The sequence below is a fragment of the Cannabis sativa genome, chromosome 9 (genome assembly GCF_029168945.1).
Source record: "Cannabis sativa cultivar Pink pepper isolate KNU-18-1 chromosome 9, ASM2916894v1, whole genome shotgun sequence".
Classification (NCBI taxonomy): domain Eukaryota; kingdom Viridiplantae; phylum Streptophyta; class Magnoliopsida; order Rosales; family Cannabaceae; genus Cannabis; species Cannabis sativa.
Window position 1 is genome coordinate 51,895,513 of NC_083609.1, and position 144,179 is coordinate 52,039,691.

Genomic DNA, 144,179 nt, shown 5'->3' on the forward strand with positions numbered 1-144,179 from the left:
TATGACCAAGGGGTCATTATGAGGGAACCTGACTTGGGTAGCATCTTTCTCTGTGAAGGAGATGGCAGACTCTTCAAGCTTAAGCTAATTGGGATCTCTTTTCTCTACAGCTAGGATGTTGCTTTTTTACTCCTAATGGAGGGTCCGAGCATAGCATTTCATAGCTTTGCTTATCTCGCCTACAATATGGGGTCTCCCAATGATTACCCCTAGGTGACTAGCCACTGAGGTGGCATTGGGTCTCTCTTTTGGGCACCTTGTGCCTCTATCTGGCTATCTTAAATAACGACGCAGATGGAGATTGTTCTTTCTGATCAAGAATCTCATCTTTCGACTATAAGTGCTTGCGCTAATTGGTATCATGGCCAAAATCATTATAAAATCGGTAGGATTCAGAGGTGTCCCTTTTGCTCATGTCTTTCCTCATGGGAGGAGGCTTCTTGTACAATACTATTGAATCTGTACCCGCCTATTCTATTTTTGGAGTTGTTGTTATGAGAGTGAAGCATGTAAACCTCTCCCCCTTTCCTTTGAGTCTTGTGGCAAGGGAGACTTATTAAATTTCCCATTTTTTCCTTTTTCTTGGCCAAAGTTGTTGTTGTTATGTTTGCCTCCATTGTGTTTGGCCTTTAGAGCGCTGGCTACATATGCTGGCAGGTGTGCTGGGCAGAACTGAAGGCTGTCTTCCACCTAGGGCCTGTCTAGCAACTGCCTGTCTCCCACTTTATGCTTGTCGGATAGCTTCTTCAAGCTTAACAAAGCCTTCTGTGCGATCAAGGAAATCAACCATGTTTTGAGTTGAGTGTCAACGAATATCCTTCCACAACTCACTCAAAGCTACTATGCCACTCATGATGGCTATGTACCTTCTTTCTTTTGTTAGATTCTTGACTTTGGTGGCCTCAGTCATGAATCTCTAGAGGTAGTCTTTCAGAGGTTCCCCTAGCCTCTATTTGACCTCAACTAACTCTTCCAACCTATAAGGTGTTTTCCCGGAAGATGAGAATTGTGTGTAGAACTCTCTTGTAAAGGAGTTTCACAAATCAAACCTCCTAGCAACTAGTTTGAAAAACCACTGTTGTGCAGTTTTAGACAAAGTTGTCGGGAAGATCCTACAATGGGTATCAACCTCAACATTCTGTAGATCCATCTGGATCTCAAACTATTTGATGTGCGTCAAGGGATCTTCTTTCCCGACGTACATTCTCCATGTGGGAATCTTAAATTTGGCTGGCAAGGGCAGCGCATTGATGCGTGTAGAGGAAGGTAACCCTCAGGTCTTGTCTAACTCTAAGTCGGACAACTTTGGGCCAGACATGCCTTGTATCATGTTCTTAAGTTGATCAAGTTGTGCCTGCACTAGAGGATCAACATCATCTTTCCTTTGTCCGGCCAGGTTTTATCCTGCGAAACCTTGCCCGGCCAGCCTGGTCGATCATTGGCAGGTGGTTGGCTGGCTAGCCGCCTGATGGGTTGGTCAGATTTGGCCTGTTCTACCCTATTGGTTGAGTGTTTTAGGGTGGAGTGTACCTGTCTTAAGCATTTCTCCTTCAGTTCAAGCCAGCTCAAAGATCTACGCTTACATGGGGGCCTATTCTGGCAAACACAGAATCTCTGTGCCTCATTCAGAACGTGTTCGAACATTCTGGGGTGGAACGTCATTGTTTTGCCCAATATTTTGAGTTCCCTAGTTAGTGCGCTCACCACTTGGGTGACTAGTGGCACTATCCTCGTTAGGATCAAGGTAGGACTCCCCACTACGGGACTACTCACGCTTTGCATTAGGGGGAGATCTTCCTTTCTCCCTTCATCCTTGGGCAAGCCCTGAAACTGGTCAATCCTGCCATATGGTCTCTCAGGCAAGATTTCACCATTGTTGGGCAGATAAGAGGGCAGCCTTGTTTGGGATGCAGTTGGTCCCCTTGGCCTAGAGGTCTACCCAAGTTCCACAAGACACTGAGTTCCCTCTGGACATAGGGACCTTTTCCTAGAAGGTGATCCCTTATGAAGGGTGGCTCTTCAACCTGAGAACTAACCCTCTCATTGAACGACCTAATCAGGTCATTAGCCTCCATATTTTGGCAATTCAGCTCTACTTGTTGGGCTTGGAGGATCGCAGCTTGCCAATCTATCTATTCTTGGAATTCGTGTCTCTATTGGGCAAAAGCATCACTAATAGCAACACATGTTGCTTGTTGGTCATGATGAAAGAGATTACTATGACCCTGAACTTGTCCTACAACATCTCTCAGGCTGGCAAGTTAGTGTCATCCCTTAGGTCCACGCGGGGTTCGTCAATGCTAGGGTTACCAACCCCAAGTCCAGTCTCACCAGCATAAAAATGAGGTTAAACCCCCATGCTAAGAATTTTAGTTGTTGATTGGACAGTGGGCCCAGTAGGAACTTGCTCACCTGGCCGGACTTCCGTGGTAGGGTAGCGAGCAGGTGGCCGGAACATGGTGGCTGGCTAGCCAGGTTTGGGTTGGTCACAACAAGTGGCACTTGGACATTAGGATCTGTGGCCATTGGGTCTCGTGGTTTAGTTGAATTCCCACATCTTGTGACAACCATGCACAATGGAAATAGAGAACTATTTGAATGAGAATTTTAGGCTCTCACTGAAAGCACCAAAATATTGACTGTGATTCAGCCGATCGACATGGAGTCTGACTAGGATCGGATTCCACTTATGACTGTCATAGAAGTACAATAATAAATGTAAAGACATTAAGATTTATAGAGGTTTGGCCCCTTTGATCCGGTAATAACCTACTCCCCTTTTAGTTGTATTCACTCTTGAGATAATACTAAGGATGAAATCTTATAAGTTCTAGCTATGGCTCTCTTCAGTATTACAATAATGAGAATGTGTTTTGCAGGTGAGAATTATGAGAAAAGAGAGAGGATTTAAGGCTTTTGTGCTTCTGAGCATGATTGAGACTTAGACCTCATGTTGAGGTATCTTGCCCTTTATATAGTAGTAGGACTTACAAATTGTACATAGAAATATCCTTAAAAAATAGGAAAGTTGCACTGTATATTTGGAATATAAAATAGACGATTAGTAATTCCCAAATAATAGGGATGTTATTTGTTGATGGAGAATCCCTATCTTCGTGGGCAGCTTGAACTGTTCCGAAGTTGTAGGAATGCTAAGGTCGAGTTGGAAGGCTTTGTGGAAAAACACAAGTGTTGGAGCGTATCTGTATGCTTGGCCAACAAGCTTTGTTGAAGGGTTGCTCGGTGCTTGGAGGCTATCACCCTTGGCCGGCCAACTATAGGTCTGGCAAGGACCTTGCAGGCTTGTACATCTCTGTTAGGATAAACTTGCTTGTGTGTACCGTGCAATTATGGGATCTTCCAGGTTTGAAGGTTGTACAACACTAACTTGGCAGGTTAGTACTAGCCTATCTTCAATGTATTTTTCAGCTTTTTGCCAAATGGAGATGTCATGTCAGGTGGACAAAAATTGAGATAACACTTAGAATATGAGATTAGTAAGGAAATTAATATTAATTAACTAAACTGTGATAGTCAGTAGTCCCGTGATCTGTAGGGGGAAAAACTGGGTAAGCTGTGCAATCCCACATCGCCTGGGGAAGGTCAAGTGTAATGATTCTGAGACTGTGTAGGTATGGGACTACACAGTTGAAGAGAGCTTAAATGGATTGATTGGTACTACCTATATCAACAAGGTGCATCTTGTTTTTCGGTAGCCCATCACGAAAGAACTCCACGGTTAAGCGTGCTAGACCTGGGACAATTTCAGGATGGGTGACCACCTGGGAAGTTTTCCTAGGAAGTCTGCGAGTGAGGACAAAGCATGGTGGAAACACTTGTGTTGGTCTGTAGGGCCAGCCTTCAATTCAAGAAGCAGCCAGAGTGGCGTACTCGTTTATAAGAGCCATCATTCTTGTTGGGTTTTGTGCCCTAAATAAAACTCATTTCAATATAATTAGATTTACTTATTAATAAAGATCAGAAATAACATTTTTATGTTGCATGGTTCACATGATTTATTTCATGATTATATACATATAATGTATGAATTCTATTTAAGTCCAGAACATATGAATTTGTTAATGATTATAGTGTTGTCAGCACAGTGGAATATAATCTTAATTATATGTTCGAAAGTTTATTCCCTGATTTGTCAGTTCACTGGATTTAGACTGACATGATAATCAGTGATAGGTATTCTTACACCTTGGATAAGTGTTATGTCTTTTCCAGGGCATTGTTAAAGTTTACCAGTATCGGATGTATGGAGTATACATCGGAAGGGACCGATATTGAACTTTGATTAGATTTGTTAAAATTTACCGTAATATCTATTCAATTCAATATCACCCGTTGATCCTAGATAAAATGATCTTAATCCTGATATGATTAGGTTCGATCTCAAGAGTATTATACATGTTCTTTGATTTGTTAGTTAAACCTACTTTTGGGTCAGGGTGATACGTACATTTTGGGAACATGATAGTATAATTGAGTGGGAGCGCTAACATAAATATGGAGTCTATAACTTCTATAGGAATTTAGAAGTGAAACGATGATATCCTTCGAGCTTGGCTAAACAGAGATAAATGGTGGAGATCTCATTTCACTTCGCTGAAATATCATTTACACGGAGCTAAGTGTTTTAAGGATAAAATACATTGAAGGTGTAACGGTAATTTAGTGCCTATTCAATGTAGGTCATCTATTAGAGGGTCATTGATCAAATTAGGATTATAACAATGGATAATTAATAGCGTATCTATATCGTGGAACATATAGAGCGTTCTATATAACTGAGAGTGCAATTCCAAGCTCTAAGTGTGGATTCAATAAGGAATTAATAAGTTAGGGAATTTACTTGGTAAATTCGGTTCGACTTATTGGAAGCTCGGTTTATATAGGCCCATGGTCCCCATACTAGTTGACACCATACTGCTTGTGAGACTCAGTTAATTTATTTTAATTAATCAATTTTAATTCAAAAGGTAGACTATGTCTACTTTATGAATTTTCACTAAGCAAGGGCGAAATTGTAAAGAAAAGAGATTCTAGGTTTATTTATTAATTAAGAGACTTTACATGTCTAAATTAATAAATATATTAAATGGAAATATTATTTAATAATTAATTTTTAGTTATTAAATAATTAGAATTGGCATTTAAATGGTTGAATTGGAAAATTGGCATTTTTGAGAAAATGGGATTGAAAAATAACAAAATAGGAAAGTTGCAAAGTGAGGCCCAATTTCCTTATATGGCTGCCCACTATGCAAAGGGTTTACCATTTTATTTTTCCATTATTTTAATGCCATACAATTCTAACCTAAACCTAGATGGCATTCTATAAATAGAAAGTGTTGGCTTCAGGAAACTCATGACTTTACACATTGTTTCCTTCAGAGAAAAGCCTATGTCGCCCCTCTCTCTCTCTCTTTTCCTCTCTTCAATTTCGAAATCCTTGAGTGAATGGGTAGTGCCCACACACATCAAGTGGTATCTCAATCATAGTGTGTAAGACTGTAGGAGAATCCAAACAACAAGAAGGAGAATCAGCATCAAAGGAAGGAGAGAAAGAAATCCAGGTTCAGATCTTGATAATGCTCTGCTACAGAAAGGAATCAAGGGCTAGAGATTTGAATGGAAGGAGTCATTATATTCTGGTGCACCTAATGTAAGGTTTCCTAAACTTTATATGTGTTTATTTCATTGTTTTAGAATTCATATTAGGATGTTAATGAAACATACTTGGTAGTAAATCTAGATCCTGGTAAAATATTTCCAACAATTATGTGGGTGTAAGGGCCTAATGGAGGCTTGAAGCAGGGATGTTACAAATGGTATCAGAGCCTTAACCCAGCCGGAAGTGTGGTCGACGAGGACGTCAAACCCCGTAAAGGGGGTGATTGTGCCAACCAGTAGTCCCGTTATCCGTAAGGGGAAACACTGGGTAAGCCGTGCAATCCCACATCGCCTGGAGAAGGTCAAGTGTGATGATTCTGAGACTGTATAGGTATGGGACTACACAGTTGAAGAGAGCTTAAATGGATTGATTGGTACTACCTATATCAACAAGGTGCATCTTGTTTTTGGTAGCCCATCACGAAAGAACTCCACGGTTAAGCGTGCTTGACCTGGGGCAATTGCAGGATGGGTGACCACCTGGGAATTAATTTTTCCAGGAAGCGTGCGAGTGAGGACAAAGCATGCTGGAAACATTTGTGTTGGTCTATAGGGTCAGTCATCAATTCAGGAAGCAGCCAGAGTGGTGTACTCGTGTATAAGAGCCATATTCCGTGGGTGTAAGGGCCCAATGGAGCTTGAAGCGGGGACGTTAGATAAACTATATGATTATATGTGATTATTTTATATTGTGGGTTCTATTTTAAAGAAATAGGCATTAGGATTATAATTTTTTAATTTTGGAAATTTTATTAAACTCTAGGTGTATTATATGTGATATATGTAGAAATTAATATTTTTATGATTATTGTTCGATAACGATGGAAATGCGATGGTTTGGCCATTAAAGTCACATGAGTTTGGCTTAAAACCTTTTATATATTGGGACAAGTATATTTGATATTTGGAATATCGAGTTTAGGTGGGGTTGTGGTATTTGACAATTTTACCCTTAAGCCTTAAGTTAGCTTAAGCATGAAGTAAGAGTAAAATTAGAATTTTGCCTAAAGGATTAGTTTTGGATCTTCTAGCTGATTTAATTAAAGGAATAGAATAAGGTTTAATTAAAGTTTATTCATTTTGTATTAAAAATAGAAAATCAATTTTCTCTTTCTCTCTTTCCCAAACCTCTCTCTTTTTGGCCCTAAGGAAAACCAGAAGAAGCAGGCCATTTCAACATCAATTTTCTTTGAAATTCAGCATGAATAGAAGGAAAATTGGAAAGCTAAACCTGAGGTAAACCCTAGAACTTTTTTTGTCTTTGATTTTGGATAGAAAATAATAGTTTGAGCATGCAATCATTGAGAATAGGTTCAATTCGAACCCTAGATGTTTATGGGTTACTTTTTGAGTTAGATTAGAGTTTTTTGAGCTTGTTTTGGCTGGTTTGTGTTGGCTAGAGAAGGTGTTGAGCAAGTTTGAGTTTGAGAACTCAAACTTGGCTCAACAATGGTGATTTTTTGATTTCTTGTGTTTCAGTTGCTGCGATTGCTTGAAATATGTTTTGTTAGGATGTTATTAGGTGTTTTGGAGAGTTATACAAAGTTTGTGGCAGAATTGAGTTGAGAATCAAAATTCTTTGCGATTTTTACAAATAAACGATCCACTATTTTTCCAAAAACATTGAATCATTTTCCCAAGTAGGATTCCCAGAAAACAATCCACCGTTTTAGAAATTTGATTCATCAGTTTGGGCAGTTTTAGGAGCCTTGATTTTTTACATTTTCTTAATACTTAGGGTATTTCCACGCTATTTATCAATAGAAAAATTTCTAATTTTGAGTTTAAGTCCTGAAAGTGTTTAGAGTAACACTTACCTATTTTGCGTAAATGTGACATAGGGCCTCCATTCAGTAAGTGATATTTCCATTCAGTTTCACCGACACACTTAAATCTGGAAACGAGATAAGATTAGTATAAAATATATATATATGTGTGTGTGTGTGCATGTGCTATACATGTTGAATTATATGATTTATATATTACCAACACTAGTACGGGACAAGTATGGAGTGTATGTGGTATAACGATCACTTGTACTCGACGTACGAAGAAACCCTACCAACAAGAGTATTAGAAAGATATTTGGTGCATATGGTATAGAGGTCGTACTTCCGTTAAGAACATTCTTGATTCATTTGCTAAGCCTTGTAGGTAGGTGTATGGGCGCCTAGTTGCAAGTCAGTAATATATTTATATGTTTTATGCTTTTCTTAATGAGTCTGTCAATTTACAGATATGGTTTCATGTGTAGGTAAAGAAAAGGCGAAGGCTAAGCAGCAGTGAGTCCATAGCTTACGGGTAATTGTACATATCAGGATGGTTAAGCATGGAGTGTTCGGTTCTTTAGGATGACATGGGCTTATATTTTGTAGTCGTTGGGTGACACTTTTTGTGGAACACATATTTTGAATATTGTTGCAAACTTTTAATGGGATCCAGAAATTATGTAAAATATATGTATTTATTAAATTTTAAGTTTAATTGAAAAAGTTTTACTTTAGCACGCTTTTTGATGAACCCTTTGATTAGTAAAGATGTACAAAGTAATTAGAAAATTACAGTAACACGCCTACAAAGAGGACAAAGGCGCCATTTACCATTAGATGTAGTTCTTATTTTGTGCTTTTATGACATTACATTTTTACATATTATATTTTTTCAACATATTAAAAATACCAATTTTTACTTTTGGGCCCCTAAGATTACGGGGCCTGGGGCCCAGTTGTCCCACCCTTGGGTTGGCCCTACTCTCATTAAAGAGTTATCACTTCCATATAGAATATGTGATCTTCCTTAGAGAAACTTCCTAACTAGGATGGTCTTCTCATTTGGTCACTCTTGTGGCTCCTCCATTTCAGACATATGATCTTATTTTTTTCATCTCAGGTATATGATCTTGCTCTTCCATCTAGAATATGTGATCTTAGTTGGTTAAACTTTCAAGATAGGGTGGTCTTCTCACTTAATCACACTTATCCCTCTTGGATATATGATCTTGTTCTTCCATATAGGCCAGAGTTTCTTATCCCCTCCAACTTACTTTGTGCTAAACCTGAACCTACACTTAAGAATCTTACAAATACAGGAGACGATAAAAAATATGATTTTATTTACTCTTTAGTAAATCTCGTTAGGATGTATGAGGCAAATTGATAGAAAAATAATTATCATTAATGATAATCAATAGATTAAATATATATTTTAAAAAATAATGACAATATTATAATTAAAAAAGTGTATTAAAGTAACTCATTAATGCTAAATAATAATATAATAAACAAAAAAAATATGCATTAATTGTGTGCCAAATTTGGCACATTGCTATATCTTGTGCCAAAATTGGCCCAAGTTTTAGCATATGCCAAATTTGGCACAAGTTTTAACACACTGGATAAGGATTTCTTTTACAAAAATATCAAAAAATAGCGTTGCACCACTTATTTGGCACTCCATTAGAGATACTCTTAAACAACCTTCTAGCTAGGATAGTCATCTTATTTGATCATCTCTGTGACTCTTTCATCTAGGAAGTATATACAATTATACCTAATTTTTGCAAAAAATTAATACCTATTCTCTCATGAGGGCCCACAAGCAAGAATACAGCTTGAAGATATGAAGATCAACAAAGAAGACCTCAATCAAGCGAGAAATGACAAAACGAAGTGCGGCATGACAAAACGATTGACTACTACCCATAAAGTGTTGTTAGTACCCGCAACCGTAGGGTTTATCTTTTAAACAAATCAGAGAAATGGTTACTCACCTCGAAACCCTAACCAAGAAGAAATCCAATAAGTACTAAATATACTTAACTTGTTGGGAGTACAATAGCACAAAGAACAAGATGAAATACAAAGTGAAGGAGTCATACACAAATACTGACACCAACATATGTCTAGTACTCACCTAAAAAGAAATCCTAGAAGTATGGTGGCCAAATGGTTCTCTCCAACATCAGTGATGACTTTAACAAATGAGAGAAGACCCAAAAGAAGTGTACAAGTGCCAGAAATGAGTACTGACCACTCCCCTAGGGCAGTACTCGCGTAAAAGCTTAGGGATAAGGTAATCTTGGGGATGTTGTGACAGTCAGTAGTCCCGTGATCCGTAAGGGGAAATACCGGGTAAGTTGTACAATCCCACATCACTTGGAGAAGGTCAAGTGGGATGATTCTAAGGCTGTGTAGGTATGGGACTACATAGTTGAAGAGAGCTTAAATGGATTGATTGATACTACTTATATCAACAAGGTGCATCTTGTTTTCTGGTAGCCCATCATTAAAGAACTCTACAGTTAAGCGTGCTTGACTTGGGGTAATTTCAGGATGGGTGACCTCCTGTGAAGTTTTCTCAGGAAGTGTGCGAGTGAGGACAAAGCACACTGAAAACACTCACGTTGGTTTGTAGGGTCAGTCATCAGTCCATGAAGCAGCCAGGGTGATGTACTTGTGTATAAGAGTCATTATTCCGTCGGTGTAACGACCCAATGGAGGCTTTAAGTGGGGACGTTACAGATGTGAAGCTCAAAAACCCTAAAAAATCTCCACCAATCTTTAAAGACTTGTCAAAGACAACTTATTGATGACCAAGTGGAGAAGCCACATGAGTACCGACCCTTTTCCATGGCCAGTACTCGCTTATGGAGCTATCTCTCCAAGGGTGGAGCCCCAACAACATGCACGGTTCATTCTCTCTGAGATGGAGCCTATACAAGATTGTTACATGAGTAATATGTACTTCCTTGTGCCAATGTTCACCTAAGTAATTTCTTACACGAGTACTTAGAATCTCTCATGGTCAATACTCACCTATCATTGTATCCTGTAAGGGAGAAGCCCTTTTAGCGCATCCTCAACTTGTCTCTTGAAGACAAAGCTTCTAGAAGGTTTTCAAAGCTTAAATATCTCCAAGATTAGAGTAGATACTTGATTTTATGTAACTTATTAAATGCTAAAATGCGGGGTAAATGTAACATTCCCCCGAATTGTGGGGTAATTAGTAACAAATCCTATGCCTATATAAGCATAAATCTAGGGAAGGGTCTATGATCTGTTCTGATTCCACGATGGCGTCTCTCTATCTTCTTATCTTTCTATCTCTCTTTCTATTTTCATGTTTTCACATACTCTATTTCCCAGAAACACTTCGTCCTTTGCTCACTATAAAAGAATTAGGTATGTTGACATTTTCTTCTAAAATCAATCACATAGAGACACTTAAAGAGATCTTATTAAAGATCTTTCTCGTTGTAATCCACTCAAGCACACGCTTGAGAATGTAACTCTAGTGTGTTTGAGTCGTGATCAATATAAAATAACAAATAGATGTAGATCCATTACCATTATGATATGGGGAGTGAACTACTACAAATCGTTATTTCTTGTTTCTTACAGATTATTTTTGACAACCGTTGTCTCAGCCCAGTCCACTTTTTTATTATAATTTTTTTAAATGTGGTTGACAAAAAACTGCGTCAACATATACTATGTATAATTCTTACATGTGTTACATATTTTATTAGTTTATATACAATGTATATATATAAATTTAAAAGTTTTTTATGAAATAAATTGAAAAAAGAAGTTAGAGGATATGATAAAATTTACGATAACTAATTATCTCCTTAGGATAACCACTTACTCTATATTATTTTTTCATAAAATGGCTTTTTCTAAAAAATTTCATATTTTTACACATTTTTACAAGAAAACCCACTAAAATGAAGAGCCCATTGAGCTCTTGTACTCCTATACAAAAAGGGGTATTTACATATATTTAGGAACAATAAAGGTAGTTTACATTAGGACTGTACATCAGTCGGTTTGGGCGGTTTATCCTATATATTTTCTAACCAAATCTAAAGTTCGGGTTGCTAAAATTTAAGTGCAAGCCGCTCAATTTAAAAAAAAAATTGTAAACCGACCAACGGTTTGGGCGGTTTGGTCGAGTTAACTCGCCCAAACCGGCAAAACTTTTTTTTTGTTTCAAAGTCAATAAAAATTAAAAAGATAAATAAAAAATATCAAATTCAGCCAAAACATAACACAATATATATATATGACTTTGAAACTAACAATTAAGTATATAATTTTATATTATTAAATATTTAATCATTTATGTTATATATAATGAAAACTAAAAAGTGAAAAAAAAAAACCAAAGTCGGGTTGGTCGGGTTGTTCGGTTTAATTGGACGGGTTGGACATATTTTCAACCCGCCCAATTAACAGATTGGGCGGGTTGTAATTTTTTCGGGTTATTTCGGTTTGTAATTTTTATCGGTTTTTTCGGTTCGGTTTGGGCGACTTACAATTTTTTTTGTACAGCCCTAGTTTACATAAATATAGTGAGGAAACTTAATAAGGAAAAAATATATTTAAAATAAAAATTTAACATATATGAGATATATCACTTTGAATTACCATAAAAATATTAAAATTCTCTTCATATTTTTGTTTTAAAAATAATAAACAAATGAAACTACATCTACAGTGATCGCTAGAGTTGTTACTGGGGCCAGAAAGTCACCGGAGTTTACTGTCGGTGCCGGAAAATTCGCTGGAGTAGTTGCCAGTGTCGGAAAAGTCACCAGATTCGCTGTCGATGCCGAAAAAGTCATTAGAATTGGCATTGTGCCGAAAAATAAGAAACTGATTTCTTGGTGATTTTTCGGCGACAATGCCAATTTCGACAATTTTTTTGGAGTTTGCTGTCGGTGCCATAAAAGTCGCCGAAGTAGCTGTCGGTGTGGATAAAGTTGTTGGAGTTGCTACCGGCGTTGGAAAATTCGTCGGAATTAGTATTGTCACCACCAAGAAACTGGTTTCTTCATCAAGAAACCAATTTTTTGGTGATTTTTTCAGAAATTTTTCTGATGACTGCCAATTCTGAAGACTTTTCCACACCAGTGACATATAAAACTTTCTTAAAAAGCAAATGAAAACATTAAATATAGGTTTTGAAAACCTAATCTACATATATATGGCATATCAAATACAATAAAAATACCTAAAAATAAAGAAATGCCATATAAATTACTCAAATTTAAAAATACATATTTAAGTAAACAACTTTTAAAATCGCATTGTGAAATTTTTTCCCTCTACAATTTTATGTTGAACTGTAATAATACTGAAGAATATTATTGTATTTCACAAAAAAAAAACGAGAGAGAGAACAATATAAACTATTATTTATTTTTTTTTGAAAATGAACATCTTATTAAGCAACCACACCAGGCTTATCTGCCATTAAATAGGCAGCAGCACAAGAGGGCAAAGAATCTATCCAAATACAAGAAGAATGAGTCATTCGACTCCAAATTGCTAAAGCATTTGCTACGGCATTACAATCTCTATGCACATGAGTAAAATTTAATGAAAGAAAATGATGTTTGAGCCTAAGGATCTCTCTACTTAACATGCCCCAATCTGAATGAAGAGCAGAACCCGATTGCAGACTATCAATGATACTCAAGCAATCTGCAGCAACAATGGCTTTCGAAACAGCCCATTTATGAGCAAGACGAACCCCCAAGTGTACAGCAGCAGCCTCCGCCAAGTGAACTGAAGCTATACCTGGTAAAAAAACAGTTTCAGCCACAATTAAGTCACGAGCCGAATCTCTAATCACAACACTTAAACCACACCCCAATTTATCAACAATTAAGGAGGCATCTGTGTTAATCATTACACAATCAATAGGAGGAGGACCCCATTTCTGATTTGCTTTCACAACTCTGTCCTGCCGAGAGTGCTTACTCTCTTCAAAATAATCATCTAACTTCTCAAGAGCCCATCTTACCCAACTATGAATCTCTTGAGCTTGATGTTTAAAGATGAGTTTGTTTCTACGCTGCCAAATTAGCCAGGAAAGACCGATGAATTGAAGCATTTCTTCCTTAGGAAGTTTGCCCCATAAGTAAAAGAGCAAATCTGGAGCTTTCGGCATGTGTATAAAATTCTGAGTATCAAAACCAGCAAGCTTCCATATCTTAAGGACTTTAGGACAAAACCATAAAGCGTGACAAATATCCTCCTCTATCTTGTGACACCAATCACAAGTAGTTTCCAAGGACATACCTCTTTTTGACAATTCTATTTTCGTAGGAATCCATTGATTAAACACACGCCAAATGAAATTTTTCATTTTTGGAATGAGCTTAGAACTCCATATAAACTTCCACCAAGCTTTCAATATGGGGCTGTGTTAGAGCATCCAGCAAGATCCGTATGTAGAAATCTAGTTTTATAACCACTTACAACCGAATATTTACCATTATTATTTAAGCTCCATGACAACCAATCGGGTCTTGAGGTGATAGAGATAATGCCAAGCACCCATGGGATATCATCTTTATGAAACCAACTATGAACTTCATTAGTTTTCCATTTTCCATCATTATTAATCAATTTGTCTAGAGTGGTACCTGTTGGGTTTTATGCCCTAAATAAAACTCATTTCAATATAATCAGATTTACTTATTAATATAGATCAGAAATAACATTTAATGTTGCATGGTTCACATGATTTATTTCATGATTATATGTTCATAATGTATAAATTCATCTGAAACCCTTTTCACATACTTGATCCTGTTTATTGTGCCATCAACACATTGGAAAGTAAACATGACTATGTGAATAAAGTTTCCTAGATTTATCAGACACAGGGTTTTACTGATATGATAATCTACAACAAGAGTTTACTTGTATTTGGAGAAATACTATGTTCTTTCCAGAACATTGGTTAAAGTAAAGCTCAGGTTGGATGTATGGAGTATGCATCGGAAGGGACCGATATTGAACTTTGACTTAGATATATTAAACTTACCGTAATATCTATTCAAGTCAATATCGCCTAGTTGATCCTAGATCAAATGATCTTAATCCTGATATGATTAGGCTCAATCTCGAGAGGCTATTCGTGTTCTTTGATTTGTTAGTTAAGCCTACTTTTAGGTCAGGGTGATACGTACATTTTGGGAACACGGTAGTGCAATTGAGTGGGAGCGTTAGCATAAACATGGAATCTATAGCTTCTATCTGGCGAATAGTAAGCAAAGGATGATCTCCTTCGAGCTTGACCAAACGAACATAAATGGTGGAGTACTCATTTCACATAAGCTGAAATATCATTTAGACGGGGTCAAGTGTTTTACGGAATAAATACATTGTAGGGTGTAACGGTAATTTAATCCCTTTACAGTGTAGATCATTCATATAGAGGATCATTGATCACATTAGGATTATAACAATGGATAACTAATGATGTGTCTATATGGTGGAACATATAGAGCATTCTATATACTGAGAGTGCAATTCTAAGTTCTATGCGTGGATTCAACGAAGAATTAATAAGTTAGTGAATTTTAGTGCTAAATTCTTGATCTACTTATTGGAAGCTCGGTTATATAGACCCATGGTCCCCCCACTAGTTGAGATAATATTGCTTGTAAGACTCATGTAATTGGTTTTGATTAATCAATTATAATTCTCAAATTAGACTATGTCTATTTGTGAATTTTTCACTAAGTAAAAGACGAAATTGTAAAGAAAGAGTTTTTAGGGGCATATTTGTTAATTATGATACTTTGTATGGTTCAATTAATGAATATGATAAATGACAATATTATTTAATAATTATTTATAGTTATTAAATAGTTAGAATTGGCATTTAAATGGTTGAATTAGGAAATTGGCATTTTTGAGAAAATCAGATACAAAAGGTGTTAAAATTGCAAAATTGCAAAAAGCAAGGCCCAATCCACTAAGTGTATGGCCTGCCACTTTTGTAGGAAATTTAAACTGATATTTTCATTATTTTAATGCCAAATAATTCAAACCTAACCCTAGTGGAATGCTATAAATAGATAGTGAAGGCTTCAGGAAAATTACACTAAAATTGTCTATTTTTCCTTCAGAGAAAAACCTGAGCCTTTCTCTCTCCCTATCTTTAGCTGCCACTTCTTCTTTCTCTTCCCTCTTGAAATTTCGAAATTTCTTAGTGTATGAGTAGTGCCCACACACAGCAAGTGATACCTCAATCATAGTGAGGAAGATCGTGAAGAAAGACTTTCAGCAAAAAGGAGTTTCAGCATCAAAGATTCAGAGAAAGAGATCCAGGTTCAGATATTGATAATGCTCTGCTACAGAAAGGAATCAAGGGCTAGATATCTGAACGGAAGGAGTCATTTAATTCCGCTGCACCCAATGTAAGGTTTCCTAAACTTTATATGTGTTTATTTTATCGTTTTAGAAAGTTCATATTTAGGGTGTTAATAAACATACTTGTGAGTAGATCTAAGATCCTGGTAAAATAAATTCCAACAACTGGCCTCAGAGCCATGGTAATTGATTTACTTGCATGAAATTTGGACTTTAAAACGATTGTTTGTATGTTCTTTGGATGGTATCATGTTGTATTGAGTGTTATTTGATGATTGATTGATGTTTGTGAAATTTTCGTGACAAATAATTGCGATTTTATCTCTGAAATTATTTTTATTGGATAGTATGGAAAAAATTAAGCAAGTTAGCCTTTTACAGAACTTAATTTGGATTTTATTTGAATTAGTTATGATTTTTTGAAGATTTGAAAAAATCGGAAATTTGTCTTGATATTTTCCTGCGATCGCAAATCTGTCCGTACAGTTTCGAAATTTTTTGTTTTTCTTCAATTTTTCATGCTTTTTCATGGAATTAACTTCTAATTTTTTGTATAGTTTTGTATTTATACTATTACTATTCCTAATTCAATTCTAATTATCATTTTGAATTAATTTAATATTTTTTAAATTTAATTCAAGATATTAGTGTAATTTGAATTTGAATAGAATTAGTATCTATCTTCTTGCTTAAAAATCTATCTTATTTTTAAATTTGATTATATCTTATTTTTTTTTAAATTTAAGGTCAGATTTTATAAGATATTTATAAAATCTTTTAAGATATTTTTAAGATATCTTATCTTTTAAGATATTTTTAATTATATCTTATCTTTTAAGATTTTTTTTTAAATCTTTTTAGATATTTTGACCTTATTTAAATTTAAAATAAGATATTTATAATCATGTAATTTTAAATAGATGTAAGATATTTTGCTAACTTTTAAATTTTGTTATTTTATTTATTTAAATTAAATTTAAAATCTGAAAAGATATTTCATTTATCTTTTCTAATTTTTATTTATAAAATAACATTTAAAATTTAAAAGTAGTTAGCAATTTTTTTTTTTTTTGAAATGAAATTTAGGTTGGTTGAAACTTATTTTTTCAAAAATTGTAGGTTTAATTTTAAATTTAAATTTTTTAAATTTTAGAATTTTTTTTATTTTTTTTAATTTTCAAAAAATAAATATTTTATTTATATAATTAATTATTTCGAAATTAATTATTTAATTTAAAATTAAATAAATCCTACATCCAACTATCTAGCTAACCTTGTTGCAGGAGTATGTGTTTTAGCTTATGTGTAAGTTTTTAAAACCTATTATTACTTGATTGCAAATAGCCATGGTTACCTTTTGCCAGATCTAATGATCTGATGGCTCCCTTGGTCAAGATAATAATTTGTAACAGGTATAATTTACAATCTTCTTTCATCTGTGTATGACCTAGCAACATGATAGGACCCATCCAAAGTGTGCATGTGTGAGCCTATGTGTTTAATTTTATTATAGATGCATATAGGTTGTTGTTGCTAAAATAAATTATCATAGTTCTTGATAGAATTTATTTAGGCCCATTTAGTTTTTGGGCCTATTCAATTAATAACAGTTGTTCTTATTAAGGTTAAATTCCTCTCTTTTGGGCCTTGTGTGAGAGTTGGGAGCCATAGAAGTGGGTACGACATACTGAACCCAGCACCCCCTCACATGAACCACCCCAATTGTGAAGGCACATTTGCCTGATTTGAACAACTGTACTAGGTTAATTAAACTAGTTTAACCTAATTAAAATTGATTAGCAACATAATTAATTTCATTTATTTTGAAATTAATTTAAGAAAAATATAGTTTAAAGAATTTTTTATTCTAAGCTAAACTATATGTATTTTCTTGTATTTAATTAAATATAGAATTATAACCATCTAGATTCTTTCTGGAGCTTAATTTAAATTTTTCATTAAATATTCCTATTTAAGTTGATATTTAGTTATCTACAACTAATCAACTTAAATCTGAATATCTTTTGAATTTTAAATTTCAAAATTAAGTTGAGGAATTTTAGGCATTGGTTATTAAGATTCTTTAGATATTTTTTAAGTTAATATCTTTTCGAATATTAACTTAAAATGGAATATTTTCAAATTAAGTGGTTACAACTTAATTTTTGATATTTAATTAAATTTAAATTTGAAAATATTTAAGTTCTAGATTTTTTCTAATACAACTTAAATTAGATATTTTTTCAAATTTTGTGGAAAAGATACTTAGTCAAATAAGATATTTTCTAGATAGTTATTTCTAGACTACTTATTATTTCTAATATTAAATAGGAAAATATTATAAATTGTGAAATTAATTATTTAATTAATTTTGGTACAATTTATTTTAAGTATATTTTTCCTAGTATTAAACTAGAAATTAATAATTAAGCCTTCTCTACACTTAATTATTTATTTCTTGAATTTAATACATTTAATTAATTTGAAAATTAAATATCTAAGTTGATTTTTATCATCATACTTAAATATTTCTTTTTCATGACATTTAATTAAATAGAACATTATTTTTAGTTGAAATTTATTTTTTCAACTAAATTTAAATAATTTTCAAAATATATTTTTTTCTTTATTTTATTAATCAATTTTCGAAATTGCATTTCTTAAATGCTAGAATTTCGAATTTTATCTTGAAAAATAGATTAAGTTGTAAATTAATTATTTATTTTAATTAATTCTTGGATCAACTTAAATCAATGATTTTTTCATTTATTGATTAATTTAAAATAAATTGAATTAAAGTATATTATTAGAAATTGAATTAATTAGTCATAGGAAAATCTAGATAGATGATATTTTTGCTTGAAGTATTTTTCTAGTGTATTTAATTAAATAGAAAATTAATATTTAAGTTGATTTTCATCATCATACTTAAATATTTGAAATTTTTCTTATATATTTAATTAAATAGGAAAATTATATTTTTTGTTGTAAATTAATTTTATTAATTAATTTTGGGCCAACATTAAATTAGAATAATTTTTCCAGGATTTATTTTTTATTTTAATATGCATTTTTCGAAAATTGTATTCTTATATACTTTAATTTTTCGAAATGCAATATATATTTATAGAAAATTAAATTTGAGTTGTAAATTAATTTAAATTAATTTTGTAACAACTTAAATTGAATATTTTTCTAAATATTTATTGGAAATTATTACTAAGATGGAAATAATTCATGTTATTTTCATATCCATCTAAGTAAAATTTATAAATATTAAATTAAAATTTATATTTGGAATTTTTCATTCTAAATTGAAAATTTTAATTAAATAAATATATATTTAAAATAAATAGAATAAATAAAGAGAATCAAAGAAAATACAACTCTCTTTAAATAATGAGCTTTATTATCAAGAGACATTCGATCTCCATTGTGGGTTTTACACCGTGTTTGTTTTAGTGAGTAATCCTCCCTAATGGAGGAACGTTCATTAGCAATTTTGCACCGTTTAACCTCGCATGATAAGTAGTTTGTAAGTGTTTTGTATGGTATGGATCACCCTAATGGTGGCGACCATACTTGACTTGCAAATTATGAAACAATGGTGGAAGCTCATAAGATAGAATTGCCTTGACTCTCGCCTAAACGGGACAACGCTGAATTCCAATCTTGATCGAATAAAAGGTTGCTAGAATGTTTAACATTTTAGACGAGCTGACAACTCTATTCAATGAATGGTACCTTTGACTCTCGCCTAAACGGGACACTGATATCAGTTTGTTGAAAACCTTGGAAATTATTTAGGATTATAAGTTTTAGTATTTTCACTTTTCATTCCTACTTGCTATATGCTTATAATTTCTGAATTGTGTATGAATTTATATTGAACCATGTTATTTTCTGTTATTAAGTTGTAGTTTAATTTCGAATCTTCATTGTTGGTCTAACATGTTTGTTTTTCTAATGAGATAAATCCCTAATGGATTTTCACCATTAGACATACATAATAGTGTAAGATCTCGAAAGATAAATATTGTATATGCAACATCTAGCTGTTCATCAATTGATAACACCTTAGACTAGTATTTTTACGATATGAAACAAGAAGATTGTATAAATAAGATTACTTTGACTTTCGCTAATCGAAGCATCGTTGGATTCTTATTTTAAACGAAATTATCCTAATTCCTCTTAGCTTATTCATTTCGAATTAGCTTCAAAATATATCATTGGATGAATGGTCTATAAATCATTTCATGTCATTCTATATTTTCTCTTAAGAAATTACATGACGCATATGATTATAATCTCGAAATTCTATTACCAATTGATATAAATCCTCAATCTTAGAAATCTCCTACTTGTATGGGCAAATCTGACTTAGAGTTTGTCTTATTAGTGGTGGTCCAAGAAAGAATTACTCATTATATTTGGTTGAATTTAAGTCTTTGACTTTAATTTTAGAATCCAAACAGAAATTTTCTTATATTTCTAATTCCAGAATACAATACAGTTACACTTTCTCAAGTGTTTAATATCCATCTTATATTAATGGATTCAAACTGTATGGAATATGAGTTAGGTATTCTGTGACCAGGATCCACTTGCAGTATTCTAAGAACTCTTTGATGTAACTAAACCTATGTCATCATAGACACTACCACATTTTTTTTAATCTATGGCATTTGTATCTTGTTCATAGTGGATTTGACAAGATCAATCTCTGCAAAAAGTTAATATGCCTATATCCACTGAAAGTAGTTCATCTCATTCGCAGATGGATGTACATTCAGGGGTGGATATGAGTTTTTCGTTGTATTCTTAAAACGATAACTCTAGATTATACCTTATAGCAAGAAATTTGAAATGTTTGAAAAATTTCATTAATTTCTAGCAATGGTTAAAACCATAAAGGTAAGTGGTTAAAGATCTTGCGAACTGATAGGGGTGGAGAAATAGTTAGTAGATATGCAGTTCAAAGATCATTAAATTGATTTTTGAATTATATCCAAACTTACCTCCCCAGAAATTTCGAGTTGCATATTGATGATTAGTTACTAGTCGTTGCCTAATTCCTTCTATGGTAATACAATTTCAGAATGATGTAATGGTTGTATACTTAATGTAAATCATTACTAGCTTCATGGATGACCTAATCAAAATCTTAAGAAAAGCTAGAACTGTTAACCATGGTTTGTTAGCTATTCTAAGTGATTAGGGGTGGACCATCCCATTGTCAATAGATAAGAAAGTGTTTGTTCAAACAAATACTACTTTTCTAAGAAAATGACTAAGTCTGAAAACAAGTAGCAAATAAAGGAGATATTTAATTCTTGATTCCAAAAGTGTTCTATCATCTTATATAACATATGATGATCCCACTGCCCTCGTTGTCTTGTCACAACCGAAGAGATCAATACCATTTAGTTTTCTTAGACATAATTCACGGTGCCTTGTCGTAGTGGGAGAGTTTCTAGGAACTCACCTTCTTATGACTTGGGAGACACTAGTGATTTAAATCCATTGTGAGTTTAAACAAGTAATGGATTGTCAAGATAAGAAACTAAGAAGAAAGCCAATAGAACTATGGTTTAATCCATTCACATGGAATAACCTAAAGTTTTCTATTACAAGGACATAAAAGGAAATTTTAGTGAATAAGTCTATTCTATAGACTTAACAAAACTTCCTGTTCCTAGTATTATAGGTTTGAGTTTATCTAAACCTATGGCTTGTGGTATACCTGGTAATTACTTACTCTAATGCAAGCAACTTACTTTAGTAAGATGCTGAAGCATTTTCTTTCTAATGGCAATCTATAGAAGCTTCACAACTTCTTAGGCATAGATTTTATTTATCTAAGGAAAAGTCTCAACTATTCCAGAAAAGATAAAGCCATGAAAGAATTTCTTATATCAACAGTGAGAGGTCTTAGATATGCTTTTGCATGCCTTAGACCAGACACCTGCTGTTGAGTGGGAGTAATGAGTAGGTATCAGAATCCAGGAGAAGAACATTGGAAGACAATCAAGTAAATCTTAAGATAAAGAAGAGGAACTATATGTTAGTCTATAAGGGTGTGTTTAAAACTCTTAGACTACACCATATCAGATTTCGAAATTTGCCTTTGTGCTAGTAAATCTTTTTGATAAGATGGTGATTACTCTGGGGGTGGAATAGTGATTTCGGAGAAGTGTAAAAACCTATCTGAAGTCTCTAGGTCTACCAGAGAGGGACTGAATGTTAAGGTTGCAGGAAAGGTACTTATTCAGTCTAAGGAAAGTTCTATACATCTTTGGCACCATTCCAAATTGCCTTAAACTACTAGTGTTAATTTCCTGATTAACCAAAAGTAGTTGCCAAAGGTATAGAATCTAGTATCCCAAGAGAGTAGACATATAGAGAGGAATTTCACATTATCAATGATTTTGTGATTAAGGAAGAGTAATGGTGGAGAAAAGGTTGTGGTTAATTCAACCTTTCAGATCCTATTACGAGGAGTTTACTACTACTACACTTGATTTGTATATCAAGGTGTTGAGATTATTTGAAACGCACTTTTTTGTTTTATATTAGTGCAAGTGGGAGTTTGTTGGGTTTTATGCCCTAAATAAAACTCATTTCAATATAATCAGATTTACTTATTAATATAGATCAGAAATAACATTTAATGTTGCATGGTTCACATGATTTATTTCATGATTATATGTTCATAATGTATAAATTCATCTGAAACCCTTTTCACATACTTGATCCTGTTTATTGTGCCGTCAACACATTGGAAAGTAAACATGACTATGTGAATAAAGTTTCCTAGATTTATCAGACACAGGGTTTTACTGATATGATAATCTACAACAAGAGTTTACTTGTATTTGGAGAAATACTATGTTCTTTCCAGAACATTGGTTAAAGTAAAGCTCAGGTTGGATGCATGGAGTATGCATCGGAAGGGACCGATATTGAACTTTGACTTAGATTTATTAAACTTACCGTAATATCTATTCAAGTCAATATCGCCTAGTTGATCCTAGATCAAATGATCTTAATCCTGATATGATTAGGCTCAATCTCGAGAGGCTATTCGTGTTCTTTGATTTGTTAGTTAAGCCTACTTTTAGGTCAGGGTGATACGTACATTTTGGGAACACGGTAGTGCAATTGAGTGGGAGCATTAGCATAAACATGGAATCTATAGCTTCTATCTGGCGAATAGTAAGCAAAGGATGATCTCCTTCGAGCTTGACCAAACGAACATAAATGGTGGAGTACTCATTTCACATAAGCTGAAATATCATTTATACGGGGTCAAGTGTTTTAAGGAATAAATACATTGTAGGGTGTAACGGTAATTTAATCCCTTTACAGTGTAGATCATTCATATAGAGGATCATTGATCACATTAGGATTATAACAATGGATAACTAATGATGTGTCTATATGGTGGAACATATAGAGCATTCTATATACTGAGAGTGCAATTCTAAGTTCTATGCGTGGATTCAACGAAGAATTAATAAGTTAGTGAATTTTAGTGCTAAATTCTTGATCTACTTATTGGAAGCTCGGTTATATAGACCCATGGTCCCCCACTAGTTGAGATAATATTGCTTGTAAGACTCATGTAATTGGTTTTGATTAATCAATTATAATTCTCAAATTAGACTATGTCTATTTGTGAATTTTTCACTAAGTAAAAGGCGAAATTGTAAAGAAAGAGTTTTTAGGGGCATATTTGTTAATTATGATACTTTGTATGGTTCAATTAATGAATATGATAAATGACAATATTATTTAATAATTATTTATAGTTATTAAATAGTTAGAATTGGCATTTAAATGGTTGAATTAGGAAATTGGCATTTTTGAGAAAATCAGATACAAAAGGTGTTAAAATTGCAAAATTGCAAAAAGCAAGGCCCAATCCACTAAGTGTATGGCCTGCCACTTTTGTAGGAAATTTAAACTGATATTTTCATTATTTTAATGCCAAATAATTTAAACCTAACCCTAGTGGAATGCTATAAATAGATAGTGAAGGCTTCAGGAAAATTACACTAAAATTTTCTATTTTTCCTTCAAAGAAAAACCTGAGCCTTTCTCTCTCCCTATCTTTAGCTGCCACTTCTTCTTTCTCTTCCCTCTTGAAATTTCGAAATTTCTTAGTGTATGAGTAGTGCCCACACACAGCAAGTGATACCTCAATCATAGTGAGGAAGATCGTGAAGAAAGACTTTCAGCAAAAAGGAGTTTCAGCATCAAAGATTCAGAGAAAGAGATCCAGGTTCAGATATTGATAATGCTCTGCTACAGAAAGGAATCAAGGGCTAGATATCTGAACGAAAGGAGTCATTTAATTCCGCTGCACCCAATGTAAGGTTTCCTAAACTTTATATGTGTTTATTTTATCGTTTTAGAAAGTTCATATTTAGGGTGTTAATAAACATACTTGTGAGTAGATCTAAGATCCTGGTAAAATAAATTCCAACAGTACCTTCGGGAAGCAATGCTTTTGTGCGAAGAGAAAAGGGCATGCCTCTTGGCAGCCAAGCATCTTCATTAATTCGAATAGTACTACCATTCCCAACGCACCACCGAGAGCCTTTAAGTAAGATTTCCCTTCCCCAAAGTATACTTCGCCAAACTGTTGACCCATAATGGCCTATAGTAGCTTCCATAAAATTACCTTGAGGAAAGTAGAGAGCTTTAAGTACCCTTGTCATTAAACTAGCTGGTTCGGTTATGAGTTTCCATCCTTGCTTGGCCAACATCGCTTTGTTAAAATCTTCCAAATCCCGAAAGCCCATGCCACCTTGCTCCTTGAGTCTACACAATTTCTTCCAATTACCCCAATGTAACTTGTGTTTATTAGATGTAGATCCCCACCAAAATCTAGCAATCATACTCTCCATCTCCTTAAGAATGCCTTTTGAAATTCTAAAACAACTCATGATATAACAAGTGATAGCTTGGATCACTGCTTTAATCAAAATTTCCTTTCCCGCTTGGGAGAAGAGCCCCATCTTCCAACCTTGAAGTTTAGCTTCCACCTTATCTCTAATTATGCCAAAAACTTGTTTTTTATTCCTTCCCACAAAAGAAGGCATACCCAGGTATTTAGTATGGCTTTTCACCAAAGAAACGCCCAAGTAATTAGCTAGAGTTTCCGCCACGGATGTGTTGATCTTGCTGCCCACACACATTTCAGATTTCTCAAAGTTTATACATTGGCCAGATAAAGTTTCATACCTTCCCAGAACCTCTTTTATCGCCTTGCACTCCTCCATAGTAGCATCTAGAAAGATAAGACTATCATCTGCAAAAAATAAGTGGGAGAGCCTTAGATCCAAGCTTCCAAACCGTAACCCATGAATCTTCCCAGCCCTTTCCGCTTCCTGAATGAGACATGAGAGACCTTCAGCACAGATTAGAAATAAAAAAGGAGAAAGGGGGTCTCCTTGTCTTAAGCCTCTACTCGGATGGAAGAGACCTTTGATCGATCCATTTAAAATGACTGAGAAAGAAACCGATTTAACACTAAAAAAACTTTCTTAATCCATTCCACATCATAGCCCAAATACTATCATTGCTTCCAAGAAATCCCATTCTACTCTATCGTATGCCTTAGACATATCAAGTTTAAAAGCCATCTTCCTTCCATTCCCGAACCGACCTTTCCTCATACAATGAAGACTTTCCAAACTAAGGATGGCATTATCTTGAATAATTCGACCACCAATGAAAGCACTTTGGTTTTCGGATATTGCTGAATTCATACTAAGTTTCATACGATTGGCAAGGCACTTCAAAACAACCTTATAAACCACATTACAAAGGCTAATAGGCCGGAAATCCGACATCTTAGCTGGCTGTTTTACCTTTGGAATGAGGCATATAAGGGTTTCATTTATGGTCTTGCAATCCGAATTATGATTCAAAATATCCAGGCAGGCAGCGGTAAAATCGGCTTTAATTAAGTCCCAATTTTTGTGGAAAAACAGACCCGGTAATCCATCCTTCCCAGGGGCCTTCAAGGGGTGAACTTGGAACAAAGAAGCTTGAATTTCATCGCTGGTGAAAGGTTCCAGGAGTGCTCTGTTATCGGCTTCACTAATGCGGCAAGGAATTTTCCACGAAGTCCTTCTTTAACATCAATTCCACCAGTTGAAGAAGAGAACAATTTTTGGAAATAATTAATTGCCACCTCTGCGATTTCATTCTCAGCAGTACACAAATTCCCATTGTCATTAAACAGCCCCAAAATTGTATTTTTTTCCGCCTAGCCGAAGCTTTGAAGTGGAAAAATTTTGTATTGCGATCACCATGTCTTAACCAAAGCGCCCGACTCCGTTGTCTCCAATACATCTCCCGTTTTTCTTCCACACCATTAAGATCCTTTTCCAACTTTTGACGGGCTACCCAATCCATCAAATTTGATGATTTGGACAGCCAATCAATTTTTCCTTTTAACTCCTTGGAACGAGCAAAAGTGGCATTTTTTTGAGTGATATTCCACTCATGTAATCTCCTTCCACAATTGGAAATTAAATGAGTAAGGGTATCAATAGGCTTCCCATTCTCTTTGGCTCTCCAAACTTCATTAATAATCTTGTGGCATTCTTCATTATCCGCCCAAGCATGTTCATAATGAAATCGAGACCCCGATTTCCTTCTAAACAAACTCCCTTTGGCACCTTGATTAGCTTCCAAGAGAATCGGTCTATGATCCGAGTTCCACCATTTAAGGAGAGTGGTCTTATTAGTTTTGAAGTGATCCATCCAACCCGAGTTACATAGCACACGGTCAAGCTTCTCAAAAATCAAATTGGATGTCCTCCCATTGCACCATGTAAAAGCATTTCCTTTAGAAGCAATTTCCCTCAAATGGCAATCCGACATAGCTTGTCTAAAATTTTTCATAAGATAGTCGGGTTTCGGGCCCCCTCCCTTCTTCTCCTTCGAACTAGCTATCTCATTGAAATCACCTCCACAAATCCAAACATAGTTAAACATATTCTTTAGCCGATATAACAACTTCTAACTCTCCACTCGCCCACCCGGATCCGGGCTACCATAGAATCCCGTAAAACGCCACATAAACCCCAAATCGTTTTCAACCAAAGCGTCTATGTGAGAGACCGTAAAAGATTTGATTTGAACTAAGAAATCACTAGTCCAAAGAAGCGCCAAACCCCCACTTTTACCTCTAGCATCTACCGTAAAGCACCCAGTATAACCCAATTGAACTCGAACCGATTCCATACCACTGCTGTTTAAGCGAGTTTCAGACAAAAAAATCATCCCGGGATGATAATCTTTGACATGGGACTTAAGAGTATTCAATGTCCAAGGGTTCCCAAGTCCTTGGACATTCCAAAACATGGCCATCATGGTGCTCGGCGACCTAGATTACCTAGGTTCGCCGCTTTCAAATTGTTGTCAAGGGTCAAATCCAATTCCTTAGAAATTCCCCTTGAAAGAGTACCCCCTCCATTCATAGCCATCTGCACTGTAGAATTCTCTGTCTGAACCGCTTTCCCTTTGATCTTTGTTCTTCTTGGAGTCACTTTTCTCCTCTTTAATGGTCCGTCTTCCTTGATTAACCTCTCAATCCCAACATCATAACTTATTGGAATTTCCACTAAATTATTATAATCAACCTCTTCACCAGGTCTGCTCTTCCTCAAGCCTTCCGAATCAAACTCACGCTCCATGTCCATAGCAGCAAAGCCCTTTAAAGATTCATGATCATTCCTCCAAGAACCATTCCTCTTGCAATTAACTTGACTGCTTTACCCCTTTTCCATCATCAGTAACTTGTTAACCCTCTGTCTTGTCAAGTTCTCAAAGTAATTCCCATTAGAACAAGAGTTAAACAATCCCAAATTCACATCTGCCATCTTTCCAGGAGACTTGTTGATAGCAGCTGGAACTTCGACTCCCAACACAGTACGCTGCTTGTTATTCGAAGAGCCTTCTTCCACATTCAGAGCAGGGCATTTTTCATTCTGTTGTATTAACACATTGTTCGCTGACTTTGAATAGATTATAGCTTCTCGTTTGTCATCAGCTTAAGCCATGGTCCATATGTTTGTTTCCAATTGCCCAAACCATCTTCAAACATCTTGGGAGTTTCTGCACAAACCCGAGTATCATGCCCTAAAAAACCACAATTAAAGCACATAAATGGAAGACGTTCATAACTGAACGGGAGCCATTTCTTCCCCCCAATCGAAGGAAATAATAGGCCGGGAAATAGAGGTTTGGTGATATCGCACCAGACTTTGAATGTGAAGAAATCCTTGGTTACAATTCGTGGAATATCCGCCATCTGAACGTCAATAACCTCCCCTGCTAGACTTGCCAAACGATTTAGATTACTTTGAGTTATTGAACGGGATGGTAGATGATAAACCCGCCCACAAATTGGGAATCACAGAAGTTCTTTTTCCCAATCTTGGGGCAAGGATGTCATACGTTCAAGAATCAAAGTCCCATAATTGAGGAACCAAGGATTTTTTCCCAAAATCCTGTTCAGATCTTGTGCCGATTTGAATGTAAATACCAAGAAACTTGATTGTTTATTGCTGTGTTTAATTTCCACACCCCATTTGTTATCAGCAATTCCCCAGACCCGACCTAAAATCGTCTTCAGAAGAGGACGACTCATCGGTTTGTTGGAGCAGAATCGACCCTTCGCACAGTGACCTCCGGCAACGTCTCCCACAGCTTCGTTGATTTCCCAACCATCTTCATCCAACACGGTAAGGTTTGAAGCTTTGGCAAGAAGATCATCCATGGTGATATCAGGCTTTTGCAGCATTTCGACTTTAGAAGGCTCTTCTCCAAGAGAGAGCATTTGTTAATTATATTATTTTATTAAAGAAGATCTTTTTCATTTCTTTTTTATTTTCCCTCTTTTTGCTAAACTATTATTTTTTATTTTGGTAATTTTAAAGAACTAATAATATTATTCCTTTGTAAATTGAAATTATTTTTATCTTTTAAAATAACTTCTGAAAGATTTTGTTTATTAGAAAAAAGAAAAAACTAGAATACATCTTTTAAATAAAATTTTATTACATGTGTTTTAAATAAATTATTTGATTAAAATAAGTATAGGGGGGTGCATAAAACTTTTCACAAAATAAAGAGTGTAAAGTTAATTTTTCACAACACAGTTACAAAACGGATAATTGTGCAAAATTGAGGGTAAACAATTGGATTAAAAAAAAAGTTAAGAGAGGAGTATCCATGTTGTCAAGTGTCAACCATGGTCTTCTTAAGCGGCACCTTGGGATTCAAATGCCCTCAAGCTCTTGCCTTCTGCAGCAAAATCCACATGGATTTCAAGCCCAGGACCAGGTGCCTACACAATCCCTTTTCAAGGTCTCCTCCGAGGGAACTTCTTCCAACCGAAGATGGTTCCAGTATTACATTGCAGGAATGGCAGGGTTGGGGTACCACCTCTCCCTTACCCACCATTGTTACCAGAATCGCTGACGAATTGAAGGATTTAGAGAAAGATAGTGATGAAAAGATGACCTTTGGTGGTAAAGGTGGCAAAATCAAGGTAAGAAATTCAATGGCTATTTAGCTTAGCGGAAATTTCTCTTTTTCTTAATTTGCTTCATTTGTAATGTTCGGACAATGGTTAGGATTTAGTTAACTGGAAATTTTGTGATGGGTGATAGAAAGATGAGGCTTGTAAGGATCAAGATCATATATATATATTTATATAATATAGATTATGCATCCTGTTATGTATTTTAAGACTATTGTTATTGTAGTATTAAGATGCTGGAGATATGCTGTTTTTCGGGAAGATATTTAGTGAACTGAACGTTCAGAAGTGAATTGCAATTAGTTTCAAAACATTTGAAGTCAGGCACATGACAAATGTGTCTTATACACTAAATTTCATTTTCAGAATTTAGTGGAGGCATGTGTTATGGATATTGAGTAAGGGTTGATTGAGATAGTACGTTACTTTTTAACAACATATCAATACTTACTTACCAGCACGTTAAGAAGTATGATTCTTTTAAAATGAAAAAAATAAAATAATCATGCCTTGTTTGGACATGGATTTTAAGAGGAAAACAAAAATGAATTACATTCCATTTTCTCATGTTTGGATTTAATCAAAAAATTAAGAATTCTATGTTTAAAAATTAAAATTTGTTTGTAGTATAGTTTCATTCAGTTAAGAATAATTGTTATACACACACACAAAAAGAAAAAAAATAAGATTTGTCTGGCGCTTGTACAACTAGTTTTCGCACCTGCATTATGATAACAAGCTCTTTCTTTTATTTGTGTTTTGTTTCTTGCGTGCCATGACTTAGTCTTTGTTCAAATTTTTTTAACTGAGTATTGGACAAATATTTTCATTACATTTGGTTGTGAGTTTCTATAACAGTAGTTTCTTTGGGGTGAGTTTCAGGGTGATTTTAAAAAGCAAGAGGATAAGAAACACAGGGAGACATATAGAGGTCTAGGTGATTCTGAACAAAAGCTTCAATTCTTTTCAGCTCGACAGATAGCATGTCGCTTGGTTGGAAGTAGAGGTTACCTTTGTCAAAAGGTAATATGTTCGTGTTTGGTATTTCAATATTTTTTGGGTGCTCCTTCTCTCTGTGTCACATCTCTCTCTGGGACTTGTGGTATGGATTTTACGTGAAAGGGTGGGAAATGCAACATGCTCTAACGATTTTTTCCCTTGTTGTGCTGTTTTACATCACTTCTCTCACTGTGCAGTGTTGGCTACCTCATGAAGATTGTATGTGTTCAAAGGTCACACCTTGTAAACTTTGGCATGGAATTAGGTTCTGGCTGTATATGCATCCAAAGGTTCGGTTCAGGAGTTTCAGTTATTCATGAGTCAGTGTAATTCATATTACATGTTTTGTAATGTATTCACTTAACAGATTTCATTTGCAGGATTTCTTGCGACAAAACAATACTGGTAAATTGTTATGGCAATTGTTTGGTGTTGAGGCAGCAACTTTGTGCCTTTTTGGCATTGCTGAACAAGAGGAGATCATGTGGAATGCATTCAAGTGTGCAGGTCTTTTTAATGTTTTTGGTGCTTATTCCTAGATTTTCAAACTTGTAACTCTTATTGTGTTTATGAAGGTGTATAGTTACATAAGAATCATCACATCACATCTAATTGCTATATACCTTATTGCCTTATTGGAAAATATCTTTTCTATGTGCATAAATGTTAAAATTTAAAGAGCTTAAACTTCAAATTGTACAATACTCACATTACAATGACATGGATCTTCTAAGATTTTGGTTGGGCATAAAATTTGATGATACACATAGTTGGCATGATTTTGTTTTTGAATAAACATAGTTGGCATGATTTAAGTACCATGAAATCAATAATTCCAATAATCTGCATTCTGCAAAATGGTATCCTATTAGTGATTGCATGTTCACTTTAGTTACTCCAATATTCACCATGAAAGTCATTCTCGAATACCCCCAGCAGAAAAAGAACAGATTATTGAACAAAATGGAATATGTGCATCTGTATGCATATTATTAGACAGTTTTCAAGGAAAGGCACAGAAGGGTGGGTCCTAACATTAACTGTGTGTTGATTATAATTACCGCAATTTGCATCTCGGTTGATTGAATCTTTTTGCTGTGGAATTGAAAATTGAGATAGTAGTGTTGTTTGCTAGCTTTACAATACTTTAAACTTTAGAGTTACTAAATGTAAGCACACATTTCGTTCTTCAATATAGGAAAAGACAAGGTTTGGTGCCTCTATCCAAACAAGAGTGGAGTGGTAAAATCAGTTCAAGAAGCATTTGATCAAGGATTGTCAACCGACCTGGGATTTGCAGAAACTACGGTGAATGTTAATGTTTCTTTAGCATAATTCCTAGTGCTGGACTGGTTGGTTTATTGGGTTCATTTCAATTTGGTATTATCACACATTTGAGTGTGAAACCCATTTGTCTAGCTTGTAAATTGGTGCATCACTATGTGGTCTAATCATTTATATGCATTTCCTGAAGATAGTACGATTGGCTGAAAAAAGCTGTATTCTACTATGAAGTTTAGGTCGATATAGCTATAAATTTTCAGACATACATATTGTGCAATATTAGTCAAGAGCGTCAATTATAGTCTTCACTATGGCCTTCATCTATTATGATTTAATTTCACTCTAATATACTTCATATTGTCCATTTGTTTCGAAGTATGGCCTGCTCACGTTATCTTCAACATTAATTGTGAACTACTTACCCTTTTTCTTGGTGTAATGAAAGGTTTTTCATTGTACTAATAAATAATTTAAATGTTGATTTCAATATTCTGCTGCACAGACAAATGGACATGATATTTTGAATTTTGTTCTGATTGATGGTACATGGAGTAATTCTGCTGCAATGGTCAGAAGGTTGAAGGTATAATCACTAGACATTTATTTTCTCATGTCCTGTTGCTTACTGTTGCACATTGTTATTATTGTTCATGCCATAATCCTAGTTTATGCTGCAAAGAACTGAATGGAAAATAATTGGATTAATAGAAGAATTTGTTTAACTCTTCTGACCATCCAATTCTCCCTAAACGGGCGCATTTTAAAGCCTGCTGAAAAGTGGATGGGTTGACAAGAGAAGAGAATGAGTTGGGTGCAAGTTGCCCTTTCCTCCAGCAGTCGGTTTACCTACCTGCTTGCTTGCTTCTCACTCTCGACTAAAAAACCTACTTTTTTGGCTCCATATGTTTCAGCTTAAATACTAAATTTGATATTCTGTTTGCAAAATTTCAATGATAAATCTAATTATTTTTAGGTAAAATGGTCTTACTTATTTATTTTATTTTTGACCAAAATAAGGACTGTGAATAATTTTGGTTTGTTTATTATTCAAGTTTTTGAGAACAAATGTTTGTTATCCTCTAAGTAGGGTTCAACTAAATCTTAGTACTCGAGCATTGTTGTCTGCCCGATGTTGGTGCTTAGCAAATGTGGAATTTAATATTCTACGATAAATCAAGGAGTACAAATATGTGGTTAGTCTTTATTGCATCTAGGATCAATCAGAACACCCTTACAAAAATGCACACAAGAATGAACTTGTTTCACCCAAGGGGGTAGCACAAATGGTCAGGCTTGTGGTTTGCTCCCACAATGTCTAAGGTTGGAGTCTGTAGTTTATAAGTCTCCAAATATAGTAGGTTAGGTGGGAGTCTAGTTTCAAAAACCAAAAGAATGAACTTGTTTGACTTTGATGAGGGTGTCTTGAATATTGATGAACTTGTTTTTAGTATATGCTTTACTGGTTTCAAAATTAACTCTACAGAGGCTAATAAGTTAGCCTATTGTTTAGCCAATCATGCTAGTGCTATTTTGGAATGGGGATCTTTCCTCTTGTTGCTCGATATGTCCTTGTGATGGACTTGCCTTTCACTTTGTGTGGTATTTGTTTGTGTTAAAGTTGCATTTGCCTTTATAAATATCTTATCTTGAGCGTGCAGGATCAAGCTAAGTTAGCTTGGGGAGAGGAAGACATTTGCTTTATATCCTTGGCCGCTGGTGCCTCTGCTATGCATAAACTTCGGTGAGAACTGATACATTATTATAATTTCCACCTCCAATTATCATTCATGTTTAAGCCGATCTTTCAACCCAGTGTGGAATGTTTGATTGCAGACCCCAACCATCATGGGATCGTACCTGTACAGCAGCTGCAGCTGTTGGCCTTCTCTATGAGTTACAACTTCTTCCAAAGTTCTGCTCAATTGGCTTGGATAAACAAGCCGAAGCTATAGAGGATACTTTAGCTGTTCTCTTAGACGCTCTCACAGCTCGACGCCTCCGGATGGGTAGGTCCATAACTCGTAAAATGAGGCACCATAGTGATATATGTTAATCGCGTTCCAACAACAGTTTCATGCAGACCAAGTGAAATGAGGATAGGCTTTATGAAATTCCAAGGTGATTTTTCTGAATATTCACGTGAAGTCTGTGTTAGCTCACATTTCTTGGGTCTTAAACGTCTGCTGAGGCTAGGATTTGCAACACTTTGTTACTGCTTTTTCGAGTAGATTTATTATCGAATGAGTGGAACAACAGATTTCAGTTACATTGTTGATGATTTTGGTCCATATTTCAACTTTTTTTTTTCTTATTATGTTTTTCCTCATTACTCATCATACCAACCTTGCAAAATGTTTTGTTCTCTTTTAGGTTGACATATAGTTGGCTACTTGGGACACTAAGGATGGTATCAACACCAAATACTGGTAAAAACAAAGCAAGGACCAATACTAACTACCGATATTTGTAAGCAATATAGGCTCCTCCTAAGCCTTTAATTTTGATTATACAGTTAATTTTTTGAATACCTATTTGGTTTATGAACTTTTTAGATTACTTTATTAGAATTTGTTTAGATTTAAGATATATTTATAGACTTCCTTACCAAGAACAAGGAAATTATTGAAAATGTACAATTTCAAACTAATTTACAGCATGTAAAGTATTGAAATGGCATTAAGCAACACAAACAATAAGGTGAAGGAATTAAGCAAAACAAACAATAAAGTGAAGGAATTAAGCAAAACAAAACAACAATAAGGTGAAGACCTTATTGTTTGTTTTGCTTAACACCATTTCAATACTTTTATGTAAAATCAAATCCCTACTTAATAGTGATGCATCTTTTGCCTTTTCTATATAGACCATTAATATTATTATATAAAAGGGTGAGTATTTCGTTTTTATTTCCTTTCTTCCTAGCAATGAATATACTTTGTTGATAATAATCAGAGTAAGATATCATCAGAGCGAAAGAAAGAATTTATTTTCACTATAAAAGTTTTTCATCCACTCTGAGAAATTGCCAAATTGGACAACAAACTTGTAATCTAACTAATCGAATATAATATATGCATCTTTTGAAGGAGAGACTACAGTTAGTAAATTATATTAAACTTGTAAAGGAAAATCAAGAATAAGAGACCAAGAGGTTGTTTGGCTTTACAGTTTAAAAATTATTTTCTGTTTTTTAAAATTGAAAACAGTTTTTAAAAACTAATAAGGGTTGTTTGACAAAATTTTTTAAAAAAAGTTTTTTAAAATTTGAGTTTTAAAAAACTAAAAAACAAAAAACATCAAAATGGTGTTTTCAATTTCCAAAAATAATTTTTTTTTGTCTAACATATTATATTTTGTATTTTGCTCACATACTCGGATCCTAGACCTGAAACCATACCCAAACTTAGGTCCGGATGGATTAATGTCATGTTGTTAAAATATTGATTTTTTTTCCTAAGAAAAAAATCTAAAAATAGTTTATTTTCAAAAATATGGAAAAAATTATTAAAGTTATGATAAATATGACATAAAAAGTAAATGCCACTAAATATGGCATTATTTAACCAATCAAACTAAAAATATGGTTTTTTTTAACCATATAAAATATTAAAAAGAAATCTGAATTTAAAATTCATAAAAAATAAAAACTTAATTAAATTACCATAAAAAATATTAAAATTCCCTTCATATTTATTTTTTTAAAAAAATAAAACAAATGAAACTATAGTGATTGCCAAAGTTGTCACTCGTGTCGGAAAAGTCACCAGAGTTTTACTGTCGGCACCAAAAAAATCGTCGGAGTAGCCGCCGGCACTGGAAAAGTCACCAGAGTTGCTGCCGACGCCGAAAAAGTCGTCAATATTAGCATTGTCGCTGGAAAAATCACCAAGAAATTGGTTTCTTGATGAAGAAACCGGTTTCTTGATTCTTGATGAAGAAACATCAAGAAACTGGTTTCTTGATGAAGAAACCAATTTCTTGGTGATTTTTCCGGTAATTTACCAGTGACAATGCCAAGTCCGACGACTATTCTGGAGTTTGATGTCGGTGCCGAAAAAGTTGGAGTAGTTCCTGGTGTTGGAAAAATCGCCAGAGTAAAAAAAGTTGTCAGAATTGGCATTGTCGCCAGTAAAATCATTAGAAAAATCACCAAGAAAGTGGTTTTTTCATCAAGAAACTGGTCTCTTCACCAAGAAAGTGGTTTCTTCATTAAGGAACTAATTTTGTTACACAACAATAATAAAGATTATGAAAACAAAACAAAAATGATATACACTGAAAAATAATTGAAACCAATTTCATCAATCAACCAAATAGAGAAAATAAAAAACAAAAAAAATTACCAAGAAACTGGTTTCTTCATCAAGAAATTGGTTTCTTGACGAAGAAAAAAAACCAGTTTCTTGGTGATTTTTCCGATAATTTTTCCGGCGAGAATGACAATTCTGAAGAATTTCCCAGAGTTTACTGTCGGTACTGAAAAAGTCACCGGAGTAGCTGTCGGTGTATTAGTCGTCAGAGTTGCTCCCAACGCCAGAAAATTCGTCAGAACTGCCATTGTCGTCAGAAAAATTACCGGAAAAATTACCAAAAAGCTGGTTTCTTCATCAAGAAACCAGAAACCAGTTTCTTGGTAATTTTTCCGGCGACTATGCCAATTCTAATGACTTTTCTGAAGTTTACTGTTGGTGCCGGAAAAGTCACCGGAGTAGCTGGTAGCGTCAGAAAAGTCGTCAGAATTGGCATTGTCCACGGAAAATCCACTAAGAAACCGGTTTCTTAAACTTCAAGAAACTGGTTTCTTGGTGATTTTTCAGTGATTTTTCCGGCGACAATGCCAATTTCGACGAATTTTCCGGTGCCGGCAGCAACTCCGACGACTTTTCCAACACCGACTGCTACTCCGACGACTTTTTCGGCACCGGCAGCAAACTCTGGTGACTTTTCTAGCATCAATGACAAATAAAACTTCCTAAACAAATAAAAACATTAAATATGGGATTTAGAAACCTAATTACATATATATGGCATATCAAATATCATAAAAAAACCTAAAAACAAAAAAATACCATATAAATTGGCCAAACTTAAATGTACCATATTTATCATAAAAACTTTTAAAATCCCATACTAAGTGTAATTTCCTCATAATTTGTGCCAAACACATTTAAATTTTCAAAATGACAAAAAACTGTTTTCTATTCTCACTATTAAAAACACAATTTTAAAAACTGAAAACTAACAACACAACCAAACAAGCTCCAAGTTTCTGCAAAAAAAAAATAAATAAATAAATAAAAAAACCAAATCATAAAAGAGAATTACATCTAGTGACCAACCAAATGTTCAAATTATTGACAAAAATAGCGTACATTATTTTAATAGGGAAATTTGATAATTTATGCTAAAAAATTAGATAGGGTGTTTAATTATACCCAATTAACACACATAAAAAAACTATACCAATCTTTCAATTATCTTCCAAAAATACCCCTGTCTTTTCAAACCTCTCACATTCCCTCTAACTCCATTCTCTCTCTTTTACATTCTCTCTCTTCTTTCCCTCTCCCCACCCACGCTGCAAACAACAACCAAAACACACGAACCCCAATCACAGACGAACACCAAACAACCACCAGACGACCACGAACCCACAAACCCACAAACCCACGAACCCTCGACGACGATGAACCCACGAACCCACGGCCACGAACCGAACCCTTGAACCCACGACAACCCAGACGAACCCTCGAACCCACTCCAATCTACCCCATCGACGAACGCTCGAGCGAACAAGGAGACCCAGTCGAATCCCACGAACCCCAATCGCAGCAATCCAGGTTAGTTTTTGTGGAATTTTTCTTTGAATTTCTCCTTTAAAATGCATACATTTGTGGTTGAATCTGGTATTGAATTGAAAGTTGTTATTTTGTATGTTTTTTGGGGATAAATTGTGCAATAAAACTGTGGGATGAATATGGGTTTCGAACAATAGCTTTTTCTGGGTTTTTAGGTTATTGTGCGATTTTATGCGATTCTATGTGCGATTTTGTGCGACGTAGCTGGAGTCTGTACTGGTATTTATTGTGCGACATTATGCGATTACTGTGCGATTTTGTGCGATTGTTACATAGATTATAAATTTTTGGTATGTTTAGCGACTTTAGGCGACATTAGGCGATGTGTGTGCGATGTATGACATATTGGGTAGGTTGTGCGATTTTAACAATATTATGCGATTTATGTGCGATTTTTGTGCGATTGTAACTGGCAGGATCTTATTTTTTCGTTGTTTTGTACTGTATTTGTTAGCGATATTGTGCGATTTATGTGCGATGTTTATGCGATTTTATGTCACAGTGACAAGTTTTATGCGATTTTAGGCGATATTTGTGCGATGTTTATGCGATAAAGTCTAATTAATCTTTGTAAATGCAGATGGCTCCAGAACTTATTCTCCCATTGTCAGAGCACTTTCCAGGGCGTATAACATACAGAGGGAACAGATATTTTGCTTCAATCAAGGCTAAATTTGAAGCTTTTAACTTGACTCAAAAGGTGAAGGAGACGCCCTTTGGTATTTTTCGGAATGCCAGCGATTTGAAATTCAGTGGGGTTATTGTGCATCAACTGTTACTAAGGAAGAAGAAAGTGAGTGAAGCCAAAAACGATGAAGTGTGGTTTTACGTGGGTAAAACCGAAGCTAGATTTGGGCGCTCTGAGTTCGGTTTGATCACAGGCTTAAAGATGAGCGGTGGTCCTTCGTCAGAAGAATTGACCGCACAATGTGATTCTGATCGGATCTTGCGAGACTATCTCAACAATTCAAAAAGGGTGACCTTTAAAACCCTTTGGCTAGCGTTTGAGGCATGCAATGTGGCTGACGATGTATACAAGCTGGGGTTGTGTGCATTTGTCGAAGGTGTTCTGCTCTCACGGGCCGAGGGTGTGTATATCTGGACAGATATACTAAAGTTGGTAGAAAATGAAGACAAGTTCTTCGAGTATCCTTGGGGTCTTCTTTCTTATCAGAAGTTGTTGTCTTCCACAACTAAGAATATGCAACAACTTAGGCAAAACTACATGGATAAGAACGATAAGACCAAGAAGAAACACAAGAAGGAGAAAAAGGTTACTCAACCTGAAGCGAAGTACAACGTGTACGGATATGCTCCTGCGCTGCAATATTGGGCATTTGAGGCAATGCAAGTTTTGGGGAAGAAGTATGGCCAGTGGTAAGGGACTCGATTCTCTCGAATGTTGAACTGGAGCACCCCCGACACAGTCACGAAACATGATGTGAAGCAAGCTGATGTGGCTGCACTCTTTGAGAAAAGGGTATGTGAATCTTTCTCTATTTAAGCGCAATTATTTTTTGCTTTAAGTGTAATCTGTGTTATATGCGATATTTGATGCGACATTGTGCGATATTTGTGCGATTTACTTTACAGTGCATTATAAATGTTCAGTGATTAATATGTTTTTTGGCGACTTTATGCGATCATTGAGCGATTTTGTGCGATTTTACTTGCACTCATAAATTTTTACTTGTATTGTTTTGATATTTTTTGGCGACTGTATGCGATTACTATGCGATTTTATGCGATTTGCGATGACAGTAGCTTATATACTTTTCTATGTTTATGTAATAGATTTTTGGCAATCTAGTGCGATTATTGTGCGATATGTCTGCGGTTTTTTTTTTATTATTATGCGATTTTTGTGCGACATATTTGCGATTTGACGTGATCTTGTGTTTTTGCAGATGGTTGTGCTTCAAATTTTGTATCCTCGGAATTGGGAGGTTGATTACTGGAAGGACAATTGTGAGGGTGAGGTCCCCACAGTGGAAATGGGGTTGGATGAGGTCGAAGAAACACAAGCTGGGGCGCAAGATTCGACCGCATTCGAGACCCAAGCCCAACGGGTGGCAGAATATGTGGAAAGGTCCAAAATTATTCCACCATCCCCACCCAAAACTGCAGCAGACGCCTCCACATCTGCCACTGTGCCCCCAACCCCTGCCACTGTGCCCCCAAGCTCTGCTGCAGCCAATGAGTCTGAGTACCTCTTGTTGGCTAAGAGATTGGAGAAGGTAGAAGCGCAACAACTTGCGATTCTCACTGCCCAGACTGAGATGAAGGCTGACTTCAAGAGAAGTCAGAAAGAGATGAAGAATCTTATCATGGATCAAATTGCGACCGTGATAAGTTTGTTACAGAAACAGCCTTCAGAGCCGACACAACCATCAGGGGCGACACATCAATCAGACCCCACACATCCATCCGACACGGCAGAGCCATTATAGACGGTACATCCATCACCACCGACATATGATGATGATGATGATGTCTACCCAGAAGATTGGCAACCTGACGTATGTGACGTTCATTCTACTCCTGCAAACGCCATTGTCGTTTCGCTGGGTGATATAGAATCTCAGGATGTGGAAGAGTTGCAGGGGCTACCAGATGGGGTGGAGTTCTGTAGGCTTAGGTGAAAGCGGAAGCCGGTTTTCTTGAATGACTACACAGCTGGGAAGAAGAAACAACAACATGGGCCCGTGGTAGTAGACACACTGAAACCGGCGGACCCCCGGCTGTTAAAATTTTTCCAGAAGTGGATCACTTATGCTAGGGACAATGGCCGTCCTAGGGATGTTCACACTGGCGAAGCCACTAGATCCTGGTTCGTGAAATTGATGGTGCTGAACGAATGGCTCGACGATGCTGTAAGTTATTTCTTAACAGAATTAATTTATTGTGTTTTTCAATGTTTGTGCGACTTACATGCGATTTATATGTGATTTATATGCTATATTTGCACTTTATGTTTAATCTGTTTATGCGACTTTTATGCGATTTATATGCGATGTGTGTGCGATTATTCACTGATTTATGTATTTTTTGCGACTTATGTGCTATTACTGTGCGATGTTTGTGCGATATTTGAAACAATTTTGGTAATTGCTTTGTGCGATTTTCTGCGATATTTGTGCGACTTTTATGCGATTTCTGTCTTACTGTTTTCTTTTGGAACACAGCAAATTGATGCCATGGCGCACTTATTAAGAAGAAGACGGATCCTGTACCCAGAAGTCTACACTCGAAAAGGTGTAGTTTTAGACACATCTGCTCCACAGTTCTTTTCCATGTATTGGAATATGTATGAGGGTGACAAGAGCAAGATGAAATGGGATGAGGGCGTTATGAATTACGTGCAGGGGATACCACACAGATACTTTCCATGTTGGGAGAACCAGGATTACATATACTTTGTGTTGCACCTTCCCAAAGAGCGCCACTGGGTGGCAGTTGAGGTGGATATCGAGAACTGGGAGATCATTGTATATGATTCTGATATCGATGGCACTGTTGAGGCAGCCATGGAGTCATATTTGAAGCCTTACAGCGAGCTATTTGCGAATCTAATTCGAGCTAGCGGTTGTTTCCCATACAACAATTATGTACATCCGGTGGAGTTGGGCGATCTCAGTCAGCTCCTACCCCTGCATTATAGACGAGTTACCTCTTAGGTTGCACCACAAACGAACAGCAGGTGAATCTTTTTTTTTTTTTTGTATAATTTGAGTAATTTATTTAATTTTGCACTCCATTATGAATTACTTAACTTAATTGTTGCTAATATTTAGTAATTTTTTATTTTAGTAGCAATTGTGGAATGTATGCCATGGAGCACATTGAGCACTTGATGCTGGACCGGTCGTTGGAGCATGTTCATGATGATAACATGCTCACCTTTAGACATAGGTGGTGTGTGGACCTATTTTACCAAAACTTGACATGGTAATTTTTTGTAGGTTTTTGTAATGTTATTCTTATACACATAAACTCTCCTTTTGTAATTGTATTATAATCTCACCAAAATTATATATAACAAGTAAATTTAAAGCTATTTAAATTGTTGCTTGTATCAATTTCTTTATTTTTTTAATTTTTGATAAATACCTGTCAAATGATGACATCTTGAAAAATTATTTTGGTAAGAATCGCATTAAAATCGCACATTAATCGCATATCGCCAAAAAATACAGAACCAAACAAACTAAAAAGTCAAGATTATTTAACATCGCACAAAAATCGCACACTAATCGCATAATATCGCCAAAAAATACAGAACCAAGCAAACTAAAAAACAAGATACTGTCAGTTAACTTCGCACAAAAATCGCACACTAATCGCATAATATCGCCAAAAAATACAGAACCAAGCAAACTAAAAAACAAGATCCTGTCAGTTAACATCCCACTAAAATCGCACACTAATCGCATAATATCGCCAAAAAATACAGAACCAAGCAAACTAAAAAAACAAGATCCTGTCAGTTAACATCGCACTAAAATCGCACAATAATCGCATAATATCGCCAAAAAAATACAGAACAAAACAAACTAAAAAACAAGCTCCTGTCAGTTAAAAATCGCACAGTAATCGCATAATGTCGCCTAAAAGTCAGTAAACAAACCGAAAAAGTATTAATCTAGGAGAAAATCGCACAATATCCAACAACCAACAATACAACACATATTCATTTAAGTATTAGAGAAATGGTTCAAACTTGAGCTTTGCATGTAGCTCTGTTGTGCCCTGAACCGTGACATAGCGAACAATGACGAGGTTCCACTACCACCTGACCACTAGACGGTCGACGCTTTGTCGGTCTTCTACCTGCATTGCTCTTCCTAGGCCGACCTACTGGTTTTTTCTCCATTGGTACCCCGATTCTTATGTTCTTGATATGTTCCGGTAGTACCCACTCATCCTCCTCGCCAACAATATTAATTGTGGCATCGTAGATCTTCTTCCACGTTTCTTTAGTGTAATATGGAGAGCAAAGTGTGTACACGCTCACATTCTGACTAACTGCTGCGACACATGCATGGGGACAAGGGATTTTGAGCGTTTGGAAAAGTCCACAAGTGCATGTTCTCTCCACTAAGTTCACATCACCACCTCTCTCACCTTGAGGACTCGTACCAACTTTGAACAATTGGGCACCATTACGAAGGACACTCCTGAACATACCATCTTTATGTTGATCCTTTGAATCATTTTCAAAAGTAGTAGCCAAAGGAGTAGCGCACTTACTAGCCTTTTCGAGACGAGAAGCAAACCAATTTTGAAGTGTCAACCTGATGAAGTTAACCAAAATAGGAACTGGATATTTTCTGAATTCTTCTGTCACCTTGTTGAAGCTTTCGGCAGCGTTGCTTGTCATTATGTTGTACCGATCGCCTGGACAATAAGGACGAGCCCACTTTTCAAACCCTATTTGCTCGACGTATGTAGCAATGGCAGGGTCCATCTGTTTCAGCACCTCAAAATGCCTATCACATTCCGTCTTGTTCCATGCGTAAGCTGCAAGCCATATTTGCTGGTTGCATACATCAGTCTTAAACTTGTGAACGACATTCATAGTAATATGCTTGAAGCATGCACAGTGGCATGCTTCTGGGAAAACAACATCAACAGCATGTTCAATGCTTTGATGCCTATCCGATATGAACATAAGATTTTCAACCTCACCAATGGCTTCCTTCAACTTCCGCAAGAAATACTTCCAAGAGTCATGATTCTCGCTGTCAACAATTGCAAAGGCTACCAGAAACAATTGGTTGTTTGCATCGTACGCAATAGCAACTAACAGTGTTCCTCCATACTTCGTCTTCAAGAATGTTCCGTCGATACTAATCACAGGACGACAAAACTTAAATCCCTTCCTACAAGCATCGAGTGACCAAAAACAGTACTTGAACCGGTTATCCTCGCTGACAATGTCAGTAATAGTGCCTGGATTCTTCTGTTCCAGCATGTAGAAGTAACCATATAATTTCGTATAAGATTCTGCTGGAGTACCCCTCTTGTACTCAACTGCCTTCTCTCTGCATCTCCAAGCTTTCTCATAACTCATCTTGATGCCATATTCATCAAACATATCCCTCTGTATGTCTTTTGCCTTGTAGTTAGATCCATCTGATGTGTACTTGTTCTTAATAATGTGACCAATGACCCACGGTGCTGCTTGCCGGTGATCAGAATGTCTAGAATCCAAGTTACATGTGTGTTCGTTGTGAAACACAGTAACCTCAAACATGTCACAAAGTGCCTTCTTCTTCCCCCTTAATCTCCATTTACAATTTTCATCCTTACAAGTAACGTAAAACACATCAGTGCCAGACTTACTTACCATCCACTCAAAATTATTTTTCAGTGCATACCTTCCCACTACATTCTTCAATTCTTTCTTGTTTTTGTACAACTTGCCAAGATATATCTCCCCTGAAGGCGTACCACTAAGAGATGTTGTACACACATTATTTTCCTCTATGTCTTCCCTTGTCCACACAAGAGGTTTGAATTTAGTAGAAACTTCAAATTTAGATACAGGAGCACTATCAGAAGGACCTGGCCGACCGCTACTAGTTCCTGGTGTTTGGCGATTCTCACTACGGGGGGTCTTCTTTGTCGCTCTGCTTGGTTGCTTGGAGTTAGTTCCATCCTCAGGGGAGGTACTTCTGTAGCCACATCATCATCCACACCCAAATTAACCACAGGATCATTGTTGTAAAAGGGAGCATCGAACTCATCTGAATGATGAAATTCGATACCCACTCTCTCATCATCTACATTAGTGCCAACTTGCTCGTCCAAACCAACCCCCAGATCAGTTTCTGGGACAAAGGTTCCAATAACACTTCTAGGGGTTACATTTCGGGGAGTCTGCTCCAAATTCACATTCTTCTTCACCTTAGTCACAAATAGTGGCAACAAGTTGTCCACACTCATTTTTGCCTTCATGCTCAAGAACACTCGTAGTTGACTATCTTTCACTAAAACCTCAAGTGGAAACTTAGTGCCTTTCATGTACATGTAAAGAACTTCTAACTTCAATTCATACACCAATGGGTCCACCTCCAACTCCTCATGCAAAACTTCACGCAACTTTTTCAGTGTACAGTCAATGTCCAATATCAATGTCTTACTTTTTGAGGAATCAAATCCCAGTTGAAACCCTCCACAGTCCAAACGCCATCATACAGCACAGGCACAAATACAGATGAATCTGTCCCACAGAAAAATACAAAGAAAAAAACAGAAAAAATCATCATACAATATCGCACATACATCGCACAAGGTACTACAGAGGTCGCACAACGTCGCCTAATACAACAATAATATGTTGAAGTATAAAGTCGCACAATAATCGCACAGACAAGGGACAATATCGCATAAAGTCGCACAAGAACACATACATGATAAAATCGCATAATGCTGCACAACATGTCGCACACAAATCGCCTAACATCAAAATCGCACATAATCGCATAACCATCGTACAATGTCGCCAAAATTAATCATGTCATCCCTAACCTCAGATTTCTCATGAAATCGCACAAAGAATCGTATAAATTCGCATAAAATCGCAGAAAAATGTAAAAACCCAAAAAACCACAGACTGTTCGGAACAAACTCTACCTCTATTTTAAGGACACAAAAGCCACAAATTACAACTAACAACGTTCAGATCCATACAATATAACAAAAAACAACACTATTTACTAAGAAAAACACTTACACATTGCTTTGTTGAGTGTGGTTGACCTTGAGGTTGAAAATGCTGAAGGTGTAGGCTGGCCGAGACGTTCAGTTGGTGGTGGTAGTGGTGGCAGTCGGCGGCAGTAGGCAGTGATAGAGAGAGAGAGAGAGAGCAAATGAGAAAGAGAGAGAAAGTGAAAGAGAGAGAGTGCGAGTAGAGAGAGAGAGATCAAACGAGAGGGAAAGAGAGAGAAATGGGAGGCTGTTAGATAGGGAGGGCATTTTGGGGTTACTAATGACAAAATAGGCATATTTACACAATGTGTAATTTTTTGGTTCAAAATAACACCATGTGTTATTTTGAAGCATGAAAGATCAAATTTCCCTTTTAATATCACCAATACCTATTCTTTTGGTTCAATTAATGGTAAGCTATTTATGGTATGTTAAAATCCTCTATTTCTCTCTCTAAAAAAAAGTTTTTTCTAATCGTATCAATAATTATTTTTTTTTTGAAAAGACTATTATATTAATCTAAAAGTAAATTATATAACAACCATAAGTGGAAGTGGAAGTTCCTCGACTAAATACATTTTGAATCTACCGTAAGAGCAAATTTAGCCAATAAATGAATCTTGTTATTAGCAAATTTATAGACATAAGAGACCTGTGCTCATGGGAAATTGGATAATAGAAAAATAACATCATTAAGAATAGTATGAAAAATAGGAAGACATTTAGTTGAAGGCTTTAAACCATTAACAACCAAAAGTGAATGTATTTCTATTAAATCAACATGTAGGTGAAGAGAGACCAGCAGTAAGACTCCAAGCCACAGGTAAAGCTTCTATTTCTTCATTTTTAATATAGCCTCTTATAGGCTTAGCCATTGCAGCAATGACATCACCATTAGAGTTTGGGAGCAGAGCACCAAGGCCAAACACCCCAAAAGTAGAATTGACAGCAACATCATTGTTTAATTGTTTGGACTTAAAAATTTTACATTTTTTAAAGTGATTGTATTGATATATGAGAAGTTTTATAAAATATTATGCACGAATGTCTAAATAACTAAATTAATTATTAGCATTAATGTTTGGTTGTGTTCTCCTTTATTACATTGATTTAGTTTTCTATTCTTTTAGTCATATTTTTGTATAAATATGAGTTCATCCCATTAAAATAAACAACTAAGAAATTCTCATTCAGTTTCTCTTTCTCTTCATCAACTTCTTCTTTTCTTCTTATATATTTAATATTATTTTATAACACGTTATCAACACGAGTTTCTGCCCAAGTCCCAAGGTTAATATTTTATTAAAGTTCTTGAGCATGTCGAAGACAATACTGTATTGTTTCTTCAACATTCGATAATTGTTCTCAATGTGTGGGTTAGCTCTTATATATACCACTGTTAGGAATCAAAACACTCAATGCCTTTTTTATCTCTTTCCATGTCCTGAGTCTAACAGTTCCATTATCACATCTATTACCACTTTTCACCAAAATATCTTCAAGAATATTAAGCAACATGCATTCTCTTTAAATTTACTCCATGTACGCTTAGAACTCTTATTTTTAACATTTTTAAGGACTAATTTTATTTTGTTATTTTTTACAAAAATACAAACGGCTGGTTTCATGATTGTTTTAAACACAATGTTGTTTTCACGTTACTGCAACAATATATTATGTTCCCGCAACTTGAAAATAATGTTATTTTTCGAAAAATATTTGAAAAGAAAACATCTATAAAAATGTAAAAAAAAAATTCTAAAAATATAATAAAAAAGTACAATCTTAAGTATTTTGTATAAAAATTATGTTATTTTTTAAGTACTCTGCATATGTAGTGTTAAATATGTTCATGGGTACTTTCACAATAAAAAATAACAAATTACGTACTTAAGTTTATAAACCTAATAATTTAGGTATGTTTGTTACAAAAAAAAATTATTATTTAAAGGGCTAAGATGCGAAATGGTCCTAAATTTAACAATTAAGTTAATAAATGTCCATTTTTTAAAAAAATTGACAAAATGTCCTTTTAGTTAAAAATTTGATGATAAAATTACAATTATAACCTTGAATAATTAAGTGTTTGGTATAGTTATTTTGCACAATAGTATATCGTTTTTATGTGCAATAATATATTAAAAAAAACTGAAAGGTAGTATATATATATTTTGAAATAACTGAAAGGTAGTATATTAGTTTAAGATTGTAGTATATTATTTTAATGTGCTATGGTATATACTGAACGAAAGACGGAAATTAAAAAATATGGAATATTAGTTTAAGTTTGAGGTATAGTTATATTTCACTAGCAAATATTGTCTTTATGTTCATTAGTATATCATGAAGGAAAGAAAAAGAAAAAAAAACATGTGGAATATTAAATTAAGTTTTTATAGTATATATATTTTCCACTATATTGGTGGTATATTAATTTTTCACTATAGTATTTCTGCTTATGATTGCAGAATATAGTTTTTATATGCTATTATATATCGTGAAAAAAAAATCATTTAATAGTATATTAGTTTAAGTTTATGGTATATTTATATTGGTCTAAGGTATATCGTTTGTATGTGATATGTATATCGTGAAGGATATAAAGAAAAAAAACTATTAAATATTAATTTAAGTATGAGGTATAGTTATATTTGACTGAGATATATTAATTTTATGTTCATTGGTATTTCATGAAGGAAAGAACAAGAAAAGAAAAATTTGTGGAATATTAAATTAAGTTTTTTGTATAATTTTTTTTCACTATGCTGGTGGTATATTAATTTTTGACTATGGTATATCTGCTTATGATTGTGATATATAATTTTTGTATGCTACTGTATATTGTGGAAAACAATTCATTTAATAGTATATTAGTTTAAGTTTGTGATATATGTATATTGGTTTAAGGTATATTCTTTGTATATCATATGATATATTAATAAAAAATTAATTATATGGTTAAATAACATATTACACAACAACAACAACAACAACAAAATATAAAAGAATAAAATATATAATACCTTTTATATAATGAAAAAAATAGTTGACAAAATTTTTTGATTTATTGTTTTACATAATTTCTATTAAAGGAATAAAACATATAATACCTTTTATATAATGAAGAATATTTTAGGTATTAAAAAGTAAAAAAGGACATTGGCTTTATTATTTTAAAAAAAGGACATTAACTATCTATAGAGTTAAAAATAGGGCCATTTACTTACATTTCTCTTATTTAAATGCTATAAATATAATAATTTTGATATTTTTTGCTAAAAACTAACTTATACATAAATATAATAATTTAAGTTTTTATTGCAAATATCTTTAAAGGAATATTTTAAATGGTAATATATATGTATATTTATATTTATGTGGTGATTCAAATATACCTCTATAGAGTGAACTAATTAAAAAAAAAGGAAACTTACAAAAATACTGGAACACTAAAAAAACTTTAGTGACAATTTTTCAGTCACAACATAATTTTTTTGTGACTAAATATGACTTTTAATCACAACAAATGTTACTTGTGAGTAAAACATATTATTTAGTTACAAGTTGTCACTAATTTAGTTTTAGTCACAACAAGTATTGTGACTAAAAATACATTTAGTCACAACAAATTATAATTTTTGTGACTAATACCTTTAGTCACGGACCTTTTAGTCACAACATAAGAATAATAATTTATAATTAGTCACAATTTTCACTTTTAGTCACAAATTTTATTGTGACTAAAAGTAAGATTTTTTGTAGTGGAATTTGGATTAGCTTTTACAAAAATACTGTCACACAAAAATCTCTTAAAAAATACTGTGTTTTTTATAAAACACTAGTAAAAACACAAAATAGAACAACTCAAAACAACAGTCGAGCAACTAAAAAACACCAGTAGAACAACAGTGAAAACTTAACACAGTATACTACAATATGAAACTTATAAAAAAATACAGTAAAAAAGTAAAAAATACCGCCTGCCAGTATTTTTGTAAAAAAATAGCATAAGTTAGTATACCATGTCAATTTCTCTTAAAAAAATAAGGGTTTCTAATTGCTAAATTTAGAGCTACAAGAGGTTGTCTTTTTTCTTCGGCCAGACCCGCCGGCTTTCCTTGGGCATAGGTATGGCTTGGTCAAGTTAGTGTTTTGGTATTGCGTTTCAATTTTTACTATTGCGATTAGTTTTGTCTCTGCGAGTATATGGTTTTGAGTGTTTAAGTCTTTTTTTTTTCTGTGACATGGTTTGTTTTATTTTGTTATTGGTTCTTTTTTGTTCTTCGATGACTCACCATCAAATCGTTGTTAGTGGTTGGGAATAATAAGTTTTCTGAGACTGAAGAGGTTGTTAGTAGTGCAGTTACGTACCTTGCACAATAGTTGAGTGTTCAAGTTACGAGGTTGAATGAATCTGCTGCAACAGTTTCTACTGTTATGTCTTTTGAGGGCTAGATGAAATTGAATATAAGTGTTCTTAAGATTAAATGCTACAATCTTTTTAATATAATTAATTTAATGTTTAGTTTTCCTGTCAAACACGATCTAAGAATTATTTTGGTTATTTTTCTAATTTTAATTCTAGTTGTCTTTGGGGGAGATGTGTCAATTGCATGTTATTACTTTATTAATTGCTATTGATAAATTAATTGAATGATTTATTAAAAAAAATATACCTTTATAAAATAAAGAAAAAAGAAAAAGATATATATGCCTTTAGAAAAATTAAAATATATAAAATTAAATAAATGTTATGGAGCAACAAATTGAGGCAAATAAATGATGTAATAACTGAGAAATGTTAAAAAAGTACTGCTCGACGTCGTACCCACCAATAATAATACATGACATTTTCAGGTAAATAATGAAGCTGTAAGGTGAAAGCATGATTACTTATTAATATGAATCATGCATCCCCTTCCCGTAGCTCCAAACCTTGTCTATTAGATTATTATAAAACTTTAATTAAACCGCCCAATCATGTGAAGATCCCAAGAACGTTGAGCAGCTATTTTTCCAAACCGTTGCTTCGGCAACAATCAATATCCCATAGTTTTTTTTAGTTTTTTAAGTTTATTGGGATCGTAAATCACATTAAATATTGTTGGAGGATTATCTTACTAAACCAAAATGTAAAACATAGTCAAATGCGATCATGATATTCAAGCGTGTGGACCAGAATTTTATTAACAAGTATCATTCACTATTAAAAAATAATGTCAAACTTTTGTTAGTAGCGCAGCAGTCTCTTAATTGCAGTGTATATGGTAGGAGTTGTGAGATAAATTAACAATTAACCCAAGATCTATTTGTATATAACATAGAACACAATAATAAGATATAATAATTAGGTATGTGTACCTGATTGATCCATAGCAATTATCTCTGATTGATCCACAGCAGTTACTCCAATTTGATAGTGCAATACTATCAACTAAGTCTTCCTCCCTAGATCTCTAAATCAGAAGCAGTTTATTTTCTCTGATTATCAAAAGGTATACAATTGTGATGAGACAATATGTATTTATAGAGTTAGGGAGGGGACTTAGCTACAAAACCCTAGTTGGGCTGGGCACGCTCATCAAAGGCTTCAGTCAACTAGAAAAGCCCACACTTCTGCTTCACCTAGACTTTACTCACAGATGCTAAGCCCATTAACAATTGATCACCAACAACATGGGCTAACACAGCAAAGAACTATCCAATCAACCCAAGTTTTAATAAAACCAATAAAATTTAATCGCCCAAATAAAAGTCTAACATTCTCCCACTTGAGCTACATTGATTTTAATACATATATATTATATATCAAAATAATTTTGTTTGAAAACGACTCATGGGTTGAACAACAGAAAAACATTTGTGGCCACTTTAAAAACTGATAGTTCTCTGATAGCATCTCAACATACCGGTCCAATTTAACCTTTGATAATGAACTATGACAGTCATATTGTTTTTAGCTCAACAAAAGACATTCATAATCACAAATACCAAAGTATTAAATCGACATGGTCAATAAGTCTAGTAGTGTGGTAAGGAATTATGTTCAACATGTGATCAATTTAAAATAACATAATATCCTTATCAGTCCTCAATTTCACTGATACCGTGATGCTTAATAAATAAGCCAGTGAAATTAAACATACACCACTTAAAATAAGTAAGTGTCACTAAACTTGCTTAAAGAATTAAGCCAACAACATATCATTGTCAATAAGCAAATAAATTTAAAAGACAATGATCACAACAATATGAACCACATGCTTTCAATTCAATCATTCTCGAGAATATAACAAAACATAATTGAAAACATATCCATTCAATAATAAAAAAATATTGAAACATAAAATGTAGTTCATAACTTTATTCAGAAAATTATAAATAATAATTTCTAAAAACCAACAAAAAACAAAACTCCCACTAACCCAAAAGATCAAAAGATTCTAAAATGCCCATATTAACAACATGTTTATTAAACAGCACGGCACTTAACCCTTTGGTTAGAGGATCAGCTAACATCGACTCGGTCTTGCAATTTTCAATAACAATGTCTCCTTTTTTGACCAAGTCTCTGACAGTGAGATACTTTATTTCCATGTGTTTAGAAGCACTACTAATCTTGTTATTCTTTGAAAAGAAAACAGCAGCATTATTATCACAATAGATTAGCATAGGTGTGGAAATAGAATCAACCACTCGTATCTCCGAAATAAAATTCTTCAGCCACAAAGCTTGCAAAGATGCCCCATAACATGCAACAAACTCAGCATACATAGTAGATGACGTGATCAAAGTCTGTTTGACACTCTTCCAAGAAATAGCAGCACCTGCCAAGGTGAAAATATAGCCAGAAGTTGACTTTAAATCATCTACACAACCACCAAAATCTGAATCTGAATAACCAACAACTCGAAGATTGTCAACCTGCTTATACACAAGCATAAAACTCTTCGTTCTTTGCAAATATCTCAAAACTTTCTTGGCTGCAACCCAATGATCGAGGCCAGGATCAGATAAATATCTCCCAAGAACATTGACTACGAAAGCTATGTCAGGTCGAGTGCAAACCTGAGCATACATCAAACTCCCTACTACACTTGCATAAGGGATGTTCTTCATTGCTCCTCTTTCCAAGTCGTTCTTAGGACATTGCTGCTTAGTGAACTTGTCCCCTTTCAGAATAGGAACAGAACCAGCTTTACATAAATCCATGTTGAACCTTTTGAGCACACGATTAATGTAAGCTTCTTGAGATAAGCCAAGAACTTTTCGATTCCTGTCACGATGGATCTCAATCCCCAAAACATAGGATGCCTCTCCAAGATCTTTCATATCAAAATTGGAAGACAGAAAATTTTTGGTCTCATTTAGTAATGACAAATCACTGCTGGCAAGTAAAATGTCATCTACATAAAGAACAAGAAAAATATAACGACTCCCACTGATCTTCATATAAATACACTGATCAAACTTGTTCTCTACGAAACCAAACGATGTCACAACCTTGTCAAACTTCAAGTACCACTGGCGAGATGCCTGTTTGAGACCATAAATGGATCGTTTCAACTTGCAAACCAAGTGTTCTTTTCCATTCTCCTTGTAGCCTTCAGGTTGAGACATATAGACTTCCTCATTCAATTCTCCATTCAGAAAAGCAGTTTTAACATCCATTTGATGCAACTCTAAATCAAAATGCGCAACTAAGGCCATAATAATTCTGAATGAATCTTTAGTGGAAACAGGTGAGAAAGTTTCAGTGTAATCAATACCTTCTCTTTGAGTAAAGCCTTTAGCCACTAAACGCGCTTTAAACCTTTCAATCTGTCCCTTTTTATCCCTTTTAGCCTTTAAAATCCACTTACAACCTATTGGTTTAAAACCATCAGGTAATAAAACTAGCTCCCATACACCATTTTTCTTCATGGAGTCGATCTCATCATCCGTAGCTGCTAACCATTTTGAAGATTGTGGACTATTAAGTGCTTCACTAAAAGTGACAGGATCCACAAAATGATCAATATCATATTCTCCTTCTCCAAGATAAACAAAATTATCATGACACTTTGTTGACTTCTTTTGTCTCTGAGATCTTCTTAGAGGAGGTACTTCTGGAATAACTTCTCTTTGTTGATCATTGTTTTGAATAACATCTTCCACAACTGGAATTTCTTCAATAACAGGATTCTCATTAACAATAGGAGCTTCATCATTAATAGGCCCTTCATCAATAATAGGACCTTCATCATCTTCGATATCGGGAGCAATATATTCATCAACAATGGGAGCATTACCAACTGGAGTAGGATGGAGACTACTATTATCATCTCTTGAAAATGACATAGGAATACAAATTCCTTTAGAGGACTCCCCCATTTCAAGAGATGTTGAAGGAATTTTTTCAGCAACATCAAATTCCAGAAATTTAGCAGTCTGAGATTCAACAATTCGCGTACCACGAGTGGGACAGTAAAAGCGATAGCCTTTTGAGCGCATTGGATAACCAATGAAATAACAGCGATTTGTTCTCGGATCTAACTTTTTCAAATTAGGATCATAAATCTTTACTTCAGCTGGACAACCCCATACACGAAGATGATTTAGACTAGGCTTCCGCCCAGTCCACAACTCAAAAGGGGTCTTGGGAACAGATTTACTGGGAACACGATTTAAAATATAAGTTGCAGTCATAAGTGCTTCACCCCATAAAAACTCTGGAAGATTTGTTCTACTCATCATACTTCTAACCATATCCATGAGAGTGCGATTTCTCCTTTCAGCAACGCCATTTTGCTCAGGTGAACCAGGCATAGTGTATTGAGCAACTATACCATTTTCTTGTAAGTACTCTGCAAAAAACCCCATGTGTTGTCCAGATTCTGTATAACGACCATAATATTCTCCTCCACGATCAGAATGAACAACTTTGATGACTCTTCCTAATTGTTTCTCAACCTCATTTCGAAAAATTTTGAGTTTATCAAGGGCGTCAGATTTTTCTTTAATTAAATAGGTGAATCCATAACGAGAAAAATCATCGATAAAAGTGATAAAATACTTATTTCTGCACAACGTGGTTGAATAAGGACCACTGATGTCTGTGTGGATAATTTCCAATAAAGATTGACTGCGGTTTGCAGTCTTCTTTCTTGTTTTAGTCAATTTTCCACGAGTACAATCAACACAAGTATCCCAATCAGAAGCATCAAGAGGAGGAAGTATTTCAGATTTAATTAAACGATCAACCCTTTCTCTGGAAATATGACCCAATCTTTTGTGCCATAACAATAAGGATGTTTCCTTAATATGAGGTCTTTTACCCACAGTATTCACAACATTAAAAGAGGAATCTAAAGGAGCCAATGACAACTTGTAAAGACCATCAGAATAAAAGCAATTTCCAATAATTCGAGAGTCAAGCATAATGTCAACATTATCATTTGCAAAATGAAAAGAATATCCTTGTTTAACCAAAAGCGGAAGCGAAACTAAATTCCTTTTAAAAGTAGGAACATAAAAAGTATTGTTCAGAATAATCTTATCACGAGACTGTAATTCAAGAATAAATGTTCCAACATAGATAACGTCAACTCCAACATCATTGCCCACTTTAAGCTTGGACTCCCTCTCACTTGGCTTCCTGAGATCCCTTAGCCCCTGTAAGGAAGCAGAAACATGAACAGTAGCACCACTGTCTAACCACCAAGAATCAATAGGAACATCAACTAGATTAGATTCAAAACAAACACATGCCAATGGATTACCTGATTGTGCTTGCTTCTTTTCTAACCAAGTCTTAAATTTGTGACGATACCGTTCGCCGATGCCCCAATTTTTCACAAAAGTAACACTTCACATTAGAGTATTTGGACTTTCCATTGTTATTCTTTTGTTTATTCTTATGCTCCTTACCATTACCATTCTGTTTTGTAGCACCATCATTTTTATTCTTGAATTTTCCTTTTCCTTTGTTGGGCTTGAGGTGAGAAACATAGTTAGCAGATTCATTCTTCTCCCTTTTAAGCTTGCTTTCTTGACTACACACCGAGAAATTAGGTCGGCGATAGTCCATGTTTGATTGTAAGTGTTGTGAAATTTTTGTCTTGATAAGGCTGAAAGAGGCAGGAAGAGCATGAAGAGCTCGATGAATAATGAAAGAGTCAGGAAGAGGAATATTATGATCTTTTAACTTGGACTGAACATTCACCAATTTCAGAATAAAATCACGCACTCCTTTTAATTCATCATACTTAATGGTTGTCATTTCATCCATAAGATGCCCAGCTTCAGCGTTTTCACCAGTGTCATATAGTTTTTCTACAGCATTGAAAAACTCTTTGGCATTTGTAGTGTCTGGCAAACCACTCAATAGATGTTCAGGAATGGATCTTTTCATAGTAAGAAGACTAAGTCGACTTGACTTTTCCCATTGTGCATGATGAGTTCTCTCGGCGAGTACATCTTGGAGTCGAGTAAGATCGGCGAGGTTTTTCTTCTCGTAGGCACAAGTCCATATCCATTATGCCTAAAGTAAATTCCACATCTCGTTTCCATGTCTTGTAGTTGGAAGCATTCAAAATATGGATGGAAGCATTATTGTTGTTCACAGAAAAGGAGACTGAAAAATTCAAAAATTAAAACTTGAATAAGCAATATGAGCAATGTATTAGAAAATATTGTACAATCAACTGGTCATTACAAACTCCCCTTTGGGGTGAGAATATAACACACACATGATCTACCTTCATGAAGTTAACAACAAAGAAAAAATACATATCATTTAAGAATTTTATTACCTTTGGGCAAATAAATTTCTTAAAAATATGTATTAATTCAAACAAAAAATAATAATAAATTTATATATTTAAATTATTACCTTTGGGCAAATAATTAAAATATATACATTTAATATTAACTCACTTCATGGAATGTGAACTAATATATGTAAATACTACCTTTGGGCAAGTAATTACACATATAGTCAACCAAAAATATAATATTTTCTTCAACATGTGAAATTTGGTGATAAAACAATCATTGAAAATTAATAATTTTCAACCAAATTTCCAAAAGAGATATATAATTGCTTTTATTATATTGATAATAAAAAAAATAAAGTGTCCACCATAACACATTATTTTTATATCAAATAATCAAGTTTTATAACTTTAGAACAACAATTAATGGAAAAATGTGAAATAAAGAATATTGGTGGAGATTACATAGTCAAGACAAATTAAATAAGAGAGTGACTATGTTTTATGGAACGAGAAGAAACTCAAAAAATTTTCTATGATTGACAAATTTCGAAAAATTATCAAAAAATATTTTTAATAATTTTTAACTACATAATTATCATTAAAATAATAATAATTATTAAACGGAGTCAAAAAATTAATTAAAAATCATAGAAAAATCAGAAATTTAATTTTAAGCACGATGGAAAAAAAAACGTCGAAAACGGACCTCCCAGCCGGCCCCACGCGCCCCCACGCGCCGCCTGCGCGAGTGGGCTTCGCGGCTGGGAGTTGTCTTCTTCCTCCAGCCGGGTCTGAAACCGGGTACGCGACCCGGATCTCCTCCAGTCGGGTCTGCTCTCTTTTTCCGGCCAAAAATTCGTCGAAAAGTGGGGATTTTGGATGGGTTTTGCTCGGGATTGAATTTCTAATTGATCTATGCTACTAATTTCGGGTATTAAAGGTTAAATTTCTAGATTTCATGGCAAATATCCAACCGAAAATTGAAAAACACAATAGAAAAAAAATGTAATGCCAATCTCGGTTTGAATCCGAAATTAATCATGCAAGAACATTCTTAAACAATTGATAATGAGTTATCTATAATCAATTTTAGATCAAAAACAATAAAATCAAAATACACAATTATAATTTCACATTATAATCATATAAACCCTAAAACTTTAAAATTAAAATTCTCTTAATATACACAATGATTTCATGCATATAATATATCAATTGAAAGAGAATTTAACGATCAATAAAATCCCTAAAGTTTTAAGATTTATAAACAAAAAATTACACATAAATAATAACGAAATTGATATGAAATTATGGATAATTAACATATACAAATTAATTATACTAATTATAGGTTCTAAATCATATACAATAGGCAATCTGATACCACATGTGAGATAAATTAACAATTAACCCAAGATCTATTTGTATATAACATAGAACACAATAATAAGATATAATAATTAGGTATGTGTACCTGATTGATCCATAGCAATTATCTCTGATTGATCCACAGCAGTTACTCCAATTTGATAGTGCAATACTATCAACTAAGTCTTCCTCCCTAGATCTCTAAATCAGAAGCAGTTTATTTTCTCTGATTATCAAAAGGTATACAATTGTGATGAGACAATATGTATTTATAGAGTTAGGGAGGGGACTTAGCTACAAAACCCTAGTTGGGCTGGGCCTGCTCATCAAAGGCTTCAGTCAACTAGAAAAGCCCACACTTCTGCTTCACCTAGACTTTACTCACAGATGCTAAGCCCATTAACAATTGATCACCAACAACATGGGCTAACACAGCAAAGAACTATCCAATCAACCCAAGTTTTAATAAAACCAATAAAATTTAATGTAAGCCCAAATAAAAGTCTAACAGGAGTTTTTTTTTCCTCTAAGGATAGGAGTTATATTTCATAATTAATGCCAATTTATTTTAAAGTATTGTTATTAGGTGCATTATTATGAGATAACACCTTGTAACTATTTAACGATTTTTTATAATATAATTATTATATAAAAATATATAGTATGGATACTTCATGCACCCGTAAAGGACCTAGAATAACAATTGAAGATGAGCAGGTTTTGAAATTATAAGGAGCATAATTAATTTAAGATAAGATAATTTTGTAAGAGAAAATAGTTTTGTAAGAAATTATAAGAAGGAAAGTGGATAATTAATTTTTGAGGGTGGGCATGTACCCTCCTAAATATGTACCTATTAGATCCCTTATAGATTACACTAATAACGAGAAATGAGAAATAGCACGTTAAAACATTTTTAATGGAGATACAAATAATTGGCAGCTAAAATAAATATAGTCTACTTTGGAAAAAATTTACTCTAATGTTATACCAAAATGTGATGTAAAATTTGCATCACTATAAATATGCACAATTTTAATATTACTTTTATTATTTTATTAATATATTTAGCTATAGCATTATTAATGATAAAGTACTATTTATACTTTTTTTGTTGTTTTATTTCATAAAAAAATATATTAATAATTAAGTTATTCTTTTTATATACTTTTAATAATAATATTAAAATTTGCATCAAGTACTTTTGTAATTGTATACAATACTAAAATTAATGTAAATATATTACAAAATATTTCATCATCTTAAATTAATATAATACAATTTTTACCATAAAATATGATATATTATTATTTAGTATAAATCAATATATATCACACCTTACCTCATATACTTTGATTTAATAAATAATATAAAATATCACATAGGCTATCCCTAATAGCAATGCTGATATGATATTGAATCGAGGGTACCACGGCCGCTAGCAATACCTACCATACCCCATAAGCATTTTAGGATATGCTGTATATCCAATCTAGCTTAAAATGATTTGTATATTTAATAAAGCATAAAACTTAGACAAGCGATGGCGTATGTAAGGTACGCTTATATATATATATATATATATATATATACATCATATATAAACCATGCATCCCAATAACTACTGTGACAGCAACACTACGATCGAAGAGGTAAGCAGCGTCAAAAGAGTTGTCATGCACGTACGCTCCGACCAGGAAGTCAAATAACAAGAAATAAGAGACTAGACTGCCAATATAATGATTAATAGCTTAATTAGATCATGTACATAGAGTTACTAGTCGATCAAAAAGAAAAAGAAAGCTCAAAAATTGTCCTATAATTTTGATTACAAATTATGTTTTCTTAGTTTTGGGATAAAACTAAATTGAAAAGCAAATAAAGTTGAGATTTCATTGTTAAATTATTTATTAATTTAATTGTCCATTATTTGATGGCTTATAGTTTAGTTTATTTATATATAGTAAAATGATTATTTGAGAGTCAATATATTTCTTTTATATAAAAATATACTTTTGGAAAGAAAAAGAATAAAAGAAATTATGTTATACTTAGTTAAAAATAAATTAATTTAATAAATATTTAATCAAGAAAAATTAAATTAAAAAAGAAAAAAAAATTGAGGTGGCACACACATGGCATCGGCCATGCATATGTTATATGAATATGGAATTTATAATATTTTGGCGTTGTTATGATTTCTTAGACTTGGTTCGTACGTAAGCTTTATTAAGCATCTCCGGTGGCGTAGTGACCGGCCGTCAACTTTATTCACATCAGGCACACCCCCGTTGACACCCGCGTATAGCTAGCTAGCTAGAATAGAGATTCATATTAAAAAATTAATTAGTTTATATATATATACTAAGACTACCCTTTGTAGTACTCTCTCCTTATTGATATTCTTATGTATATATATATAGTGAGATACGTAAGACACCAGATTGGTAATTGCCGAATTGACTAGCTAGGTAGAGTCGAGACGTCGTACGTGAAATTAGAAATAAACATAATTATAAATTATTAGTAATTATTAGTCCATCGAACCAACCAGATCCTGAGATGGCTTCTTCGAGCGGTGGTGTGCCTCCAGGATTTCGATTCCACCCTACTGACGAGGAGCTTCTTCACTATTACTTGAAGAAGAAGGTCTCCTTTCAGAAAATTGATATGGAGGTCATTCGAGAGGTCGATTTGAACAAGATGGAACCTTGGGATTTACAAGGTACGTATATATTTATTCTTTATTATTATTTCCTTTCCTATCATATATTATAGCTAGCTAGCTTGAGTAATTAAGTTTCGAACAGTATATATTTGTTTGTCATATATAATTCATCAGTTAGTTTAATTTACACATAAAATTACCCTTCAATATTTTATTACAAGTTTATATATATATATATATGGCAATCCGTTAGCTGTATTACAAGGCCGGCAGGAACCGGCCGTAGTAGTCTCTAGTCTACTTTTGATGAACAATTGACGAAGCTTAAATTATTAATTAATTAGATATTTTAATGGAACATATCCATGTACACTATGAATTGTGCAAATCATTAATGAAGTCTGTAATAATTAATATTTAATATTTAATGTTTAATAGTTATTTGAGCAGTGTGTATTGTATTTATTAGTGGTACTGATATTATGGTTTGCCTGTATCGAATAGAAGAAACCATCTCCACAACACACTCCTCTATCGATCGGGAAGTGTATAGAGAGAGATGGATAGTAGTTATGTGGTCAAAGGGTTAATTAATGTAATTATTACATATATATAATTAAAGAAAGAAAAAAGGAATTATATATATATATTTATATTTATATGGATGACAAAGTCATTAGGTTGATGTATTTCTGGATTATATATACATATATAAATGATATATATATATATTTATGGAAATGCAGATAGATGCAGAATAGGATCGACACCGCAGAACGAATGGTACTTCTTCAGCCACAAGGACAGGAAGTATCCAACTGGGTCTCGGACGAACAGGGCGACCAACGCTGGGTTTTGGAAGGCCACAGGAAGAGACAAGTGCATTCGCAACGCCTTCAAGAAGATTGGTATGCGTAAAACCTTGGTTTTCTACCGAGGAAGAGCTCCTCACGGCCAGAAGAGCGACTGGATAATGCACGAGTATCGGCTAGAAGAGCAAGACAACCAGCCTGATCACCATGAGGATGGTTGGGTGGTGTGCAGGGTGTTCAAGAAGAAAAACCTATTCAAACTCTCATCATCATCCTCTACTACTACTAATAATCATAATCATAATACTATTAACAATAATTCTCATCATCTTAATATTAACAATGAATTAGGCACTTCACCCACTACTACTACTACTGCCAATATGATGATGATGATCAACTCATCCTCATCCAATAATTTATCATCATCAGATCATCATCATCATCATCAACACAACCTGATGAACCACAATAACAGCATGACCAATAATAACGCATTCAATATCCGATCAGATCACAACAACCAGCAGTACTACCAAATGCTTCGCCAACCTCAACATCAGGAAAGTACCACTGAACTCCCACATCTTAATTTGATGATGCAACATCAGCAACAACAGAACGTGGCTCTTCATCACAACAACACTACTTACCCGGACTCACTACAATAGCTCATCTCTACTCCATAACCTCATTCCACCTCACAAGTCTACTCCTCTTTTGCTCGCATCATCCTACGATCACTACGCCCCGTCGGCCCCGCTCGCGATCGCGAGAGTGGCGACGATGCGCTTCTGCCCTTGCGCTACCCATCCAATACTAACTGTGACCCTCAGCAGACATCTGGGCTTGAGGTAGGTGCTGGAAGGTCGGACACTGATCAAGACCCAGACCATGCATGGACAATGCTTGACCGGATTGTCACTACTACTAATAATAACACAAGTAGTCATGAACATGAAGATGATCATCATCATCAACATGAGTCAACTAAAGGGGTAAGGACGACCACGTTATTTGAAAATGTCAACAGCGTCGACGCACCCTCTGTCTCTCTTTCTGTGTCTCCTCACATTAATCCCTTATCTTTACGTGGGACGTCTGGGGAGATGGATTTCTGGGGTGGCTATGCCAAATAGCCACGCCCACACACACACATATATATATAATGAATATATATATATATATAAATCTTATTTATCATTCATTTGGATCACTATCTATACATAACGATTGTATACATCTCAAAATTATGAATACTGTTATATCTACTAGAGCTCTCTATACTCATGGATTTTACTTTTAATTAGCCCAAAAACTATATAACTGTACATTTTATTAAATATTCTATTGATTAATGTACGTGAATTTCATACAATTTAAGGATTATTTCTGTGTTTTTTTACTTTGCGATCCATATTCTAAAAATAAAGGATTTGTGTATTTTTTTCAATAAAATCATTAAATTTCGTGACTTATAAAACCAACATATATAATAAAATTATTACAATATAGTATAACTATCACATTGTTTAATATATATCAATATTTATTTATTGCCCAAGTAACCATTCCATGTACTAATATATTTTATCTTACATGTAAATTATAATATATATATATATATATTCTTTTGGAAAAGTATGAAGTAATATGCATCTTATGCTCTTTTTTTTAAAATATATAATTACTTTATTAATACTCAAGAATGAATCATTTTTTTAATATATAGGTCAAGGATGAGGTTCAGCTAAATACAAGACTAAGTTAGGCATGTAAAGGGGTGGGTTAACATTGCCTGCTCCTCCCCTATCCCTAGTAAACCAATAAACTAATTGGTCTGATTAATTAATCTTCTGATAGTTAAAAAGCTAGTGAAACAGTTAGTTAATGATTAGATAATTTTGTTAGCTTTCTGCGAAACAACTTGTACACTGTTCTTGTATTAGTAATTATTATAAATATAGATCTCTAAGCTAAGTAGTTGGCTAAGTTTTTTTGGCCATATTTTTAAAGCTCTAGCTGTTTCTCTCGTTTCTTCTTCTTCCTCTTTTCCTTTCTACTATTGTTAAGCTTCTACATGGTATCAATCAACATTGATATTTGTCTCTGATGGCCTCAATTGATAAAATAACATCTACCTCTGGTGTTCATGTCGATTTTCTAAATCACGGTGCTCCCACTGTTACGACTTTAATGGCTACTCCGGTGACTTGGAATCCGTTCTCTCATTCACTCATTGCCTCGCTCAAAATCAAGCTCGACCGTACAAACTTTCTTGCATGGAAATCACAAGAGTATCCCACTATTATTGGATACAATCTTGATAAGATTCTCTTTACTAGTGTTCTGCCTGCACAACTTTTTCACCGATGAGACAAATGTTAGAATATTTTTTATATGGTAACACATCAAATAAAATATTTGATTTGATTTATAAAATACAATTAATTATTTAATAATCAATTTATATATTCTAATTATGGTCATATTTAATTACTTAATATTTTTGTTACTCGATTTAATTTTCAAAATTAATTATTAAAATATTCTAACAATTAATTGTGGCAGAGACCTTGATAGAATGGCTCACCTATATAAATATAGGGTTTCGGTCCCCCGAGCTCACTACTCATTTTGTTAAAACACAGTAAATCTATCTAAAGAGAGTAGAGAGAGCTTGGAAGCCCGATTACCCACATCAATCAATTTTCTTTGCAGATCGAAGCTTGTGTGGGATTGAAGTTTAAAGAATATCAATGATTGGGTATTTCGATCCTATAGTCATATAGTGTATGTTGGGTTTTGTGCCCTAAATAAAACCCTTTACAATCTGATTAGTTATCAATATAAGATATTTGAAGTAATTTATGTTTGCATGAATTTTACATGCTTATGATTCAAATATGTTTAATATATATATACACAAAGTCTGTTAAGTCCAGAACATATATTTATTCACAATTACAGTATTGTCAACACAGTTGAATGTGATTGTGATTATATGATTCAAAAGACTAAGTCCCTGTTTCATCAGTGTTTTGGATTTACACTGATGTGATAATCAGCGATGATGTGTACTTACACTTGGAGTAAGTGTTATTGTAACACCCTAAATAATTAGGCACGCTACCCAAAAATGCTTATGAAACCCTAATCCCCTAATCGGGACTACTAATTAAAATAGCGCAGCATTTAAACTTTTATATTAAACAGACTGAAAATAAACTTGTAATATATTTAAACTTTTCAAAATGGTTGGGATCCTAAAAATATTTATAAACTTATTACAAGTTCTTTCTTACTAGCCGACCTAAGCGGCAAAACAGAATACAAAAGTCAACACTGTTAGACCCATAACCCGCTTGCTTTGAAGTGGCGTGAACATGTACATTCTTCGTCTGCTCCTAAAACTCATGGCTGATCAGCTATTGCCTTACCCTTTCCTGCACAGTAGAGCACCCGTGAGCCAAGCCCAGCAAGACAATATAAATCATAACAAATATAATATGCTCATTCACATATATGTCTGTATAGCACAGACCTGATCACTATATCAACAAGCCCATCTATGTCTACGTGGCGTAGACCTATGTGTTGCGCTCACACATCTAATTAAATCTACGTGACGTAGACCCACATGTTGCTCTCACACGTCTAAATACATTAAGGCCTTAGAAGTGGTTCATCTCGGTTATGTGTACCGAGTCCAACCTGATTATGCCTTGTGCGCATAATCCTTAAATTTCATTTCAATTAACATGGCATGGCATTTATACACATATTCCACTAGAGTAATAACCCTAGGCTAACAAACCGTTCCTATTAGGGTAATAACCCTAATCCCGGTTACAATAACTCACATATATCAAATTCACATAAGCGCCACTGCGCATACTCTAGTGCAAACTACTGTCTTACCTGTTGTTAGGCTATTTTTAGCCTAAGTTTTGGGTCACATTTTATAGTTGTTTTGCTTCTTTATTATTATTTTTGGAATAGAATTACGCTTGTTGTCTTTGATTTCAGGTTTCTACACTTGGGATGTATAAATTGGACAAATTTCGGAAAATAGTGATCTATAAACTAGAGAAATTTTTGAAAGAAAATAAAGCTGAAACTTTAAGCCTAAATTCAACTATGTTCTGGTCATATTTTGGAAAAAGTCAAAACATAAAAGTTTTAGATCTCTTTCTTATCTTTCCAACGCTTCTTGAATCAGCCCATTTGGAGTTTGTATGAGAAAGTTATGCTCATTTTACTAAAATAGATTGAAGCAGAAAATTCCATCTCGCCGCGGCGAGATTTCCATGGCCGCGGCTAGAAAGTCTGGGCAGAAACGTAGTTTTTTGATGCACTTTTGGCCGCGGCGAGACCACGTTTGGCTCGGCGAGCGTCCGTACGGTCAGGGGTATTTTTGTCTGACGAACCCTAAAAATTAGATATAAATAGAAAACTGCGATTGGAAGTCAGGGGAAGCGATTTGGGAACCCTAAAACACAGTAGAAAGAGGCAGGAAGAGCAGAGAAAATCAAAGTGAAGACCCAGAATTCATCCACCAACAGTTTCTTTCTCTATTCCTCTTTAATTTATTTATGTTGAATATTGTCATAGGAATGGTTATGGATTTATTTCTGAACTAAATTTCCCATTTAGGGAGGATAATGATTGTTGTTTAATGTTTTGCCTAGTTAATGTTTAATTGCCATTCCTCCATTCTTGTTTGTGAAATTATCTTAATTTGTGTTTAATTTCATGTTTAAGATTGATCACCTTGTGCATGTTCTATGATCTCAATTTAAAATCTGAAAAGTGAGAATTGAGAATGCTAAAATTGGATAATCGATGTTCTATGTGAAACGAGAGTATTCAGATGACTTATGTGACAAGTAGATTATTACCTAATGCTGATTTCATGTTAGTTTAATTAAGGAATTAATTAGATAACATGTGATTTAGAACCTAGAAGATCTGAAAAGAGCTAGGTTACTTCATAATCTGTCATTCACTTCAAGAATAGGATAGCAATTAGGCATTAACGATTTGGGTAAACAACAACAGGATTCTCCTCCCTATTATCTCATCTTGCTCAACTTTTAATTGTGTTATTTAAGTTTTCTGAATTACTTTCATTCTTTTTAAATCATAAATACTTTTGATTTGCCAAATAGAATTATAAGTATAGTTTAGTAGTAATTAATCCAATTCCCTGTGGTTCGACCTCACTTGCGTGAGTATACAACTTGATTGCGTGCACTTGCGTAGTAATTAATAATTTTCAGCAACACCTGTTGTCCAGCAATAGAAGGAGATTCCGAATCCCTGGGTGCTCCTGATCAGGTGCCGGTAATCCTAGTCACACAAATCCGGGATAATTCATACTTAGGGTTAACCCCTGACTTTTAACTTAATAAAATTCAAGCATGGCATTTACAATTCAGATAATCATACAGAGCTCGGAACGAGCTTTCCAACGGTATAAAGAACTCCCAAATCGGAGTTCGAAATCAAAAGTTACGAACTTTCGAAAATCAACTCAAAACTGCCCAAAAACACGAGGGCGGGCCGCGACATGCCCAGACCATGCCGCGACACCTGGGACAAAACCCAGGTTTCACCAACAAGGGGCGGGCCGCGGCATGCTCAGAGCATGCCGCGACATCTAGGTGAAGAACCCAGAAACCAGCAAGCAAACTTCGAATTTTCAGCAAGAAATCTCAACCTAATCACTCCAAATTCTCAACCAATTCACAAATTGACCTGTAGAATTATTAACACATAATAGATACTCATTTTAACATATTACATGCATTAAAATTTCAGAATTCAGATTGCAAAAGCCAACTCAAAATCATGCATAAACATGGCACATCCAATTCTTTGAACAAGAGCATCACCTTCAACTATTTCTACAATTTTCCAGCCAACACAGCATCACAATAACACATGATTCAATACTAGAAAATACCCTAGAATCAAAATCCATGCTCAAGAACTTAAATCCAAAGATTAACACATTCAATTCATCAAGATTATAACCACACTTAAGAACATGCAATCACAAGGGCAAGATACAACTTAAATCATGCTTTTTCCATAACAATTTCAGCAAGAGAAATCACCAATAATCTTTACACAAACTCAGCAAGAAATTACCTAATTCCAAGCTCAAGAATCCACAATTCCAAAGCTTCAATTCACACCCAACTTCAAGCAATTCTCAACAATCAACTTTGAAAATCAAATGGGCTTTAGGGAAAGAGAGGGTTCGGGTGAGAGAGAGATAAAACCAGAAAAATAATTTCCTTTTCTCTCAAAATTCAATAAATTCAATATAACTCACAAATGGTCAAATGACCTTTTTGCGCTTAGGGCTATAAAACATACATATTCATTTTCAAGGGCATAAATTCCATTTCACACTCAAATATTGCCAAATAAATTTCAAATTATCACATGTCAAATAAAATGCGAAATAATCAATTCAATTTACATTTCAGGCCCGAACCCGGTTCGACCCGAAATTCCCAAGTGTGAGTATATCGCGCCAACCTGTCAGAACACACCTGAAAAGACAACACAGGCATACTATATAATAATATAGTTCTATTAAGCACGTAATTAAATTAATCTCAACAATTTACCCTTCTCGGGTCATAATTACCAAAATGCCCCTGGCTCACCAACGGGGTCTTTAACATGTTAAATTTCATATAATTTCACATATATTGAATTATATAATAATATAATTCCTCAATTAACTCATAATTATCTAATTAGGGTTTTGCTAATCCTTTTCTTAATTTCGAGCATTACAGTTATGTTCTTTCGAGGACATTGGTAAAGTATACTAGTTTCGAATGTATGGAGTATACATTGGACTGGATCGATATTGAACTTAGTTAAGATATTATAAACTTAACTGCTGCCAGCGCTGGGGGCATAGCCAACCTGTACGCTACTTGCCCTATCCTTTCTAGAATTTCAAAAGGTCCAATGAACCTCGGGCTAAGTTTTCCTTTCTTCCCAAAGAGTTTTATACCTTTCATCGGAGATATTCGGAGAAATACCATGTCCCCGACCTGAAAATCAATATCGCGGTGCTTTGGATCGGCGTAACTCTTCTGCCTACTCTGAGCCGCGAGCATTCGCGCTCTAATTTTGTCAACTGCCTCACTTGTTTTCTGAAGAGCTTCAGAACCCAAGAACTTTCTTTCACCCACTTCATCTCAGTGAATGGGCGATCTACATTTCCTTCCATACAAAAGTTCATAAGGAGCCATCCCGATTGTTGCCTGATAGCTGTTATTATAAGAAAACTCGATCAGGGGAAGGTACTTTACCCATGATCCTTCAAAGTCAAGCACACATGCACGTAGCATGTCCTCTATAATCTGAATAGTTCTCTCAGATTGTCCATCCGTCTGAGTATGAAAAGCTGTGCTGAACTTTAACAGAGTTCCCATAGCTCGATGCAAACTTTCCCAGAATCTTGATGTAAACTTCGGATCTCTATCCGACACAATAGACTTTGGGACACCATGCAGACGAACAATTTCTCTAACATACAACTCAGCATACTGATCAATGGAGAAATTTGTCCGAACAGGTAAAAAGTGAGCAGACTTTGTAAACCTGTCCACTATGACCCACACAGAGTCAAACTGTCCCGTGATTCTAGGCATACCTATCACGAAGACCATAGCTATATCTTCCCATTTCCATACTTGGCCACCAAAACATGGCTTTCAGGTTTTGATACATCTTTGTCGACCCTGGATGGACTGAATAAGGAGTCGTGTGAGACTCATCCATGATCTCTTTCTTGATGTTCTCATCCATAGGCACACAAATTCGATTCCCAAATCTCAACATTCTCGTTTCATCCACTGAGAAATCACTAGCCTTCCCAGCTGAAACCCTAGCTTGGGTCTTTATCAATTCCGAATCTTGCTTTTGTGCTTCTTTAATTCTCTCTAGAAGAGTGGATTGCAGGGTAATATTAGCTAATTTCCCCACAACCAACTCAATCTGAGCTCGAGTCATTTCATTTGCCAGCTGTTGGGAGATTTGCTTCATAGAATTCAACTGACTCTGACCTTTCCTACTCAGGGCATCAACAACCACGTTGGCTTTACCAGGGTGATAAAGAATCTCACAATCATAATCTTTCACCAATTCTAGCCAACGCCTCTGCCTCATATTCAAGTCTTTCTGGGTGAAGAAATATTTCAGACTTTTATGATCAGTGTATATCTCACATTTCTCGCCATAAAGGTAATGCCGCCAAATCTTTAGCGCAAATACCACTGCTGCGAGTTCTAAATCGTGAGTAGGGTACCTCTGCTCGTACTCCTTTAACTGCCGAGAAGCATAAGCTATTACCCTCCCAGCCTGCATAAGCACACAGCCGAGACCCTGCCTCGAGGCATCATAATATACCACAAACTTTTCCTTATCTGAAGGAAGAGTTAGTACAGGAGCGGTAATCAAGCGTTGCTTTAACTCCAAGAAACTTTTCTCACACCGATCAGTCCAAACAAACTTTTGATTCTTTCGAGTCAGCTCCGTTAAGGGTACATCAATCTTTGAAAAACCCTCAACGAACCGATGATAATAACCAGCCAAACCTAGAAAACTTCTAACCTCTGTAGCTGATTTCGGTGCTGGCCAATCCCGAACAACTTCAATTTTGGCCGGATCCACCATGATCCCATCTTTATCCACTATGTGCCCCAAAAATGAGACACGAGATAACCAGAACTCACACTTTTTGAACTTGGCATAAAGCTTGTGATCCTGTAACCTTTGTAAAACCGCTCTGAGATGCAACTCGTGCTCTTCTTCTGTCTCAGAGTACACTAAAATATCATCAATAAATACAATCACGAACCTATCCAGATAATCCTTAAACACCCGGTTCATCAAATCCATGAATGCCACCGGGGCATTAGTGAGTCCAAAAGACATAACAAGAAATTCATAGTGTCCATATCGAGTACGGAACACAGTTTTCGGGATATCTTCCTCTCGAATTCTCAGCTGATGACAGCCTGAGCGAATATCGATCTTGGAAAAGACCGTCTTTCCTTTCAGTTGATCAAACAGATCATCAATTCGAGGTAAAGGATACTTGTTCTTAATGGTAAGCTTGTTCAACTTTCGGTAGTCAATACACATTCGCAGGGTTCCCTCTTTCTTCTTCACAAATAGAACCGGAGCACCCCAAGGTGAGTAGCTCGGTCTAATGAATCCCAGATTCAATAACTCTTGCAACTGTATCTTCAATTCCTTCAACTCGGCTGGAGCCATTCGGTACGGTGCTTTAGACACTGGATCCACTCCCGGAGCCAGTTCAATAACAAATTCAATTTCCCGAACAGGTGGAAATCTCAGCAAATCTTCTGGAAAGACATCAAGGAACTCACATACCAATCTCGTATTCTCAGGCCCTGATGTTACAGGTTGGCTAGTGTCCACTGTGGTAACTATGAACCCTAGAAAACCTCTACCCACCAGGTCTTTAGCTTTCAACAACGATATTCTTGGTATGTGTGCCCTCTGAACTTTACCCACAAACACTACTGGGTTAGCACTATCGGGCTCAAACACCACCATCTTCTGTTTACAGTCAATCATCGCTCCATACTTAGACAGAAAATCCATTCCCAGGATTATGTCAAAATCAGACAATTGCAGTTCAATTAAATTGGCGGTCAACTCACAACCGTCAATCCAAAAAGACAAGGACCGAATCCACCTTGTGGATACTATCAGGTCTCCCGAGGGTAACAGGGTTCCAAACCCTGAAGCATAAATATCACATGGCTTATGTAAACTTTCTATCAGTCTACTCGATACATATGAATGAGTAGCTCCTGAATCAAATAACACAGTATAAGCACAACCATTAATAGATAACTGACCTGTCACAACTGACAGACTAGCATCAGCATCCGCCTGAGTTATAGTAAGAAGTCGCCCCGGGTTCTGAGCAACATTTTTCTTAGGCTCTTCTCTCTTAGCTTGGGGACAGTCCCTAATAAAGTGGCCCACCACGCCACACTGGAAACATGCCTTGGCTCGGCACTCCCCAGGATGATGCTTCTTACATTTAGGGCACTCGGGGTATGACCAGAATGAGGACCCGCGGGCTTGACGGCCACCTCTGTTTCCCCGAAACTTTCTATTTCCTCCTGAAGCTCCGGAAGCCTCAGCCTTCCACTTGTGCTCAGGGTTGCTACTGTCGATCCCTTTGCTGACATTACCACCAGCAGGAGGGTTTGATGCCATGGTGACATCCTTTACAGCCTGCTCTTTCATCACTTGCTGCTCGGCCTCTTCAGCAATTAAGGCCAAGTCTACCACTCTCTTCTACAGAGTGTCATGGGATGTGGTAATTTTCAAGTCTCGACTGATTGTAGCATTCAATCCTCGAACGTACTTCTATTTTTTAGTAAAATCAGTAGGCACCAAATCACCAGCAAAATAGATAACCGGTCAAATTCCAGAGTATATTCGGCCACCGACATCTTCCCTTGAGTCAACTTCACAAAGTCTTCCTGGTGTGAAGTCCGTACAGCCACATTATAGAACTTTTCCTCAAAAAGTTTCTTAAACTCATCCCATGTCATCACACTGACATCCCGGGTTTGATTCACTATGTCCCACCAGACGCGGGCATAATCTTGAAACATAAAGGCCGCAAAATTTACCCTCTCAGTTCCCGTCACCCCCATATTATCGAGGATTCGGGTAACAGTGCTCATCCACTGATCGACCTTAATAATGTCGATACCTCCCAGAGAAACCAGAGGTTGCAGCTTCACAAACCGCTCGAACACAGAGTCCCGATGCGGCATAACATACCCTTGGTTACCCACCACTGGCACAGGAACTGGTGGTAACCCTTGATTAGCTGGGACAGCTTGTTGCCTCAAACGTTGCAACTCTTCTTCTTGACGAAGTATGACACTCCGCATTTCATGAAACATTTGCTGCCAGTCAGCAGGAGGATTAGCATTAACAGCCTCCGCATTATCCCCCGGATTTTGCAGAGGTGGAGGCAGTGCTGGTGGATCGGTTTGGGTAGCCCTGGGCTCTACTTGCTCGTCCTATGGTCTGGATGATTGCGGAGGGTCCATTACTAGTACCCCTGAAATCAACAACCCCAATGAGTTAAGCACCGGTACCACACTTACGCACTTAATGCATTAAACCCTAACTCATCTATTTACCTCATACATATTTACATAAACAATTAACATTTATAGCATAGCATCACATAACACATACATACTCTAGATGCTTGCATATTGCCTAAAATGGAAAGCGGTAAACAGATGATCACACATACAGTCAAGTATTTACTCTCAATACTTACTGCAACATGAGTCGAGCTTATCTGTGACGATGAATGTACATGTTCGGCCAGTCTACAGGAAGTTTAAAAACCTTGGCACTCTGATACCAAATTGTAACGCCCTAAATAAATAGGCACGCTACCCAAAAATGCTTATGAAACCCTAATCCCCTAATCGGGACTACTAATTAAAATAGCACAGAATTTAAACTTTTATATTAAACAGACTGAAAATAAACTTGTAATATATTTAAACTTTTCAAAATGGTTGGGATCCCAAAAATATTTATAAACTTATTACAAGTTCTTTCTTACTAGCCGACCTAAGCGGCAAAATAGAATACAAAAGTCAACACTGTTAGACCCATAACCCGCTTGCTCTGAAGTGGCGTGAACATGTACATTCTTCGTCTGCTCCTGAAACTCATGGCTGATCAGCTATTGCGTTACCCTTTCCTACACAGTAGAGCACCCGTGAGCCAAGCCCAGCAAGACAATATAAATCATAACAAATATAATATGCTCATTCACATATATGTCTGTATAGCACAGACCTGATCACTATATAAACATGCCCATCTATGTCTACGTGGCGTAGACCTATGTGTTGCGCTCACACATCTAATTAAATCTACGTGATGTAGACCCACGTGTTGCTCTTACTCGTCTTAATACATTAAGGCCTTAGAAGTGGTTCATCTCGGTTATGTTAACCGAGTCCAACCTGATTATGCCTTGTGCGCATAATCCTTAAATTTCATTTCAATTAACATGGCATGGCATTTATACACATATTCCACTAGAGTAATAACCCTAGGCGAACAAACCGTTCCTATTAGGGTAATAACCCTAATCCCGGTTACAATAACTCACATATATCAAATTCACATAAGCGCCACTGCGCATACTCTACGTGCAAACTACTGTCTTACATGTTGTCCAGCAATAGAAGGAGATCTGAAAAGAGCTAGGTTACTTCATAATCTGTCATTCACTTCAAGAATAGGATAGCAATTAGGCATTAACGATTTGGGTAAACAACAACAGGATTCTCCTCCCTATTATCTCATCTTGCTCAACTTTTAATTGTGTTATTTAAGTTTTCTGAATTACTTTCATTCTTTTTAAATCATAAATACTTTTGATTTGCCAAATAGAATTATAAGTATAGTTTAGTAGTAATTAATCCAATTCCCTGTGGTTCGACCTCACTTGCGTGAGTATACAACTTGATTGCGTGCACTTGCGTAGTAATTAATAATTTTCAGCAACACCTGTTGTCCAGCAATAGAAGGAGATTCCGAATCCCTGGGTGCTCCTGATCAGGTGCCGGTAATCCTAGTCACACAAATCCGGGATAATTCATACTTAGGGTTAACCCCTGACTTTTAACTTAATAAAATTCAAGCATGGCATTTACAATTCAGATAATCATACAGAGCTCGGAACGAGCTTTCCAACGGTATAAAGAACTCCCAAATCGGAGTTCGAAATCAAAAGTTACGAACTTTCGAAAATCAACTCAAAACTGCCCAAAAACACGAGGGCGGGCCGCGACATGCCCAGACCATGCCGCGACACCTGGGACAAAACCCAGGTTCCACCAACAAGGGGCGGGCCGCGGCATGCTCAGAGCATGCCGCGGCATTTGGGTGCAGAACCCAGAAACCAGCAAGCAAACTTCGAATTTTCAGCAAGAAATCTCAACCTAATCACTCCAAATTCTCACCCAATTCACAAATTGACCTGTAGAATTATTAACACATAATAGATACTCATTTTAACATATTACATGCATTAAAATTCCAGAATTCAGATTGCAAAAGCCAACTCAAAATCATGCATAAACATGGCACATCCAACTCTTTGAACAAGAGCATCACCTTCAACTATTTCTACAATTTTCCAGCCAACACAGCATCACAATAACACATGATTCAATACTAGAAAATACCCTAGAATCAAAATCCATGCTCAAGAACTTAAATCCAAAGATTAACACATTCAATTCATCAAGATTATAACCACACTTAAGAACATGCAATCACAAGGGAAAGATACAACTTAAATCATGCTTTTTCCATAACAATTTCAGCAAGAGAAATCACCAATAATCTTTACACAAACTCAGCAAGAAATTACCTAATTCCAAGCTCAAGAATCCATAATTCCAAAGCTTCAATTCACACCCAACTTCAAGTAATTCTCAACAATCAACTTTGAAAATCAAATGGGCTTTAGGGAAAGAGAGGGTTCGGGTGAGAGAGAGATAAAACCAGAAAAATAATTTCCTTTTCTCTCAAAATTCAATAAATTCAATATAACTCACAAATGGTCAAATGACCTTTTTGCGCTTAGGGCTATAAAACATACATATTCATTTTCAAGGGCATAAATTCCATTTCACACTCAAATATTGCCAAATAAATTTTAAATTATCACATGTCAAATAAAATGCCAAATAATCAATTCAATTTACATTTCGGGCCCGAACCCGGTTCGACCCGAAATTCCCAGGTGTGACTATATCGCGCCAACCTGTCAGAACACACCTGAAAAGACAACACAGGCATACTATATAATAATATAGTTCTATTAAGCACATAATTAAATTAATCTCAACAATTTACCCTTCTCGGGTCATAATCACCAAAATGCCCCTGGCTCACCAACGGGGTCTTTAACATGTTAAATTTCATATAATTTCACATATATTGAATTATATAATAATATAATTCCTCAATTAACTCATAATTATCTAATTAGGGTTTTGCTAATCTTTTTCTTAATTCCGAGCATTACAGTTATGTTCTTTCGAGGACATTGGTAAAGTATACTAGTTTCGAATGTATGGAGTGTATATTGGACTGGACTGATATTGAACTTAGTTAAGATATTATAAACTTACAGTTGTATCTTTCCAAGTCAATATCAGTAGTTGATCTTAGATTAAAAGAATCTAAATCCTGATATGCTTAGGCTCAACTCAGGAGTGCTATTCATGTTCTTTGATTTATTAGTTAAGCCTACTTTTGGGTCAGGGTGATACGTATATTTTGGGAACATGATAGTATGATTGAGTGGGAGCGCTGAACATAAATATAGAATCCATAGCTTCTACTGGTGTATAGAAGTCAAGTGATGATTCCCTTCGAGCTTAGTTAAATAGAAGTAAATGGATGAGCTCTTGTTTCAGTGACTAATTCATAGATCACTAATACATCATTTACAGGTAGCTAAGTGTTTTAAGGATTGAGGGGTGAAAACGGTAAAATTATCCCATCTCGATGTAAATCATCTATATAAAGGATCTTTGATCACATTCCGATTATAACAATGGTCAAATGAGATAGCATATCTATATCGTGAAACATATAGAATGTTCTATATAAGTTTGAGAGTGCAATTCTAAGTTCTAAGAGTGGATTCAACGAGGAATTAATAAGTAGGGATTTACTTAGTAAATTCGGTTCACTTATTGGAAGCTCAGCATATAGATCCATGGTCCCCATTCTAGTTGAGACCATACTGCTTGTAAGACTCAATAATTGATTTGTAATTAATCAATTCTAATTCTAAAGTTAGACTATGTCTTATTTGTGAATTTTCACTAAGCAGGGGTGAAATTGTAAAGAAAAGAGATTCTAGGTTTATTTATTAATTAAGAGACTCTATATGTCTAATTAATAATTATATTAAATGACAATATTATTTAATAATCTATTTTAGTTATTAAATAATTAGTTTTGACATTTAAATAGTTAGAATTGGAAAATTGGCGTTTTTGAGAAAATAGAAATAAAAATTGTGAAAACTGCAAAATCCAAGTGAGAGCCAATAACACCTGTTGCCGGCCACTTCATAGGCTTTTTCCAATTAATATTTTCATTTTTTTAATGCCAAATAATTACTAACCTAAACCTAGTAGTTGCCTATAAATATAAAGTGATGGCTCAGTCAAAAATAAGTTTTTCAACTAGATTTCTTCAGATTGCTTTTTTAAGAAAAATTGAGCCTTCCACTTTTTCTCTCTATAGCCGACCCTACCTCTCTCTCTTTTCCTCTTTACAATTTTGAAACCTTAGTGATAGAGTAGTGCCCACACACAGCAAGTGGTATCTCAATCATAGATTGGAAGACTGTGAAGGATCACACACAAAGAGAAGGACATTCGGGCTCAGATCTTGATAATACTCTGCGACAGAAAGGATACAAGGTTTAGAGATCAGAGTGGAAGGAGACATTATTCTGCTGCAACCAATGTAAGGTTTTGTTAACTTTATATGTATTTAATTATCGTTTTAGAAAGTTCATATTTAGGGTGTTAAACAACATACTTGTGAGTAGATCTAAGATCCTGGTAAAATAAATATCCAACAACTGGCCTCAGAGCCATGGTAATTGATTTTCTTGCAAGAAATTTGGACTTAAAACGATTTGTATGTGATTTGGATGGTATCATGTTGTTTTGTGTGTTGTATGATGATTTATTAATGTTTGTGAATTTTTGTGAAAAATAATTGAAAATTTGTTTCTGGAATTATTTTTGTTGGATAGTATGGGAAAAATTAAGCAATTTACTTTTTTACAGAACTCAATTTTGATTTTATTTGAATTAGTTATGATTTTTTGAAAATTTAGAAAAAGATAGGGTGATCACCTAACACACGCGCGCGCGGATGGCCTATTTCCTCGGCCAGACACGTGTTAGGACAAGTTTTGTCCGAAGCAACACGCGCATGGGGTGTCTGAAACCCCATTCCGCGCGCGGAAATTATGCTGGACACTTCCAGCGTCGAGCTTGCTCGGCTGTGTCACCCAAAGACGCGCGTATACTGTCCGTACAGCTCACAAATTTTTTTCGTTTTCTTTGTTTTTTCATGCTATTTCATGGAATTAACTTCCGATTTTTTGTGTAGTTTTGTATTTTGATTTTTATTTTTCAATTTACAAATCTAATATCAGAAATAAATTAATTTGATTTTTTTTTAAAATTTAATTTTAGATATTAGTGTAATTTGAATTTGAAAACAAGTAAAAATCTATCTTTTTGCTTAATTTTATATCTTATTTTTTAAATTTGATTATTTTATCTTATTTTTTTAAATTTAAGGTCAGATATTAAATTTTTTAAATTAAATTTTTTTAAAATAATTTGACCTTATTTAAATTTAAAATAAGATTACTATAATCATGATATTTTGAATAGAAATAAGATATTTTGCTAACTTTTAAATTTTGTTATTTTTTTTATTTAAATTAAATTATAAAATTAGAAAAAGATATTAATTTATTTTTTTTTATTTTATTGGATATTTAATTTATAAAATAACATGAAATTCTTTAAAAGTAGTTAGCAAATTTTGAAATGATATTTAGGTTAGTTGAAACCTAATTTTTCAAAATTGTAGGTTTAATTTTAAATACTATTTTAGTTTATATTAAAATCCGAAAATATATATTTTTTATTATTTATTATTTTTTCGAAATTTAATTATTTAAAATTAAATAAATCCTACATCAGTTCATTTTGTTCCAGGAGTATGTGTTTTAGCTTATGTGTAAGTTTTATCAAACCTATTATTTCTTGATCTAAATTGCCATGGTTAACTTGTTGGCAGATCCAATGATCTGATTTTAACCCATGGTTCAATTGTCAATAGGTCAAGTAAATAATTTGTAACAGGTAAATTTTATATTCTTCTTTTATCTGTGTATGACCTAGTAACATGATAGGGTCCATCCAAATCTGTGTGCCTGTGTGAGCCTATATGTTTATTTTATTATAGATGCATATAAGTTGTTGCTAAATAAAATGTCACACCAAGATAGATTTTATTTAGGTCCATTTAGTTTTTGGACCTATTCAATTAATAACAGTTATTTATTTTAAGGTTAAATTCCTCTCTTTTGGGCCTTGTGTGAGAGTTGGGGGCCAATAGAAGTGGGTACGACATACTGAACCCAGCTCCCCCTCACATGAACTACCCCAATTGTAAAGGCCCATTTGCCTGATTTGAATAACTGTGCTAGGTTAATTAAATTATTTTAACTTAATAAAATTGATTAGCAACATAATTAACTTTTAAAATATATGAAATTTATTTTCATTTTAATATTTTATAGTTAATTTTAAGAAAAACACTCTTAGTTTTAGATATTATTTTTAGATAAACTATTTGTATTTTTCTTGTATTTAATTAAATAAAGAATTTTAACTAACTAGATTCTTTCTTGTATTATTTTACAACTTAATTTTTGATATTTAATTGAATTTAATTTTGAAATATTTAAGTTTTAGATTCTTTCTATAACAACTTAAATTAGATATTTTTCAAATTTTCTTTTGAAAAGATACTTAGTTGAAATGAGATATTTTCTAGATAGTTATTTCTAGACTACTTATTATTTCTAATATTAAATAGGAAAATATTATACATTGTGAAATTAATTATTTAAATAATTAATTTTGGTACAATTTAAGTTAAGATTATTTTTCCTAGTATTAAACTAGAAAATAATAATTAAGCCTTCTCTACACTTAATTATTTATTTCTTGAATTTAATACATTTAATTAAATTGAAAAATTAAATATCTAAGTTGATTTTCATCATGATACTTAAATATTTTTTTTCATGACACTTAATTAAATAGAAAATTATTTTAAGTTGAAATTTATTTTTTCAACTTAAATTTAAATAATTTTCAAAGTATATTTTATTTATTTTATTAATCAATTTCGAAATTGAATTTAATTATGCAAGATGATTTTGAATTTATCTTGAAAAATAGTTTGAGTTGTAAATTAATTATTTATTTTAATTAATTTTTGGACCAACTTAAATCAATGATTTTTTCATTTAGTGATTAATTTAAAATAAATTAATTAAAATATATTATTAGAAATTGAATTAATTAGTCAAAAGGAATTCTAGGTAGGTGATATTTTTGCTTGAAGTATTTTTCTAAGTAATTATTATTTAAGTATTTTGAAATAGTATAGTATTATACTTTCTTTTTCAAAATACAATAAATATATTCTTATGAAAATTTAAATTTGAGTTGCAAATTAATTTAAATTAATACAACTTAAATTAAATAATTTTCTTAATATTTATTGGAAAATTAATACTAAGATGGAAATAATTCAATTTATTTTCATAACCATTTAAGTATAATTTTATAAATATTAAATTAAATTCTATTTAGAGTTTTATTCTAAATTTGATATTTAATGAATATATTTTATTATAAATAATAAAAAAAAATACATTTTAAATAATGAGCTTTATTATTATTAAGATATTCGATCTCCATTGTTGGTTTTACATAGCTTTTGTTTTAGTGAGTAATCCTCCCTAATGGAGAAACGTTCATTAGCAAGTTAGCACCGTTTAATCTCGGAAGATAAGTAGCTTTGTAAGTGTTTTATATGGTATTGATCACCCTAATGGTGGCGACTGTATTTGACTTACAAAATATGAAACAATGGTAAAAGCTCATAAGATAGAATAGCCTTGACTCTCGCCTAAACGGGACAACGCTAGATTCCAATCTTGATCGAATAAAAGGTTGCTAGAATATTTATTATTTTAGATGAGCTGACAACTCTATTCAATGGATGGTAGCTTTGACTCTCGCCTAAACGGGACACTGATATCAGTTTGTTGAAAACCTTGGAAATTATTTAGGATTGGATTTTTAGTATTTTCTCTAGTCATTCCTACTTGCTATGTGCTTATAATTTCTGAATTGGATTTTGTGTTAAACCATAATTGATTTCTATATATTATTTTGTAGTATCCTGTATAGCCATGTCGAATCCCATGTTATCACTCTTCACTGAAAATAAGCTAAATGGATCTAACTTTCTAAAATGGAATGAGAACATTAATATTGCTCTCATAGGAGAAAGTGCCTTGTTTGTGTTAACTGAGCCGTCTCCTGAACAGCCGGGTGACAATGCAACCAAAGCTGTTAAAGAAAAGTTCGAGTGTTGGCAGAATGCTAACAATAAAGCTCGATACTTCATGCTTTCCAGCATGGTTGACACCCTTAAAACAAGGTTTGCAAAAACCGACACGGCTGCAGAAGTTATGATGAAGTTAACTGAGCTATTCGGTATGGCATCTATGCAGTCTCGCTTTGACGCGACTAAGAAGTTCATCAATGCACGAATGGAACCCCATCAGAATGTGCGTGATCATGTTCTCCTAATGGCAAGTTATTTCCAAGAAGCCCAGGATCATGGTGCTGAAATGGATCACACTACTCAAGTAAGCCTTATCTTGAATAGTCTGACTCCAGCTTTTCTGTCCTATACATCAAATTATGTCATGAATAAAAGGATATAGACTTTCATGAGTTAGTCAATGACCTTCACACATATGAAAATTTGATTGGAGGACCCAAGAAGAAAGGGGGTAAACCTCACAATTCTGGAAATGGTAATGGGACGGTTAAACCTGAGGCACATGTACCCTCTACTTCAAGACATAAATCAAAGAAGAAGTGGAAAAATACCAAGAAGCGAGCCAAAGCTGTGAAAATAGTTCAAAACAAAAAGGCTGCTGCTACTGGTGAAGCACTAAAAGGAAAGTGTTTCTACTGCAATGAGAAAGGCCATTGGAAACCCCAATGTCCTAAACTTCTTGCAAAGAAACAAGGTATTTCTTTCTATAAACTTGATGAGTTTTAGTGAATTATTATCCAATTGGATTGTTGATTCTTGACTAACTTTGTTTATTTGTTTTTCTTCTTATTATAGCCCAAGCTACTTGAACTCAGATGCTATCTTAGTGAGTTGGATCGGAAAGCTGGACAGAGGGTGAAGATCGTCCAAGATAAAGATGAAGCTCATTTATTTATCTATTTATTTTTGAATTAATTGTTTTAGTTTAAAAACAATTTGGATTTCGAATTTCAGTTTGGAATTTTTATTCCCTATTTTTCTCATAATGTTGCAATACATTTCTTTTTTTATTATTAATAATATTTTAATTTCTATTACAAAATAAATTGCAATTTATGAGATTGAGCTTCATTTACTTTATCTTAAACCACAATTACCAAATTATATTTATATGTTTGTATGTGTAAGTGTTTTTATTATTGGTACAAATTCTATAATATTTACAACTCTTCATAGAGTTATATTACATAAACACTAGAAATTATTTCTATGTTTATAATTAATTGTTAATTCTAATACAATTATTAAGAATTTGTTCAATAAAAGGATCTTTTGATCTGATAGGGGTGGAGAAAAGTTAAGAAAACTATGCAGTTCAACGATCTTTTATATCTAATGAACTCTGGATTGTATTCAACTCCACATAATTTCTATAACATGAGAGAATCATGATCTTTATAACCTTTAGGGGTGGATCATAATCTCTATATACTTAGGGGTGGATTTTAATCCACAGTACCCTATGTAACACATATTTTCTTTAAACATGGAAGTAATATAATGAATTAGCTATTATCAGTATAAATCCTTGATCTTGATTATATGTTCCAGTTTAGTTTTACTGTTGTACAAATAATGATACCTATAAAAGTTCTTTGATAATGTTTCACACTACCTTAATTGAGTGGGAGAATTTTAAAATTCTTTACCCATCTTTATTTGGTTGACACTTGTGATAGGAACATAAGAACACTACTGAAAAGAAAATCTAACCATTCATGTGGATAGAAATAACTTATCAGAATTATGAGAATAAGATAGAAGAATTCTTGCATAGTCTATTCGAATGACTTGAGCCAAGATTCTTAATCCTCATAACATTTTATGGTATCTTAATTTGATTACTTAATCTCTAGCAAGTATTTTTCACTTCAAATACTAGTCTGCTATGTTGATGATTTAGTCTTAAAAGAAACTTATAGTTTCAGACTAATATAATAAGTCACAACTAGATATTCCTCCAAACAATAAGAGGTTAAAAGTATTATTTAACCAGACATCTGAGATGTAATTAAATAAGGAACGTTAGAAGATATTCAAGAAAGATTTATGAAAGTGATCTATATGTTAGATATTAAGGCACTGTATATCAGTTATCCTTATATCTACCCCAACTCATTCAAGTTTTTGAGGTGGTGGTTACTCTGGGGGTGGAGGAGTTATTCTATAATAATTCAAGCTCTACCAGAGAAGATTTATAACTTTGTAAATTCGTAATTACCAGAAAGTTATTTTACTGAAGAAAATTCTACACTGTATTATCTCAATTCAAATTTTAAAATATGAGAGATATATCTTCTGTTTATTCAGATGTACTTTAAAACAATAAGGATTTCAGGATCCCTTGATGAGTAAAGCATATAATAAAGGATGTTTCATAAATGTTTCTATGAACTTGTTTCCAGAAGTTTGGGTGGATTCCAATATACTAAACTTGATCTGAAGATCAAGACAACAGATTGATTAAAATGCACAGTTTGTTTTATGTTAGTGCAAGTGGGAGTTTGTTGGGTTTTGTGCCCTAAATAAAACCCTTTACAATCTGATTAGTTATCAATATAAGAAATTTGAAGTGATTTATGTTTGCATGAATTTTACATGCTTATGGTTTAAATATGTTTAATATATATATATATACACACAAAGTCTGTTAAGTCCAGAACATATATTTATTCACAATTACAGTATTGTCAACACAGTAGAATGTGATTGTGATTATATGATTCAAAAGACTAAGTCCCTGTTTCATCAGTGTTTTGGATTTACACTGATGTGATAATCAGCGATGATGTGTACTTACACTTGGAGTAAGTGTTATGTTCTTTCCAGGACATTGGTAAAGTATACTAGTTTCAAATGTATGGAGTACACATTGGACTGGAACGATATTGAACTTAGTTAAGATATTATAAACTTACCGTTGTATCTTTCCAAGTCAATATCAGTAGTTGATCTTAGATTAAAAGAATCTAAATCCTGATATGCTTAGGCTCGACTCAGGAGTGCTATTCATGTTCTTTGATTTATTAGTTAAGCCTACTTTTGGGTCAGGGTGATACGTATATTTTGGGAACATGATAGTATGATTGAGTGGGAGCGCTGAACATAAATATAGAATCCATAGCTTCTACTGGTGTATAGAAGTCAAGTGATGATTCCCTTCGAGCTTAGTTAAATAGAAGTAAATGGATGAGCTCTTGTTTCAGTGACTAATTCATAGATCACTAAAACATCATTTACAGGTAGCTAAGTGTTTTAAGGGGCCAAATACATTGAGGGGTGAAAACGGTAAAATTATCCCATCTCGATGTAAATCATCTATATAGAGGATCTTTGATCACATTAAGATTATAACAATGGTCAAATGAGATAGCATATCTATATCGTGAAACATATAGAATGCTCTATATAAGTTTGAGAGTGCAATTCTAAGTTCTAAGAGTGGATTCAACGAGGAATTAATAAGTAGGGATTTACTTAGTAAATTCGGTTCACTTATTGGAAGCTCAGCATATAGATCCATAGTCCCCATTCTAGTTGAGACCATACTGCTTGTAAGACTCAATAATTGATTTGTAATTAATCAATTATAATTCTAAAGTTAGACTATGTCTAATTTGTGAATTTTCACTAAGCAGGGGTGAAATTGTAAAGAAAAAAGATTCTAGGTTTATTTATTAATTAAGAGACTCTATATGTCTAATTAATAATTATATTAAATGACAATATTATTTAATAATCTATTTTAGTTATTAAATAATTAGTTTTGACATTTAAATGGTTAGAATTGGAAAATTGGCATTTTTGAGAAAATAGAAATAAAAATTGTGAAAACTGTAAAATCCAAGTGAGGCCCAATAACACTTGTGGCCGGCCACTTCATAGGCTTTTTCCAATTAATATTTTCATTATTTTAATGCCAAATAATTACTAACCTAAATCTAGTAGTTGCCTATAAATAGAAAGTGATGGCTCAGTCAAAAATAAGTTTTTCAACTAGTTTTCTTCAGATTTTTTTTCTTTCAGAAAAACTGAGCCTTCCACTTTCTCTCTCTATAGCCGACCCTACCTCTCTCTCTTTTCCTCTTCACAATTTCGAAACCTTAGTGATAGAGTAGTGCCCACACACAGCAAGTGGTACCTCAATCATAGATTGGAAGACTGTGAAGGATCACACACAAAGAGAAGGACATTCGGGCTCAGATCTTGATAATAATCTGCGACAGAAAGGATACAAGGGTTAGAGATCTGAGTGGAAGGAGATATTATTTTGCTGCAACCAATGTAAGGTTTTCTTAACTTTATATGTGTTTAATTATCGTTTTAGAAAGTTCATATTTAGGGTGTTAAACAACATACTTGTGAGTAGATCTAAGATCCTGGTAAAATAAATATCCAACAGTATATATGTTCATTTATCTCACATTTTATATGCACATATTTCATTTTACATATAAAATTTCTAACAGTGGGTATAGGAGAGCGAATTTTATATCTTTATCTTAATTTATTTGAGTTTATATAAGTGTATATATATATATATTAGCTTTATGTTCATGGCTGATCTGAATTAATTTTTAATTTTAATTATTTTGATTTATATTGTTGTTAAAATTATTATATACATCAATTCTAATATTTTTCTATGCAAATTATACATCTGCATATATATAATAATACATAAGTGTATATATTAATATTTTTTAATTATATATCTTTATATATTAAAAGTGCCTATCTAACGATATTTCTTGGTTTAACAGAATATACCTTAAAAGTAAAAGAATATTCTGTTAAATTTAACGATGTTAATAGGTTTGATCTCCTGTTAACAAATAAACCCAATAATTAAACCCAAAAAATTAAACAATCTTTTTTTAAATTAAAAAAAAAAAATCATCTTAGCCACATATCTCTCTAACAAACCATATATCCCCAAATTTGGATATTTTACTCTTCCGTTAACTTAAAAAAAATTAAACCCATATAAATTAATCTTTCAATCGTAATATATTAAACCCTAAAATATAAATAAAATTTTCAATTGCACAGTCACACCTCGGCAGAGAAATGAGTCGTTGATGGAAAGGTTTTGGAGTTGGACGATTCAAAGTTCGGTTCTGCCATTGCCGCCTTCGACTGTGTATTGGTCGACTTCTACGCTCCCTGGTGTGGCCATTGCAAATGTCTTTCTCCCCAGGTTCCTCTTTCTCTCTCCCTCAATTTTATTTGATAGATTCAATTTTTATCTCGTGTGTTATTTAGATCAACGATTGATTTAAAATTGACTAGCATAGGACTTGAATTTGAAACAATTATTCTAGATAACTCTTACTTCATCAATCTCACCCTCTCGAACATTCTTGGACCTTTTGGTTCGATAACCCTTTCTCTAAGCGCGAGCAAGCTGCTTGGAGTAGGTCTATTTGCCTGATCTTTACATTCACCATTGTTGAGGAGTTTTGCAGGTAAACACATATATAAAGATATATATATTAATGAGAATGAAGTGAATTCTCAGAATAGGAAAGACAGAGTGAGTATATCAGACCACATTACTGGAAAATAAGATATGACATATGGATTGGAAAACAAGGTATAACATAACCATTGGTACAACCAGATTTGCACAATGATTGTCAAAGAAGGATTATCCATAGAGGCCTTCATAGGTAAATTTTTCTTCTTCTTTTGAATTTTATTATCATTATTATATTTTGGTGTACTTTTAATGTGTTTTTTTTTTTGGCTTATTATCATTATTATATTGAGAATATAGAGGTCATCCATATTGACAAATTTATAATTGATTATGTCATTTGCTTTCTGCTAGATACCGCCTATACTGTAGACTCAATATACACAAAAGTGATGTTACTTGGGTTTATTAAATTCACAGTTTAATTCTGCAACCATATTCAATTCATATCATATTAGTACGTACAACTCACATCTACATGGATGAGGATGTTTATATACAATAAATATCTTTATTCTGCTATTATTTCCTTCTCCTTTACATCACATTGTGATTACATGAAATGCATCTCTCTCTATCTTTCAAGGGATTAACTCAATTTGATGAGATTCTACAAGAAACAGATGGTTTCATTCTATCTCGTGGAAATTTGGGGATAGTCTGCCACCAGAAAAGGTCAGCTTTTTTGTTATATTATGTGCGTTTTGAGAAGAACATATTTTTGGATATTGCTTCCCTTTTCATAAATTAGTACAATCAACAATTATTTTAATGTTTGATCAGGTCACATAATATTTTGGATCTATTTGGAAAAACAATTCCTCAATACTTAAAATTTAATTTCTTGTACATGAATTTGTTTTAAATGAAAATAATTTCAAGCTACAGCAGATTGTACATTTTAATTTATATTTATCTTCAGAATCTTTTGGTTAAGTGGGAAACCATGAAACTCTCTTTCTTAAAATAATATAATAAGAGTTTTTGTTTGAACAATACTAAATTCAGGATGAATATGGAAAAATATCTCCAAATAATATGAAAAGCAAATTTGGACTTACAATAAATTTTACATGGTCAAGATATCTAATCTCTAAAAATAAATTGTGTGCTTAGTGATTTGAGTACTCATATATGTGCAACAATATGTAAAGATGAATATTCATGATTTGAAATATCAACAATCAATGCTGACAAATCCCTACTTTTAGTATCACAAAGCAAATATCGTGTTAAGTAGATTGAAAAGGCTGGTGAGTCTGATTGTTATTCTTATTGATCTTGCTGCTCCAGTATAATATTAGTGTTTATTGTGAACACATTTAGTTTATTTGGTACTTTATTTTTCATATACAGTGTGTTGATTATACTTTGGTGAACTTTATTCCATCTTTAGTAACATTTACCTTAGCTAATCCCTTATAATTTGTATAATGTTTCTCTTAACATTTTAATTTATTTCTAATATTTAATGCATCATTCTGTAAAATTTTGTATTAGGACTTATGATTAAATGGCTTATCATTTTTCTTTTTGTTTGAAGTTGGGGAAGGTATGTGTATCATCATTCATGTTGTTTTCTATTTCTATGTAAAATTTATTGCTTTGAAATTTCATGTAAAAGAGCTTTATTGCTATCATCATTTTCAGTTTAGTTATTAACTTTAAGGTAAATGCTAGAGCCATCTTCTCTATTAGCTTTTCTTTTTTAAATACTAATACTAGAAGCAATTCCTGTTATATTCTTTGTGCAGTGAACAAGCTTTTAAATTCTAAAAGAACTATACTGTGGTGGTGATCTTGAAACAATGATAAGGATATTTAAAAGTCAATCAGTACTCCAGTCTCCAATCCTGAAGCCCTTTTATCAGTTAAAATTGATAGATTGGATGGAAGTGAATTGAACAAATAAATAACAATTCAAAATTTCAAATCAAGAAAATTAAAAGTTTAGATTTATAATCTTTACAAATATGAAAAACTTAAATAGATCTATCTACCATTGTTGTTGTCGTTGCTTAGTTACTGAATTCTTAAACAAAAACCACTAAAACTTATATAAAATTAATATTTACGTGGCTCGCCTTTACGTGGCTAGCCACGTAACTCTCATCTAGTAATCATATATAATTTTCTATAAAACTCTAATTTTTAATAAATGATATTGATTTTATCAATTTCTTATAATTTTTTTAGGAAATAAAATCATTATATAAGTATGTATATATATGTTCGATATTTTATGAAAATTTTAGTTTTCATTATTCTGTAGGTATTTCGAATCATTTAAGCATTATTACATCATCTATTTTGAGTATTAAAATTGATTTGAAAATCCTTAAAAATGTGTGAAGTTGTTTTAAGAACACGTTCGAACCCGGTTTGTTTTGTAAAATTAAAGTCTCATTTTCAAGTGTTCTCGATGCATTAAATTAGTATGAATCTCTTAATTTCGACATTTAGATTTATTTAGAATTGATTTCATGCATTTTGGACGTCAAATTTCATTTTTCCGATCTGGTGGATATCGAGTCTGGTTGACCCAAGCGGAGAAATTCCAGTCAAATGGACCCAATTTGCTAGAGAAGATGATGCAAATGATGTCATTTCCAGTTGTTTCAGTTCATAAGACATATCATTTAAAGGTGATGTTGTCTTCTTTTTGTTGGGAAAACGACACATTGTTTTCTGCAGATTTTTCAAAAAAAAAAAAAATGAAAATTAAGAAAAATTTAAATTTCGAAAATTTATTAGTTTATTTATTTTGAAAATTTATTTTATTTTCTTATTTTTGTTAATATAGTCAATTAAATTATATTTATTTAAATTTTTCATTTTTATTTAACACATATTTTTATATATATAGGTTATTTAGTAAGAAATAAATTATGGAAATTTTTTAATTTAGTAAATTAATTACATACTTTATTTTTACATGTAATTATAATAATTGTGATTGTTATACCTAAAATTCGGTTGGAGGACACGTGTCAAGATAAAGGGAATGTAAACCCTGTGCAATAGCTTTTTATGGAATAACTCATTAATTACGTAAGTATTAAAGTATATTTGTAACCCGATGACTGTAAAGTCTTAGGCGAGGAATCAATATACAAACTGGCACTTAGTGTATTAACAAGAAATCATATGTCGCTAAATATGAATAGCGAGGCACCTGAGAAAGTGACACATACCGACTATAAAAGTCCTTAGAATGCAATGAACAAACTAAGTGTAAAAATCTGATTGGCTCGAAAAACAAGTAAGCGAGATGACCATCTCGCTATGGGAAGACTTCCTATAGCTTTATCCAACTAACAGGAGCGAGGCTTACAACCCTGGCGAGTCAGAAGACTTCTTTATAAATAACAACGATCGGACGCAAGACATTCATTGTCGACCTCGAAAGGATACACGATACATTGTCAACAGTTAAAGACGTGTTTAATACACGATAGACTTGACCCAGTAAAAGCGGAAAAATCACAACTATACGATTTTCAAATCATAAACCGCATTTACACTACATAATATGTAATCAAATCCCACAATTTTAGGGATGATTACTGTAAAATTATTTCGGTCAACTTTGTAATTAACTGCCCACTATGTAATTATAAATAGTGGCAGACAAGCTCAAAAAAGGACAAAAAAACTCATATGAAAGAGGCCCTGAAAAATACTCAGAAATTTGAATAAGATTGACTCGTGGACTATGTAGAATTTTAACTACAAAACCACGTAAAAAACACTATGTTCATATATTATATTTCTATAGCTTTTATTTTTTCTGTGTGAAATCAATATTGTGAGGCTCAAGTTTGGTTAACGAAAAATCTGCGTTAACCGTTTGCTGCTTTCATTGAGAGCCTCTGTGAAAAACCTCAGAAAAAACACTCCCTTCTTTTGAAGAAAGACAACCTCCCACATGGCTGAAAAATCCAGAAAATGTTAACACCCCACATGAGGAAGCCAACAATTGTTCTGGAAAAGAGCCCATGGGCTCTAGAAGACCTACCAATCCGCATTCTAGAAGGACCGCTCGTTCTAGGAGGGCTCAACCTGAGGGTGTCCCTAGTGCTCGGACCACACGTTCCCAGAGAACTCAACCCGACATTGGTCCTAGTGCGCGGACAACACGCTCGAGCAGAACTCATCGTGGGAATGGTCAAAATCCTTGGGTGAGGGATGAAGAGCTTAATCGTGGAGGTGCCCAATCTGTGGGAGAAAGAACTTATGAAACGGAAAGTCATCACCTGAGACGCCGTTTGGAAGAGGTGTAGCGTACGAACGATGAGTTAGAACGTGAGACAGCCTCGACCAGGGTGGCACAGGGGAAGAACGCTCAAAATCAACTGAACCTAGAGTGAGAAGACCGTGAAACAGACCTCGTGGCTCACGAACTAGGAGACAGGAAAAGGCTCGGGAAGAACAACTTGGGGAAAATGAGACACCCCCTGAAAATCAGGATGAACAGCCAGATGGGAGGCAACCGAAAACTGATGAACGAGAAATCCCTCATGAAAATGAGGAGGATCTTGGGACTCAACCGGAAGAACGGAGACCACCCGCTAGAAATCACCAACGTTCTTCCCAAACCCATAGAGCGAGGACTCATACATACCCTGATGGGGGAAATACGACAAATCGCTCTCGAGAGGAAGGAACAGAGCGTGAAGAAGCAAGCGTGACTTTGAGGCTATCCAGAATCCATAGTCGATCAACTCGAAGAGGAGAAAGTACTCAATGAGCTAATGATCAAGAAAGTATGGGAACCAGTAAATCCGCAAGCCACTCAAAGACAAAGTCTATGAGTAGGACGCGGTCTATGAGTAAGACAAGATCTACCAGCAATTACTCCCAACCAGATCTTTGAGAGCACTTGAATTGGAAGAAACCTGACCTTCGCCAACAGCTTGGTCCAAAGCAAGAGGATCCGATGCAATTATAGATAAACGAGCTGGAGGACAAGTTTTGAAGATATCAAGTGGGGAAATTAGGGAAACTATCTGGATACGACTCTGACGAGGAGCTTGAGCCGTATCACCCAGATATTATGAATACCCCTTTTCCTTCGGGATTCAAAAACTCGCATGTCTCGTCTTATGAAACACTTAAGGTGTACTTAAGTCGTTTTAGCACGGCTGCCGCTAGGGTTAGAAACTTAGATGACAGCACGCAACTTACAGCTCTTCAAGCAGGGATCTCCACTAATCCATTAACCGCCGGATGCAAGTTGTTGGATGATCTGCAAGGACGTCCGGTAAGAAACATTACTGACTTAAATGAGAGTGTTCAAGTGTTCGTTCGGAAGGAAGAAGCCTGAAAGGAAATGAACTTGTTGAAAACAGGCTCGAGACGTAAACCCAGCAATGTCTCAAGAGGGACCGCTTCCACGAGTATTGATAACTCGGGGGCTTTTGGTCCGAAAAGAAAGAATGGAATCAGGGAATCGTCGAAGGATAGAAAGAAACAAAAGAAGCATGACAAATATGTGCCAGTGTATACTATTTATACCGAGCTTAATGAAACTCAGGAAAATATTTACCTTGCACATGAGTAGAAGGCAACCTTTGGCAAACCCGAGCCTATGAGGAATTTGAGGAGCAAAAGAGATCCTAACAAATATTGTAAATTTAATAAAGATATTGGGCATACGACCGACGAATGTCACTAATTGAAAGATGAGATAGAGAGTCTTATCGCTCGAGCCCATTTTAAGTAGTATGTTAGAAGACAGGGCCAGGGATACAACCAGCCCCGTCAGCCTGATAACCCAAATAACCTGGGGTTATAACCTATTCCTGTGGAAGGAGAGGACATCCTGGTTATTTTGGGAGGGCCGCATATTGCAGGGGAGAGCAATAACTTTAAGAAGAGATATGTGAAGGAGATAAAGAACGAGCAGTCGGTCTTTGCCCCAGGATCTTCAAAGAAGGTGAAAACCAAGGAACCCCCCATTACCTTCACAGAGGAAGACGAGAAGAACGTGAGATACCCTCACGTCAATCCGTTGGTCATAACCATTCAACTCGCCAATAAGTGGATCAAGAGAGTGTTAATAGATAATGGGAGCTCGGTAAATATCATTTATAAGGAGACTCTAAAGAAAATGGAGCTCGAAAAGGCTAAGTTAAGGCCTTGTTTTGTGAATCTTTGCAGATTCACCGGGGATAGCATTGCTAGCCTTGGTATTATCGAGCTCGCATTAACTGTAGGCGAGGTACCTTTAACTGCCACTGTTATGCAAGACTTCTTGGTTGTCGACCTGCCTTCGGCTTACAACATACTGATGGGTCGTCCAGCACTGATCGGGCTAGGGGCAGTTAGCTCGATCAAGCAGCTGTCTTCAAAGTTCCAAGCACCAGATGGTTTGGGAGTGGTGCATGGCAACCAGATGTTGGCTCGCAATTGCTATCGTATAGAGTTGCAGCATAAAAAGGTCGGTCAAGAGCTGATGACGATCTTGGCAGGAGAAAACAAGAAGAAAGATGAAGATCTTGATCCACGAGTTCAAGATGAAAGAAACCTGCTAAAACCAATTGAAGAATTGGCGGAGGTTATTCTCGACCCAAGAAATCCCACTAAATGTATATACATTGGGAAGAACCTTGACGAGCAGCTCAAATAGCAATTAATAAGCTTTTTGAAGGCGAACCAGGATCAATTCGCCTGGAGTTATGGGGATATGATAGGGATCGACCCTAAGATTATCTGCCATCACTTAAATGTTGATCCAAACTACCCGGCAAAGAGACAAAAAAGGAGGCTCTTGGATTTCGAGAGGCAAGGGACACTGAAATAGGAAGTTGACAAGTTGTTAGTCAATAATTTTATACACGAGGTATTTTATTTCTCGTGGATAGCCAATCCTGTTCTCGTTTAGAAACCTAAGGAAACTTGGAGAACTTGTATTGACTTCTCCGATCTGAATAAGGCATGCCCAAAAGACTGTTTTCCACTTCCCTGAATTGACCAGTTAGTGGATGCAACTGCTGGGCACGAGCTTATGTCTTTTATGGATGCATATTCTAGATATAACCAGATAAAAATGTGTGTCCCTGATCAAGAACATACAAGCTTCGTAACCAACATGGGACTCTATTGTTATAAAGTCATGCCGTTTGGACTAAAGAACGCTGAGGCAACGTATCAGCGACTAGTAAACGAAATGTTCGCAAATCAGATAGGGTGAAACTGTTGGGTTTTATGCCCTAAATAAAACTCATTTCAATATAATCAGATTTACTTATTAATATAGATCAGAAATAACATTTAATGTTGCATGGTTCACATGATTTATTTCATGATTATATGTACATAATGTATAAATTCATTTGAAACCCTTTTCACATACTTGATCCTATTTATTGTGCCGTCAACACATTGGAAAGTAAACATGACTATGTGAATAAAGTTTCCTAGATTTATCAGACATAGGGTTTTACTGATATGATAATCTACAACAGAGTTTACTTGCATTTTGAGAAATGCTATGTTCTTTCCAGAGCATAGGCTACAGTAAAGCTCAGGTTGGATGCATGGAGTATGCATCGGAAGGGACCGATATTGAACTTTGACGTAGATTTATTAAACTTACCGAAATATCTATTCAAGTCAATATCACCTAGTTGATCCTAGATCAAATGATCTTAATCCTGTTATGATTAGGCTCAATCTTGAAAGGCTATTCGTGTTCTTTGATTTGTTAGTTAAGCCTACTTTTAGGTCAGGGTGATACGTACATTTTGGGAACACGGTAGTGCAATTGAGTGGGAGCGCTAGCATAAACATGGAATCTATAGCTTCTATCTGGCGAATAGTAAGCAAAGGATGATCTCCTTCGAGCTTGACCAAACGAACATAAATGGTGGAGTACTCATTTCACATAAGCTGAAATATCATTTATACGGGGTCAAGTGTTTTAAGGAATAAATACATTGTAGGGTGTAATGGTAATCTAATCCCTTTACAGTGTAGATCATTCATATAGAGGATCATTGATCACATTAGGATTATAACAATGGATAACTAATCATGTGTCTATATGGTGGAACATATAGAGCATTCTATATACTGAGAGTGCAATTCTAAGTTCTATGCGTGGATTCAACGAAGAATTAATAAGTTAGTGAATTTTAGTGCTAAATTCTTGATCTACTTATTGGAAGCTCGGTTATATAGACCCATGGTCCCCGCACTAGTTGAGATAATATTGCTTGTAAGACTCATGTAATTAGTTTTGATTAATCAATTATAATTCTCAAATTAGACTATGTCTATTTGTGAATTATTTCACTAAGTAAGGGCGAAATTGTAAAGAAGGAGTTTATAGGGCATATTTGTTAATTATGATACTTTGGATGGTTCAATTAATAAATATGAATAAATGACAATATTATTTAATAATTATTTATAGTTATTAAATAGTTAGAATTGGCATTTAAATGGTTGAATTAGAAAATTGGCGTTTTTGAGAAAATCAGATGCAGAAAAGATAAAACTGCAAAATTGCAAAAAGTGAGGCCCAAATCCACTATGTAGGGCCGACCACTTTTGTTGGGTTTTTCCCTCTGATATTTTCATTATTTTAATGCCAAATAATTCAAACCTAACCCTAGTGGAATGCTATAAATAGATAGTGAAGGCTTCAGGAAATTTACACTTTTCTTCTGACACTTCTGATTCAGAAAAAACTGAGCCTCTCTCTCTCCCTATCTTTGGCCGAACCCACTTTCTCTTTCTTCTTCCTTCAATTTCGAAAATCCTTAGTGTATGAGTAGTGCCCACACATAGCAAGTGATACCTCAATCATAGTGAGGAAGATCGTGAAGAAAGACATTCAACAAAAGGAGTTTCAGCATCAAAGATTCAGAGAAAGAGATCCAGGTTCAGATATTAATAATGCTCTGCTACAGAAAGGAATCAAGGGCTAGATATCTGAACGGAAGGAGTCATTATATTCCGCTGCACCCAATGTAAGGTTTCCTAAACTTTATATGTGTTTATTTCATCGTTTTAGAAAGTTCATATTTAGGGTGTTAATCAACATACTTGTGAGTAGATCTAAGATCCTGGTAAAATAAATTCCAGCAAATGGCCTCAGAGCCATGGTAATTGATTTACTTGCAAGAGATTTGGACTTTAAAAGGATTGTTTGTTTGTTTTTGGATGGTATCATGTTGTATTGAGTGTTATTTGATGATTGATTGGTGTTTGTGAATTTTTGTTAAAAATAATTGAATATCTGTTTCTGGAATTATTTTTATTGGATAGTATGGAAAAAATTAAGCAAGTTACTTGAATTAGTTATGATTTTTTGAAGACTCGAAAAAATCGGAGTTGTGCTGAAATTTTCCTGCGATCGCGAAAACTGTCCGTACAGCTCACAATTTTTTCGTTTTTCTTCGTTTTTTCATGCTTTTTCATGGAATTGACTTCCGATTTTTTGTGTAGTTCTGTATTTATACTATTACTATTCCTAATTCAATTCTAATTATCATTTTGAATTAATTTAATATTTTTTAAATTTAATTCAAGATATTAGTGTAATTTGAATTTAAAAATAGTTAGTATCTATCTTTTTTGCTTAATAATCTATCTTATTTTTAAATTTGATTATATCTTATCTTATTTTTAAATTTAAGGTCAGATTTTAATATTTTAAATTAAACTTTTTTTAATAATTTGACGTTATTTAAATATAAAATAAGATAACTATAATCATGAAATTTTTAAATGATATAAGATATTTTGCTTAAATTTTGTTATTTTATTTATTTAAATTACATTTAAAATTTGGAAAAGATATTCATTTATCTTTTCTAATTTTTTATTTAATTTTTATTTATAAAATAACATTTAAATTTTAAATGTAGTTAGCAAATTTTTGAAATGATATTTAGGTTGGTTGAAACCTAATTTTTCAAAATTGTAGGTTTAATATTAAATTTAAATATTTAATTAAATTTCAATTTTTTTTTATTTTTCAAATTTTTTTTAAAATTTTGGAATTTTTTTTATTTAATTTATTATTTTCGAAATTAATTATTTAATTTAAAATTAAATAAATCCTACATCCAACTATCCAACAAACCTTGTTGCAGGAGTATGTGTTTTAGCTTGTGTGTAAGTTTTCAAAACCTATTATTACTTGATTGCAAATAGCCATGGTTACTTTTTGCCAGATCTAATGATTTGATGGCTCCCTTGGTCAAGATAATAATTTGTAACAGGTATATTTACAATCTTCTTTCATCTGTGTATGACCTAGCAACATGATAGGACCCATCCAAAGTGTGCCTGTGTGAGCCTATGTGGTTAATTTTATTATAGATGCATATAGGTTTTTGTTGCTAAATAAATTATCATAGTTCTTGATAGAATTTATTTAGGCCCATTTAGTTTTTGGGCTTATTCAATTAATAACAGTTGTTCATTTTAAGGTTAAATTCCTCTCTTTTGGGCCTTGTGTGAGAGTTGGGAGCCATAGTAGTGGGTACGACATACTGAACCCAACACCCCCTCACATGAACTACCCCAATTGTGAAGGCCCATTTGCCTGATTTGAATAACTGTACTAGGTTAATTAAACTAGTTTAACCTAATAAAATTGATTAGCAACATAATTAATTTCATTTATTTTGAAATTAATTTAAGAAAAATATAGTTTAAAGAATTTTTATTCTAAGCTAAACTATGTGTATTTTCTTGTATTTAATTAAATATAGAATTATAACCATCTAGATTCTTTCTGAAGCTTAATTTAAATTTTTCATTAAATATTCCGATTTAAGTTGATATTTAGTTATCTACAACTAACCAACTTAAATCTGAATATCTTTTGAATTTCAAATTTCAAAATTAAGTTGAGGAATTTTAGGCATTGGTTATTAAGATTCTTTAGATATTTTTTAAGTTAATATCTTTTCGAATATTAACTTAAAATGGAATATTGTAGATATTTTTTTGAGTTAATATATTTTCGAATATTAACTTAAAATGGAATATTTTTAAATTAAGTGGTTATAACTTAAGTTTTGATATTTAATTAAATTTAAATTTGAAAAATATTTAAGTTCTAGATTTTTTCTAATACAACTTAAATTAAATATTATTTTTTTCAAATTTTGTGGAAAAGATACTTAATTAAATAATATATTTTCTAGATAGTTATTTCTAGACTACTTATTATTTCTAATATTAAATAGGAAAATATTATACATTATGAAATTAATTATTTTAAATAATTAATTTTGGTACAATTTATTTTTTTCCTAGTATTAAACTAGAGATTAATAATTAAGCCTTCTCTACACTTAATTATTTATTTCTTGAATTTAATACATTTAATTAATTTGAAAATTAAATATCTAAGTTGATTTTCATCATGATACTTAAATATTTCTTTTTCATGACACTTAATTAAATAGAAAATTATTTTTAGTTGAAACTTATTTTTTCAACTAAATTTATATAATTTTCAAAATATATTTTTCTTTATTTTATTAATCAAATTTCGAAATTGCATTTCTTAAATGCTAGAATTTCGAATTTTATTTGAAAATTAGATTAAAGTTGTAAATTATTTATTTTAATTTTGGACCAACTTAAATCAATGATATTTTCATTTAATGATTAATTAAAATAAATGAAGTTAAATATATTTTTCTTTATTTTATTAATCAATTTTCGAAATTGCATTTCATAATGCAAGATGATTTTGAATCTATCTTGAAAAATAGATTAAGTTGTAAATTAATTATTTATTTTAATTAATTCTTGGATCAACTTAAATCAATGATTTTTTTATTTATTGATTAATTTAAAATAAATTTAATTAAAGTATATTATTAGAAATTGAATTAATTAGTCAAAGGAAAATCTAGATAGATGATATTTTTGCTTGAAGTATTTTTCTAGTGTATTTAATTAAATAGAAAATTAATATTTAAGTTGTTTTTCATCATCATACTTAAATATTTGAAATTTTTCTTATATATTTAATTAAATAGGAAAATTATATTTTTTGTTGTAAATTAATTTTATTAATTAATTTTGGGCCAACATTAAATTAGAATAATTTTTCCAGGATTAATTTTTTATTTTAACATGCATTTTAGAAAATTGTGTCCTTGAATACTTTAATTTTTCGAAATGCAATATATATTTATAGAAAATTAAATTTGAGTTGTAAATTAATTTAAATTAATTTTGTAACAACTTAAATTGAATATTGTTCTAAATATTTATTGGAAATTATTACTAAGATGGAAATAATTCATGTTATTTTCATATCCATCTAAGTAAAATTTATAAATATTAAATTACAATTTATATTTAGAATTTTTCATTCTAAATTGGAAATTTTAATTAATAAATATATATATTTAAAATAAATAGATTTAAATAAAGAGAATCAAAGAAAATACAACTCTCTTTAAATAATGAGCTTTATTATTAAGATATTCGATCTCCATTGTGGGTTTTACACCGCGTTTGTTTTAGTGAGTAATCCTCCCTAATGGAGGAACGTTCATTAGCAATTCCGTACCGTTTAATCTCGAATGATAAGTAGTTTGTAAGTGTTTTGTATGGTATGGATCACCCTAATGGTGGCGACCATACTTGACTTGCAAATTATGAAACAATGGTGGAAGCTCATAAGATAGAATTTCCTTGACTCTCGCCTAAACGGGACAACGCTGAATTCCAATCTTGATCGAATAAAAGGTTGCTAGAATGGTTAACATTTTAGATGAGCTGACAACTCTATTCAATGGATGGTAGCTTTGACTCTCGCCTAAACGGGACACTGATATCAGTTTGTTGAAAACCTTGGAAATTATTTAGGATTGTATGTTTTAGTATTTTCACTTGTCATTCCTACTTGCTATATGTTTAATAATTTCTGAATTGTGTATGAATTTATATTGAACCATGTTATTTTCTGTTATTAAATTGTAGTTTAATTTCGAATCTTCATTGTTGGTCTAACTTGGTTTGTTTATTTAATGAGATAAATCCCTAATGGATTTTCACCATTAGACATTCATAATAGTGTTAGATCTCGAAAGATAAATATTGTATATGCGACATCTAGTTGTTCATCAATTGATGACACCTTAGACTAGTATTTTTACGATATGAAACAAGAAGATTGTATAAATAAGATTACTTTGACTTTCGCTAATCGAAGCATCGTTGGATTCTTATTTATAAACGAAATTATCCTAATTCCTCTTAGCTTATTCATTTCGAATTAGCTCAATAACATATCATTGGATGAATGGTCTATAAATCATTTCATGTCATTCTATATTTTCTCTTAAGAAATTAAATGACGCATATGATTAAAATCCCAAAATTCTATTCCCAATTGATATAAATCCTCAATCTTAGAAATCTCCTACTTGTATGGGCAAATCTGACTTAGAGTTTGTATTAGTAGTGGTGGTCCAAGATAGAATTACTCATTGTATTTGGTATAAATTTAAGTCTTTGACTTTAATTTTAGATTCCAAATAGAAATTTTCTTATATTTCTAATTCCAGAATACAATACAGTTACACTTTCTCAAGTGTTTAATATCCATCTTCTATTAATGGATTAAAACTGTATGGAATATGAGTTAGGTATTCTGTTACCAGGATCCACTTGCAGTATTCTAAGAACTCTTTGATGTAACTAAACCTTTGTCATCGAAAGACACTACCATATTTTTTAATCTATGGCATTTGTATCTTGTTCATAGTGGATTTGACAAGATCCATCTCTGCAAAGAGTTAATATGCCTCTATCCACTGAAAGTAGTTCATCTCATTCGAAGATGGATGTACATTCAAGGGTGGATATGAGTTTTTCGTTGTATTCTTAAAACGATAACTCTAGATTATACCTTTTAGCAAGAAATTTGAAATGTTTAAAAAATTTCATTAATTTCTAGTAATGGTTGAAACTATTAAGGTCAGTGGTTAAAGATCTTGCGAACTGATAGGGGTGGAGAAATAGTTAGTAGATATGCAGTTCAAAGATCATTAAATTGATTTTTGAATTATATCCAAACTTACCTCCCCAGAAATTTCGAGTTGCATGTTGATGATTAGTTACTAGTCGTTGCCTAATTCCTTCTATGGTAATACAATTTCAGAATGATGTAATGGTTGTATACTTAATGTAAATCATTACTAGATTCATGGATGACCTAATCAAAATCTAAAGAAAAGCTAGGACTGTTAACCATGGTTTGTTAGCTATTCTAAGTGATTAGGGGTGGACCATCCCATAGTCAATAGATAAGAAAGTGTTTGTTTAAACAAATACTACTTTTCTAAGAAAATGACTAAGTCTGAAAATAAAGTAGAAAATAAAGGAGATATTTAATTCTTGATTCCAAAAGTGTTCTATCATCTTATTTGACATATGATGATCCCACTGCCTCTGTTGTCTTGTCACAACCAAAGAGGTTAATACCATTTAGTTTTCTTCGACATAATTCACGGTACCTTGTCGTAGTGGGAGAGTTTCTAGGAACTCACCTTCTTATGACTTGGGAGATACTAGTGATTAAAATCCATTGTGAGTTTAAACAAGTAATGGATTGTCAAGATAAGAAACTAAGAAGAAAGCCAATAGAACTATGGTTTAATCCATTCACATGGAGTAACCTAAAATTTTCTATTACAAGGACATAAAAGGAAATTTTCGTTTATAAGTCTATTCAATGGACTTAACAAACTTCCTGTTCCTAGTATTATATGTTTGAGTTTATCTAAACCTATGGCTTGTGGTACACCTGGTAGTTACTTACTCTAATGCAAGCAACTTACTTTAGTAAGATGCTGAAGCATTTTATTTCTAATGGCAATCTATAGAAGCTTCACAACTTCTTAGACATAGATTTTATTTATCTAAGGAAAAGTCTCAACTATTCCAGAAAAGATAAAGCCATGAAAGAATTTCTTATATCAACAGTGAGAGGTCTTAGATATGCTTTTGTATGCCTTAGACCAGACACCTGCTGTTGAGTGGGAGTAATGAGTAGGTATCAGATTAATGTTAGGCTATTTTTAGCCTATGTTTTGGATCTAAGTTATGTGTGTTTTTAGCTGTGTTGGGACGGAATTACGCTTGTTTTCTATGTTTTCAGGTTCTTTGGAATAAAAGAGGTCTCGGGCAGAAATTCAACAAAAGACGGGCTGAGCCAAGGAAAACACAAATTTTGGAGTATTTTGCACATCTGGCCGCGGCTAGACATAGCTTGGCCGCGGCTAGATCACAAAATAACCAAAATTTAGAAGCTGCTCCAGTCGCCGCGGCTAGGTTGTATATGGCCGCGGCTAAAAGCTCCTTACAGAACAGCCTATTTTTACCACTTATCTGGCCGCGGCGAGAGTGTATATGGCCGCGGCGAGATCCCGTACGGACCAGGGGCATTTTCGTCCATCGAACCCTAAATTTTGGTTATAAATAGAAAACTGCGATTGGAAGTCTGGGAGAGCGATTTGGAACCCTAAAATACAGCTGAGAGCGGCAGGAAGAGCACAGAGATTGAAGTGAAGATCCAGAATTCATCCACCAACAGTTCTTTTCTTTATTCCTCTTTAATTTCTTTATGTTGAATATTGCTATAGGAATGGTTATGGATTTGTTTCTGAACTAAATTTCCCATTTAGGGAGGATGATGATTGTTGTTTAATGTTTTGCCTAGTTAATGTTTAATTACCATTCCTCAATTCTTGTGTGTGAAATTATCTTAATTTGTTCTTAATTTCATGTTTAAGAGTGATCATGTAGATTTAAAGCATTTGTTATTCTCACATATCACCTCTGTTCTATTTGGCTTGTGGAATGATTGTTTGTACATGAAATAGAATTTGTTTGACATACTCTCTTGAAGCGAAATCCTTGATTTTTTTCTGTTTGGAAAGTGATTTAGGCAAGTTTTTTTTTGGAACGATTGAGCCTTTCAAGCCTACCTAGAAATTTTTACCATAGTATACCCAAAGTTGAGCCTTAGCCTGTTTTAAATTTTTTTTTCACCACTTAACTGAGCTGAATTTGTTATCTTAAACTCTTTTCATCCTGAACATACCTTATTATGCCATGAACCTTGAAGCAAGTTTGGGGGGATAAGTGCTGTAAGTGGAAAAATAAAGTGTAGGGGTGAGAGATTGAGAAAAAAAAAAGAATAATATTGTGTGTTGTGCCTATGAAAAAAAAAAAGAAGAAAGAAAAAAATGCAAAAAAAAAAGAAAGAAAAAATGTCTTTTTGAAGAAAAAAGTTAAGAAAATTATGAGGTACACACATAAGAAAAATTGCAATCTCTTATTTCTGTTTTTGGGATATATGGAAAGAAAGCAAAATAAATGTCTAGGCTTGCTTGGTTAATAGTGCTTATGGTATAGTGTAGCCTAAATGACTTCTCACCTACCCATGTACCTAAGCCATGCGATGTTAACCGAAAAAGACCTATTGATTCCAAATAGAAATTTGTCAACATTAGTGGAGAGAGGTATGTCATTCGAACTTATTGATCATGTGTTAATGGGATGTTGGAAAGTTTAGAACAGTTGTGATATTGATGGCAATTGCGATGTTTTATGTTTGTATGAATTACTTACTTGTAAATTGCACATTCAACTCAGTTCTTAGAGTTGGCAAGTTGAAATTCTGGTTATTGATGGATTGAAGTTGTGCAGGTGGTGGTAACAGTTAAATTGTCGGAAAGTTTAGCTATCATTGTCAGTTTGTTTTTAGTTTAGTCTTAGTTTACTCGGGGACGAGTAAAGAGTCAGTTTGGGGGAGTTTGTTAGGCTATTTTTAGCCTATGTTTTGGATCTAAGTTATGTGTGTTTTTAGCTGTGTTGGGAGGGAATTACGCTTGTTTTCTATGTTTTCAGGTTCTTTGGAATAAAAGAGGTCTCGGGGGCAGAAATTCAACAAAAGACGGGCTGAGCCAAGGAAAACACGAATTTTGGAGTATTTTGCACATCTGGACGCGGCTAGACATAGCTTGGCCGCGGCTAGATCACAAAATAACCAAAATTTAGAAGCTGCTCCAGTCGCCGCGGCTAGGTTGTATATGGCCGCGGCTAAAAGCTCCTTACAGAACAGCCTATTTTTACCACTTATCTGGCCGCGGCGAGAGTGTATATGGCCGCGGCGAGATCCCGTACGGACCAGGGGCATTTTCGTCCATCGAACCCTAAATTTTGGTTATAAATAGAAAACTGCGATTGGAAGTCTGGGAGAGCGATTTGGAACCCTAAAATACAGCTGAGAGCGGCAGGAAGAGCACAGAGATTGAAGTGAAGATCCAGAATTCATCCACCAACAGTTCTTTTCTTTATTCCTCTTTAATTTCTTTATGTTGAATATTGCTATAGGAATGGTTATGGATTTGTTTCTGAACTAAATTTCCCATTTAGGGAGGATGATGATTGTTGTTTAATGTTTTGCCTAGTTAATGTTTAATTACCATTCCTCAATTCTTGTGTGTGAAATTATCTTAATTTGTTCTTAATTTCATGTTTAAGATTGATCACCTTGTGCATGCTCTATGATCTCAATTCGAAATCTGAAAAGTGAGAATTGAGAATGCTAAAATTAAGATAATCGATGTTCTATGTGAAACGAAAGTATTTGCATGACTTATGTGACGAGTAGATTATTACTTAATGCTGATTTCATGTTAGTTTAATTAAGGAATTAATTAGATAACATGTGATTTAGAATCTAGAAGATCTGAAAGGAGCTAGGTTATTTCATAATCTGTCATTCACTTCAAGAATAGGATAGTAATTAAGCATTAACGATTTGGGTAAACAACAACAGGATTCTCCTCCCTATTATCTCATCTTGCTCAACTTTCAATTGTGTCATTAAGTTTTCTGAATTTCTTTCATATTTTACTGTTTTAAATCATAATTGCTTTCGATTTGCTGAATAGAATCATAAGTATAATTTAGTGGTACTTAATCCAATTCCCTGTGGGATCGACCTCACCTGTGTGAGATTTTACTACTTGATTGCGTATACTTGCGTAGCATTTATAAATTTTAGGCAACAAGTTTTTGGCGCCGTTGCCGAGGAATTGTTAAAGATTAATATTACATAAAATTATACTAACTTCTACTTTGGTATATTTTCTCTTGCTGATTTTTCTAACCTTTTTCTTGCAATAATTTCTTGATCTATTTCAGGAATCCTAAGTGCATGCGCCATCAAGGACAAACAGTTATATTACCAGTTGATCCTGAAATCGAGAAAACTTGCAGGAGGAATCGAAAGAACAAGAGGCAAGAAAGAGTTTTAGCAACTGCTGAAACATTAGAAATCAAGGCTGCCAATGTGAACAATAATGCTGGAAACAATGGGGGTAATAACGGTAATAATGGAGGTGCCGTGGAAGATCAAGCTAATGGCCGTAGCTTGAGAGATTACATTCTCCCTACTCTGACGGGAGTGCAGTCATGTATCAGGCCACCGGCAGTGGATGCAAACAATTTCGAGATTAAGCCTGCCATCCTTCAAATGGTGCAGTCTTCAGTTCAGTTTGGTGGTGTAACGTCCCCGCTTCAAGCCTCCATTGGGCCCTTACACCCACGGAATGAATGGCTCTTATACACGAGTACGTCACTCTGGCTGCTTCCTGGATCGATGACTGACCCTACTGACCAACACGAGTGTTTCCAGCGTGCTTTGTCCTCACTCGCACGCTTCCTGGGAAAACTTCCCAGGAGGTCACCCATCCTGAAATTGCTCCCAGGTCAAGCACGCTTAACTGTGGAGTTCTTTCGTGATGGGCTACCGAAAAACAAGATGCACCTTGTTGACATAGGTAGTACCAATCAATCCATTTAAGCCCTCTTCAACTGTGTAGTCCCATACCTACACAGTCTCAGAATCATCCCACTTGACCTTCCCCAGGCGGTGTGGGATTGCACAGCTTACCCGGTATTTCCCCTTACGGATCACGGGACTACTGACTGTCACAATCACCCCCCCTTACGGGGTCCGACGTCCTCGTCGACCACACTTCCGGCTGGGTCAAGGCTCTGATACCATTTGTAACGTCCCCGCTTCAAGCCTCCATTGGGCCCTTACACCCACGGAATGAATGGCTCTTATACACGAGTACGTCCGCTGGCGCTTCTGGATCGATGACTGACCCTACAGACCAACACGAGTGTTTCCAGCGTGCTTTGTCCTCACTCGCACGCTTCCTGGGAAAACTTCCCAGGAGGTCACCCATCCTGAAATTGCTCCCAGGTCAAGCACGCTTAACTGTGGAGTTCTTTCGTGATGGGTTACCGAAAAACAAGATGCACCTTGTTGACATAGGTAGTACCAATCAATCCATTTAAGCCCTCTTCAACTGTGTAGTCCCATACCTACACAGTCTCAGAATCATCCCACTTGACCCTACCCAGGCGGTGTGGGATTGCACGGCTACCGGTATTTCCGTTACGGATCACGGGACTGCCGATCGTCACAATCACCCCCGCACGGGGTCCGACGTCCTCGTCGACCACACTTCCCGTGGGTCGAGGCTGCGATACCATTTGTAACGTCCCCGCTTCAAGCCTCCATTGGGCCCTTACACCCACGGAATGAATGGCTCTTATACACGAGTACGTCACTGGCTGCTTCTGGATCGATGGTGACCTACAGACCAACACGAGTGTTTCCAGCGTGCTTTGTCCTCACTCGCACGCTTCCTGGGAAAACTTCCCAGGAGGTCACCCATCCTAAAATTACTCCCAAGTCAAGCTCGCTTAACTGTGGAGTTCTTTCGTGATGGGCTACCGAAAAACAAGATGCACCTTGTTGATATAGGTAGTACCAATCAATCCATTTAAGCCCTCTTCAATTGTGTAGTCCCATACCTACACAGTCTCAGAATCATCCCACTTGACCTTCCCCAGGCGGTGTGGGATTGCACAGCTTACCCGGTATTTCCCCTTACGGATCACGGGACTACTCGTGGGTGTAAGGACCCAATGGAGGCTTGAAGCGGGGACGTTACAAATGGTATCAGAGCCTTGACCCAGCCGGAAGTGTGGTCGACGAGGACGTCGGACCCCGTAAGGGGGGGTGATTGTGACAGTCAGTAGTCCCGTGATCCGTAAGGGGAAATACCGGGTAAGCTGTGCAATCCCACACCGCCTGGGGAAGGTCAAGTGGGATGATTCGAGGCCGTGTAGGTATGGGACTACACAGTTGAAGAGGGCTTAAATGGATTGATTGGTACTACCTATGTCAACAAGGTGCATCTTGTTTTTCGGTAGCCCATCACGAAAGAACTCCACAGTTAAGCGAGCTTGACTTGGGAGTAATTTTAGGATGGGTGACCTCCTGGGAAGTTTTCCCAGGAAGCGTGCGAGTGAGGACAAAGCACGCTGGAAACACTCGTGTTGGTCTGTAGGGTCAGTCATCGATCCAGGAAGCAGCCAGAGTGACGTACTCGTGTATAAGAGCCATTCATTCCGTGGGTGTAAGGGCCCAATGGAGGCTTGAAGCGGGGACGTTACAGGTGGCCTCCCTTCTGAAGATCCTAATCTGCATCTCTCTAACTTCATGGAACTTTGTGAAACTTTTAAGGTTAATGGAGTTAGCGATGATGCCATTCGACTGAGATTGTTTCCATTCTCGCTCAGAGAACGAGCCAAGAGTTGGTTGAATTCCTTGCCACCTAATTCTATTGCCACATGGAATGATTTGGCAACAAAATTCTTGTCAAAGTTCTTTCCTCCAGCCAAGTCTGCAAAGCTGAGAGGAGAAATCAATAATTTCTGCCAACAAGATAATGAATCTCTCCATGAGGCTTGGGAGAGGTTTAAAGATCTGATCAGGAGGTGTCCTCATCATGGTATAGAGAAGTGGATGCTGGTTCACAACTTCTACAACGGGCTGGTTGGTAATACTAGAACTCTAATAGATGCAGCAGCGGGCGGAGCTTTTATGAGAAAGAGTGCTAATGAGGCGTATGATCTATTGGAGGAGATGGCTCTAAACAATCAGCAGTGGCCAACTGAAAGGAGTCAATCTAAGAAGGTAGCTGGTGTGTTAGAAGTTGATCCCATCACAAAGTTAACAGCTCAGGTTGAGGCATTGACAAAAATAATTGCAGGGCAAGCTAAACAAGCCCAAATTGTTTGTGAGTTATGTGGAGGAAGTCATCACTTTTCGGAGTGTCAAGCAGATGTGGATGATTTGCCAATGGATGAAGCTAAAGCCATTGGGAATTTTTCACAGAACAACAACAACAACAATTATGGGTTCAACCAGGGTAACAACCGAAGAAATAGTGGGTTCTATCAGCAAAGAAATCAGAACCAACAGTTTAATCAGCAACAAGCCTGCGGTGGAAGTTCTAGTTTGCGTACAGATTCTTTGCTCCAATTTATGACCGAAACTAGATCTTCAATTAAAGACCTGCGGACTCGGATGGGCCAGCTAACAACTCAGGTAGCAACCCGCCCTCAAGGAAATTTGCCTAGCACAACTGAAGTCAATCCCAAAGAAAACTGCAAGGCAATTACCCTGAGGAGCAGTAAGAAGTATGATGGGCCCGAGTTACCACAACCAGTTGAGGTAGACAAAGAAATAAATGCTCAACCAGTACAAACACCAACACCAACAGCAGAGAAGGCTACTGACAGCCCAGCACCACCACAGTCTCCACCGATTAGTATTGATCATCATGTAAAAATACCCTATCCTCAGAGGCTCAGAAAGTCAAGCTTAGACAAGCAGTTCACCAAGTTTCTAGAAGTCTTCAAAAGACTTCACATTAACAATCCTTTTGCTGAAGCTCTAGAGCAGATGCCAAGTTATGTGAAGTTTATGAAGGAAATTTTGTCAAAGAAGAGGAAGATGGAAGATTATGAGACAGTGGCTCTAACTGAAGAGTGTAGCGCTATTCTACAGAAGAAACTCCCTCCAAAACTCAGAGATCCAGGGAGCTTCACTATTCCTTGTACTATTGGAAAAATTGAAGGAATAAATGCACTATGTGATTTAGGAGCCAGTATAAACTTAATGCCTTTGTCAGTGTTTAAAAGACTGCAGCTGGGTGAAGCAAAGCCAACTACGGTAACTCTTCAATTGGCGGATCGATCACTAGCTCATCCTAGAGGAGTCATTGAGGATGTGTTAGTAAAAGTTGACAAGTTCATCTTTCCAGCTGACTTCATTGTTCTGGATATGGAAGAAGACAGCAATGTTCCTATCATCCTGGGGAGACCTTTCTTGGCAACAGGGAAAGCACTAATTGATGTTCAGAAAGGAGAGTTAAAGCTGAGGGTACAAGGAGATGAAGTTGTATTTAATGTGCTCAAAGCAATGACCTACCCTACGGCTAGTGACAACTGTTTTGCAATTGATGTGGTGGACCAGTTGGTGGAGACAAAGACGCATGCTGAAGACCCTCTTAATCTGACATTGGTACAAGAAGAGGTGGTGGAACAAGACGGTAAGGAAGCTTATGAGTATGCTTTGTGGCTCGACTCTTATGGACCGCTGAATAGAAAATACTATGAAGAGTTAGGAGTCATACCAACAAAGCCTACCCCATCTACTGAAAAGCCTCCTCAACTAGAGTTAAAAGTCCTACCAGAGCATCTCAGGTATGAATATTTGGGAGAAAATAAGACACTTCCTGTTATTGTGGCATCTTCCCTATCTTCTGTAGAGACAGACAAGCTATTACGGGTTCTAAGGAAGCATACAAAAGCCATTGGATGGACTTTAGCAGATATTAAAGGGATCAGCCCTTCAACTGTAATGCATAGAATCTTAATGGAGGAAGGAGTGAAGCCAACCATTGATGCACAACGAAGATTAAATCCACCAATGAAGGAGGTTGTCAGAAAAGAAGTCTTAAAGTGGTTAGATGCCGGGGTAGCGTATCCTATTTCAGATAGTAAATGGGTGAGTCCAGTCCAAGTTGTTCCAAAGAAAGGAGGGATGACGGTGGTGAAGAATGAAAAGAATGAACTCATCCCAACCAGAACTGTCACGGGATGGAGAATTTGCATTGACTACCGGAAACTCAACAAGGCCACAAGAAAAGATCACTTTCCACTCCCATTCATTGATCAGATGTTAGACAAGTTGGCAGGTCAAGAGTACTATTGTTTCCTTGATGGGTACTCAGGGTATCACCAAATAGCTATAGCACCGGAGGATCAAGAGAAAACAACATTCACATGTCCATATGGTACTTTTGCTTTTCGACGAATGCCATTTGGGCTGTGTAATGCTCCAGCAACATTTCAGAGGTGTATGATGGCCATATTTTCAGATTTAATAGAAAAGTGCATCGAGGTGTTCATGGATGATTTTTCAGTGTTTGGTTCATCGTTTGATCAATGTTTAAGCAACTTGGAATTGGTTTTAACAAGGTGCGAAGACTCTAATTTGGTGTTGAATTGGGAAAAGTGCCATTTCATGGTTACAGAAGGAATAGTGCTGGGACATAAAATCTCGAAAGAAGGTATTGAGGTTGACAGAGCCAAAGTATCTACAATTGAGAACTTGCCTCCTCCAGTTTCAGTTAAGGGAGTTCGAAGCTTCTTGGGTCATGCCGGGTTCTATAGAAGATTTATCAAAGACTTCTCCAAAGTTGCCAAACCGCTATCCAATCTTCTCGCTAGTGGAGTACCTTTTGAATTTGGGAAAGATTGTCTTGAAGCATTCCAGATTCTCAAGGAGAAGTTAATCTCAGCACCGATCGTGACTACACCAAACTGGGAATTACCTTTTGAAATCATGTGTGATGCAAGTGATTATGCTATTGGAGCAGTTTTGGGACAACGGGTTGACAAGGTATTCAGAACCATTTACTATGCAAGCAAAACCTTGAATGATGCCCAACTGAACTACGCTACTACAGAAAAAGAGATGCTAGCTATAGTGTTTGCATGTGACAAATTTTGACCCTACTTGATTGGCAATAAAGTGATAGTGTATACAGATCATTCAGCAATCAAATACTTGATGACTAAGAAGGATGCCAAACCACGACTGATTCGATGGGTTCTTCTTTTGCAAGAATTTGATCTAGACATAAAAGACAAGAAGGGTACTGAGAACTTGGTGGCAGATCACTTGTCAAGACTAGAGCCGGAAGAAAGTCAGAATACGAAAGAGGTACAAATAAATGAACAATTTCCTGATGAACAACTCTTTAGTGTGAGGGAAAGTCTTATGGTACCATGGTATGCTGATTATGTTAACTACTTAGCTGCCAATATCACTCCTCCTGAGCTATCTCGCCAGCAATTAAAGAAATTCTTTTCCGAGGTGAAACATTACTACTGGGAAGAACCAATCCTCTACAAGCACTGTGCAGATCAGATAATAAGAAGGTGTGTGCCTGAAGAGGAGATGTACTCTATTCTTAATCACTGTCATGCTCTACCATGTGGGGGACATTTCAGTGGAACTAGAACAGCTGCCAAAGTGTTGCAAAGCGGGTTCTTTTGGCCAACACTTTTCAAAGATGCTAGTACTTTTGTGAAGGCATGTGATCGTTGTCAGCGTACAGGAAACATCTCAAAGAGAAACGAAATGCCTTTGACAGGAATCTTGGAAGTAGAGTTGTTTGATGTATGGGGGATAGACTTTATGGGTCCTTTTCCTTCATCATTTAGCAATCTATACATTTTATTAGCTGTGGATTACGTATCAAAATGGGTAGAAGCTGCAGCAACACCAGCTAATGATGGAAAAACAGTTCTTCGTTTCCTTCAGAAGAATATATTCACACGGTTTGGTACTCCCCGAGCGATCATAAGCGATGAAGGGAGTCATTTCTGCAACAAACAGTTCGAAGCACTTCTTTCAAAATATGGTGTTCGTCATAGAACTGCCCTCCCCTATCATCCGCAAAGTAATGGCCAAGCCGAGATTTCTAACCGGGAAATAAAGATGATTCTGGAGAAAACGGTGCAGAGATCAAGGAAAGATTGGTCAAGAAAGTTGGATGATGCATTGTGGGCCTACAGAACAGCGTTCAAAACGCCAATCGGGATGTCACCATATCGGTTGGTGTTTGGAAAGGCGTGTCATTTACCAGTGGAGTTAGAACACAAAGCTTATTGGGCAATGAAAACTCTGAACATGGACTTAAAAGCTGCTGGGCAGAAAAGACTACTACAGTTGGATGAGTTGGAAGAATTTCGAAACGAAGCTTATGAGAACGCTAAGATTTACAAGGAAAGAACTAAGAGATGGCATGACCGAAATCTAGTCAGAAAGGAGTTTCAACCTGGTCAACAAGTTCTACTCTTCAACTCAAGACTAAAGTTGTTCCCTGGTAAATTAAAGTCAAGGTGGTCAGGGCCATTTACGGTGATCAAAGTGTTTCCCTATGGAGCAGTGGAACTAAAAGGTCAAGGTCCTAATACTTTCAAAGTGAATGGGCAGCGATTAAAGCTCTACTTGGGAGGTCAATTTGATCAAACCAAGTCCGCCATGATTCTGGCGCCAATATGAAGATCTCGATCAACGTCTAGCTAAGCGACGATAAAGTTAGCGCTAATTGGGAGGCAACCCAAATTTCTTTATGATTTAGTGAATTATTTTTAGTTTTTGCTGTTATTTTTCTTTTTCGGTTTTAAAAAAAAATTAAAAAAAAAAAAAAAGTGGGACTCGCTTAGTGGCCGCGGCGAGATAGACTTTGGCCGCGGCCATAAGGTCCTTACAGAGAGACCTGAAATTTATCGAAATCTAGCCACGGCGAGGCTTTATATGGCCGCGGCTAGAATGGTCAGTTTTCCCTTTTTAAACCCCAAATCCGTAACATTTCAAATCAAACCCCACATTCATACCCCTACCTTCTCCAGCCGAAAAACCATTCTTCTCACCCTATTTTCTTCATCTAATCCCATTCAAACCAATTTTCATCAAATTTATCCATAAACTCTCTTCCTAAATCATCATAATCCCTTATTTCTCTCATCTAACACTCTTTTCCTCTAAAAATCCATTCCAAAATCCCTAAACCTCACCCAAAATTTCAGAAAAATCACTATTCGCCTTCTTTTTCCCTAAAGCTTCAAGGTTCTCATCAATGGAGGTTGACTAAAGATTGATTTTCATTAAGGTAATAAATTTTAATCTCTCTACACAAGTTTGATTGGATTATTTGTGGATTGTTAGAAAATATTAGACTTTGTGTTGAAGTTTTTGGAATTTTTGCTCATACATTGTTGAATATTATTGTGGTGAGTGCAATTGAGTGTGATTGTGAAAGGGTTAATTCCCGGGAAGTGGATTTTTAAGGGGAAGTGTTGTCGAAATTTTGAAAAATCTTGAGAGTTAGAAAAAAATTTGGGTGCTATGGGTCCAAAAAGGTAAAGAGTGAGTGAGGAAGTGGGAGCGTCATCATCCAACCCACCTAGGGGTCGCTCTAATCTGGATAGAGTAAGGTTTACCAACATGGATGCTCAAGAGAGGTTTTTGAAATTGAAAGATAGGGCATTCATTGAAGATAGAGGGATAGACATTGTAAACCTAAGCCAAACTGCAAACATCCCTCCTGCCTTTGCATCTATTAGAGATCAAATTTTAAATAGGCAGTGGACTAAGTTTGTAGATGTCACTGAGCGGGGTAACCAAACTCTAGCTTTAGAATTCTTAGCCAACTGGCCTGAAAGAGAGGATGCCAAAGTAAGAGTTAGGGGGGTTAAGGTGCCTGCTTCCACAGCCGATATTCATGCTCTTTATGAGCTTCCAACCTTTACTATAGAGCAGCAACGTTTGAAGCAGCAAATCCGAACAAAGAGTTTGGATTATGTGGATATAGCCGAAACTCTAGGGTATCCGGGACTTAGATTTCATACCTATGATGGAGAACCGTATCAATTGTTTCGGTGTGAACTCAACCCAATAGCCAAAGCGTGGCTGTACTTTGTCAGTGCAAGGTTGCTCCCGAACAAACACTTTTCTGATGCTCAGATTGACAGGCTTAAATATGTTTATGGAATTATGAAAGGGTATAATTTGAATGTGGGGGACATCATTCGACTGACATTTGATATAATGGTTGAGGGTTCTTGCGGTGGTGGACTTGGGCTTGCTGGCATTATCACTGATCTGTGTGAGAAACATGGAGTACCACAGTACTCTTATGATACTAAGGTAGCGCCGCAACGTAGTATCAATTTATCCACTGTTATGCGACTCAAACCTCCTCACCCTCATGGTCAACCACCAGCTCGGGGAGATCCTCCCGCACCAGAACAAGAGGAGCATGAGGATATTGAACCACCACGTCTTGTCGGGCCTCTTGACCCCACCATGCAATACACTCACAATCAGCTGAATTATCTGATTCAGCAGAACATGCATATGCAGAATTACATGGCCCAGCGGAGTATCTTTGATGAGCAGCAGGTGGCTCAATTGAACACACTTGTCACGAGGATGAATATCGGTGTGGATGATCCAAATTATTTTCCCATGCCACCCCGCTTCAACCCTTATGACCAGCCACCGCCGCCGAACCCCTTTTAAGGGGCTCAGGTAAGTTTCTCTCACCCTGGTTTATTTTCATCCATTGGGGACAATGTGCATTTTAGTTTGGGGGGGGAGACTTAAATTTTTCAGTTTCAGTTTATTTGTTTTATTTGAGTTGAGTTTGTTTTAGTTTTTTTTAGTCTTGTGTGATAGCTAAATTGAAAGATTGATTGAATTGTTGTTATTCACTTGTGCAATGGATTAAAACATAACTGTGTGCTTGACTTGCAACTGTTTGAATTAAGATGGATGTGTGCTAGGAAGTGATTCATGTAGATTTAAAGCATTTGTTATTCTCACATATCACCTCTGTTCTATTTGGCTTGTGGAATGATTGTTTGTACATTGAATAGAATTTGTTTGACATACTCTCTTGAAGCGAAATCCTTGATTTTTTTTCTGTTTGGAAAGTGATTTAGGCAAGTTTTTTTTTGGAACGATTGAGCCTTTCAAGCCTACCTAGAAATTTTTACCATAGTATACCCAAAGTTAAGCCTTAGCCTGTTTTAAATTTTTTTTTCACCACTTAACTGAGCTGAATTCGTTATCTTAAACTCTTTTCATCCTGAACATACCTTATTATGCCATGAATCTTGAAGCAAGTTTTGGGGGGATAAGTGCTGTAAGTGGAAAAATAAAGTGTAGGGGTGAGAGATTGAGAAAAAAAAAAAGAATAATATTGTGTGTTGTGCCTATGAAAAAAAAAAGAAGAAAGAAAAAAATGCAAAAAAAAAAAAAAGAAAAAATGTCTTTTTGAAGAAAAAATTTAAGAAAATTATGAGGTACACACATAAGAAAAATTACAATCTCTTATTTCTGTTTTTGGGATATATGGAAAGAAAGCAAAATAAATGTCTAGGCTTGCTTGGTTAATAGTGCTTATGGTATAGTGTAGCCTAAATGACTTCTCACCTACCCATGTACCTAAGCCATGCGATGTTAACCGAAAAAGACCTATTGATTCCAAATAGAAATTTGTCCACATTAGTGGAGAGAGGTATGTCATTTGAACTTATTGATCATGTGTTAGTGGGATGTTGGAAAGTTTAGAACAGTTGTGATATTGATGGCAATTGCGATGTTTTATGTTTGTATGAATTACTTACTTGTAAATTGCACATTCAACTCAGTTCTTAGAGTTGGCAAGTTGAAATTCTGGTTATTGATGGATTGAAGTTGTGCAAGTTGTGGTAACAGTTAAATTGTCGGAAAGTTTAGCTATCATTGTCAGTTTGTTCTTAGTTTAGTCTTAGTTTACTCGGGGACGAGTAAAGAGTCAGTTTGGGGGAGTTTGTTAGGCTATTTTTAGCCTATGTTTTGGATCTAAGTTATGTGTGTTTTTAGCTGTGTTGGGAGGGAATTACGCTTGTTTTCTATGTTTTCAGGTTCTTTGGAATAAAAGAGGTCTCGGGGGCAGAAATTCAACAAAAGACGGGCTGAGCCAAGGAAAACACAAATTTTGGAGTATTTTGCACATCTGGCCGCGGCTAGACATAGCTTGGCCGCGGCTAGATCACAAAATAACCAAAATTTAGAAGCTGCTCCAGTCGCTGCGGCTAGGTTGTATATGGCCGCGGCTAAAAGCTCATTACAGAACAGCCTATTTTTACCACTTATCTGGCCGCAGCGAGAGTGTATATGGCCGCGGCGAGATCCCGTACGGACCAGGGGCATTTTCGTCCATCGAACCCTAAATTTTGGTTATAAATAGAAAACTGCGATTGGAAGTCTGGGAGAGCGATTTGGAACCCTAAAATACAGCTGAGAGCGGCAGGAAGAGCACAGAGATTGAAGTGAAGATCCAGAATTCATCCACCAACAGTTCTTTTCTTTATTCCTCTTTAATTTCTTTATGTTGAATATTGCTATAGGAATGGTTATGGATTTGTTTCTGAACTAAATTTCCCATTTAGGGAGGATGATGATTGTTGTTTAATGTTTTGCCTAGTTAATGTTTAATTACCATTCCTCAATTCTTGTGTGTGAAATTATCTTAATTTGTTCTTAATTTCATGTTTAAGATTGATCACCTTGTGCATGCTCTATGATCTCAATTCGAAATCTGAAAAGTGAGAATTGAGAATGCTAAAATTAAGATAATCGATGTTCTATGTGAAACGAAAGTATTTGCATGACTTATGTGACGAGTAGATTATTACTTAATGCTGATTTCATGTTAGTTTAATTAAGGAATTAATTAGATAACATGTGATTTAGAATCTAGAAGATCTGAAAGGAGCTAGGTTATTTCATAATCTGTCATTCACTTCAAGAATAGGATAGTAATTAAGCATTAACGATTTGGGTAAACAACAACAGGATTCTCCTCCCTATTATCTCATCTTGCTCAACTTTCAATTGTGTTATTAAGTTTTCTGAATTTCTTTCATATTTTACTGTTTTAAATCATAATTGCTTTCGATTTGCTGAATAGAATCATAAGTATAATTTAGTGGTACTTAATCCAATTCCCTGTGGGATCGACCTCACCTGTGTGAGATTTTACTACTTGATTGCGTATACTTGCGTAGCGTTTATAAATTTTAGGCAACAAGTTTTTGGCTTTGACTTAGATTTATTAAACTTACCGTAATATCTATTCAAGTCAATATCGCCTAGTTGATCCTAGATCAAATGATCTTAATCCTGTTATGATTAGGCTCAATCTTGAAAGGCTATTCGTGTTCTTTAATTTGTTAGTTAAGCCTACTTTTAGGTCAGGGTGATACGTACATTTTGGGAACACGGTAGTGAAATTGAGTGGGAGCGCTAGCATAAACATGGAATCTATAGCTTTTATCTGGCGAATAGTAAGCAAAGGATGATCTCCTTCGAGCTTGACCAAACGAACATAAATGGTGGAGTATTCATTTCACATAAGCTGAAATATCATTTATACGGGGTCAAGTGTTTTGAGGAATAAATACATTGTAGGGTGTAACGGTAATCTAATCCCTTTACACTGTAGATCATTCATATAGAGGATCATTGATCACATTAGGATTATAACAATGGATAACTAATCATGAGTCTATATGGTGGAACATATAGAGCATTCTATATACTGAGAGTGCAATTCTAAGTTCTATGCATGGATTCAACGAAGAATTAATAAGTTAGTGAATTTTAGTGCTAAATTCTTGATCTACTTATTGGAAGCTCGGTTATATAGACCCATGGTCCCCACACTAGTTGAGATAATATCGCTTGTAAGACTCATGTAATTGGTTTTGATTAATCAATTATAATTCTCAAATTAGACTATGTCTATTTGTGAATTATTTCACTAAGTAAGGGCGAAATTGTAAAGAAAGAGTTTATAGGGCATATTTGTTAATTATGATACTTTGTATGGTTCAATTAATAAATATGAATAAATGAAAATATTATTTAATAATTATTTATAGTTATTAAATAGTTAGAATTGGCATTTAAATGGTTGAATTAGAAAATTGGCGTTTTTGAGAAAATCAGATGCAGAAAAGATAAAACTGCAAAATTGCAAAAAGTGAGGCCCAAATCCACTATGTAGGGCCGGCCACTTTTGTAGGGTTTTTCCCTCTGATATTTTCATTATTTTAATGCCAAATAATTCAAACCTAACCCTAGTGGAATGCTATAAATAGATAGTGAAGGCTTCAGGAAATTTACACTTTTCTTCTGACACTTCTGATTCAGAAAAAACTGAGCCTCTCTCTCTCCCTATCTTTGGCCGAACCCACTTTCTCTTTCTTCTTCCTTTAATTTCGAAAATCCTTAGTGTATGAGTAGTGCCCACACACAGCAAGTGATACCTTAATCATAGTGAGGAAGATCGTGAAGAAAGACATTCAGCAAAAGGAGTTTCAGCATCAAAGATTCAGAGAAAGAGATCCAGGTTCAGATATTGATAATGCTCTGCTACTGAAAGGAATTAAGGGCTAGATATTTGAACGGAAGGAGTCATTATATTCCGCTGCACCCAATGTAAGGTTTCCTAAACTTTATATGTGTTTATTTCATCGTTTTAGAAAGTTCATATTTAGGGTGTTAATCAACATACTTGTGAGTAGATCTAAGATCCTGGTAAAATAAATTCCAACAGAAACATGGAGGTTTACGTCGACGATATGTTGGTGAAGTCGATAAAGAGTAAGGATCATACCTCAAACCTCGCGGAATACTTTAAAATATAAAAAAAGTATAAAATGAAGCTAAACCCACAAAAATGTTTCTTTGGAGTCTCCTTCGGGAAGTTTTTGGGATTCATAGTTTATACGAGGGGTATTGAAGCAAATCATGAAAAAATTAAGGCATTAATAGACATGCCCTCCCCGACAAAGCCTAAGGAAGTACAGGCCCTAACAGGAAAAATGGCGGCACTTAACAGATTCATTTCGAAGTCAACTTATAAGTGTGTATTGTTTTTCAACATATTGCGCGGCAACAAAAAGTTTGAGTGGACAAAAGAGTGCAAAGAGGCCTTTCAAAGCATAAAAAGGCATCTCGCAACAGCTCCAGTTTTGGCAAAACCAATAACTGGATAGACGTTATTTCTTTATTTAGCCATCTCGAAAGATGTGATTAGTGCAGCTATAGTGTGAGAAGAGGGTAGGCACCAGCAACCTATTTACTACGTAAGTAAAAGGTTACTAGGGGCAGAATCCAGGTATCCCCCTTTAGAAAAACTCGCGTTATCCTAGTCCATGCGTCTCGCAAACTACGGCCATACTTCCAAACTCACCCCATAAACGTGTTAACCGATCAGCCCTTGAGACAAGTTTTATCAAAACCAGATGCTTCTAGAAGATTAATAAAATGATCGATTGAATTGGGGCAGTTCGACATAACATGTCATCCTCGAACATCCATCAAGGGTCAAGCTTTAGTTGAATTCTCGATAGAAGGTATAACTCCAGAAGAAATCCCACCTCATTAGTGAGATGCCGAAACCTAGAAGTTATATATGGATGGCGCATCCAACGAACAGGGTTCAGGTGTAGGGGTAAAATTAATATCGCCAAAAGGCTTTAAGTTTCACTATGCTCTGAGATTCCAATTGACTCATCAAATAACGAGGCTGAGTATGAAGCCTTGATCGTCGGCTTAAAGATAGCAGAGGCCTTGAAAGTCAAAAATCTCATTTGTCATAGTGATTCTCAGCTGATCGTGAACTAGGTCCTCGGGGAATACTAGGCCGAAGGCTTGAAAATGGTGAAGTATTTAAAGAAAGTTCAGAAGAACTTGGAAAGATTCGATTACTTTAAAATCGATCAAATTCTGAGAGAACAAAACTCCAACGCCGATGTCTTAGCAAGAACTGGCCTCACAGAATGATCTAAATGAACTAATTTTGATTCTGGTAAAAATGCTGAGCGAGCCAAGTATATGTGAAAATGAAAACATCGAGATGATAGATAGCTCTCCAACATGGATGACGCCTATTATTAACTATTTACTCGACGTGTAACTTCCAAATGACAAAAATGAGGTGCAAAAACTTTTGTATACAGTGCCTCGCTACACAATGATCGAAGGCAAACTATATAAAAGAGGGTATTCAATGCCCCTACTGTTGGGTTTTGTGCCCTAAATAAAACCCATTTCAATATAATCAGATTTACTAATAAAGATTAGAAATCGCATTTTATGTTGCATTGCTCACATGATTTATTTCATGATTATAAATTCTATTAGGTCCAGAACATATGCATTTGTTCATGATTATAGTGTTGTCAGCACAGTGGAATATAATCATAATTATATGTTCAAAAGTTTAATTCCCTGATTTGTCAGTTCACTGGATTTAGACTGGCATGATAATCAGCGATAGGTATTCTTACACCTTGGATAAGTGTTATGTCCTTTCCAGGGCATTGGAAAAGTTTACCAGTATCGGATGTAGTGAGTATACATTGGAAGGGACCGATATTGAACTTTGATTAGATATGACACATTTACCGTAATATCTATTCAATTTAATATCACCTAGTTGATCCTAGATCAAATGATCTTAATCCTGACATGATTAGGTTTGATCTCAAGAGTGTTATTCATGTTCTTTTATTTGTTAGTTAAGCCTACTTTTTGGTCAGGGTGATACGTACATTCTGGGAACATGGTAGTACAATTGAGTGGGAGCGCTAAACATAGATATGGAATCTATAGCTTATATAGGTATTTAAAAGTGAAACGATAATTTCCTTTGAGCTTGCTAAATAGAGATAAATGATTGAGATCTCATTTTAGTGATTATATTATTTCACTGAAATATCATTTATAGGTGGCCAAGTGTTTTAAGGATAAAAAACATTAAAAGGGTGTAACGGTAATTTTGGAACATATAGAGCGTTCTATATGACCGAGAGTGCAATTCCAAGTTCTATGCGTGGATGCAACAAGAAATTAATAAGTTAGTGAATTTACTTTGTAAATTCTTGATCTGCTTATTGGAAGCTCGGTTATATAGGCCCATGGTCCCCATACTAGTTGAGACAAACTGCTTGTAAGACTTAGTTAATTGATTTTAGTTAATCAATTATAATTCTAAAATTAGACTATGTCTAGTTTATGAATTTTTCACTATGTTATGGCTTGATTGTGAAGAAATAGTATTTTTGGATTTACTTGTTAATTAAGAGACTTTATGGAGTCTAATTAATAAATATTATAAATGACAATTTTATTTGATAGTTATTTTAATTATTAAATAAATAGTTTTGGCATTTATAGGTTTGAATTGGAAAATATGGTATTATTGAAAAGAAGAATAAGTGGTTGAAATAAAGTGACAAAATTGTAACTAGAGATTGGTCCACTATCTTGTACGGCCAAAGTTGAATTTTTGTCCAATATTTTATTCTTTTTTAATCCATATAATTCAACCTAACCCTATTGAAGAATAGTATAAAAGGAAGGCTATGGTCTCATCATCTAATGCCACTAATGCCTCCAAAGCTAAAAACCTAGATGAGACCTCTTCCTTCTTCTTTCTTCTTCAATTCGAAATATTAAGCCTTTCTTCACACTAAATAATTTCAGCCATTAGTGATAGAGTGAGTGCCCACACACATCAAGAGGTATCTCAATCATATTGTGGAAGACTGTGAAGAATCCAATCAACAAGAAGGAGAATTGGGCTCAAGAAGGAGAGAAAGAGATTCAGGTTCAGACATTGATAATGCTCTGCTACAGAAAGGAATAAAGGACTAGAGATCTGAACGGAATGAGTCATTATATTCCGCTGCACCCAAGGTAAGGTTTTCTGAAACTTTATATATGTTTAATTTCATTGTTTTAAAAATTCATATTAGGATGTTAAACAACATACATGGTAGTAAATCCAGATCCTGGTAAAATAATTCCAACAATAGGCTTCAGAGCCATGGTAATAATTTACTTTCATGAAATATGAATTAAAACGATGATTTGTGTTGATTTGGATGGTTTCATGTTGGTTTATGTGCTTATTTATTGAATGTATGTGTTGTACGAAATTTTTCCATAAAAATATTTTTTTTTTGTTTCTGAAAATTTTTATTTGGATTCCTTGTGAAAAATTAAGCAATTTTGTTTTTCACGGAAGTCAATTTCGATAAAAATTGCAAAAGTTATGAATTTTGGAAGTTTCGGGTTAAATGGGTGCTCAATCGCACAAGACAGCCCCTCGGACAACCCAATCCGCGCGCGCAGCTTCAGACAATCCTTGTCTGATGGCGCTGAATGCTCCGACACGGAGACACGCCCAGGACGCTGCACCTGACCGAGGTTTCTCAGTCAAGGAGGCTGCAAATGCTGAGATTTCTCGGCGTCACCCCTTCTCTGCGCGCGTAAGGAGGCTGCATGCGGCCTCCAGCTGGGCAGCCAAGTGTTTTCCCAAAAAAGTGCGATTTTTGTGATTTTTTCCACAAATTTCGGATTTTTCCAATTTCAAACAACCAAAATTAAAATAAAATATTATTTTTAATATATTTGAACTTAAATATCATTTTTTAAATTAATAATATTTATTTTTTAATAGAATATTATTATTTTTGATATTTTGAGGTTTAAATTTAAAAATTAATTGTTTTATTTTTTAAAATTATGGTCAGATTTAAAAATTTGTTAATTTTTCTAATATTTATATATTATTTAATTATAAGATCAGATATTTTGATATTTGACATATTTTAAATAAAAAGATAACTTTATCTTTTGTTTTTTATTTGAAATATTATATTAAAATTATCTTATATGATAAATTAAATAATTAATAAATTTGAAATGAACCTATATTTTTTTTTATAGATAATGTAACCATAATATTTTCAAATTCAAAAATTGGTTATTTTGTTAAATATTTAATTGTTTATAAATTATAAGTTTGAAAAATGATATTTTACTATTTTATATCATTTTACTTATTATAAATTTATAAATTTTATTTTTAAATATTTAAATGACTTAGATATTTTTGTAGAAATTTAATAATGCTTAATTTGAGATATTTTGACATGTAATTAGGATAATTATTATTTATTTATTATTTTATTCTTAAAATAATAATTGCCTAACCATATCTATTTTAAAAATTAGTTTATTTTATTATTTTAATTTTATTAAATTATAAGATTTGAAAATGGTATTGAAAATATATTATTTTTCAAATCATTTATCTTATTTGATAAAATAATTCAAATAAACCTAGATATTTTAAATTAGTTTTCATTTTTGAATTTTAAATTTTGATGAGATTTTTAAGGGTTGTTTTAACAACCCTAAATTTTCAAAATTTAGTTGGTTAGTTTAAGAATAATAATTTAATTATATTATTATCTTATTTCACATCTGTTAAATGGACATTGTTTGTTTATTTATATTGTTTATTCAAACTTTTATTTAACAAACCTATTATTTATTTGATTTAAATTGCTATGATTAACTTGTTGACGGATCTAATGATCTGATTTTAATCATAGTCCAATTGTCAATAGATCCTATAAATAATTTGTAACATGTAAATTTGTACTTCTTTCATCTGTGTAAACCTAATAACATGATAGGGCCCATCCAAATCATTTGACCTGTGTAGCCTATATGTTTGCTTTTGGGCTTAGATGCATATAGGAAGCCCATTTAAGTTTTACTTAGTAAATGGACTAGGTTGCTAAAATAAAATTTCACATCAGTAATTTTATTTAGGCCCAATTAGATTTGGGCTTATTCAATGAATAACAATTATTTATTTTAAGGTTAAATTCCTCTCTTTTGGGCCTCGTGTGAGAGTTAGGGGCCAATAGCAGTGGGTACGACATACTGAACCCAGCCCTCCCTCACATGAACCACCTCATTTGTGAAGGCCCATTTGCCTTATTTAAACAATTGTATTAGGTTAATTATATTAGTCTAACCTAATTAAAATTGAATTAGCAACATAATTAAATTTTAAAATATATGAAATTTATTTTTTCATTTTATATTTTAAAGTTAATTTTTTAGAAAAACACTTAGTTAATGAGATATATTCTAGATAGTAATTTCTAGTGACTAGTTATATTTTCTAATATTTAATTAGTAAAATATTTTAAGTTAAAAATTAATTATTTATTTTAATTAATTTTGGACCAACATAAATTAAGAATATTTTTCCTAGTATTAAATTAGAATTAATAATTAAGTTTTTTTTTAATACTTGATTATTTAATTCTTGTATTTAATACATTTAATTAAATTGAAAATTAAATATTTATGTTGATTCATTCTTGATACTTAAATATTATTATTTTCAAAATATTTAATTAAATAGAAAATTATTTTAAGTTGGAAATTTTAATTTCAGAACAACTTAAATTTGAATAATTTTCAATATATGTTTTATTTTTATGCTATTAGTCATTTTTTCGAAATTCCATTTTTTATTTAAATGCAGAAAATTTTTGAATTTTTCTTGAAAAATAGATTAAAGTTCAAAATTATTTATTTTAATTTTAGACCAACTTAAATCATTATATTTTTCATTTAAATGATTAATTAAAATAAATGGACTAAATTATATTATAATTAGAAAATGAATTAATTAGGCTATGAAAGTCTAGATATTTATTGTCTGTTTGCTTGAAGTATTTTTCTAGTGATATTTAATTAAATAGAAAATTAATATTTAAGTTGATTTTAATCATGATACTTTAATACTTGAAATTTTTTTTAATATTTAATTAAATAGGAAAATTATATTTGTGTTGAAAATTAATTTTTATTAATTAATTTTGGACCAACACAAATTAGAATAATTTTTCAAGGATTTATTTTATTTTATTTTATGCAATTTCGAAAATGTATTTCTTTTTAAATACATTGGATTTTTGAATTTTTCTATATATATATTTATAGAAATTAAATTTGAGATGAAAATTTTTAATTAATTTTGGATCAACTCAAATTGAATAATTTTCGAAATATTTATTGAAAAACTAATACTAAGGATGGAAAATAATTTATGTTTTTATTTTTCCACATCTTCCTTAAGTATAATTTTATAAATATTAAATTAAAATTTATAGTTAGAGTTTTATTCTAAATTAAAAATTTTAATTAAATAAATATATTTTAAAATAAATTGATTAAAATAAACATCAAAGAAAATACAACTCTTTAAAATAATGAGCTTTCAGTTATAAGGATGTTCGATCTCCATTGTTGGTCTTACAATAGTTAAATGTTTTCAATATAACCTCGAGACGCTAGACTTCGTCCCCCTTATGGATGGTTATTCGTTGAAAGCATTTAACACCGTAAGATCTCATATGATAAGTATTTTGTAAGTTTTCGTCTCTATTAGACTCTCCCCTACGGTGACTATTTAGAGATAAATTTACGAAGTATGAAACAATGGTGGAAGCTCATAAAATAAGATAACCTTGACTCTCGCCTACCGGGACAACGTTTGATTCTTATTTTGATCGAATAAAAGGTCGCTAGAATGGTTACCATTTTAGATGAGCTGAATACTCTATTCAATGAATGATACTTTGACTCTCGCCTACCGGGACACTGTATCAGTTTGTTGGAAACCTTGGAAATTATTTTAGATGTGCCTATTTTTGTATTTTCACATGTCTTTGTTATTTGCTAAATGCTTGATAACTTCTGAATTGTGTGTGAATTTATATTGAACCATGTTGTTTTCTATTATTAATTGTAGTTTAATTCGAATCTTCATTGTTGGTCTAACTAAGCTTGTTGTTTTTAATGGGACAAATCCTAGTGAATTGTCATCCATTAGACAAACATAATAGTGTTAGATCTTGATAGATAAATATTTATAAATGCAACATCTAGTTGTTCATCAATTGATGACACCTTAGACAAGTATTTACAATATGAAACAAGAAGATTATACATATAAGAATAACTTTCACTCTCGCCTACCGGGACATCATTGGATTCTTATTTTAAATCAAAATTATCCTTTACTTATTCCTCTTAGCTTATTCATTTCGAATTTTCTTACATAGTATATTATTGGATGAATGGTTTATAAATCATCTGTTTATAAATGTCATTCTTTTTTTTTTATAAAATTGAATGGCGCATATGATTATATTCTCGACATTCTATCCCAAAATGAAATAAATCCTCGATCTTAGAATCTCCTACTTATATATGCTTACTTTAGGCAAATTAAACTTAAAGTTAGATTAGTAGTGGTGGTCGAAGAGAGAAGAATACTCATGTATATTTGGAATGAATTTAAGTCTTTGACTTTAAATTTTAGATTCCAAATAGAAATTTTTTATTTCTATTTCCAGAATACAATACAGTTAAACTTTCACAAGTGATTAATATCCATTTTCTGTCAATGGGTTCAAACTGTATGTTAAAATATGGAATATGAGTTTAGTATTCTGTGACCAGGATCCACTTGGAATTTTCTAAGAACTCTTCATTGTAACTAAACCTAAGTCATCAAAAGACACAACCACATTTTAGTATCTATGGCATTTGTATCTTGTTCATAGTGGTTTTGACAAGATCATTCTCTGCAAAGAGTCAATATGCCTATATCCACTGAAAGGATAATCATCTCATTCAAAGATGGAGGTACATTCAGGGGTGGATATGAGTTTTCGTTATATTCTTAAGATGATCACTCTAGGTTTTACCTTATGCAAAAGTAATTTGAAATGTTTGAAAAATTTCATGAATTTCTAGCAATGGTGAAAAACCATTAAGGTAAGTGGTTAAAGATCTTGCGAACTGATAGGGGTGGAGAAATATTTGGTAGATATGCAGTTCAAAGATCATTAAGTTGATTTTTTGAATTATATCCAAACTTACCTCCCTAGAAATTCGATTTGCATTTTGATGATAGTATAAGGTCTATAATTAGTTACTAGTCGTTGCCTAAGTCCTTCTAGGGATATACCCTAGTGATAGGAAAATTTCAGAATGATGGAATGGTTGTGTACGTAGTGTAAACCATTACTAGATTCATGGATGACCTAATCGTTATCTTAAGAAAAGCTAGAACTGTTAACTAAGGTTTGCATGTTTGTTAGCTATTCTAAGTGATTAGGGGTGGACCATCCCATAGTCATTAGATAAGAAAGTGTTTTGTTTTAACAAATACTACTTTTCTAAGAAAATGACTAAGTCTGAAAACAAAGTAGCAAATAAAGGAGATATTTTTTTCTTGATTCCAAAAGTGTTCTATCATCTTATTCTATATAAGATGATCTCACTGCCTCTGTGGTTTTTGACACAACCGAAGAGGACAATACCATTTAGTGTTCTTCGACAAAAATTCACGGTACCTTGTCGTAGTGGGAGGGTTTCAAGCAACTCACCCTATTATGACTTGGAAAACACTTGTGATGAAAATCCATTGTTAGTTTAAACGAGTAATGGATTGTCATAATAAGAAACTAAGAAGTAAAGCCAAGAATACTATGGTTAAAACCATTCATATGGAGTAACCAAAAGTTTTCTATTACAAGGACAAGAAAGGATTTTTTCGTTAGTAAGTCTATTCAATGGACTTAACAAAACTTCATGTTCATAGTATTATAAGTTTGAGATTATCTAAACCTATGGCTTTTGGTATGCCTGGTAATTTACTTACTCTATTGCAAGCAATTTACTTTAGTAAGTTGCTGGAGCATTTTTCTAATGGCAATCTATAGAAGCTTCTCGACTTCTAGACATAGATTTTATTTATCTAACGAAAAGTCTCAACTATTCCAGAAAAGATAAGGCCAATGAAGTAATTCCTTAGGATCAATAGTGAGAGGTCTCAAATATGCTTTCCTATGCATTAGACTAGACACCTGCTGTTGAGTGGGAGTAATGAGTAAGTATCAGATTAATCCAGGAAAGAAACATTGGAAGACAATCAAGTGAATCTTAATATCAAGAAGAGGAGCTATATGTTAGTCGATAAGGGTATATTTAGTACTCTTAGACTACACCAAATCAAATTTCTAGACTTGCCTTAGTGCTAGAAAGTCTGTTGATGAGATGGTGATTACTCTGGGGTTGGACTAGTGATTTTGGACAAGTGTAAAAACCTATCTGAAGTCTCTAAGTCTACCAGAGAGACTGAATGTTAAAGTTGCAGGAAAGATACTTATTCAGTCTAAGGAAAGTTCTATACATTTTTGGCATTGTTAACTACTAGTGTTACTTCCTGACAAACGCAACAGTAGTTTCCAAAAAGTAAAGAACTCGGTATCCCTAGAGGAGTAGACATATAGAGAGCGATTTCACAATATCAAGAATTTTGTGATTAAGAAAATGTAATGGTGGACGAAAGGTTGTATTGAATACAACCTGTTAGATCCTATTGCGAAGAGTATACTACAAACTACACTTGATTTGTATATCAAGATGTTGAGATTATTTAAAATGCACTTTTTGTTTTATATTAGTGCAAGTGGGAGTTTGTTGGGTTTTGTGCCCTAAATAAAACCCATTTCAATATAATCATATTTACTAATAAAGATCAGAAATCGCATTTTATGTTGCATGGTTCACATGATTTATTTCATGATTATAAATTCTATTAGGTCCAAAACATATGTATTTGTTCATGATTATAGTGTTGTCAGCACAGTGGAATATAATCATAATTATATGTTTAAAAGTTTAATTCTCTGATTTGTCAGTTCACTGGATTTAGACTGGTATGATAATCAGCGATAGGTATTCTTACAGCTTGGATAAGTGTTATGTCCTTTCCAGGCATTGGAAAAGTTTACCAGTATCGAATGTAGTGAGTATACATTGGAAGGGACCGATATTGAACTTTGATTAGATATGACAAATTTACCGTAATATCTATTCAATTTAATATCACCTAGTTGATCCTAGATCAAATGATCTTAATCCTGACATGATTAGGTTTGATCTCAAGAGTGTTATTCATGTTCTTTTATTTGTTAGTTAAGTCTACTTTTTGGTCAGGGTGATACGTACATTTTGGGAACATGGTAGTACAATTGAGTGGGAGCGCTAAACATAGATATGGAATCTATAGCTTATATAGGTATTTGAAAGTGAAACGATAATTTCCTTTGAGCTTGCTAAATAGAGATAAATGATTGAGATCTCATTTTAGTGATTATATTATTTCACTAAAATATCATTTATAGGTGGCCAAGTGTTTTAAGGATAAAAAACATTGAAAGGGTGTAACGGTAATTTTATCCCTATGCAATGTAGATCATCTATAGAGGATCATTGATTATTGGGATTATAACAATGGATAATTCATAGCGTATTGTTTGGGGGGAAAATCGAAACTGGAAATAAACAACCCAATAAAATAAACAAAAAGGCCCACGTTAAAAGGCCCATCAAAATGAATACATCCAGTCCCAAGGATATAAAGGGAGGCTCAACTCGGTGTGGTCAAGTTATCGATCCTAGTTTTCAATCCTTAAGGGAGCACTACGGACAAAAAGAAGGAAAACAGTAAACGACAAGAACAAGTAAAGAAAGTGCCGGCGGAAGCAGAAGGAAGAACGGTTGGGAATAAGTAACCGACAGATTGAAGATCAACTATAAGTGAAATGATAGACCGGAACTCGATGAGGCACCCAGATAACTTGCCGGCGGAGGAAGTACTTGGAACACAACAAAGGGGGGACCAAGGTAACACCACTAACGGAACAAAAGTCCCCGACGGAGGAAAACTCAGACCCCCTCAGACGAGAACTCCGACGGAAATAAAGGGCCTAGAGCATAAAGAAATTGATAATTTCAAGAATGCGATGCCGACGGACACGACACCATTGGATTTAGGGAGAATAATAGCATTAAAATCCACTAAAAGTACAAACACGTGTAACACGGGAGTTATCTATTAGAATACGAACACGTGGCAGGGGTAAAAAGAATAAAAGAACGAGAATACGTGTCAATAAGGGGATATGAGGATGGTAGATCGTCCTTGCAAAAAAAGAATGTACATATAAATAAAATAAACAGGACGTAGAAAAGGGAGGATTAGGAACTGGAAAAAGAAAGACCCCCAAAAAGAAATTTTGACTGTTTTCGACCAAAACAGTTTGGTGCCGTCTGTGGGAACCTTTTTCTTTTTCTCAGTAAAAGAACCTTTTCGTAAGATAATCGATCAACAACAAGAAAGATATGGCAAATGAACAGGAGGATCTCACCCCTCAAAACAACCCAGATAACATCCTCGGAACACCACCAGACACTGGCGACGCCGGCGAGGACATATTAAACCCAACCTTGCCATGGCAAGAGATCCTCGAAAGGCTGAAACAACAAGAAGGAAGAATGGCAACTCAGGGTACGAAAATTGCCCTTCAAAAGGAACATATCCAAAGGCTTGAGAGCCAAAATGGACAGATGAAAGTTGTCCTCGAAGGGTACCAATGACCATCGCATGCGGAAGAAACCGGTAATCGCCAGGTGGGGGGAGGGACTGAGAAAGAGAACCACACTAACAATAACGACCTCTCAGGCAACCATACCCGATGCATGCATGAAGAAACAGGAGAAAAAGGAAACTTGGCAATTCAAGAGGCCCTGATTCACCATCGAGATCAGCCCAGAAGGACCAGAGATTAGGTCGAAGAGATAACTGAAGCAGAGGCGCTCCGCACAACACCTCGAAAGCGAACCATGGATCTGACAGTTGCTGGAAGTCCATCAACGGCGAGTAAAGAGACGGAGAGGCTACAGGAAATGATGTGGAACAAATTAATAGCGTTAGAGGGAAAAAGCCAGATGGGAGTACACAACAAATGGGCTCGAATGGAGGGATCAACCCTTTCACCCTTTGGGAACCACATCCTGCGCGTGGAGGCCCCTCAGCGTTATGTAGCCCCTAAATTACCAGAGTATAACGGAACGGGAGACCCCTCGGAATAGGTATGCCAGTTTAAGCAAAAAATGTTAACCGTCTCCGTCCCGCTAGAGGACTTGGAGGCAATCAAATGCAAGACCTTCACGCAAGGGTTGAGAGGACCCGCTGTACGTTAGCTCCACAACCTACCATCCGGCACAATAAATTCGTACCAGGATCTCATCCTGAGATTCCAGACAAACTTTGCGATAAGTGTGCGGACTGCTAAAGTGGATACGGACCTAATGCTAATACACCAGCGCCTCGACGAACCTCTGGAAAATTTTATCCACAGATTTAGCAAAGAATACGTCTGTATCTCGAAATGCACCGATTCAGTGGCAACGAAAGCGTTAATGCAAGGGTTGATACATGGTTCACAATTAAAGAAGGCGATAGTAGTGGAACCTGGCCTGTCCCTCACAAGGGCTCTATCTATGGAAAAAGTATACGTGGCCTTGGAAGTAGAAGAAAAATGACACAGTGAGAAAGTGTCGCGCGAAACCTCGTCGTTGGGAGATACTTTTCTTTTCGAATCAAAGAACCGGACACCAGCTGTACGGCCTCATAATAGGACTGACAACCGCTCGGCCAACGAAAAAAACACCCGAGGGGCAGTAATGGTGAGTATGGGCGAGGCGGGGCAGCCACACGCTCAACGGGGAGAAGAGGAGCTACCACGGATGACCATTACCTTAACTGAGTTGATAAGACTACTACAGGGATTGAAGGAAACCAAGTGGCCCCCAAGAATGGCCACTGGCCCCGGCAAGAGGGACAAAGGGCGATATTGCGCCTTTCACAGAGAACACGGTCACACAACTTACGAGTGCAGGCAGTTGAAGATTGAGGTCAACCGTCTGGTGAAAGAAGGATTCTTCTGGGACTGCCTCGCTTCGAACGCCACGCTTCACATCCAGCGGGGAAGTGACAAAGGCCAAGATCAATCTCCTCCACCGTACATTAAGAAAACCGTGAATGTGAACTCGGGAGGGTCAGACCTGAGCGGGAATTCAGTACGAGTTTCAATGGCACACGCCCGACGGGTCCAATCGGTAAGGGCGATGGCGGTAATTGACAGCGACGGTCCTGACGTGCTCTTATCATTCAACTAAGGGGAAGCCTCTGAATTGGAACACCCTCACGATGACGCTCTTGTCATCACTCTGGACGTAGCCCATGTTCGAATGAAACGCATGCTCGTCGACACTGGAAGCTCAGCCAACATTTTATTTGCTGGAGTTCTTAAAGAAATGGAAATCGAAGACTTAAAAGCCCAGGACACCCAGGTCACTCTAGTAGGATTCTCGGGGGAAAGTGCTGTCGCTCGAAGTTTCGTCCAACTACCCGTCTACGCGAACGGAGTCAACAAATTAGTGAAGTTCTTAATTGTGGATTGCCCGTCGGCCTACAACGCCATCCTTGGCAGGCCATGGATCCATGCAATGAAGGCGGTCGCGTCATCCTACCATCAAGTAATCAAGTTCCCCTGCAAGGGTGAGGTAAGGGAGATTCGAGGGGACCAGTTGGGGGCCCGCGAGTGTTACTCCTCATCCTTGAGGAGTAAAAACAAGTTATAGCAATTAATCAACTCCTCAACCCTGGCGAGAGAACAATCACCTGCGGTAGAGGAGTTGCAGGAAGTACCCATACACCCGACGGACCCAACAAAAACGACCTATATCGGCATGGGACTTACCAGAGACCGAAAGAATCAAGTCATAGAATTATTAAAAGAATATTTCCAAGTATTTGCATGGGATCACTCGGACATGCCTGGGATAGATCCGACCATAATTACTCACAGATTGAATGTAAACCCGAACTACATCCCGGTCAAGCAGAAGAGGAGAAAAATGGGAACAGATCAAAATAAGGCAGTAAATGATGAAGTTGCAAAAATGCTTAAAAACGATACCATCAAGGAGGTACAATATCCAACTTGGCTCGCCAACCCCGTGGTAGTTCCCAAAAAGAATGGAAAGTGGAGAGTATGTGTAGATTTCACTGATTTAAAGAAAGCTTGTCCAAAGGACAGTTTCCCGCTGCCACACATCGATATGATAATCGACGCCACCGCGGGACACGAAGTAATGAGCTTCATGGACGCCTTCTCAGGATATAATCAAATAATGATGCACCCTCCCGACCGAGATAAAACATCATTCATCACTGAGAGGGGGACATACTGTTACAAAGTGATGCCTTTCGGACTCAAAAACACCGAGGCAACGTACCAACGAATGGTGAACAAAATGTTCGCCCAGTAGTTAGAACTTACTATGGAAGCCTACATCGACGACATGTTAGTAAAATCCAAAGATGGCGCCAACCACGTCAACCATTTGCGAGAATGTTTTCAGATCCTCCTCGCCCACTCGATGAAACTTAACCCAGCCAAATGCGCCTTTGTTGTCGAATCTGGGAAGTTCCTAGGCCATCTAGTAACGCGACGAGGGGTAGAAGTGAACCCGGATCAAATCGAAGCCTTTCAAGCGACATGACAACCCCGCACCATAAGAGACATCCAAAAGTTGACAGGGAAGATAGCCGCTTTAAGCCGCTTCATCTCAAAACTCTCGGACAGAAGCCTTCCATTCTACGACTTATTAAGGGGGAACCGCAAATTCAATTGGGATGAAAAATGCCAGCTGGCCTTGGAGGCATTGAAAAAATACTTGACAACGCCCCCCGTCCTTTCAAAGCCAGAGCCCGGCAAAACCTTACTCCTCTACCTTTCCTTGTCTAGGTACGCCGCAAGTTCGGTATTGGTAAGGGAGCAAGGGAAGGCGCAGTTACCGATCTATTACACTAGTAAAACTTTCTCGGGGGCAGAGGGAAGATACCCAATAATCGAAAAATTAGCATGGGCCTTAGTCACATCAGCAAGAAAACTTCGGCCGTACTTCCAATGCCACATAATCTCAGTCATGACATCATTCCCACTAAAACGGGTCTTGTACAAACCTTAGGTATTCGGAAGGCTGATGAAGTGGGCGGTAGAATTGAGCGAGTTTGACATACAATACCTACCTCGGACAGCTATTAAGGGACAGGCGTTAGCAGATTTCCTGGTCGAGATAACTCCAGAGCCTGTCCCGTCTGAGAAAGAATCCGCCGGAAGGGATTGGCTGCTGTTCGGTTTCTTCTCCCGTCGATTGAGGGCATTGGGAAGGTAGACGGATCCTCAAATGTCAGAGGGAGCAGAGTGGGGATAGTACTGCTATCGCCCGACGGAGAAATGATAGAGCAATCTATAAAGTTAGGTTTTTGAGCCACCAACAACGATGCTGAGTACGAGGCTCTGATCCACGGGATAAAATTGGTTAAGGAAATGGGAGCCGAAAGGGTATTAGTCCATTCGGACTCTCAGTTGATAGTTCAACAAGTTAAAGGAGATTTCGAGGCTAAAGAACTAAAAATGGCTAGGTATTTAGAAGAAGTAAAAAAGTTGATTACGACTTTCGAGTACTTCCAAATTAGCCAAATCCGCCGTGAAGCAAATATGCGTGCCGACGCCTTGGCCGTCTTGGGGTCCTCTTCCCCCTCCACATTACAAGGACAATACCGTTCGACTTTATCCCGGAACCTAGTATTTTAGCGGAGGAAGAAGTTAAGTGCGCTGAAATTCTGGTGGACACATTCAAAGACTTAAGACAGCTAATCCTCGAATACTTGAAGGATGATAAGTTACCATCGGACCCCAAGCAGGCGAGAAAAATCGTAGTGAGGGCGTCAAGATACACTATACTTCGGAACCAATTATATAGAAGATCTAACCACGAGCCTTACTTAAAGTGCATAACGAAGCAGGAGGATAAACTAATCTTAGCAGAGGTTTATGAAGGAGAATGTGGGAGCCACTCCGGCGGACGGCTGACCGCCTAGAGGGTGCAAAGGCAGGGGTACTACTGGCACACAGTCTAGGAGGATTCGTCAAATCACTCACGTGTTGGGTTTTATGCCCTAAATAAAACTCCATTTCAATGTAATCTATTTTATTCAGCATCAATAAAGAAACAGAAGTATTTTTCATTCATTTGTGTATGTTTTGGTTCACTTAATCAATTGCTTGTCTATTTGATTTATAAATTCATCTTAAACCCTTTTCACATACTTGATCCTGTTTATTGTGTTGTCATCACTTTGGAAAGTAAACATGACTATGTGAATAAAGTTTCCTAGATTTATCAGACACAGGACTTTACTGATATGATAATCTACAACAAGAGTTTACTTGCATTTGGAGAAATGCTATGTTCTTTCCAGAACATTGGTTAAAGTAAAGCTCAGGTTGGATGCATGGAGTATGCATCGGAAGGGACCGATATTGAACTTTGACTTAGATTTATTAAACTTACCGTAAAATCTATTCAAGTCAATATCGCCTAGTTGATCCTAGATCAAATGTTCTTAATCGTGTTATGATTAGGCTCAATCTTGAAAGGCTATACGTGTTCTTTGATTTGCTAGTTAAGCCTACTTTTAGGTCAGGGTGATACGTACATTTTGGGAGCACGGTAGTGCAATTGAGTGGGAGCGCTAACATAAACATGGAGTCTATAGCTTCTATCTGGCGAATAGTAAGCAAAGGATGATCTCCTTCGAGCTTGACCAAGCGAACATAAATGGTGGAGTACTCATTTCACATAAGCTGAAATATCGTTTATATGGGGTTAAGTGTTTTAAGGATTAAATACATTGTAGGGTGTAACGGTGTAGATCATTCATATGGAGGATCATTGATCATATTAGGATTATAACAATGGATAACTAATGATGTGTCTATATGGTGGAACATATAGAGCATTCTATATACTGAGAGTGCAATTCTAAGTTCTATGCGTGGGTTCAACAAAGAATTAATAAGTTAGTGAATTTTAGTAATAAATTCTTGATCTACTTATTGGAAGCTCGGTTATATAGACCCATGGTCCCCACACTAGTTGAGATAATATTGCTTGTAAGACTCATATCATTGGTTTTGATTAATCAATTATAATTCTCAAATTATACTATGTCTATTTGTGAATTTTTCACTAAGTAAGGGCGAAATTGTAAAGAAAGAGTTTTAGGGGCATTTGTATGGTTCAATTAATAAATATGATAAATGACAATATTATTTAATAATTATTTATAGTTATTAAATAGTTAGAATTGGCATTTAAATGGTTGAATTTGAAAATTGGCATTTTTGAGAAAATCAGATGCAGAAAAGATAAAACTGCAAAATTACAAAAGTGAGGCCCAAATCCACTATGCATGGCCGGCCACTTTTGTACGGAATTTAAAATGATATTTTCATTATTTTAATGCCAAATAATTCAAACCTAACCCTAGTGGAATGCTATAAATACATAGTGAAGGCTTCAGGAAAATTACACTTCTGATTCAGAAAAAACTGAGCCTCTCTCTCTCCCTATCTTTGGCCGACCTCTTCTCCTCTTTCTTCTTCATTGAAATTTCAAAATTCTTAGTGTGAGAATAGTGCCCACACACAGCAAGTGATACCTCAATCATAGTGAGGAAGATCGTGAAGAAAGACTTTCAGCAAGAAGGAGTGTCAGCACTAAAAAATCAGAGAAAGAGATCCAGGTTCAGATATTGATAATGCTGTGCTACAGAAAGGAATCAAGGGCTAGATATCTGAACAGAAGGAGTCATATTATTCCGCTGCACGCAATGTAAGGTTTCCTAAACTTTATATGTGTTTATTTCATCGTTTTAGAAAGTTCATATTTAGGGTGTTAATCAACATACTTGTGAGTAGATCTAAGATCCTGGTAAAATAATTTCCAACAACTGGCCTCAGAGCCTGGTAATTGATTTTCTTGCAAGAAATTTGGAGTTTAAAACGATTGTTTGATGTTTTGGATGGTATCATGTTGTATTGAGTGTTATTTGATGATTGATTGATGTTTGTAAATTTGGAATTATTTTTATTGGATAGTATGGAAAAAATTAAGCAAGTTACTTTTTTACAGAACTCAATTTCGATTTAATTTGAATTAGTTATGATTTTTTGAAGTTTCGAAAAACTCGGGGTTGAGCAACAGGGACATGCGCACGGAACAGGTTGCATGCAGCCTCCTGCGCCCACATCCCTCGCCCATGCAGCCCCTTGCGCGCCCATGGACAGTATGCTCAGTATGTTGAGCATATTGTCCGTACAGCTCGCATTTTTTTCGTTTTTCTTCGATTTTTCATGCTTTTTCATGGATTTAACTCCCGATTTTTTGTGTAGTTCTGTATTTATACATTCACTATTCCTAATTCAATTCTAATTATCATAATTAAATTAATTAATATTTTTTAAATTTAATTCATGATATTAGTGTAATTTGAATTTGAAAAATAGTAAATATCTATCTTTTTTGCTTAATTATCTATCTTATTTTTAAATTTGATTATATCTTATCTTATTTTTAAATTTAAGGTCAGATATGAAAATTTTTTAAATTAATTTTTTTTTTTAAATAATTTGACCTTATTTAAATTTAAAATAAGATAACTATAATCATGTAAATTTAAATAGATGTAAGATATTTTACTAACTTTTAAATTTTGTTATTTTATTTATTTAAATTATATTTAAAATTTGAAAAGATATTCCTTTATCTTTTTTAATTTTTTATTTAATTTTTATTTATAAAATAACATTTCATTTTTAAAAGTAGTTAATTAGCTAATTTTGAAATGATATTTAGGTTGGTTGAAACCTAATTTTTCATAATTGTAGGTTTAATTTTAATTTTTTTTTAAATATTTTGAATTTTTTTTTTAAATTTTTCGAAAATATTTTTTTATTTTAAATTAGTTATTTAGGCCCATTTAGTTTTTGGGCCTATTCAATTAATAACAGTTGTTCATTTTAAGGTTAAATTCCTCTCTTTTGGACCTTGTGTGAGAGTTGGGAGCCATAGTAGTGGGTACAACATACTGAACCCAACACCCCCTCACATGAACTACCCCAATTGTGAAGGCCCATTTGCCTAATTTGAATAACTGTACTAGGTTAATTAAACTAGTTTAACCTAATAAAATTGATTAGCAACATAATTAATTTCATTTATTTTGAAATTAATTTAAGAAAATCATAGTTTAAAGAATTTTATTTTAAGCTAAACTATATGTATTTTCTTGTATTTAATTAAATATAGAATTATAACCATCTAGATTCTTTCTGAAGCTTAATTTAAATTTTTCATTAAATATTCCTATTTAAGTTGATATTTAGTTATCTATAACTAATCAACTTAAATTTGAATATCTTTTGGATTTAAAATTTCAAAATTAAGTTGAAGAATTTTAGGAATTGGTTATTAAGATTATTTAGATACTTTTTTAAGTTGATATCTTTTCGAATATTAACTTAAAATGAAATATTTTCAAATTAAGTGGTTACAACTTAATTTTTGATATTTAATTAAATTTAAATTTAAAAATATTTAAGTTCTAGATTTTTTCTAATACAACTTAAATTAGATATTCTTTTCAAATTTTGTGAAAAAAAAAATACTTAGTCAAATAAGATATTTTCTAGATAGTTATTTCTAGACTACTTATTATTTCTAATATTAAATAGGAAAATATTATACATTGTGAAATTAATTATTTATATAATTAATTTTGGTACAATTTATTTTTAAGTATATTTCTCCTAGTATTAAACTAGAGATTAATAATTAAACCTACTCTATGCTTAATTATTTATTTCTTGAATTTAATACATTTAATTAATTTGAAAATTAAATATCTAAGTTGATTTTCATCATGATACTTAAATATTTCTTTTTCATGACACTTAATTAAATAGAAAATTATTTTTAGTTGATATTTATTTTTTCAACTAAATTTAAATAATTTTAAAAATATATTTTTTCTTTATTTTATTAATTAAATTTCGAAATTGCATTTCTTAAATGCTGGAATTTCGAATTTTATTTGAAAAATAGATTCAAGTTGTAAATTATTTATTTTAATTTTGGACCAACTTAAATCAATGATTTTTTCATTTAATGATTAATTAAAATAAATGAAGTAAAATATGTTTAATTAGAAATTGAATTAATTAGTCAAAGGAAAATCTAGATAGATATTATCTGTGTTAGCTTGAAGTATTTTTCTAGTGTATTTAATTAAATAGAAAATTAATATTTAAGTTGATTTTCATCATCATACTTAAATATTTGAAATTTTTCTTATATATTTAATTAAATAGGAAAATTATATTTTTTGTTATAAATTAATTTTATTAATTAATTTTGGGCCAACATTAAATTAGAATAATTTTTCCAGGATTTATTTTTTATTTTAACATGCATTTTCGAAAATTGTATCCTTGAATACTTTAATTTTTCGAAATGCAATATATATTTATAGAAAATTAAATTTGAGTTGTAAATTAATTTAAATTAATTTTTTAACAACTTAAATTGAATATTTTTCTAAATATTTATTGGAAATTATTTACTAAGATGGAAGAAATTCATGTTATTTTCATATCCATCTAAGTAAAATTTATAAATATTAAATCAAAACTTATATTTACAATTTTTCATTCTAAATTGGAAATTTTAATTAAATAAATACATATTTAAAATAAATAGATTAAATAATGAGAATCAATGAAAATACAACTCTTTTTAAATAATGAGCTTTATTAGTATTAGGACATTCGATCTCCATTGTTGGGCTTACAATAGTTAAATGTTTTCAATATAACCTCGAGACGCTAGACTTCGTCCCCCTATGGATGGTTATTCGTTGAACGCATTTAACACCGTAAGATCTCATTTGATAAGTGTTTTGTAAGTTTTCGTCTCAATTAGACTCTCCCCTACGGTGACTACTTAGAGATAAAGTTATGAAACATGAAACAATGGTGGAAGCTCATAAAATGAGAATAACCTTGACTCTCGCCTACCGGGACAACGTTGGATTCTTATTTTGATCGAATAAAAGGTTGCTAGAATGGTTTGCATTTTAGATGAGCTGACAACTCTATTCAATGAATGATACTTTGACTCTCGCCTACCGGGACACTGTATCAGTTTGTTGAAGACCTTTGAAATTATTGAGGATTGTATGTTTTAGTATTTTCACTTGTCATTCCTACTTGCTATATGTTTAATAATTTCTGAATTGTGTATGAATTTATATTGAACCATGTTATTTTCTGTTATTAAGTTGTAGTTTAATTTCGAATCTTCATTGTTGGTCTAACTTGGTTTGTTTATGTAATGAGATAAATCCCTAGTAGATTTTCACCATTAGACATACATAATAGTGTTAGATCTCGAAAGATAAATATTGTATATGCAACATCTAGCTGTTCATCAATTGATGACACCTTAGACTAGTATATTTTACAATATGAAACAAGAAGATTATATAAATAAGATTACTTTGACTTTCGCTAATCGAAGCATCGTTGGATTCTTATTTAAACAACGAAATTATCCTAATTCCTCTTAGCTTATTCATTTCGAATTAGCTCAATAACATATCATTGGATGAATGGTCTATAAATCATTTCATGTCATTCTATATTTTCTCTTAAGAAATTAAATGACGCTATGATTATAATCCCCAAATTCTATTCCCAATTGATATAAATCTTCAATCTTAGAAATCTCCTACTTGTATGGGCAAATCAGACTTAGAGTTATATTAGTAGTGGTGGTCCAAGAAAGAATTACTCATTATATTTGGTTGAATTTAAGTCTTTGACTTTAATTTTAGAATCCAAACAGAAATTTTCTTATATTTCTATTTCCAGGAAGCAATACAGTTACACTTTCCAAGTGTTTAATAACTATTTTCTATCAATGGATTCAAACTGTATGGAATATGAGTTTGGTATTCTGTGACAAGGATCCACTTGCACTATTCTAAGAACTCTTTGATGTAGCTATACCTAAGTCATCAAAAGACTCAACCACATTTTTAATTAATCTATGGCATTTGTATCTTGTGCACAGTGGATTTGACAAGATCAATCTCTGCAAAGAGTTAATATGCCTATATCCACTAAAAGTAATTCATCTCATTCGTAGATGGATGTACATTCAGGGGTGGATATGAGTTTTTCTTTGTATTCGCAGATGGATATGGTTCAATTAATAAACATGATAAATAAAAATATTATTTAATAATTATTTATAGTTATTAAATAGTTAGAATTGGCTTTTAAATGGTTGAATTTGAAAATTGGCGTTTTTGAGAAAATCAGATGCAGAAAAGATAAAACTGCAAAATTGCAAAAGTGAGGCCCAAATCCACTATGCATGGCCGGCCACTTTTGTAGGGAATTTAAACTGATATTTTCATTATTTTAATGCCAAATAATTCAAACCTAACCCTAGTGGAATGCTATAAATAGATAGTGAAGGCTTCAGGAAAATTACACTTCTGATTCAGAAAAAACTGAGCCTCTCTCTCTCCCTATCTTTGACAGACCTCTTCTCCTCTTTCTTCTTCATTGAAATTTCGAAATTCTTAGTGTGAGAATAGTGCCCACACACAGCAAGTGATACCTCAATCATAGTGAGGAAGATCGTGAAGAAAGACTTTCAGCAAGAAGGAGTTTCAGCACTAAAGAATCAGAGAAAGAGATCCAGGTTCAGATATTGATAATGCTCTGCTACAGAAAGGAATCAAGGGCTAGATATCTGAACAGAAGGAGTCATATTATTCCGCTGCACGTAATGTAAGGTTTCCTAAACTTTATATGCGTTTATTTCATCGTTTTAGAAAGTTCATATTGAGGGTGTTAATCAACATACTTGTGAGTACATCTAAGATCCTGGTAAAATAATTTCCAACAGAAGGCCCATTTGCCTGATTTGAATAACTGTACTAGGTTAATTAAATTAGTTTAACCTAATAAAATTGATTAGCAACATAATTAATTTCATTTATTTTGAAATTAATTTAAGAAAACCATAGTTTAAAGAATTTTATATACTAAGCTAAACTATATGTATTTTCTTGTATTTAATTAAATATAGAATTATAACCATCTAGATTCTTTCTGAAGCTTAATTTAAATTTTTTATTAAATATTCCTATTTAAGTTGATATTTAGTTATCTATAACTAACCAGCTTAAATCTGAATATCTTTTGGATTTAAAATTTCAAATTAAGTTGAGGAATTTTAGGCATTGGTTATTAAGATTCTTTAGATATTTTTTAAGTTAATATCTTTTCGAATATTAACTTAAAATGGAATATTTTCAAATTAAGTGGTTACAACTTAATTTTAATTTAATTAAATCTGATTTGAAAGATATTTAAGTTGACCTCTTTTAGATTCTTCTAAAACTAACTTAAACAAGATATTTTCAAATTTGTTCCATTATATTCGAATTTATTTTTCAAATTTAAATAATAATTGAAATTTAATTAAAGTTGATTTTTTATTTAAACCAACTTTGATTTGTAATTTTTCATTATTATAATATGAAACTTGTTCGATATTTATTCGAATTTATTTTTCGAATTAAATAATAATTGAAAATTAATTAAAGTTAATTTTTTATTTAAACCAACTTTAATTTGTAATTTTTCATTATTATAATATCGAATAAAATGATTATACAAAATACATAATTTTTTTAAAAAAATAATGAGCTTTTAATCAAGAGACATTCGATCTCCATTGTTGGTTTTACATCGCGTTTGGTTTAGTGAGTAATCCTCCCTAATGGAGGAACGTTCATTAGCAATTTCACACCGTTTAATCTCGAAAGATAAGTAGTTTGTAAGTGTTTTGTATGGTATGGATCACCCTAATGGTGGCGACCATACTTGACTTGCAAATTATGAAACAATAGTGGAAGCTCATAAGATAGAATCGCCTTGACTCTCGCCTAAACGGGACAACGCTGAATTCCAATATTGATCGAATAAAAGGTTGCTAGAATGATTATCATTTTAGATGAGTTGAAAACTCTATTCAATGGATGATGCTTTGACTCTCGCCTAAACGGGACACTGTATCAGTTTGTTGAAAGACCTTGGAAAATAAACTATGTTAGATTTAGTATTTCTATAACATATGTGATTATTTGTTATTTTCTGAACTGTGTATGAATTTATGAACCAAAACCTTACTTCTGTTTCATTGATGTGTTGTAGTGTCATTATGAATAACCCTCACCCAGATCCTCTCCTAGTTAATATCTTAGCAAAAGAACTCTATAGTGTGAAAATGCATCCTGGTAGTTGCATAAACTCGCACCTGTTGATGATGAATCTGAAGTTCCAAAAGGCAAATCTACTAGGAATTGATTTATCAAGAGAACAATGGATCCAACTGTTGGGTTTTATGCCCTAAATAAAACTCATTTCAATATAATCAGATTTACTTATTAATATAGATCAGAAATAACATTTAATGTTGCATGGTTCACATGATTTATTTCATGATTATATGTACATAATGTATGAATTCGTCTGAAACCTTTTTCACATACTTGATCCTTTTTATTGTGCTGTCAACACATTGGAAAGTAAACATGACTATGTGAATAAAGTTTCCTAGATTTATCAGACACAAGGTTTTACTAATATGATAATCTACAACAGAGTTTACTTGCATTTGGAGAAGTGCTATGTTCTTTCCAGATCATTGGTTAAAGTAAAGCTCCGGTTGGATGCATGGAGTATGCATCGGAAGGGACCGATATTGAACTTTGACTTAGATTTATTAAACTTACCGTAATATCTATTCAAGTCAATATCGCCTAGTTGATCCTAGATCAAATGATCTTAATCCTGATATGATTAGGCTCAATCTCGAGAGGCTATTCGTGTCCTTTGATTTGTTAGTTAAGCCTACTTTTAGGTCAGGGTGATACGTACATTTTGGAAACACGGTAGTGCAATTGAGTGGGAGCGGTAGCATAAACATGGAATCTATAGCTTCTATCTGGCGAATAGTAAGCAAAGGATGATCTCCTTCGAGCTTGACCAAACAAACATAAATGGTGGAGTACCCATTTCACATAAGCTGAAATATCATTTATACGGGGTCAAGTGTTTTAAGGATAAAATACATAGTAGGGTGTTACGGTAATTTAATCCCTTTACAGTGTAGATCATTCATATAGAGGATCATTGATCACATTAGGATTATAACAATGGATAACTAATGATGCGTCTATATGGTGGAACATATAGAGCATTCTATTATACTAAGAGTGCAATTCTAAGTTCTATGCGTGGATTCAACGAAGAATTAATAAGTTAGTGAATTTTAGTAATAAATTCTTGATCTACTTATTGGAAGCTCGGTTATATAGACCCATGGTCCCCGCACTAGTTGAGATAATATTGCTTTTAAGACTCATGTAATTGGTTTTGATTAATCAATTATAATTCTCAAATTAGACTGTCTATATGTGAATTTTTCACTAAGTAAGGGCGAAATTGTAAAGAAAGAGTTTTAGGGGTATATTTGTTAATTATGATACTTTGTATGGTTCAATTAATAAATATGATAAATGACAATATTATTTAATAATTATTTATAGTTAAGAAATAGTTAGAATTGGCATTTAAATGGTTGAATTGGAAAATTGGCGTTTTTGAGAAAATACGATGCAGAAAAGATAAAACTGCAAAATTGCAAAGAGTGAGGCCCAAATCCACTTGTATAGGGCCGACCACTTTTGTAGGGTTTTTCCCTCTGATATTTTCATTATTTTAATGCCAAATAATTCAAACCTAACCCTAGGGGAATGCTATAAACAGATAGTGAAGGCTTCAGGAAAATTACACTTAAATTTTCTACTTTTTCATTCAGAAAAAACTGAGCCTTCTCTCTCCCTATCTTTGGCCGAACCCACTCTCGCTCTCTTCTTTCTTGAATTTCGAAATTCTTAGTGTAAGAGTAGTGCCCACACACAGCAAGTGATACCTCAACCATAGTGAGGAAGATCGTGAAGAAAGACTTTCAGCAAGAAGGAGTTTCAGCATCAAAGAATCAGAGAAAGAGATTCAGGTTTAGATATTGATAATGCTCTGCTACAGAAAGGAATCAAGTGCTAGATATCTAAACGGAAGGAGTCATATTATTCCGCTGCACCCAATGTAAGGTTTACTAAACTTTATATGTGTTTATTTCATCGTTTTAGAAAGTTCATATTTAGGGTGTTAATAAACATACTTGTGAGTAGATCTAAGATCCTGGTAAAATAAATTTCCAACAACTGGCCTTAGAGCCATGGTAATTGATTTACTTGCAAGAAATTTGGACTTTAAAACGATTGTTTGTTTATTTTTGGATGGTATCATGTTGTATTGAGTGTTATTTGATGATTGATTGGTGTTTGTGAATTTTCGTTAAAAACAATTGAATATCTGTTTCTGGAATTATTTTTATTGGATAGTATGGAAAAAATTAAGCAAGTTACTTTTTTACAGAACTCAATTTCGATTTAATTTGAATTAGTTATGATTTTTTGAAGATTCGGAAAAATCGGAGTTGTGCTGAAATTCTCATGCGGGCGCAAAAATTGTCCGTACAGCTCACAATTTTTTAGTTTTTCTTCATTTTTCCATGCTTTTTCATGGAATTAACTTCCGATTTTTTGTGTAGTTCTGTATTTATACTAT

The 144,179-nt window shown here is 34.4% G+C and overlaps 4 protein-coding genes and 1 non-coding gene across 6 annotated transcripts; 3 read left to right on the forward strand and 2 right to left on the reverse strand.

Annotated features, from left to right (window-relative positions):
- Positions 1–12,909: 12,909 nt before the first annotated feature.
- Positions 12,910–27,577, reverse strand: LOC133031469 (uncharacterized). Its single transcript, XM_061104971.1, has 5 exons — positions 27,271–27,577; positions 26,221–26,842; positions 25,439–26,000; positions 24,352–25,252; positions 12,910–13,784 (listed from the first exon to the last, which is right to left on the reverse strand). Exons 1-5 carry the CDS (start codon positions 27,575–27,577, stop codon positions 12,910–12,912), a joined length of 3,267 nt encoding a protein of 1,088 aa, XP_060960954.1.
- A 1,496-nt stretch (positions 27,578–29,073) lies between these two features.
- Positions 29,074–34,542, forward strand: LOC115723214 (uncharacterized). Of its 2 annotated transcripts, XR_009684526.1 has the most exons (9): positions 29,074–29,430; positions 30,304–30,444; positions 30,618–30,710; positions 30,801–30,927; positions 31,619–31,728; positions 32,207–32,287; positions 33,363–33,445; positions 33,538–33,822; positions 34,075–34,542. XR_009684526.1 is itself a non-coding variant. In XM_061104127.1 (8 exons), the coding sequence occupies exons 1-8, from the start codon at positions 29,131–29,133 to the stop codon at positions 33,755–33,757; spliced, it is 1,155 nt and encodes a 384-aa protein (XP_060960110.1). In that variant the 5' UTR covers positions 29,085–29,130; the 3' UTR covers positions 33,758–34,542. The 2 variants fall into 2 exon arrangements, 1 of the variants encoding a protein (XP_060960110.1); XM_061104127.1 differs by having other exon boundaries at positions 29,085–29,430; positions 33,538–34,542.
- Positions 34,543–37,407: 2,865 nt separating this feature from the next.
- Positions 37,408–41,619, forward strand: LOC115703211 (uncharacterized). The gene is made up of 5 exons (XM_061104128.1): positions 37,408–37,544; positions 38,143–39,042; positions 39,470–40,435; positions 40,748–41,262; positions 41,373–41,619. The coding sequence occupies exon 2, from the start codon at positions 38,143–38,145 to the stop codon at positions 38,941–38,943; it is 801 nt and encodes a 266-aa protein (XP_060960111.1). The 5' UTR covers positions 37,408–37,544; the 3' UTR covers positions 38,944–39,042; positions 39,470–40,435; positions 40,748–41,262; positions 41,373–41,619.
- Positions 41,620–59,831: 18,212 nt separating this feature from the next.
- Positions 59,832–61,551, forward strand: LOC115723181 (protein BEARSKIN2-like). The gene is made up of 2 exons (XM_030652614.2): positions 59,832–60,125; positions 60,815–61,551. The coding sequence occupies exons 1-2, from the start codon at positions 59,963–59,965 to the stop codon at positions 61,549–61,551; spliced, it is 900 nt and encodes a 299-aa protein (XP_030508474.2). The 5' UTR covers positions 59,832–59,962.
- Positions 61,552–106,464: 44,913 nt separating this feature from the next.
- On the reverse strand, positions 106,465–106,571 carry LOC115708357 (small nucleolar RNA R71). Its single transcript, XR_004009858.1, has one exon. It is a non-coding gene; the product is annotated as a small nucleolar RNA R71 (small nucleolar RNA).
- Between the last annotated feature and the right edge of the window lie 37,608 nt (positions 106,572–144,179).

Coding starts and splice junctions, on each gene's coding strand:
- LOC133031469 (XM_061104971.1), bottom strand. CDS start 27,577: ATGGACATGGAGCGTGAGTTTGATTCGGAAGGCTTGAGGAAGAGCAGA. Junction 26,843..27,270: donor TTTGAAAGCGGCGAACCTAG/GTAATCTAGGTC, acceptor GGATTTGTGGAG/GTGATTTCAATGAGATAGCT. Junction 26,001..26,220: donor GTGGAAGAAAAACGGGAGAT/GTATTGGAGACA, acceptor TTGATGTTAAAG/AAGGACTTCGTGGAAAATTC.
- LOC115723214 (XM_061104127.1), top strand. CDS start 29,131: ATGGTCTTCTTAAGCGGCACCTTGGGATTCAAATGCCCTCAAGCTCTT. Junction 30,445..30,617: donor GAGGTTACCTTTGTCAAAAG/GTAATATGTTCG, acceptor CTCACTGTGCAG/TGTTGGCTACCTCATGAAGA. Junction 31,729..32,206: donor TGGGATTTGCAGAAACTACG/GTGAATGTTAAT, acceptor TCTGCTGCACAG/ACAAATGGACATGATATTTT.
- LOC115703211 (XM_061104128.1), top strand. CDS start 38,143: ATGGCTCCAGAACTTATTCTCCCATTGTCAGAGCACTTTCCAGGGCGT.
- LOC115723181 (XM_030652614.2), top strand. CDS start 59,963: ATGGCTTCTTCGAGCGGTGGTGTGCCTCCAGGATTTCGATTCCACCCT. Junction 60,126..60,814: donor GGAACCTTGGGATTTACAAG/GTACGTATATAT, acceptor ATGGAAATGCAG/ATAGATGCAGAATAGGATCG.